Source organism: Plectropomus leopardus, chromosome 11 (genome assembly GCF_008729295.1).
Source record: "Plectropomus leopardus isolate mb chromosome 11, YSFRI_Pleo_2.0, whole genome shotgun sequence".
NCBI classification, from domain to species: Eukaryota; Metazoa; Chordata; class Actinopteri; order Perciformes; family Serranidae; genus Plectropomus; species Plectropomus leopardus.
The window spans coordinates 24792506-24936684 of NC_056473.1; the positions used below are offsets into that span (position 1 = coordinate 24792506).

Here is a 144179-nt window from a genome sequence, read left to right on the forward strand (position 1 = left end):
TATAAAATGAAAAACTCTCTCATTGTGCTACTTAAAAAAAGAAAAAAGTAGGCTATCTATTTAACGGTTTGGGGGGGGGGGGGTTATTTGCACATTTTCCTCAGACCAAGAAAATCAAAAATCACAAAGCAAAACTATTTCTTACCTTGTCGAGTTTAAAGCCTGATGAGCCCCCTCACTTTCGGGAGTGAACACAACGTTACGGAAGTCATTTCTACTTTCGGTTATCTAGCTTTATGACAGGTATTTAACACTCATACAGCTAGATAACCAAAGACAGAAACACACCCCCTCTCACACTGTCGCACTGTAGCCCGACATGATGCTGACGTGATCTGCACAGGGAGGATGAAGATGCATGAGTAGGCCCATAAAATAAAAAAAAATAATTAAAAAAACACACACTCACAATTAACATACTTTTTAAAATTATGAACACCTGAGAATAACAGTAACAATAGGGAATGGAACAGATGTGATGTATTACATTTTAACATTTAGGCCAACACGTGTTGGTCAAAGAAGCAAAGTAAAGCAGCCGTCAGATATTACTGACGTGATATATAAGATGTCTGGATTAAGGCCTGCTCACTGTTAGTAACCTAATTCTACTTTACATTTTTCATATTATATTGTAGTTTTATTGGAAAAGCCTCCTTCAAAAATACTATATGATTATTGAGGCTTTTGTAAGAAAATAAAAACATTATTTTGAATTTATAGCCTTCATAAATATGTGTGTGTGTGTGTGTGTGTGTGTGTGTGTGTGTGTGTGTGTGTGGTGTGGTGGTGTGTTTTGCGATTAACACCCGACTATATTTGTATAAGAAATCGGACTTAATATAAGAGCATTCAGGCAACAAAGTGGCAAATGTTTATTCTTATAAACTCCGGAGAGACTTTAATAATCTATCTTACAGATGTGAAAAACAATAACTCACAAATTGCATTAAAAAAAGAAAATATCCACTTTACACTTGATTAAATACAAATAAAAAATTAAATTAGTCTGCAGAGCTATCGTGTTAAATTTCAGGAGTATTTTGCATTTTAAGGCAACATTAAGACTCGCTACTGCTGGTTTACACAACTAATGCATTTTAACTTTCACAATGAATGACTGGTGGTATTTCACTGGATATTTGTTGTAAAATCATAAAAGCTTCAGAGCTTAAACTCTGTAGCCACACATCTAAGTTAATATGAGAAGAAAAATGTTCAACCTGTTTGTCTCAATGGAAGATGAAAGATGAAAAGTCAATATGACCAAACTACAGGGCGGCCTGAACGCATGACCATGACCCTGACACACTGTTTGGTAAAGAAAGGTCTCCTTTATGCAGCAGATTCAATGATGCTCTGAGATCAACAGCTGACTCTTAAAAAAAAATCTACTCAACGTGAACTGATCTGGGTTTTAAGATGCTTTAATTCGCTCTGGGCTCTTTAGTGCTCCTGGGGGCAACCAATCCCTACTTTTAATGAGAGTTGCGATTGGCCTACTTCTGCTGAAACTAGACTATTTCACATCATAAGGATTATCCGCATAAGCTATTACAGAAACCCATTTGTTACTGATCATAATTATGGGCCGAGGAGCGTGGTGTAATACTCAGGCACTTTAAAGAACAAGGGCTTTTTGTCTGTTTAGGGACCTGAGCTCGTTTTACATGAAACGCAAGGGCGTTTCAGGTGGTTGAATAATATGTTACAGCCCATTAAAAAAATGAAGTGCACATGCATCTTATGGGTCCCTTAATTATCTGCATAAGACACATGGACATGGACATGAGAACATGGTGAAAGGACTAGCGTTATGCGTGCAAATAGTGAGTATTTTCAGACATGTCTCTTACCTGTTTCAGAAGCAAAGCAAGACTCTGGAGAGAAATGTCCTCAACTTTAACTCGCAACGAATTTTCCAGATGATTTTCTCTGCGTTTACATCGGGCCCAGTTGTAGAGAGTCAGCTGCTCTTAGGTGAGTCCAGTTGCATCCTCAGTCCTCCAGCTTCTGCCTCTCCTCCAGTCTGCGCGCTTCCTCTACTCGCTCCGCACTGACGTCATACCAGGACCAGGGCAGCGTGTTGACCAATCACAGAGCCCGCCGGCTCCAAAGACTGCTCAAGTTCAGCACGACGTCTCACTCCTTACACTTTGCTTGCTTCACAATTACCTCCACTACTCCCACTTATACTACCAGGCTACCACTCGATTTCACTATAATAGATCCATGCTACCACCACTAACCAGGTCTAATCGGTTTATATGGACATTCCCAAACAATGCACAAGACAAAACCATTTTTTTTGCAAGCCCTGACAATGTAGTAACTTTTCTGGTTCTATCCATCACATGGAGTTTATCCAGATATCCTGAAAATTGTAAGCTACATGTCAAAATTTCTTTTTTTCTGAGTACTCTGAGGAATTTTCATCCATGTTTTCATTCATTCAAGTTTATGGCTTCAAAGTTGAAATTGAAAGTTTATCCTTGACCTTGAAAACAGCAGGAGGAGAAAAAAAACCAGCATCACCTCAAGGTCCATATTTTAGCTTTCAAATTATCATCACTGATACAATATTTATTTATTGTATAGCCTGTAATCTTTAGCCTATACATGGGTACATGTTTCATTTTAATCATGGGAGGGAAACATATGGACCTCTGACAGAAAACTTTGCTCTTAATTTCCTCCTTGTGTTGATTTTTTCTGCATCAATTTGTGCCTTCTCTGCATCAATGTATGGTGTAAGCTGTCTTAAATTTTTATATTTTAAGTAAAAGTCTTTCGTTACTTTCATGTTTTTATTTGAGTGGACAAATGCACAAGTTTCAAATATTGTCGGGGATGTGTCCCCTGCATCCCCCTGGAATGAAAATCATTAAGTAAGGAATTTTGCCGTTTATATCTTTTCTGTTTACTCCTTTATTGTAAATATGTATCCTTATTATGTTTTTATTATTTTGCGTAAAGCACTTTGAATTAATGTTGTACAAAAAAGTTGCCTTGCCTTACCTTGGAAACTAAGCCGATTGTTGTAGGCTATATCAACACAGCTTTATAGTTTATTTTAATAAACTATGCCACTTGTCTATTAAAAACATTAAACACAAATGGTTTCATCTGAATTTCAAAGGTATTTCCAGCTCCACTGCAAATGCCTCTACAGCTCTTCCATGTTAATTCCCATAATGTTTTCTCAGAAAATCAAACCCAAATCTTCTGACTGACACTAGCAAAAGCATAGTCCTACTATTGCTCCACTGCCATAAAATAAGATATGCAACACCAAGGTTACTGCCACTGTGGCTCAAACCAGTATTGAAATAAATATTATGCAGGCACAGTCTGCTACCTTTGGGTTCATATTTAATTTCATCTCCAGCATACCAGCGGGCTATTGTAAGTTTGGACAAGCAGAACAAGAAAATGATTTCCAGCCCCGTATGCTGCTCAGTGTTTCACAGTCTGGGAGCAGATGTGAGCACTCTTCATCAATAAAGGATCTTTGGGATCTCACCCGTTTGGTAAGTGATGGCTGGGGAGCTCAGGGGCCACAGCCAAGACTGAACCGTTCCCTCCAAATCTGTACGACCAGGAGCGCTTTATAGTGTGTAAACTTCACCGGAATCAAATGAAAATACAGTGGAGTCATTCACATCATGTTTTTAAGACAGCAAATGATGGCAGAATATAACACAATAGCTCATCATCTCTGATTTTTTCATTTTGATTGAGCGAACTGAGCTTATGGTCTGATGGTTTTTGGCACTGCATTCTAGTTTAGGGATAGACTGCAGAATACATTGACTAAAATGTATCCTCAAAACGAATGGTTTGACTACTAAACAGGAATATTTCTGGAGGTAATAAAATTGGATTAGCTCAGTTTAAAATTACCAATTTCCCCCACAGATTATGTTTGGAATTACAGAGGAATGAAAAATACATGTGTGTTAAAATGTCATCCACAGTGCACAGATTAATTAATTTCCCATGGAGGAAAAATCCATAGCAAATGATTTATAATCGAAAAACGTTTTAAATTATCTGGTCTCATAGGACTTGAAATTGTGTTTGAATAATAGTTTTTTCTTTTCCTTTATTTTTTTTTTAGTTTTTAAGACTAGGTGGTTCCTATTCTTTTCTACCATTCCTGCTCGTTTGCTCATTTATTTATTATATGGTGTACTAAAGCATGCATCACATACAACTGTCTACATTGTCACAAAACTTAAATTTATATATAGCTTAATTAATGCTTAACATTGTATCTGAGGTGCAATCAGCAATTCCTTTTAAAACCTTTGGAGGTATATCAGAACAATTTCAATCAGACAATAGAGACAGGGTGTGGCATTTAACTTCATTTCAAACTCCCTGTTTTTTCTTAAATTAAGCCAAATTTCTTTCACAGACAATAATGTTCATTTGTGGGTCCTTGAATCAGATTTAGCTGTGTTATTTATGGTAGATGGTTACTGAAAGCAAAAGAAAAAACATGCATGTCACAATCTATAAACCTGGTTTATAAATTATGGGGGGTTTTTTTTACCTCTTTTCATAATAAGTTAATTTTCAGCTATTCCAAAACAACAACAGAGTAGAACAAAATTTAAAATGCACTTATCTTTTATTGATACAATAGCCAGACTCATCTACGGGCAACACAGTGAAGTGAACAGTCAGCAGCATAAGGCATGCACAAGGCACACAGCCATTCAAGTAGATGCAGTTTGTGGGAACTTTGGAGATGAGGCGGCTCTCATCTATCTTCCTCTGTCTCGCTCACAAAGAGACACAGCAGAGTGGCTGTTCAGGAGGAGGTCATCTTCATAGTATTCCAAAGATGATGTCTGGCTGGAGGACGATAAATTATCGGTGAGCTCACACTCACATGTTAACAGGACATGTGTACATGCTAAAAGCTGCAGTCAGTCACTCACACGCTGCAGGAGGTGCTGTCCCGTGAAAGAGCGGGTGTCTGCAGGCTGGCCGTCCTCGCCCACTGCCTTACAGCGTAGGTAGCCATAGAGATTAGCCACTTGGAGGGAAATACTAGCTACAACAAGGGACTGCAAGGCAGACAAATTAAATGATGCATTTATGAACTACATTTTTTCACGTGGCCCCTGCAGAGCATGCACACCAACAACATGTGTCTCACCAGCCATTTAATCTTCAGGGAGAAGAGGGAGGTGAAGAAGAAGAATGTCCATATGAGAGGACAGATGATGAGACCCAGCCAAAATATCCTTGCCTCAGCCTCTGTCCCAATGCTGTTGCCCCGGGAGGACTGCACGCACACATGAGTATTCACAGGTGTGATAAATGCACATTATACATTGTCATGTTTTTGCATCTGCTTGCAAAATGTTATTAACACGCTAAGAAAATGAAGAGAAGAGAGGTGATACTGATAACTGGTCTTGTGATTGATTTATCACAAGTAAGGTCACAAGTCATTGGTTTTCAAGTCCAAGCCATTTTTGATTTTGTCAATTTGAGTCTAAAGTCATCAAATTTGTGACACGAGTCTGACTTGAGGCCAAGTCATCGAGTAGACACCTCTGCACACATAGCAATGCCCCAAAGTTTAACACCCTCCAAATGCTCCTCCACACTCAAAATGTCACACAATGGCTTACTTTTTTGGCCTCAAACACCCAGAGGCTCTTTCCATCCTCGTCGATCTGATTCCACCAGCGCAGCCCCACCAACAGCCTGCCAGTCACATTCTGAAACACAGGACAAATGTGAGTGATTGAAAGGTAAAAGGGAAGGAATTAAACAGTACTGAGGCACACAAGAAGGCAAGAAAGATGTGAGGCATAGGGAAGTCAGGGGGAATAGGCAGCGGACCTAAATGACCTCTCACCTTGACAGACCAGAAGTCAAAAGAGAGCAGAGTGATGATCAGGACAAAGCATGATGCAAAGTTCTCGCTGATCCAGTCACAGAGCAAATAGGCAACGATGGCAACAACCCGGAAGAACAGGTGGAAAAAAGAGGCAAGGGGGTGTCTGAAATTAAAGGCACAGGATTAGTTATGATGAAGGGCCTAAAAATGTCAGTGAGGCACAACAGATTAAAGCATACAGAGATAACTCTGTTGTACAGCACGACTACACATTTCAGAAAAAAGGTGAGCATGATGTAGGGGAGGACGGGGCTGGTTGTCACATTCATTAGTTCTTGCTCCTCAGAGGGCGATCGTAAAAAAAGATGTTGGTACTGAAATTTTCACAACTGGGGCCAGAGGTCAAGGTCTTTTCAGGAGTAAGACAATTGACATTGAAGTTAGAGGTCTTTTAGTGTTTTCATGTCAAAATGTAAACATAAAAAAACACATCTCTGTTTTCTTTATTTGCTTTTACACATCAGGTTTATAATAGAATAATTATTACCATTAAAAACCGCGCAAGACAAAATATGGTTTGAATAAGTTTTTTCTTTGCTAGGCTACAAGATGTGATTGTTTATTATTATTTTCACCATTAAAATAAAATTGAGACAACCAAACTCATAAACCATGACTACCAGCAGCATAATGGAAACAGTTTGCCACAAGTGTGCATGACGTGTGTGATAGATATCTTTTTAATAGACTAAGTTTAGGAATATATTAAAGATACAGTTTCTTTAGAAAAGCTGAAAAAAAGTGTGACGACAAACCCCGTTCTCCCCTAATAATAAAATCATATTTTCTATAGGCCTAAGCTAAGAGAAAAAAAATCTGCCCCATGTGGACCTATATTAGACATCATAACTTGTCCAATTTACTTATTGAGTTTTGTGTAAGGCGCTTCATGTGATATAGCCTAAATGACACGAACTAACAAATTGGAAACAATCTCACAACTAACCAACATCCCCACTGATTTATATTTACACAAGCAAAAAAATCAGACAAGAAAAAATCGTTTATGTGATAACAAACGTCTCCTGCAGTGCACCTTATGACTGCGCTTCTCCGCGCCCTCTCCTGCTCATCATCAGCAAAGTCCAGCTCAACATCCTCCGTGTCATCCGCCATCGTCTGACATGCAATAACAAAACACAACAGGATTAAATCATAACAGAGCATCCCGGACAATACAAAAGACACAGACATTACATGTAGAAGCAGACAGAAAATACTCATGTCCTCTACGTTCATATATGTGTGTATTTGCGTAGCGAAGTACCATCTCGACAACGCGTAGCTGTATTGTAAGGCTGGAATAAACCAGGTGTTGCAGTGAAATAAGACCGACACTGCCTCGGTCAGTATATTCACATCCACATCAGGAAGCTGAGTTTAAAATTATTTCATGGTAACGATTCCCTTCGATTAACACCATAATGATATTACTTGCCATATTTAGCATGGCAGGCTATATGTTGATAATGCCTAAACGGTCCTGAAGGACACAGTGCAGTGATATACAATCGCTTTCGTAAAAAACATGAGAAAAGAGCGACCGCGGCAGGACTCGAACCTGCAATCTTCTGATCCGAAGTCAGACGCCTTATCCATTAGGCCACGCGGCCCCGTTATGTAGCAAATGTTGCATTATTAGATATATATACCAAAATCTACACCTGTTCAATTTTACATGGATAACTTCAATAAGTGTGGTTCTTCTATTGTCAGAGATTGTGGATGAACCACTTTGGCTTTTTCGACGATACTGTAGCGAGTCCGCCCGTTTGTTTGTATCGGTAAAAACCGAAGCGGTCATCCGGACCGCATGGGGTCGCTCACGCTTCGTCTCGTTTGGTCCTAACACCCCATGGGCTGATATGCTAACTTAACATGCTAAGTTGTTGTGGAGCTGGTTTAAACATTTTTGGGCTGATTAGTTAACGTGAAACCTCATAACACGAATCAGGTGTGTTGTCTTTTTTGGCTCTAAGCGACATTCTAGCTAACAAATTTAGCAAGTGCGGGATTAAACAGCTTGCTTTTTGTTTGGTTGCTCACAAGTTAGCAACAGTCCTCTTGGGGCATGGGCCAGCATACGTTACATTATCAGGTTGGTGGTGTCTTATATTAATTTTAACAAATAAGGTGACTGTTTTTCTCAATTTGCAATGTACGTTACTGTAGTGTGCTACGGTAGGTTAAGCTAGCTAACATCTAGTCCAGCAGTTGTTTAGCGTTAACGTTAAAGTTGAGAATACATTTTTAAATAAAGTTAACTTTACTGAGTGAACATGTGTAGCTGAGTTCTTTCTCCAAGATATTTCCAATCACTGTGCAATTTAACAGCCAATGTTGCACATTTTGTTTTTGAACACAATACAATGTATGCACAGTTACACATCATAACATAATCTCAAACAATATTATCTGTGTATTGAGTCCTTTTAGTACCTAGATATAGCAATATCTAGTCTTTGTGCCTATAATAATATTGCATGATAGAAACTGGGGGTAAGCTGTATCATGTGTCATAAAATAGATGTTGCATCAATATCTTCCAGCTCTAGTGTGAAGTCCAAATGAGGTGATGCTGCATGTGGTGCGCCATCCTCTGCAGAGGACTCTCATCTCTCTACAATGGAGGTGTCTGCGCTCCCTCTACTCCACCAAGCCTGTCTCTCTCCAGGGCGAGGACTCCACAGAGACCCGCCTGAACCCCCTTAACATCCAGATGCTGTCAAAGAACCTCCATGACCAGATCTTTCGAGGGCTGGAACCACAGTACAGAGAGGAGGATGTGAAGCGCAGCATTATGCACCTGCAGAAACATGAACTGTGGGGGAAGGAAACTTCACTGTTGCCGGAAGTGGAACTGAAGCTTCCCCAAATGTATGGCAAAGATATTGATGAGCACTTTCGTATGTTGGCCCAGAAGCAGAGTCTTCCCTACCTTGAGGCTGCCACCAAGCTGCACCTGGCTGAGCTCCCTCCCATGCCACAGGAATGGAGCTGGGAGGTTGGCTGGACACGCTATGGGCCTAATGGGGAGAGTCAAAAGGTTCATTTCCCAGAGGAGTCGGCCCTGGTGTTTGATGTGGAGGTGTGCATGACAGAGGGACGGTGTCCCACACTGGCTGTTGCTGTGTCTCCCACTAACTGGTGAGGAACAAGCAAGAAATGCACTGAATGGCATTAAACTGTTTATTGGAAGGATTGATTAGTTTCACTGAGGTGTTGTGTGATGGGTCGAGTTTTGTTTGATTGGTGGAGGATGGATTTCCATCGCCCTACTAGTTAGGGGTTGACAGATTATCAGCCTGGACGGTTATTGGAGCCGATATTTGGCATTTTGACGATTTTCTGTATTAGCATTTTATTGTAATGATTGCCGACAAATTTAATTAATGAAAAAGTGTACATACTACACTGAACCGACACCAGGGCAGTCCGAAATACATTCAAAAAAAGTATCAGTGTTGGAGGAACTTTTACTTTGTTAAACCTCAGGGAGCTATTTTCATTTATTCATTATTAATTTAAATTTTCACTGAAATTTATAAAAAAAAAAAAAAGGTTGCTGGGAACTTGCTGTTACATGATGTTGAAAGTTTCAGTTTTGATTAAACATTCGCTAACGGCATTTAAACAAAGTTTTTTGTTGGACTTTGTTATATTCCAAATTTTAAATTTTGACAAATATTTTTATTGTTATTGTAAATGCACTTCAGTTCCCAATGTTGGTTATCGGTCTCATTAAGTACTAATAATCAGTATTGGTATTGGCCCTGAAAAACCAATATCAGCCAAGCCCTTCTACTAACATTACCAAAATTGCTTAAACGTACATATTTGATTCTTTATTAGTTAGATTTTAATTTCCCACAATGTGCACATCTCTCTGCAAGGTACTCCTGGTGCAGTAAGCGTCTGATTGAGGAGCGGTACTCCTGGTCAAACCAGTTGACCCTGGCTGACCTCATTCCCCTGGAGACACCTAGAAACTCTGCCCGCCCGCCAAGAGGTGATTGGATGGAGAAGCTCATTGTAGGCCATAATGTCAGTTTTGACCGATCTTACATCAAGGAGCAATACTTACTAAAGGTCAGTATTCAGATGATAATGTGCAGAGTTCCCACGGTCATGAAATACCTGGATAAGTCATGGATTTCCACAGTCACATTTTCCAAGCCTGGAAAAGTCATCTGAATCAGTCATTTTCCCCTTTGGTTTGTGTCTTCCTTCCTGTTTGCCTACTAGCCTAACCCTTTAAAACTGGAGCACTTTGGTGTCATTTTTGTCAGAAGGTAGTGAGCAACAAAGATGTAAAAGACCTGAAAATTATAAAAACAAAAAAAAGACACACACACACACACACACACACACACACACACACACACACACATTTTTCTCTGGATTTTTAAAAATTATTTTCTACATTTTTAATGTCTTGCATTTGCGAAACATTTCTTACCAAGTTACCAATTTGCTCAGCATTCAAAGGTTTAAATAGGTTGTAAAAGGCATCTGAAGGCAGCACAAGAAAAGAGATGCTTCAGTTTTCAGAAGGTTAAATACTGTTTGAAAAGAGATTATATTATTTTGAATCTGATATGTCTGAAAAACACAAGGCTAGTGGACAGAGAAAACAAAAAGAATTTTCATGTGCCCTTGAATGTCATGGAAATGTCTGAGGAAATTTTATCAATGAAAATGTGTGTTTTTTCTCATTTCTCATTTGGCTCTTTGCAAACTTAGCTTTCTAGCACTCTGTCCTTTCCTTCTTTTTGTGTTGCATCTTTAGTGTATGATGTAAAAATGTGCAATTAAGCACAAGTTCTCTGTTTCTTCCATAAAGGGTTCTAAGGTACGCTTCATGGACACCATGAGCCTTCACATGGCCATCTCTGGGCTGACGGGGTTCCAGCGCACACTGTGGATGGCCAATAAGCTGGGCAAAAAGAGAGGTCTTCAGGAGGTCAAGGCACACATGAAAAAAACTGAACAGAAAAGAGATGGGCCAATGGTTTGTGTTCTTCAATGCACAATATTTCAACATGCATCATTTGTGATAATGTTGCAGCTTTTCTTTTGCTGAAAGAGTCAGGATCTATAAGTGTGGTTAGTCGCTTTGAAAGCTGAATGTGACATGATGTCTTTGTGTGTATAGATTGGCTCCTGGGACTGGGTTAATATTAGCAGCATTAATAACCTGGCTGATGTCCATGCACTGTATGTGGGAGGGCCGCCGCTGAAGAAAGAGGTCAGAGAGACATTTGTGAAGGGCAGCATGACGGATGTCAGGAGCAACTTTCAGGTCAGAGCTTCATGACAAATACTGTGTCACATTTTCAGTAACCATAGGCCAGATTTATTTAAATTACACTCTATTAAAGTCCCCTAAATGACTGGCATTCATCATGCAGTACGGACAAATATATGTGGCTTTGCTGACCTCTGCAGGAGTTAATGCAGTATTGCGCCATGGATGTCCAGGCCACACATCAAATCTTTACAGAGCAGCTTCCGCTCTTCATGGAGAGGTCAGTAAATCCCGACCAATAAAATTTTTCTTCTAACTTTTTAATATATTGATTTTCTGGCCAATAAATTATATTGCTTTCCCCAATGTTTTTGCAAATTCTTTTATCTTTTATCTTTTTTAAAAGGTGTCCTCATCCAGTGACGTTTGCAGGGATGTTGGAGATGGGCGTCAGCTACCTTCCTGTCAATCAGAACTGGGGGCGTTACCTGGAAGATTCTCAGGACATTTATGAAGAGCTCCAGAGAGAGATGAAGAAGTCTCTGATGACTCTAGCGGATGATGCATGCCAGCTGTTGCAGGATGACAGGTGAGAAGAGCACATATTGATCACCGTATTGTGACTGTAGCACATTATTTCATTTTAGCCTACTAGATTTATGCATAATTTGTTGTTCCATGTATCTTCCAGTAAGTGTTGAAGTGCTTTGTATAAAAACATCCACATTGTGTGTATGTTTTGTGATTTTCTTTTAAGATTCAAAGAAGACCCCTGGCTTTGGGATCTTGAGTGGGACGTGCAGGAGTTCAAGATAAAGAAAGTAGCAGCCAGCAAGAAGAAACAGGCCAAAAAAGCATCCGAAACACAAGTTGCTACTCCTCTTCCAGAATGGGAAGAAGGTATAAACTCAGATCCTGGGCCACACTTATAAAGCCACAGTCATACCTATCTTTTTTCAAGAAGGCTGTTTTTTTTTTGTTTTACAATATTTTTATTGAAGTTTCAACTGCGCATCAAAAAATTTACATCAGTAAATAAATATACATCTCCTCACACAGTCAAACTCTCACAGAAAATAAAATAAAATGAACAATGACAATAATAATAATAATAATAATAAAAATGAAATAATAATAACAGATTACAAATTAACTGAAATACATAAATTAATTAGACTAGAAATAATTGATAAAATTATGAATTATGAGAAATTTATAATAAATAAATAAAATAAAAAATAGAATAGTAAGTAATACAATAAAAGTAATACAATTAATCAAAAATAATTTAAAAAATAGATTTAAATGTTAATGTTTTTAGTTTAAATAGTATAACAACAATTAAAAAAAGCATAGAAATAACTTATGAGATGATTCAGTTGAGTTGTTGTTAGACCCAGGTCCGCCCTCTGAGAAGGAGATGGCAGGTCCTTGCCCCGGCAGACTGGCTGTGGAGAAGCTGAAGGAAACAGTGAATCGACTTCCAAAGCGAAGGCAACATCTGCCTGGACACCCAGGGTAACGTCACTCAGCACCACAGAGCCATTTAATAATTATCCTTTACTTTCTCCTGACAGTCTTGCCTTTGTCCTTTAGGTGGTATCGTAAGCTGTGTGAGAAGATGTCAGAGGACGACAGCTGGTCACCTGGAGCCAGCCTCATCAGTCTTCAGATGAGAGTGACTCCTAAGCTGATGGGTCTGACGTGGGATGGTTTTCCCCTGCATTACACAGAGAAACACGGGTGGGGCTATCTGGTACCTGGACGCAGGGATAACCTGGTACCTGAGGAGGAAAGTACGGGGCCCGTGTGCCCACACAGGTACTTAATACACCGTGATAACATCACCAAGACATGAGCTATTAATTAATATTTAATCTTAGATATTTACAGAATGGGGTGTGTGTGCATTTATTTAAGTATTGTTTTGTCCCACAGAGCTATTGAGCGCATTTACAAAGAGTATTGTGAACAGAACAGCAAAGAGCGGCCTGAATATGTGGACTGCAGCCCTTCAGATGACCTTGTGTGGACAGACAGCACAGTGTGGGAAAAGGTGCATATGCTGAGAATGTGGTTTACTTTTTTCTTTTAGTGTTTACAAGAAGTCATCTCTTTCATAAACATCCGTAAATCCACTGTTTTGAAATAATATAATAAAGACGTCACCTATAGCTTCACATCAATCTTGTCTTGTCTTAGGACAGTGAAGTTATTAAGGTTACTGTTTTTAAATACACTATTATAGACAAACAGGAACAGCTAGTAGCTGATGCAGCATAACTTTTCATGGTGCGGATTCAGCAAAATTCAATTCTTTAAGTTTATGGTTTATAAAATGGTTTAAATGTTGAATCGTCTGAAATTTGCATTATGTTGACCTTGGGCCAGATGCATAAAATTGTGTATATTCACGATTCGAACATAAATGTGCATATGCATTATGTTTACTAGAATTAAAAGCTGAACATTCACCTAAGTTTTTTTTAGAAATCTCAGTCTTTGTGGAACTTGGAGCAAGTGCGTGATTGCACACCCCAGGTTTGCCATAAATACATGTAGAAATTTCTTTAAACAGTGGCTGAGCCTTCTCCACCATTTATTAGACCTGTCAATGAGAAATGGGGTAAACAAAATTAAGTTTTAACCACTGTGTGGCATCAGCGAGGTTTTGCAGTGGTGTCAAAGCAGCCGTCGTTACGTTCACCTGTGGCTGTTTGTAGTGCCCATACCACTAATTTATCACATATTTATGTAAATCATCACAGTAAAATCTCAATCATCAGAAGGATTATCAATGGAAACTGATTTTACAAAGTGCTTCAGGATCAAATGACGTGATCATTAGTAGGGAGATGATCAAATGTAGTAGCTCAAATGTAAGGAAAAATCATGAAATTCATCGCATTAATTATTTGAAATTACATGCACCTTTAGTTAACGTTTTACAGAACACTGTGTAATCTGTGAAATTAAGAACACAATCTGTCAAATTGGCAACCTTAAAATAGCGTTTCCTGTGTCTCAATTATTATTTACTCTATTCTTATCATAACACCTGCAGCCATCTTAGCTAAAACTGTGCATACACCTGGTTTGAAGTACATGCACGGTTTGCACATCTTTCTTTATAAATACCAGTTGATTTGTGAGAAAGTGCTTGTTTTTTATGCCTTTGCATCATTTATACATCCAAGTGTCAGAGTATATTCAGTGCTGGATCACTGATCAGGCCCAGAGGCTCTGTAATGATAGAATATGTATCATGACACAAGTGTGTTTCTTACTCTCCTCAAGATGGAGGAGTTAGGATCCCTTGAGAGTGTGACCGAGGAAAATGAAGTCCGATTAACCAAAAATGTGGTGAAGAAGAAAAGCGGGGTGAGTGAAATGCTAGTGATAGTTACAGGTGCTTAATGACTTTGTGTCATAAAGTTTTCTATATTTCAACATCTTTTATGGACTTTTTAATATGGAACAGCCCTTTCTGGTCTTGCATGCAGTGTTTGGGGGTTTTATTCTGCATGTTGTTGTTTCATTGTGCTGAAAGTGAACGTTACTTATTGTAATTTCCTGTGATTTTGTTGCATGCATTCAGTCTCAAGATTCACATATTGTCCCAGAGGAGAGTCAGTGCCATTATCACCATGGAAACGGCCCGTACAACGATGTCAATATCCCAGGGTGCTGGTTTTTCAAATTACCTCACAAGGTGAAGCTTCACTGTTTACATAAAGTGTCTTTAGTACGAACCGTTGGCGTATGGTCTTTTTATTCATTCGTCTCACTGAATATGTGTGTTTCAGGATGGCAATCACAACAATGTTGGCAGTCCTTTTTCAAAAGACTTCCTGTCCAAGATGGAGGACGGTACTCTCAGGGCAGGACACGGTGGCACCAACGCGACACGAGCTCTGGAGATCAATAAAATGATGTCCTTCTGGAGGAATGCCCATAAACGCATAAAGTAACTGTCTAGTTTTCACCATAAAGTTATTCATTTTTTTGGTCATAAAACACTCCCCCCCTGTTTTCATAATCTCTTTATCACTAACAATAAATTTCATAATTACTCCACCCAAAAAGCACTCCAGCTTCAGCTCCCCCAATCACGAACCTTTTCATCACAATTTAGAATCACATACAGAGGTTTCAAGATATGGAATTCATTTCCTCCTCACCTTGTTAAACTTTCTCCTTTATCATTTTAAAAATCGGTGAAAAATATCCTCCTACAACGATAGCCCAACATGTGTGTTTTTTTATGTTTACCTTTTTTTTTCTCTTTTATTTACATTTCTGCCCTCATTATGGCTTTATAGCTCTCAGATGGCGCTGATGCTGCGAAAGGGAGAGCTTCCTCATACTGTCAGCAGGTTTGCCGTTATATTAATAGCTTTCCTGTATTTATTCTATAAGGGGAAAGTCATTGCTGTTTATAACAACCTTTCTGTCTCCCAAAGACACAAAGAGTTTGATGAAGAGGGGCAGTATGGTGCCATATTACCTCAGGTTATCACCGCTGGAACGGTAACGCGTAGGGCTGTGGAGCCAACGTGGCTGACTGCCAGTAATGCACGGGTAAGAAGAAACAGAGTCGACAAAGAAAAACATCACACGTCACAGACTCACATTAACTCAGAATTTGAACTGACTCCAATATTGTCTCATAAGAACAAACACGGATAGCATACATTGTAAACTCTTATGGCTACTAGCAGAGAAAAGGTTTGCCCTAAACGTAACCGCTCTCTTCAGTAACGGCATTTATTCTGCAAATGTTTTTACGGTCAAGTTACCAAACTTAGGAAATCTAATGCTTTTAAAAGGAGAGTCATTTATCGTACCATCAAGTATTGGAATAACCCTTTACATACGCCAGTCCAATAATAATTTAGACATCCTTTACATGTTACTTAAGCAGCTGATCAATGATGCAGCGTTGGCTCTTGTTCTCCGGTGAAGGCCTTTGAGGCCAATTCATGGACTGATCGTGAGATGAATTATGTGAATGTTATTGAATGTGTACCACTAAAGATGCTTCACTGAGCTTCTACGACCACTTCATGTAACATAAGCTGACATGGATATGCGATGGAATAAGGTAGAGCAGATCTGATGTTGTATACAGCGTTTATGATAAAGCTAATGTACATCACGTACACGCCTGTGTATATAATATGAATAGGATGTACTGAATTTTGGACCCCAGGAAGATTAGCTGGTGTCATTGGCATTAGCTAATGGGGATCATTTAAAATAATTTAAATAAATAAATAAGCTGACTTGCATTTATTAGCCAATAGAGAAATGTTGCTTTTTTTGTGTCCACAGCGGGATCGTGTAGGCAGTGAGCTGAAGGCCATGGTGCAGGTACCGCCTGGATATCACCTGGTGGGAGCAGATGTAGACTCTCAAGAGTTGTGGATTGCTGCTGTGCTGGGAGAGGCTCACTTTGCTGGCATGCACGGTGAGATGTGTTCATTTGAAATCTTGCATAGCTCTTCTATATTATTACAGCTGTACTGTCTTTTTTTCTATACTTATCCACGCCTGGAAGTTACTAGAAAGAAATTTCAGACTTTTCCATACTTCTTTGGAACCCTGTTTTTTTTTAAGCCATAACAGTTTCAACAAACAGCATGTGATGTTAACTGTGTTCATCTTGTGTCTCTGCTGGGTTCAGGTTGTACAGCGTTTGGCTGGATGACCCTTCAGGGAAAGAAGAGTCAAGGCACTGACCTGCACAGCCGCACTGCCGACTCTGTGGGCATCAGCCGGGAGCATGCCAAGGTGTTCAACTATGGACGTATTTACGGTGCGGGACAACCTTTCGCTGAGAGGCTGCTAATGCAGTTCAACCACCGCCTCAGTCAGGCCGATGCAGCCAGTAAGGCCAAGCAGATGTACGCTTTAACAAAGGGCACACGCAGGTACGCTCAAGTTTAGTAGCTCTGCTTTTAGATAAAGAGTTTATTTTTCATTTGGTTTAGTTATTATTGTGGAGTTGAAATCTCTAGTGCTACATGTTTGCTTGTTTTGTCAGATACCAGTTGTCAGAGGAGGCTGAGTGGCTGGTCAGTGAGCTGGGTATTGAAGTGGAGAGGGAGGACTATGGAAGTGTCACCCTGCAGGAGCTGCGGAGGATCAGCAAACTGGCGTCACAGTGGTGAGCGAGCAAGGAACACATCAGACAAACATCACACAAACACTTGTATTTAATGTATCATATCCCCCCACATCCTCTGAGTTAATCTGTTCCTTCACCTCTCTGTCTCTCTGTGTTTCTTACATCACTCAGCTCTCGACGGAAGAAGTGGGATATGGTTAGCAAACGTCTGTGGACTGGAGGTACAGAGTCGGACATGTTCAACAAGCTGGAAAGTATCGCTCATTCAGCCCAGCCAGCCACTCCTGTTCTTGGCTGCAGGATTAGCAGAGCGCTGGAGCCAGAGGCAGTTAAGGATGAGGTGAGGCGAAGCTGATCAGTGATTAACTGATTAAACTGGTCGGTCCCAGTTTAATCAACATGCTGGAATTCAACTAGCATGAGCAGCCAAAAACTGTTTTTTTTTTTTTTTCTTTTAGTATAATTTTGGAGATTTGTTGTAAGAGATTGGGGTCGACCGAAGTTAGTTTTTCAGGGCCAACACTGATACCGATTATTAGGAATTAATAATATCAATGAACGATATTTGGAACCAGTATGCATTTACAATAAAAATGAAAGTCTTTCTGTCAATATTTAGAATTTGGAAGATGACAAACTCCAACATAAAACTTTGTTTAAAAGCCTTCAGCAAATGTTGAATCAAAACTGAAATGTTCAACATCACATACAGCAAGTTCCCAGCAACTCAAGTGAAAAATTTAAATATGAAATGCATAAATAAAGTAGCTCCCTGAGTGTAAAAAAGTGTAAGTTCTGCCCATGCTGACACTTTCTTTACACTTTTTAGTTCATTTATTTTATTGATGATCGTTAAAATAAAATGCCAATACAGATAATCCGCAAATGCAGAATATCGGCCCTAATAATCAGCCAGGCTGATAATCTTAGCCCTTATATTATTTTTACTGCCCATAGCCAAGTGTCAGTAAGTCCTAAAATCTCATCATTAAGTGGCTAAAAAAGAAATTTTTAGCACAGAAATGGCTTTTTGCTAAATAATGAATTCTACATACAGCACTACAGAGCCCCAACTGGATGAAGTTCATTGTTTTTGCTAATGATGATGGTGCCACGTTTCTTTTGTCAGTTTATCACGAGCAGAGTGAACTGGGTGGTCCAGAGCTCTGCAGTGGACTACCTACATCTGATGCTGGTGGCTATGAAGTGGCTCTTTGAGCAGTACGACATTGACGGCCGTTTCTGCATCAGCATCCACGACGAGGTGCGGTACCTCGTCCGCAGCGAGGACCGTTACAGAGCAGCGCTGGCACTTCAGATCACAAATGTGCTTACGAGGTTTGCTCGCAGTGTTTGTTCTTCTCCGTCATAATATTCACTAGAAAACGGACAATAAACTCAACAGTTTGTCTAATTGTGTGTTTGTCTCTCCTGCAGGAGTGTGTTCGCCCATGCATTAGCCATGCAGGACCTTCCCCAATCAGTAGCTTTCTTCAGTGCAGTGGACATTGACCAGTGTCTGAGGAAGGAGGTCAACATGGACTGCGTGACCCCCTCCAACCCCACAGGGCTGGAAAGAAAATACGGCCTACCGCCTGGTGAGTTCTGCACACCAGCATCAGTCTTTATTGTAGGGCTGACTTATGGTGTTTTCTCACAATATCTACACGATGAGATTTTTGATAATCATCAGTAACATGGAGATAATTGCTTAGTGGGTAGAGGCAAATAATAAAAAAGCTAGAGCAGTTGCTCAAGTTCAGAAAATAACATCACTTTACTGTAATGCAGCTTTTCAAACCAGAAAAAAACGATACCTAGTCTCGTATCTTGATATAGAGATAAAATTGATGCATTACCCAGCCCTAAAAAAAGTGTGCATAAAAAGAAAGAAAGGTAAATTAAGGATCTAATCCCTGCAGAAATAGTTTTGTGGAAATGTTTTTTTTTATGTACACAAATTACTACTTTGAGGGTACCTTGGGTAACATGAATTTATCCATAAAATATTTCTTAAAGTTTATCCATGTGTCTCAATCCAAAATCTAAATCAAAGGTAAGGGGCCATTTTACATTGTTTACTTGCACACAGCCTTGTGTGACCGGTCCAGAAAAGAACATACCGTACAATATAATTATAAATTTAAGGGACACACGAATATCAAACATGCCAACAGTTTTACTCCCAATACTGCCGGGCTTGATAAAATTCCATGCAAGACACAATAAAACAAAACAATAAACAATAAGAAAAATTATTTATTTTAATAACAAAACAGCAATTAACAGAGGACTACGCTGAAAATCTCTTCAGGGTGCATTTATGTGTATTAGATCCACCTATTCCCTTTGTGTAGCCAAGGACTGATAAAGCTGGGCCATCTTAAGAACCACTACATGTGGTTACAACTGCACTGCCTTAAAACAAAAAAAAACAAACTGTTTTTTAAAAAAAGTCGTCCTCTAAACAATCAGCAGCTTATTCATCCTGATGAACTCAAATAGGTCCTCAACAAATGTATAAATAATGTAAAATAAAAATTACAGTTTTGATAGTCAAGAAGAACCATTACGGTTGACATCTATCAGCATTAGAAATACATGTCATACTAAAAACATTTTCTGTTGAATTAAGTGAACAGTAGGACAACCAGAGCTTTAAACAGTGTGTGCAATCTTTCCACAGGTGAGGCCTTGGACGTGTACCAAATCATCAACATCACCAAAGGCTCTCTGAACAAAGGAAGATAGCAGCTTCTGGGCCGAGGTACTGTTACGCAGAACAGCAGTTCAACCACACAAACACACCAACACCGCCAGGAGGCTGTTTAGCAGCCGGTCGAGTTCTAGATGAGAGAGGAATCTGGATTTGTGTATCAAACAAATGGAGCAGAGTGTCAGCTCACTGTTTTCTCTTCTTCTGTTTGGGTTCTTGTGTCTCCTCTGCATCCTGTGACTCCTGAAAGGAAGAAAAAAAAAAGAAACAGACACTTAGATCTCATCCAGCAGAAGCGTGCAGGACGAGAGACTGTTTAAGGGAGTTAAATGTTCAAAGCACATAAAAACTAAACAGATTCTTTCAAAACACGCTGGAAAACATTTGAACCATTTGCTCAATCTGCACGGTAAAAATGTTTTGATGTTTTTGAATGGACGTTCAGAGCTGCTGATTACAGTATGAGATTGCACTCGCCTCTTGACTGTCGTCCTGCTCCTGCATGGCCGCATCCAGAGTTGCAGCATTGATACGGAAATCTCTTGACGTGCTCAGCTTCATGTACTGCATCAGATTTACCTGGACAGACAGACACACAGGTGTTGAGTGAGTGAAACACTGCGTGAGAGGCCCAACTGATGACAGCACTGATGATGTCCAGGGAGCTTTCTGTATTTTGCACAATGGTTTGGTTTACAAGTCTCTATGTATTTTGTCAACTACCACAAGTAATCTAATTTCGCACAAACCTTTGACTTCTTTGAGAGTGTGATCAGGTATTTTTCATACTGCTCAACACTGAAGATCAAGTTAGGGATGGCTTTTGTCTCTCGCAAAAGTTTTGCCTGTCAAGAGAACAAAAAAGATTCTTGATTGCATTTATTCAAAATCTGAATTATTTGAGGCTCAAAAGTTTTTAGTTGTACGGTGTAGCCATACATTTAATTTGATTTAGTATTAATAAACAGAAAATGTGAATGTACAGTGCAAATCAGTCACAATCATTGCATAGTTATAGGAGATAAGAAGTCTTACAGAGGCAGCGGTGTTCACTTCATTCCTTTTCTTTTTCTTCTTGTCATCTGCGCCTCCGCCACTGAATTCTCCACTCTAAAAGAGAAAACGCATTGTTTTCCAAATGGCATAACCATAATGAAAGATTATAATTTGTCTGAAAATCTGGAGTTTTGGCAAGGACGACTGAACTGGACTGAGCGGTACCTGTGCATATGTGATGAAAGAGTAGCACTGTGGTGTCAGGTGGGAGCCCGACAGTTTGACCTGGATAAAAAAAAATAAAAAAAAATCAATTAGCGTGACGTCAGAAGCACTGCAGGATTCAAACAGAGAAACAACACCTCAGACTCACCAGCTTCTCAAAGCGAGCTGGCAGTGCACCGTGCTGGCTGGAACACACCTGGATGTACTGAAACAACACGTGGAGAAAAAAAAATGTCACACTGGACAAACTTCACAAACTCTGCGTTCATACTGAGATTATAGAGTTTAAAGATAACGCACATATTTGGCCAGGGTGGTGAGGATGGTGTATGTGCGACTCAGTTCTCTCAGCAGTGTGATGGTACAGGTGCCGGGCAGCAGGGCGGTCTGGACCAGCTCATTTAATGCTGTCAGAAGAGTCCCGAGCTGCAGAGTCACTGCTTTCTCTATCGGATCCTGCTGGCCTGCAGTCTGGGTCGCCTCACCTTCATATCAGAGTGGTAACATCAGATGTTTTAGTACCATTTCCTGACAGAGATACATTTCTTGCCTTGTCTCCTCTCAACTCTCACTATAAATCCAACTGAGCATCAGTTTGCAAGGCTTCTTACCAGAACCTGATTTGTCAGAGGCCGCCTGGCTTTTCTTTCTGGCAATGAGCCAGTCCACTTCATCAAGCACTCTGTCAACCTGGGACAGGACCAGCAGCTGGGGCAAGAAGAGATTAAAATGATGAAGATGGTGAGCACACTGCGCAAACACATTCTGAGATATTGATGTCACAGCAAACCAGAATCTTCCGGTGAAAGCAGCCAACACTCACCGCTCCCGTTGTTGCAGTCTTCATGTTGATAATGGCAAAGTGAGACTGTTTTTCCACCTCCACATCCTGATCATACAAGAAGAAAAGGCAGAATATAAAGTTATACAAAACGTGGGGTATTCATTTTGCAAAAATTGAGATATACAAGAACATAGGGCTGTACCGAATAGTTTTAAGCTTCATTCATAGGTGACATTCAGTTTTAAATGTGAATGTTGCGCAGCTTTTCTTTCTTTTTCATGTCTATTTATTTGGATTAAACCTGGTATTTTTGCATAGTTACAGATAAAGATTAGGCTCCGCTAATACGTAGTTGCTCATTTTTCAGGAGCTATACATTTATCTGTTAGTTATATATCACGACAGCAAAGACAGTTGTTCCCATATTAGAATTTTTTAGATTAATGTTTAATTTTTAGACTGTTTTTAAGTGTTTAAAGATAGTTTGCATATATGAGTACACTGGTCAAAGCCGTACTGTTACTACTCTTGTTAGTGTCCTACTTTCTACTGTCTTTTTACTGCATCATGTATTTAGTCGCAAACGTAATTTTGCTGTACTTGTACCATAATGATGAAGATATCTATCGTTATTTTACTATTTATAGAATTAGATTCCTGTGGCGGCTGCATGGGATTGTTTTAGACTCAAGTGATCCAGACATTTTCAGTAACTTCAGAGAGTTGCAAAATCCAAAATTAAAAAAATAGTTCTCTCTTCTGTTTGCCGCACACAAAGGGAGGCACGCGCCTGTATTAAAACAAGGTGGCTTAGCAGCAGTCTAACAGCACCATAAATTACATTTGTTCATTAAAGAAAGGTGATTGTTTTTTCAAAATAAGACCTAATGCATTCAAGCAAATAAATGGCTTTATTCAAATTGAGCATTTTGGTTGGGGTTGTTTTTCTTTTTATGCGTTGATGTCATAAAATGTGACAACAGCCATTTAAAACTTCATTCAAAAACCTCATCAGAAGCTTTATTCGGCACAACAGTAACACAAACTGTTGCTAACCGTGCAGTCAAATTTGCCATAATAAAGTAACAATGAATTATTGGTACTATCAACTGATACCACCTGCTGCCCTGCAACTGTTTTTAAAGGTATGATACTTAATATGAACAAAGAGCACAGTATAACTGTGTGTACCTGATCGATATCTCCCAGTTGGCTGTGGATGTCTTGGCAGAGTTCCAGCAGGAGGCTCACAGGACTCTTATAGAGAGCGTGCAGGCTGAAGAGAAGAGAAAGCAGGCCCTTGGAGAACGCAGAATCCTCTAAAAGAGAGAAATAAACTCACCTCAGAACACGTCTTACTGTACCGCACATGGGATAAAAATGAACGAAACTTCCACTCACCAAAACTGGTCTCCTTGCAGATTTTCACAGTCCACGTGATCATCTGAACAAACTGTAGATGTAGGTGTGTGTTAGTGGAACAGGTGATGCAGAGGTTGTTGTATGAAGTGCTCAGAGAGAGCACACCTACCTGCTGGGAGGAGGGTTTCAGCTGACGGGAGAGCACGCTCAAGATGCTGACCAGCAGCTGAGCCTCTTTGCTGTTAAATTCTTCCTCACCTCCACTTAACTGTGTGAACAGCGCCCTCTGATGATGGACAAAGAAAACTGGATTTTAGTGTAGATGAACAGATGTGGTGGAGCTGTGCGCCCTAAATCTAAAACACTGCTGTTCAAAAAAACTCAAAAAGGCCTGTATATAACATATTAAAAGTCTCCCGGTACAAAATTTTGTTTTAATCTGACACAGTCTTTCAATGGATAGGTATGGCTTACACATTGCCATCAGAAAACAAATATTTGCATGCTGACCTTTAAAATAAGCAAAGAATGACTAAATTCTGTATAGGTGCACCTGAAACTGTCGGATGTAAAAGTAGTTCATCTCTGTCATGTTGCCATCGTCAGGCTCGGCGTCGCCCCCTGAGGTTTCTACAAGAAACACAAACTGTGATGACTTCTTGTGCACCTTTCAAGAGTAAAACCTAAAATTCACTGCTTTCACTGTGCCTGTCTGACCCATGGTGGAGAGAAGCTGGGCCATCTTTTCTGGATAGCGCTGCTGGCACGTTGTGAAGATCCTGAGCAGACCTTCCAGACACAACAAGGACAGGCTGGAGCGCTTTTCCTTCTTCCCTGCGTCCTCCACCACGCTGGGGATGTTGGTGTAACGCCACATCAGCACACTGAAGAGGCAGATCTCTCATTGGTTAAACAATGTCACAGAAGACAAACCCATGAACTCAGTCCAACTAGATGCTGCTATTTGACCTTGTCATGTCACAGAGGAAACGGAAAGCTCTGTCTGTGTTCTGTCCATCTGGACCATCTGTGTGTCCACTTTCCTCCAGCTGCTGGATCTTGTTTACAGCCACACTTACTGCGTAACGCACAAATTCTCCATTCGAGCGAAGCACTGAGAGAGCCTCCTCTCTGCTCTGAGCACTGTCTCTAAAAAACAAAAAGAGATGCATTTTTAAACATTCGTCTAACTTTTTACATTTTCGGCAAATAATTCAGTACAGATTTATTCCCGAAAATATTTTTAACAATTTGTTTTTGCCAATACTGCTCTTGATTCAATGCAAATTTTACTTATATAGTGTTTTTACGTTTTTGCTCGGCAAGTTTGCTTTATACCTATAACTGTCATTCTGATAAATGCTGTAATAAGTGTAAAATCCAGTCAGAACATGTAAGAGTAAAAACTAAAATAAGTGCAATTCCAAATTAATACAGAGTTTCTAAACATTTTCCAGGTATTTTGCAGGCCTATATACTATGATTTAATTTTGTAAAATGTGAACTAATAAGTATAACCAGGGTGTCTACAGGTATCAGACACTTATATTTCAATGCTTTTTAAGAACTCTTTAAGATAGTTTTAACCAAATCTGGTAATAATTTGAAATGTCTTCTTTTTTTTTTTCAAGCAAAGCATGTTAGTATGTGGTCCTGTGCAGGGGTAGGTTTTACGTAGGAATGTGGTTATTCCTGTTGCTATATTCGAGTTAGGTTAATCTATATTTTGCCAATAGCTAAGTGCAAGTATAAAGTAAAAGGTAGGTTAAAAGGTGGATAAATGAAATTAGACATTTTTTGTAACAATTAAGACTATTTGATGCCTTTTAAGGCCTAGTATTTTATAACAAGACTTGTTAAAGACATGCAGGTAACAGTAATCCATGTAGCCAGCAGAAGCATTTACCTGAAGAGCGCAGTGAGGAGAGTTGATACGAAGCCCAAAGAGAGTAAACTGCGTAAGGTCTTGTTTGATGGAGCTCGACTCTTTCCTGATTTTTCCCTCAGGATTTCGGACAGCTTGTGGTAGCGGTTGAACAGCTCAATTAGCTCCTCAAAGCCACTTTTACTGCAAAACGCAGAGGCAAGCACATGAATACAAAAAACAAAAAATCACTTCAATAGCAGTTATGCTCACAACGTCCTGACCACACAAAGAGACGTGCGTATTACTTGTAGTTGGCTTGGATGAAGTTGTACTCCATAAGGACCTCATACACTCCCATCACCAGCAAAGCGTAGATATTATTCTTCACCCCAACACTGGATCCTGTGGAGAACTCAGCTGACTTGTCCTGATCAACACACAGACAGTGTATATGGATTAATGATGCTTCCAGGGCCACATTAATAGTTTTTAAGGGTAGCATGGAAGAAACTGAGGAAAAATGATGTACAATTGGAAAACAAAATGATCATTTCATTCTTAGGGATAAATGCTTTCATGTATCCTCCCTGAACATGTCACAAGGATTCCTATATGTTCTTAAACCAGACTTGTTTAATTATCTGTTTGTGGTTCCCATCTTCCTGCAGTGTGCAGGACACTGGTAAAAATAATCAGACCAAAAAACATTATTGATGCCAATCCCGAGAAAGTTACTCTTACTGTTTACCAGAACATGGAGGAGTTAAAGACTGAGCGTAACTTTTGAAAACTACAATGTAGTGATGGATGCTGTTTGTTGGCTTCAGCTCAGAATTCAACACAACCTCACCCATGAAGCTGATTGGAAAACTTAACACTCTGGGCTTCAGTACAACACTCCAACTGGATACTGGACTTCCTCAAATGCAGACCTCAGAGTGTTTGGATTGGCAATCAAACCTCCTCTACATTAGTGCTCAACACCGGAGCCCCCCAGGGCTGTGTGCTCAGCCCCCTTCTGTTCACACTGTACACCCATGACTGCACTCCCAGACATCAGGAGAACTCTATTGTGAAGTATGCGGACAAAACCACCATCATCGGCCGTATTACAAACAACAATGAGAGTTCATACCTGGAGGAAATCATTAATCTTGCAGAGTGGTGCACAGAGAACAACCTGCTGCTCAACATCAGCAAAACCAAGGAGCTGATTGTTGATTTTAGAAAGAAGGAGACACACCCCTGTCTACATCAGTGGAGCTGAGGTGGAGCAGGTGAACAGTTTTAGGTTCCTTGGAATCACTATCACTGAGAACCTATATTGGTAATCACACATCACCACCCAGGTTAAAAAAGCACAGAAAAGGCCTACGAAAACTTAGGAAGGCTAAATTCCAGAGCAAAATCCTGGTTAACTTCTACAGAGAAGCAATAGGAAGCACACTGACTGGAAACATCACGAACTGGCATGGTTCGTGCACGGCCCAGGACAGGAAGTCTCTACAGCGGGTGATTAAAACTACCCAGAACATCACTGATTCCCATCTACAGAGCATCAGTGACCTCAGTGAAGTGAGGTGTCTGAAGAGCCCAGATGATACCGTGAGACAGCAGCCACCCCAGCCACAGTCTGTTCACCCTGCTGCCATCTGGGAAAAGATACAGTGGTATCCACTGCCGTACCACAGGACTGCGGAGCAGCTGCATTTCCCGGGCTAAGAGACTCATCAACTCCTCCTTCGACTCCAAAAGATGTAGCAGGATTTAAGGGCAAATTTTAATTTCTACCTTGTGCCTTGGTTCATTGCACATATTTTACTTTATAGCTTATTCTCCAGTCTTTAATGCTTACCAGTTCAAAGTCCTCCAGTTCACTCTTGATCATACGTCTTGTCATGCTCTCTAGAATTGTCTGTAGTTCAGACTGGTATCCCTCCTCCTCCTCCTCCTCATCATCGCTGTCATCAGCATTGGCTGATCGGCGCATGTTCTGCAGCCACAGCAGGCAGTGCACAGTACAGCTCAGCAGATGGGCCTGAAATGAAGCAAATGCTATTCACAGTAAGACATAGACGCAGCAAAGAAACAGTCACAGAGATGATACAAAGCAGACAGAGTACCAGTGGCTCCTGCAGGTAGACTTTATCTCCGAGCGCTGTGATGCATGGCTCCAGTTTCACCGGGGGCAAGAGGTCTTGTTCAGGCTCGTAGTACCGCCTCAGCTAAGAATTCAAAAATATGACATACGGCTCTCCATGATATAGATAACATCACAAACATGTCTAACACATTATGCACTTAATACACACATACCTGCGAGAAGAGGGTCTGCATGATGGAGCTTGCAAGTTGAGAGTTGCGGCGGAGAACATCATAGAATCCCTGAAAAAGGCAAGAATTTGCTTTCTAAGTATAAAAAATGTCCACACCCTAAATGTTATCTGCTGTCTGCAGTTGACAGATATGTATGCATGATGCTTAAGGTGGAGTAAAAGTTAACAGGCTATAAATCATGTTAAGTAATTGTAACAACATGAACAAAATTAAAAACAACTAATAAACAGGGCATAGAAAAGAGATCACTAACCTCATAGAGCATTAGGCGCACGTCAGCCTGCTGACCGAGGCAGCGTCGCAGGCTGCTGAGGATCTCCAGACAGAACGCTTCATTGGCAGCAGAGTTGTAGCGAGAGTGAACGTCCACTTGGATCTATTCAAGGGTTCAGGCAGACAGTGATAAGACGACAGAGGTCAACAATAAGAATTCAAAATGCGCATATTGTCAGAGCTGCAGGTGTTTTGTTGCACATGCACATACAGGATGACCACATGCAGTCTAACTGTACCTGGCTTGATGAGATTGCCTGGCTGCATTGGCTTGAGGCCAAGCTGCCCAAAACTTTGAAGTTCTTCAGCAGCAACAAGAAGCCAGTCACTGCAGACTTTCTGCCGTCCAGTTGGCTAGTACAGGGTCATGGAAGAACAGTTTGAGAAATTATCTTTATGTGAGGTGTTAGCCTACCCCTCAAATTTATTACTGTTAAGCTTTCGTGTGTGTTAACTGAAGTTTGGTTAATTAACTGAACTGATGATGACGTTATAAAGCAGTACACACCTGGAAAACATGGCCTTGCGGAGAACTAGAATCAAAGCATCTTTCAAGGACATGCTGACTTTGAGCAGGGGCTGGAAATTTAACAGAGATGAAAGATTAAACAATGGCAACCTCTACAATGTGTGTGTGTGTGTGTGTGTGTGTGTGTGTGTGTGTGTGTGTGTGTGTGTGGTAAGAAACCTGGACAGCCTTTAGTAGACCCTGAACAGTGGCCAAGGGCAGGTATGACAGGTGGTCAAATGTCTCTGTGACCTTGCTAGATGACTCCAGGAGGATCATGGGAGCAGAGATCACAATGTCAGAGAAAAGGTCTGATGATGCAGAAACAAAGAAATAAGAAAGGTCAAAATTTAGTCCCCACTTAGACTGATGAGACTTTGGCATACAACGATTAGCTTGGATTAATATCTAAAGGTTGCATTACCTAAGTAATGACTGACAGGTGAGGCTGTCTTTGTGACCAGTCGATTCAAGACCTGCTCCAGTATCTCGCCTCTGATGGGCTCGTGTATCTGAATACACACACATCCTCCAGTGAGAAAATGCAGTGTGATGATGTTGTCAATTATCTGTCATTCTGTAAAATGAAAACTTATTGTTACCTTAAAGCCCTGCAAGAGCACCTGTCCTCCGAGCTTACACGCCTGCTGAGCGGGGGTCCGCGCTGTAGTTGCAGACCCTTCTGTGGTCTTGCCGAACGGTCCAGGTTTGGGTCCAAATGCGTCCATAAGGAAGAAGCCCAGTTGCACCAGCCCCTGGGTCACATGATCCCAACCAAACACACTGCAGCGGAAAATATCGCATATTGTAATAATTTTGGCAAAAAAATTATTATCAAGACATGCCTAGTTCTTGTGTTAACTCTTTGAAACCTGGAACAACATCAGATTTGTTGTGCTGCATTCAGACACCTTTTACGTGCAGAAAATTTTATTTCTTTAGGCTGAAAAAGCAATGAACAACTTGGCAAAGGACATCCCACAAATTGCGAAAAATTAGGAAAACAAAATAACTTTAAAATTATTTGTTTAAAGAAAAGATCGAGAAACAATTTTTTTCAAGATTTTTTTTAAACTAAGAAAAAATAGAATTCTATATCTGTCATTGTTATTATTGTTAACAGTTGTATCTCCGTAGTTATGTATTATTTTGTTTTTGTAATCTTTTTTTTATTTAATGTTTTTCTTTTCTTTTTTTTGCTAAATTTCCAGGTTTCTTGTAACTTGTAGCTTCTTCCCATGCTTTTGAAAAAAAATCAGTGGGGGCCGCCTGGTGGCTTCAGTGGATAGAGAGACCATATACAGAGGTTGTATCCTCGCCGCAGCAGCTGCGGGTTCGATTCCGGTCTCGGCCATTTGCTGCATGTCGTCCCCTCTCTCTCCCCCTTTCATGCTCAAGCTGTCCTGTACATTAAAGGCAATAAAAGCCTGAAAAAAATCTTTAAAAAAGAAGAAATCAAGCCAGTTTGCTAAGGTTTCAAAGGGTTAACGGATTGATTGTTTTGATGCTCTGACCTGTTCTTGACTGTGTCCAGAATCATGTGATCCACGCTGCAGTGCCCAGGCAGGAGGTCCTGCAGGAACTTTGACCCCTGCTGCAGCTGCTCATCCTTAAAGCTCTTGACAATTGCCCCCTTTAAAAGGTCAAACACCTGACCAAATCAGAGAACAAAAAAAATAAGTGAACAGAAAAGATTAAATATAAAAAAAACTATAAACCAACCTAGTATAAATTTCTCACCTGCTCTTCATAACGCTGGATGCGTGCCACTGAGAGCAACAGAGCAACACTGAAAGGGCACAGATCCCCATAGGATGTCTGCAGGAATGGAATTTTAGTGTATTCTCCATGTAACAAATTTAATCAAACCTTCAGAAATAACTTAAATAACAGTTATACACAACCTTAAAGCTTTTAAGGAATTCTCTCCCGAGTTCATGGTCAAGTCGTATAGCAAAGACTATGTGGAGGATAGCAGTGCCCTCCACATGCCGCAACTGGTCCTGTGGAATAGACTGGACCTCTAGATCCAGGCTCCTACGGAAGAAACAGTGGTAAACAAAAATCAGCAAATGGAAAGTTGGCAGTTTTGAGGCAGTACAATATATTTCACTTGCAAAGTACAAGCCACGCACTCTCCATTTTTCTGCTCCTCTTCCTGGCGAACATCTTGCTCCTTAAAGTAACTGATGATTCCATCCAGGACCTGTTTCTTACAACCCTAACAGACAGAGAGCAGGGCAGGCCTTTAGATAATTAAAACAAAGAGGAAGATGTGATTTCCTATAGCTATTGTTAAACACACACACACACACACACACACACCTTTGCAGATAAAAGTAGAAGCTGATAAACCAGTGGTGGGATCTCCTGCAGATCCAGCTTGGCGAACATCCTCAGTACTTTCTCCACCACAAACTGAAGCTCCTCTGTTGACAAGGGCACATCTCTAAAATGAAGCAGACACAAAAAACTGTAAATGTAAATGTTGTACGCCCTGAGATGCAGCATAAGTCACAACCAGATAAAACTTTGTAATATTACGGTAAAACACTATGAAAACAAAAAAGAGAAAATATAAGGTACTTTCATAAACGTATTATTCTGTGGGAGACCGCAGAGTGTTTGAACATGTGATGGTGTGATAGTCAAAGGAGTTACCTGAACATGGTCGTCAGGTGGATGACACACTGAGGGTCCCATCTGCATGAAAACAAACACCCTATTACACCAGCTGCTGTTTGTTTTAAACCCATATGAAATGGTTTATGTTTAAATATTTATTCTCTGTGATGGGACCAGAACTCTTATCCCTCGTCTTATAAGCTTGTGAAAATACTGTCAATATCTCTATAAAAACTAAAACTGCGCATGTACTTTGCATATAGTTTAAAATCTGAGATGTCCTCACCTGCTTGAGCAGAGGCTGTTGATCAGTTGTTTCTTGTATTCCTCGCCACTGAGTTCACCTGCAGTTATGGTAAAATATAAGCAACCAGGAGAGACAGAGATTCAACACACTTTACAACTTGCACCTTTACATCGCTAAGTGACGCACTGATGTTTTTGATTTAACATAAAATGACAAAGCTACAAAATCTGGTGATTTGCACTTACCTTTGCCATAAGACAAGGCTTCACAGGCTGAAAGGGCAGTAAGCACAGTAGGAAATAGCTCCAGGGATTTCCCACTGCCCATTTTCCCCACCTTAATGGCTTCAACAAAAAGAGACGCCAGTTTTGCAAGACAGGGTCCAGACAGTGTATGAGTCTGTGTGCAACATTCAGGAAGAAAAATGGTAATTAGACAGGTGTGTCTGTGCCATACTCGACATGTGAACAAAGGAAAGGGACAGGGACATACAATTTGTTAATATGTCTACAATTCAAACAGTACTAAACTGATGTGACTCAATACAGGATGCTGTAAAAATAAGAGTATTTTGGATTATAAAGTCAAAGAAGTTTACAATAGATGAGAGTTTTAGACCTGAGCAATGCAGGAATCCGTAAATTTGTCACAATTTCTACATTTCAATATTTTTGTATTTCACTGATGATGTATAAACCCGTGTCTCATAGCCTCAAGAGAGCTCAAAACAGCTGTTAGCAGTGACAGCTTATTATTTTCAATTTCTCATTCAAACACTAATACTCTTGAAGCCTCAACAGCCACAATCCTCCCAGTTACAAAACATTATTTAAATTTTTATATGTCATTACTTGATGCTGCACTTTGACAAAACAGCTGTTCTAATCGAAACCACCTGGTATGTGTCTTACAGAAAGAAAAACACTCTTAATCATCATCAAAGTTCTGTTGTTTTGTTTTTTTTACCTCCAGCATCAGAAGTCCGATGATATCAGCAGCCACCTCAGTCTGAAGATCCCCAGACTCACACAGTGGGATGCAGTGTTGATAAACAAGAAGTCTGCGGTTTGACCCTTCGGTGGAATTGGGTGGAGAGCCTAAAAAGGAGCACACACACATTTACTGCACAGAGTACCGTATGTGACGTTAAAGCCAATGCAGGTAATTTACTTTTTTTTAAACAATTCTGACTGGAGATGTAATCGTGAAAGCCTCACAGCTGAAGTATAATCTTCGACACCACTAACAGTGGTTACTAGAAACTTTCTATTGTGTTTGATGTTGAAGAGGTTAAGAAAATAAGGAAAATATATATTTCATTTGCACTTCCTCCTAAAGTTTAAGAGATGAACTTTTAAATGAGATTTATCCAACAAACACATTTTTAAGACTGAAATTTAAGTCTGATGCAAATAATTGTGCATTTTGTGAAAATGAAAATTTGCAGCATGTTTTTTTTAATTGTGATTTAGTGCAGTCCTTCTGGAGTGATTTGCAGGTCTGATTACAGTCCAGAGAAATTGTGTTGTCACCACTGACAGATAAGACAGTCATATTTGGTCTTTGTGTTGGGGACAAGGATGTGGACTTTGTTTTTAATATTTTATTGTGTTATACATAGGTGTTGGTAATTTAAGACTAAACCCAGCCTGAAACTTTGGAAGAATGAGTGAAAACTCTTGAGTAAGTCACTGAAACTCCTTAAAGTCAAGAAAGCTCTTAACGCTGTTTTCATTAGTAAATGTGTTGATTTGAGAAGGCTCTGTTATCAGAAGTCTCCATCCAGGGATCACAAGGCTTCACCTGAGAAGGGGAAAACAGATCAAGCGCTCCTGCCTGGGAAGGAAAGGCCCCTCTCAGGTGGAAACGCTTCAGCCTAATCAGAGGCATTAAATACTGCCTTCCTCACTTTGTTCAGTCTTTTCCAGCCCAGCCATGCTGTGTGTGTCCTGTAGGTTGAATTTTGATTTTCTAATATTCCAATTCCAATATTTATGTTGAGGGTTTTTTTTTAAATTTTATAATTTGTTTCTCTTTGCAGAGCTAAAATCACACAAAACTGAAAACGCACAAGAAACTTACCAAGAAATGAAAAGGAAATAAAAATGCTTTGCAAATAAAATCTGCTTCAACTCTCGTCTCCAGGACACTCCAACACATCATTTAACCATCAGATTTAGAATCCGACATCCGTTTTAATTCTATGTATTTTATTATTATATTATATTATTATTTTTTGTAACTTTTATTTTGATGTTTCTATTCCTTTGTATCTTGAGTTTTATATCTGTTTGCTCAACCTTAGACAAATATTATTGAAAGATCTATCCTTGAAATGTGCCCTGTTTATTTTTAACCAAAGCTCAACATAAAAAAGCAGTTGTCATTGTGTACTGTGTGCAGTAAAGTGCATATAACATGCAATTAACATTGCATATTGCACTTTACTGCATTGTTTTTTTAATACACTTTTATGACTCAGCAGTGCTACCTGAATATTGTTATATTGTTGTCTAACCCTCAATATAATAACAATAAAGCTACTTGAACTTACCTTTGAATATGCCTTTAATCATGGTACCGACCTTCTTACCCTTTAGTGCGCCATTGGTAATCACAGTGATTAGCTTGAAGGCAAATAATAAATAGAAAAATATTTAATAAGCCATTCGGCAGGAAAAAAAATAAATGTGATGGGCTAGGTTGACAAACTTATTACCTGGTCATTTGTAAGGGAGGAGAGGTATTTCTGGAGCTCGACGGTACTATCGCCATCTGACAGTGTGACGATTTTATCCATTTCAGCCTTCATGATCAACCTGAAAACGGTCAAAAGCGACTGATAAAGGCAAGAAATAACAAGAAATCCCCGTTTGTTGCCGATTGTTATTGTAGCTAGATGTGAAACGTTTGATAAAAAAACCGGAAAAATATGTTTACCTCTGACTATCGATCGTTCAAATCGCTTAATGTTATAATGGATATTTGATTTAGTTAAACTAGCTAATCAATGAAAAGGCAAAGTCAAGCCGGCTGCATCTTTGGTAACGCTCGCATACATAACAAATTTCCCGCCGGCGAACACTTCCTCTTTTGCTTTTGGGTTGCCACGTTCGGTTCACAGCATCCTACAATTATAGTTTTTATTATATCAGTCGACATTATATTCCGGTATGCCGTAAAACACGTATATAGACACATATTAAGTATAACGCGAAATTCTTAAGTAATGCAACATCAATATAACTGCCACTTAAGATAAAACATTTTTTGCAAAAACGTAATTTCAACAGATCTGTCAACCCCGCTTACAAGACACGCCCACCAGTGTAGCCTTTTCTGGGTTGCCAGTTTTAGGCTTGTTTATTTAATTTTTGTGGTCTTTAGTGTGTTTGTCCGGGCTGATGGAAGAAAGGCACGTAAGTTATTGTTTATCCTAAGTATCTATACGTAGTCGCATGTTGTATAGTGAATTTCCTGCTTTTATTGTCTCACTATTTTTTTGTACATGGACTATTGTTTGTTTTTATTTAGTACGCTACGGACCCTTCTCTGTGTCCTTAAAGTCTCTATTTTATCGTAATACCTTAAGTAAATAAAAAATCTAATTTATTTGCGTATTTTGCAATTGCAAAGCTCCTTTCGATAGTCTGAGTGCATGTTATGATATATTTATCAATCCACCGCTTTCCCACTATGTTTAATAACTACCGTGAGATAACATACTGTGATATCCACACGATGTCAACAAAACGTTCACTCGCCGGAACGACCCTTTAATTATGGCTGCGGTGACATTATGTAGTACCACGGGCCAGTGGCGCAATGGATAACGCGTCTGACTACGGATCAGAAGATTCTAGGTTCGACTCCTGGCTGGCTCGATGTTTTTTTCTTGCATAGTTGACAATTTCTATATTCATAATCAGCTACTGTAACCTGTCGGTAGAGCAAAGACAAAGACTACCAAACCTGTTACCGATGTTTTACCGCCCTGCTACCAAGAATGTCAAAAACCAATCACCTTTCGCTGCTCCTTCCACGATTTGACCAATCATAACCGGCAGAAGTACCAAGAATTGGTGGAGGTCTTCGACACGTCAAGTTTGTTTGGACTGACTTCTGCTGTATTTTTTTTGGTAAGTTTAGTGCCATTCTGTTTTCTCTGAGTTTTAATATTATAATATTAAGTTTAATTATAGAAAATACATGGTTCAACTAAAGTGGAAAAGCGACAACACACGTGCAGGGTAATTAGAGAATTTCAAATGCACGTTGTCACGAGCAATTCTCCATTAATTTAAAACCGGCTGATATCTGAGATTAGAGTATGCTAAAAGAGTATGCTAATTTAGCCACTGTACATAGGAAGTGAAACTTACACAGATGTAACATGAGCAAAGCTTCTGAGAATGGCTAAAGGAAATGCATAAAATGGGTTACTGTTGAAAAGATTTAAACTGTAAACAGCTTCCATATAACAAATTATTGAGAATATCCGTATTTCATTCAGACAATTTGAAAACAGTTGCAAATTTAGTTTAGTTAAGGATTAGTTAGGTTCGTTTTTGTTTTTTTTTAATGCAAAAAACAAACTAATATTCCGGACTTGTCACCTATAACCTAATTTCTTGCAGTTTTTAGGACATTTCTTGCCAAGTTGCTTACTGCCTTCTCTCCATGTTTTTGAAAGAAAGCAAACCAATTTGCTAAGGTTTTAAAGGTTAAATAAGCTAGGGGAACTGTATTCACAGTTATCATTATTATATATTTAAAATTGTTTTACAGATTTATTATAGTTTTTAAGCTTTTTTTTCAGGTCATTTTTTGTTCGTTTTACTCGTTTTTGTGGCAGATTTTCAGATAATTTTCTCGTCCTTATTGCTCACCTTTGGGTCATTAATTTGCCCAGGTCACAGCACATTAAATATTTTTTTTTTTTTTTTTTGGCATTTTTGCCTTTATTAAACAGGACAGAAGATCAATTCCGTGACAGGAGAAGAGAGAGGGGACGACATTCAGCAAAGGGCCGCGGCAAGGACATGTCTTTATTTATGGGGCGCCTGCTTTATCCAATATAGACGCCTGTCCCAAATACTGTATAAGCCTGTTGAGTTCAGTGACTGAAGCATAAAGTAGCCCGGGCTTTTAATTGAGGGTTTACGGTATATCATCTTTGCCAACTAATATGAATTCAGGGCATTGCCAAGAGCTTACTGCACAGTCAGTTTTCCCCGAATAAACAATGATTTGATGATGATGATTAATAACAACACACTGCACATACGAACATGTTAGGGTATAAGGACAGCAGAGGGGAGGAAAGCTGCCACGCTCTCTACGTGCGCTTTTGTGACGTCAGGAGAGATGTTTCTGCCCATGCTCACAAGGACAGGAGGAGATCAGCCAGACTGCAGCTGATAGATGTGTTGTAGTGATGTAATGTTGCCTGTTTGGTGACTACGGATGGCTGTCTGTGCCAGGCTCTGCGGAGTGGGTCAGTCGCGGAGGTGCCGGAGGCGACAGCGGCATAATCAGCAGGATCAGGGCAGCGATTCCGACATGGACGAGGAAGAAGAGGAGCGGATCGTGGGTCAGAGGCAAGGCGACGTCGGCGGCGGCGGCGGAGGCCCGGAGAGCGGCGTCGCCACTGCAGGGCCGAGTGACGCTTGTGAATATGGCAGCAGTCATGTCAACAGAGGAGGCTCTCTGGATTGCACAAGCACGGGACCTCCACACCCGCAGTCATTATCGGAGCTACCGCCGGAGCTTTTAGTGGAAATATTCTCCTTGCTACCAGGAACAGCATTACCAAACGTTGCCCTGGTCTGCAAGAAATTCAGACAAATCTTAAACACTGAAACCATCTGGAGAAGGCGGTGCATGGAAGGTATGTAAACCGATGAATGTGCATAGATAATAAAAACGTCAAATAACGCGTTGGGTCATGTGTAGATCAGACTGTATGTGAGATTCCCTCTTGTCGACAGGTTATTTGTGTGTGGCTCAGTGCTCAGCTCTGGTTCCTCGGAAATGCGTTTCCTTAAAAGCATTTTTATTGATTAGTACGGGAACTCTGAAGGAAATTACTGTTAACCCAGTCTCTGCGTCTTCAGTCACTGCTGTGAAACACAGAAGGCCTCTCACTGTTATTAGGCCCATGTCAGCCATTCTGTGCAGCTGATAAGACTGCTGATGCAGGGGCGGACCTAACATTTTGGGGGCCTTGGGCTCTATTTCGTTCACCACCGCCACCCCATTTTGTTTGTCTGGAGACTGTGCTATGCATATTTGAGTAAATACAGTACTGTGCAAAAGTTTTAGGCTATCTTTAACTTTATTTTAGCAAGGTTATAATGATCATATGTTTATTATTTATCAGGAGTTTCTTTATTAAAACATAACCAGGTTGTATTGAAGACATGTCAAAAGCACAATATTGATTGTTCAAGCTACCTTTTGTTATGATTGTACGATTGCATGTTTCACACTAAGTATGAACTTCTGTCTTTAAAAAAAGCCATTTTGTTATGATGTTTTGGTATTTTTAATGCATTGTACAACATGTTGTTTGTGTGTGTGTGTGTGTGTGTCAACCAACAACTCTATGGTGGCCTAACTTTCGACTTTTGCACAGAACTGTATGTCCCATAACATCTACAGAATTAGACACAAATACTATGTAAATATATGAAGATACATTGCTAAGACAACTGGGCAAAAAGTTGTTGTTTTTTTATCTATATTGCCAAAATGTATTACTTATTGAAAACAAAAGAGTGAGCAGTATATTTAATTTTATATTATGATATACATTCTGATATAATCATTTTTCTGGTAAATCAAAAGCAAAGTTGGATAAAACACTTAAACAAAGATACATCACTGCCACAAAGCCGTTAACTCATCAATGTGCAAAATTACCTGCAGTAGAGTGTCCCAGGGATGACATTGTTGTGTAGGCCAACGCAGAAGTCAGCATCACCCTAGTTCTCTGTCTAAAAGCATGGTGGAATTTTTAATTGAATTTTGGATTATTGCAGAAAATAGGCTCTGTGGCAAACAGGTTTATAAAACTTACATGTTTTGTTCAGCAAGATAATCTTCATATAAACACCACTTCTGGGCTTTTTAAATGCAATTGGCAGTTAGGCCATAACTAAGGTACACTTTGGTTGCATGACTTCAACAACATCACCACAAGTAGGCTGTTAACCACAGACTTTATTTCATGCATCTAATAAAAAAATCCAATTGAAAAAACCCATTGACTCTGAGAGGAGGGAACTGGGAGTGCTGAAATGTTAACTCATTTTCAGGTTTTAGGACTCATTCCTGCAGCACTTTATAGCCAGATACACTCTGAGATATTAAAGATAGATACTACAGTATAAATAGTATTTGAAAATCTCTGACAGTAGACAAATTCATATTGTGATATGGCCCAGCCTTATTAGAAATCATTTATACAGAGACATGATAAATATTTGTGTAATTTAGCTTCTCAAGTGTAAGAATTTACTGTTTTTTTTAGTTTCATGACATTACATTAAAATTTGAATATTGTTTTTGAGTGCCAAACTAAGTAGGTAGTATCGAGACACTATATGAGGCTTGTGTAATGGGCATTTGTCATTTGATTTTATGTCATTTTATTGAGTAAATGATTAATCTAGTAATTGGAAGAATATTCAGAAGATACGTGTCAATAAAAAAAATAAACCTCACTTGCAGCTTGATGTTACAGTTTCAAAACATTAACAACTGGCTGGCAGGGATTTGTAGGAAGTGAGGAAACCGCAGACTGCGTGTGAGATAATAGTAGTGACCTTAGGAATATTGTGCTCTGAAAAGTTGCACAATAACCAGCATACCAGACATTTATAGTTAGCTAGGAAGCCACTTATACGTGTGTTGCAGAAAAACAATCAAGTATGTTTAAAAGTCAGAGAAATTAACTAAAAAAAGCAGTGACAGTAAAAACCATGAGCAAAAAAAAAAAAAATGTAGCAGAATAAAAGAGCACTTTTCACTGCAGTGCCCTGCTTAAAATCTTTGTAATGTTTTTATTTCACTATAGATTTGTCATAATGTGGAAACACCTCAATGCACATTATGAATTAGGTACATTTTGTGATAATTGATTGCAATGTTTAAAACTCCGACTGACCAATTCTAACACCACTAATACTAATACAGATATTTTGTATGAATAGCCTTAATGAATCAATAGAAATATTAATCCCTCTCCTTTTTCTCTCATGTGTTCTCTCTGCAGAGTTTGGTATGAAGGATGATCTGAGGAAGATGGAAGTTGGAGGAGTATCTAGCCGGGACCTCTATGTTAAACGTGAGTTTGGCTGCTGATTAAACAGCTCTCTTGTCACCCATGAATCGACCCACTGAAGTATTTGGTTAATTCCTTCTCCAGTGGGTCATTTAGCATTTGCACCCTTGTATTTTCTCAGTGTATGTCCAGATAGATCTCCTTAATGACTGTGATTTGCAGCAGATGGAAAACAAGAGCCGGCAATTGCTTTTCTGATATGAATATTGTTTCTCTGCAACACTTGAACCCAAACTGTTGATGTTTTCTCCTTTTTAATTTCATTTTTCCCATCTGTTACTCATTTATTTAACAGCAAGAAATATAGAGCTTATTTTGAAATACCAGTTGCCGCAAAACATGCCAGGCAAAGTGGTAACACCTGTTGGCTCTTTGAATAGATTATTTGGCACATTGCTGCGATCACTAGAAGGCTACGTTGGGCTGAGCCTGCCTTGGTCCTTGGCTGCTGTACACATGCCTGTGTTGTGCCTGTCCAGGTGTCAACCCCCGGGTGAAGTCTGGGCGCTTTATGAAGCTCCTCCCGGACTACGAGCACATGGACTATAGAGACGTGTACACACACTGTATGTACATGGGCCTGAACATGGATTGCTGCAGCATGAGGGGTTGTGTGAGTGGGACTGATGATGATTTTAATTTGTAAGCAAACAGCTGCAGCAGTGTTACACATCCTGTGTGAAATGTGTTAATATTTTTCAACAGCGCTGTTTGCTTTCATATTAAGCGTGAATATGAGAGGCCGGGTTATTTGGTGTGCTGTGTGTGTTGTGTAGACCGGCTGACAGGAGCGAGGTCAGTTTACACTTTCTCCTCTTGGGTTTACATCTCACAGACTCCATCCTGGCAGACATTAAACAGAGAGTTGCATCTGCAGGCTTTAACATCTCTTGCGTTTGTAACCATGCACACTGCTGCTCTCAGTAAAGCATGGGTGTTGCATTACAGAAACCGACAAGTATGGTGTGATGTTGTGCTCTTGTGTTGCAGTGCTTCACCCATACAGACATATATTGGGCTTATGGCAGCCTGACATAGGGCCTTATGGTGGATTGCTCAACGTTGTGGTAAGTAGTGTTCCTCAAACAAGACATTTGCATGAAGATAAGGAACAATCATTGTGTCATGTTTGTTGATCTTGTTTGCATGAAGTTATTAATGATGCTTCTGCAGGAAACCCGCCATCATTTTAGGACAATTTCAATGGTTAATAAATTATTAAAGGCATTCTTTCATTCAGGTGGATGGGCTGTTCATCATAGGCTGGATGTATTTGCCACCTCATGACCCCCGTGTGGAGGATCCAATGAGAAGACGGCCGCTCTTTCGTATTCACATGTGGGAGAGCAAGAAGGCCACTGTGGAGTGTATGTACGGACACAAGGGTCCCCACAAAGGAGACATACAGGTGAGAGCACGAAAGCGTCTCTGTGCACCAAAAAAAATGAGCAGCTCTACATAATTTAGATCATTGTTGACACACATTACTGATTCCACTTTTATTTGAGGTTAGAAATTAGTTAAAGTATGTCATCCTTTCAATATGTGTCATATTCATTATTTTTAGACTGTGAAGAAGGATGAATTTTCAACAAAGTGTAACCAGACTGATCATCACCGAATGCCTGGAGGCAGACAGGAGGTGGGTCAAATCAGGGAACTGTTAGCACCTGTTCACTTATCTTGTGTTATTTTTAAAACCCATGTGCTTTGATAATGACAAAATACAAAGACTGATTTTGTTATATTTGTGTGTGTGTGTGTGTGTGTGTGTTTAGGAGTTCAGGACATGGTTGGAGGAAGAATGGGGCCGAACACTGGAAGAAATCTTTCATGAGCACATGCAGGAGCTTATTCTGATGAAGTTCATTTATACCAGTCAATATGAGTACGACTTTCTTTCTTATCTATCACTTTTTGCTATAGAGAATGTGAAGTTAACTTCATGGTGTGTAAAATTTTTTGAAAGGGGCCCCTATGTCTTAAGTATCGCGCTGTGTTACTGTGCTTGCAAAACTGATTACGATAAACTCAAGGATTCTAGGTGGATTCACTGTCACATTCAGCAGACACTACAGTGAAATTGAGTTGCTCACAATGCACTCACATACCCAGAAAAATACAATGTAAACGATCTTGTTTTTTGACTGAATCCATGCACTTTGGTTATAGAGGTAACAGCGCAATTCTTGGGCATGGCAGCCTCATCCCACAGGGCAGAAAGCATCTTCACACTTTCTGTATTGGTGAAATCAAGTCTTAATGAATTTAACGTCCTCAGAGGCCCTTGTTGTTTCAACAATAATTACAAGTTGAATTTGTTATCATAAAGTTTAATATCTGCATATTAAACTTTAAGATAACAAGTTCAACTTGTAATTATTGTCAGTTATTGTTTGTAAATAACAGTGAAATGAAACCACAGATTCACTGTCATTTCTGGCATTTACGTGTTCTCTGCACTCTACCTGCGATTTTGGAGCTTCCTCTTTGGTGCGTGCTGCTTACAGTCTGGCACCTGGTCATTACCTTTTTATAAAATCCCAGCCTCAACCTTGCACTGTGCTAGGAACATCTCCTGCAAAATATAAAGAAAATACAGGTGCTGAGCAGGGTCTCTTATTACCTAATAAGTCATAAGCGATTATTGAGAGGGATTACATCTGTATGAGTCTTTACACAATGTTTTTTTGTTTTTTTAGGAAAAGCCTTCATCGTATACCTTTAAAAGGGACAGTTCACACGAAAAATACATATATTTCCTCCTACATGTAGTGCTATTTTTTATCGAGATTGTTTTGGTGTGAGTTGCTAAATGTTTAATAATCATCCGTAGAATTGCCCGATAAATAAAATGTGATCTTGGGGTGAACTGTCCCTTTAAGAGAGTTTTCATTTTTACATGTGTGTGTAACATGTTCATGTAGCTCTGATGGCTTTAGCAGAAGCTTAGATAATGTTGTGGCTTAACACTGTGATCAGTTATCTTCATATATATCTAGTTCATAATGTGAGATTAGATCTACATCGAAAGCACTAAATAGTGGCAAAAATCAGATCAATTCCAACTAATGTTGTCTGCCATCTTTTGACAGTAACTGCTTGACGTATCGGCGGATCTACCTGCCTCCTGTGAGGCCCTCTGACCTGCTGGCCCCGGGCCTCTTCAAAGGCACATACGGCAGTCATGGCTTGGAGATCGTCATGCTCAGTTTCAATGGTACTTATGCGAGAGCCACCAAGCTCACTGTAAGTTGGTGAATAATTTTTGTCAGATGACATGCTTGCCTTTAAAATAAATTTTTCTAACTAACAGAAATGTCTCACATGCATGTTGATACACGAAAGACTGCTTTCTACAGAAAGACTGCTTTCCTGTGAATCATTTAATGACCCTTAAATGTCCCCAAGGTCATCGTCCTTCTCTACAACAACAAACTATTCAGCCAAAGTTCTTTTAACGGGCAATCCTGCACACAAGGTTAAACATTAAACCTCAAAATTAATCAGCTAATGGAGCAGCCTGTAATTTTACTCTGTCCTGCAGGGAGACCCAAATGTTCCTGCCGGGCAGCTTACTCTGAATGTTGACCTGAACCGGCCCGTGGTCCTCCCAGACTTGGAGCACCAGCGCAACATAGAGGAGCTTTCCCGGCTGGTACTGGGAGTACACGAGGAAGTTCAGAGAGAAGATCCACAACAGGCCAGGGACACTTCGGCCACAGTGAGAGGTGCAGCAGAGGGGGCCTGCGGTGGTACCAGCGCAGCAGCAGCAGCAGCAGCAGCAGCAGCAGCAGCAGAAGCAGAAGAGGAGGAGGCAGACCATGCTGCCAGTTCAGACGGCTGCGAGCCTGGCCCCAGCAGCAGCAGCAGCTGTCCACCTGAAGCCCAGCCCTTCGTCCTGCCCCTCGGGGTTATGGCTCGCAACGAGGTCTACCCTCGCACATGTAGGAAATGGTAAGAACTCATCTGTAGTGAAAAGTCATTCAGTATTAATTCCAGTGTACAACTGAAATGACTTTGCTCCAGTGTCTGATGCAATTAAGACACAGTGTGCTGATAGGCTGACATCATACAGGCCTCTAATGAATGTTGTGGTGAACGTTGGCTTAACAACTGTTGTGAGAAAACCTGAAACTTCATGTTTTATAGATAAGGATATGTAATTTACAATATCAAATATACTATGGTGATTTTTGCTTTTGACAATTAATTGCAACCTGCAAGAGGAAAGAGAACTGCATATATGGTTTTTATTTAGTTAAGACTTTATTAATTCCACACCGGGGAAATTCACACGTTACAGCAGCTCAACAGTGAGGCGCAAGTGAAAAAATAAGGATATAAATGTGACGAAAATACAAATAAGATCAAATAAAAATAGAATAATATAAAAACTATTTACACCATACACCTCTCACTTACACAGACACTATATATCCATGATTGATAGTTGCACAGGATAATTTTAAAACACACGGTTTGCTGTATTTTGGCAAAGTAAGTGGCTAAATGCTGCACAACAGGAAATTGCACAATAATATGACAGCATACATTTAAAGGATGTGAATAAGGATATTTACATATATGTGTATACAGGCCAATGTAAGTATGTATATGACATGGTTGCATGCTGTGATGACATTATCATCAAACACACTGATTTCACTCAAACATTTCTCATGTCCAATCAGTTTTTCAGGATTAATCCATAAGAAAGTCACTGTAGATCTTTATTGAAAAAAAAAAAAGAAATCATCTATTATTATCAGTTGTTAATTGGTAAAAATACTGCAGTCGTAAGCATGACGCGTGAATAGTTTCTGTATTCACTGTTTGTTAGAACAAATTGTAAAACTCACTGAAATGTATATTCATCAGAAACACTGATTGATTGATAAATTGGTGTTCCTGCATTTCAGCTTCTATGGGACAGGCCTGATCGCTGGGCACGGCTTCACAAGTCCAGAGCGCACCCCGGGGCTCTTTGTGCTGTTTGACGAGGACCGTTTTGGTTTCATCTGGCTGGAGTTGAAGTCTTTCAGTCTGTACAGTCGCCTGACGGACCACCTAGCTCACGCTCACGCCCCAAATATGGAGAGATTTGAGGCCATGCTGTGCAACATGCAGTCCTGGACATCCTGATGCACCAAGTTTGACCCCCACACAATACAATGCATAATAACAACCATTTTACACGAATCACCTCTGTCCTCCGCTGACTGAACGCTACAATTACAATAGCTGTAACTCTCCACGTTCTTTATCTGTTAAACAAGCATTGGGTTTTACTGACTTATTAAGCTACTTAGATCACCCTGACCAAGTACACTCGTGTTGCTGTTCCCATGCAAGCACTTTGAAAGGCCTCCCAAGTCACCGTTTATCACCTCACCTCAGTATGACCTTAATCCTCCAGTGCAGCATGATAACAGGTCACATTAACCTTTTTTATTTATTTATTTATTCCCTGCAGGAGAAAAGGAATGGTATTTCATAACACTTATTATGAATCAAACTGTACGTGCCTCTGATTCTAAAACCATGTCTGTACTTGATAGTGCTTGAAGATGATAAAGGTGTCCAATGTATTCTACTATATAGCATTATATGGATTTCAGTGCCCAACATATTGAACTGCATGCTGCGTTTTATTTAGATCTAATCACATCTCATAACCATTATCTGAACATGATGTTTTATTTTTCTTATGCAGCATGCCTTGCTTTTTTAGTTTTTTTTGCTTTAAAAAAAAAAGACAGCTTCTCAGGTGTTTTTCTCTTTGCCACAAGTCAGTGAAAAAATGGACAAAGTATTTATGTGTACAACAAAAGTGTATTAAGTTAGATTTGTTTAGTAATTTGTCCAATAGGAGTACTGAGTTTTACAACTGGGCAGTTTTCTAACCATTGATAAGAGAGTGTTTGCTGTCTTATCAAACACCGGAGCTACATCATCCAGTTTTTGCCCTTTGAACATACGAGATAGTGATGTGCTCTCATTGGCCTACATCAAACACGCTCGTCACCATACCTAACATAATATTATGTAAGTTGGAAAATGTATCGTACCGCAATAGAATAATAATACCTATACATAAGCTGATCAAAATATCAGAATAATACAGGTTTATGCGCTTATATAATGATGGTCTGAAACAGAAACTTCTCTTACCTTTGAAATGTATTCCATTTGTTGTTTGTTTAAACGGCCGACATAACGTTTGCCTGGCTTTTTATCTGCAAAGTTTTCCAATTCATCTCGAACTTGAGACTAAGCTAGCTGAACATTATACAAACTAACAGCTCAAAGTGCATCTCAAAGTACCAAGTACGTGTCTGTATGCCTCATTACGGCCTGAAGGTGTTGCCCAGTAGCTTTCTTCCTCCAAGTGCACTTTTCTGGGCAGTATAGTGAATCATTCAAAACCACTGGCCAGCACTTTTATATCTGACTGCAGCTTTACTAACATTTGCAAAAAAAGTGTCTGCTAAAACGCCATCAACTTAATTTTAACACTTTTTATTCATTTCCTCTCAAATTAAGTATAATTGTTTTTTACATTCTCCTATCTGTAAGCCCTCTGCACCCAGCTGTTTGAATGATTTGCCTTGGAAAAGTGTTGCTTTGTACCATTTTCAATGCGATACTCCTGATTTTGTTGAAAACAAATTAAGTTCGACCTATTGAACTGCTCACATCAGACTTCAGGGAGCTTTTCAGCTTAAGCGCTCTTCTCAGTAATAAAATATTCAAAACTGAAAACAACATTTTTTCTTATCTTTTTTGTTTTTTTGATGGTTTGCATGTGTTTCCCACTGCTGCTCTCAACTATCACCTAAAAGGCTTATCTCTTTTCAGCTGGATTTTTATTATCATGTAATAAAATGTTGCAGCCCTAAACACCAGCACTGTATTACGTAAGCCCCCCTTACTGTTGTTAACCTTCAAGTAAACCATGTGCACCTTTAACACAATAGTGTTGGACTAGTACAGAAACCCTGGTTACAAGTTTGGCTTTTGACCTGGGTCCATGTTAAGTCAATCACACCATCAGCCTCTGTGTGTGTGTGTGTGCGCGCGCGCGCATGTGCGTGCGTGCGTTCATTTGTGCGAGTCAGGGATACAGACAACACATAACGTAATAGTAAAACATTTCACATAACAGGTCCAGATGATTTTATTTAAAATTAGAATCCAGTTCATTTAGGAGTTATGAAATAAGAGGGCAAACACAGTGGGGGTAACACATGATTACAGGTACACGTCTGCTACATAATACTCCCTGTAGCAATCTACCTTGGAGTCACATTTATGTTTATTTCACAAACTGGCTACTAAAAGTATTCTCCCAACTTGAAATCTGACCCGCTACCACCATCTCACCCACATTTTTAATTGTGTAATCTGAACATCTCATTAATATATATTTTGAAAGGATTTCCTTTCCAAATTTCATAAAATGCACAGTGCTTTGAGCAGACGGTTTCAAGCTTGACAACAAAAACATCATAAATCGTTCCCTTTGTATTTTCTTCTGGGGTATTTGTTAATGCAGTTGTAAAGACTGATCAGCTGCAACAAAAAGTACCACAAAAGTATTATTAGTAGTATTATTACTATTGTGACTGCAATATGTGGACTGCTTTTTGACTGACTTGTTTGTGGTTGAAGATAGAATCAATATATTTTTTGTGTATATGTTATGGAGAAGGAGAGGTGACTATTCTATAACTCGCTGTGCCCCATCTTCTCTTTGTGTTGTTGGATCTTCTCCGGGAGAGTCTGAGTCAAGAGGACAAACCGGTCCTTCTTCAGGTGCTGAGCAACTACCTGCTCCTTTAAATCAATTGACAGATAGTGTTCTTCTGCTTCATACTTTGGCCAGTGGACAAGGCCAGCCCCATTAGGAGACCTACACACAAACAAAAAAAGTTAGATACAAATCTGTCTCCATGTTTATTATATATATCCTGTAATGAAGGTGAATTCCTACCCTGTGTGAGCAAAGTTGCCCCAGTAGTTCATCATGATTCTGCTCAGCTCTTCCTCTTCTTCAGAGCATGAATCTAAAATAAACATTTTGTGTAAAAACACCACACAAATCCAGATTTTTGGTGCTCTATAAATAGTAATTTAATTATTGCACATACCATTAGGTATTGTGACATGGGCAGTTGTGAAGCAGTATCCTAATACTGTGAAGAGTTCATCTCCGTGGTCACTCCCAACAAAGCTAGGCCTCTTCTTTTGCAGAAGTTTGGGTGCATACTGGTACTTATACAGGTACACAGGGGCACCTGCATCTGGATATAGATGAATGAGTGTAATTTAATTTATTAGTTTTTTAAGGTGATTAGCAGTCATTATTAACAAGTGGTTCTTAAATAAATTTTGTATAATATTGTGTAAATAAAATACCTCTGTGGGCATTAACAGCCTGAACAGCTGGAATATTGAAGAGCATATCTCCAAGGATCTCAGTGAACCCATCTCTGTTTTTCACACGATCTTCACCGGTACCAATGTATTCATCAACTAACATTTCTCTTAAGACTGCATCTTTGGGCTTGAGAAAATGAGAAACAAATCTGTCAGAGCAGTTTGAGCATGATGAAGCAGAGTAATATTATAATGTCCAGCACCGTCTGCCTTACATCAGGGAAGAACATGAACAGTATGTTCAGAATTTGCTCTCGATCCAATCCCTCTGTCCAGTTTGAAGGAAGAAAGAACTAATGGAAGAAAGTTAATATTTCAAACATGTACAAAAGCAAAACAACATGTTTTCATGGTCTCGTGGAAGTCAGTGTGCTCTTCAGTCAAAGAAATTTCAGTATAAAAAAAGCATTTACACTTACACCAGGCAGTAACCAGCCCCCTTCATCATTAGTAACACCAGTCATGAATGGTACAGTGAGAAGTTCATGTGAACGGTAGAGCTCATCCACAGGTTTTGTCATGAAGTGTCCATCAATATTTGTAGTAATTCTCAATGTTGGATCCTTAAGAGAATAAAATGTGTAAAAAAAAAAAAAAAAAAAGGTTTAGACAAAAACGACATAAATACATAAAAAATAAAATTTAATTTACATTTTACCGAAGAATTTTCAACAAAGCTTTGCATATGATATCTCACCTGTCCAAGAGCTACAATGGTGTCAATATCAAGGTTTCTCATGCAATCAGCAATCTTCTCTGTACTTTCAAGGCTACAGCCAGATGAATTTGCTATCACCTGAGGCCAGATATGTGGGATTTATTTCAACAATTTAGATGCATTGTGATATTGTGCACTGAAAAATCCCACTGATATTAACCTGAGTCACTGGTAGAGGATCATAGGAAAGGACCAAATCCATTGCAGCAGTGCCACTCTCAGCAATAGCACGGTGGAACAGGCCTTTAGACAGTGGCGAGAGAAGCTGTTCAAGTAACAGAAAAAAAATGAATTACCACCACATGGATGTATGCCTCTGCAAACCAATTATCCAGGTTTACATCCCTGTCAGTGAACACTTAAAATTACCTCACACACATCTTTAACCTGGCAGCACTTTTTATGCTCTCAGAGTTGAGAAGCCTATGAGAATCTTATGAGCATAGTAAAAGGAGACTAATCTGAGCAGAAAAGAAATTCCCCTGGGAACAAGAATAACAAAGGTGGAAGGTCAAAGTGACCTTGACCTTTAACCTTCAACCACCAAATTCTAATCAGTTCATTCTTGACTTAAAGTGGATGTTTGTGCCAAATTTTAAGAAATTTCCTGAGGCTAATCTTAAAAAATAACGTTCATGAGAATAAGACAGATGCAAGGACAAAGTCACCTTGACCTCTGAACACCAAAATCTAAATAGTTCATCATAGAGTTTTAGGTGGATGTTTGTGCCAAATTTGAAGAGATTCCTCAAACGTTCTTAAGATATGAAAAGGGAGATGGACGGACAGACAAACAACCTGAAAGCATAGTTATGAATATTACACAAGATTTCTGAAAATAAATATTCCTATTCTTGTCTCTACACGGTGAAGTTTTATATGGAAATTAATCCTTACATGAAAGGACACGCTCACTCCGCCAGCAGACTCCCCAAATATGGTAACTAAATCTGGGTTTCCTCCAAAGTTATGAATGTGCTTCTGGATCCACCTCAGAGCTTCTACCTGGTCCAACAGGCCAAAGTTTCCTGACATGTGCTCATCTCCAGTGCTGGAATGAACATGCGATTATAGTCTACCACACTTTTCACATTTTTTCCAGATTAAAAGTAGCAGACTATAATCATTGTATGTTTTTGTTTTAACTCGAAGTGATTTGAGGTTTTACCTGAGAAAGCCAAGAAGTCCCAAGCGGTACTGGATCAGAACCACAACCACATCCTGGTAAGCAGCCAGGGCAGATCCATCATACATGGAAGCTGACCCCATAGAAAACCCTCCACCATGGATCCAGACCATGACCTGATAAGGTAATAAAAGACCTTGATCTTTTCCACAAAGCATAAAGCACATTTTTATTGTATTCTGTCTGCACTGATACAAGTATTGATCATCAGTCCATTTACAGTCTTTTTCTAAATCTGAGCATCATTATTACTCATAATATCATGATGGATTGTTAAAAAAGCAGTCAAGACAATTTTCCATGAACACTATGCAAAGCTGAATCTGTGAGCAGCATCAGTTCAAACCTGCAGCAACTTACTGGGAGCTTTGCATCGTGCGCTCTGTTTGCTGGAGTGTAAATGTTGAGGTAAAGGCAGTCCTCTGAAATGTCTGGAATATCTACCATCAAGCCACCGAGTTTTTCAAGCAGATCTATGCTAAATTGTTTGTGCTGAACACACCTGAAAAAGAGACAAGTTTTTACTACAAGTACTGGACTTAATTACTCTAAGTGTGTTATGCAAAAACTGAAGCACTGGAAGGTCTTACATAGGTGGCTGCTGGGTGGCGTCTCTCACTCCTTCCCATCCCTCCACAGGCTGAGGTGCAGCCAGTCTCAGAGCAGGGCCTACAGGTGGCTTGGCAAATGGGACACCCAGGTAGGCATGGACCCCAGTCTCCTTCCCCTTTACAGTCACATATTGACCTCTCAGGCTCCCGAGCTTTGTGTGGACTTCAGGTGCTGTCAGGACATGTCACATATTGGGACTAAATCAGAATCATCATGTCACGCAATCTATCAGTTCAATGTACAATACATGGAATATGTCAAGGTATGTCACGTAACTGTAGTAACCTCTCTATATATTACTCTATGGTATCACAGTTTATTAAATACAATACTGATGCAGACCTGTTGGTGGATCAAGATAATCTGCAGTGGAAAACACGCCCCTTTTACCCGTTTACTCAAACTGACACTGTGCTGGTCAGGTTGCAGAGCTACGCCCTAGTTCACCTTTGACCCCTGAATGAAATGGGCTGCTGCTACACAACTTATGAATACAACATCCATTTTAACCCCAAATAGGTTATTTAAAATAATGTTACTAAATCGTGTGCTGAATGTTTACTCTTTTGTTAAGTTGTGTTAAGCTAATCTCTGCTGTTAACCTGATGAGTAACATGTTATCACTGTAGAAAAATGGCTGTTAAAAAGAAGGAAGAAAAACTGATTTCTCCTTTCAGAAGAGGATGTATCACATTGCTCCATTCTGGCAGTTTTACACCACAGAATTTGGTAGCAAAGTTCTGTTCACACCCACAGTCACACTCATGTTATTCTGAACCAGCATGAGATCAGCAAAAGATATGATTGACCTGAATATTTGTAAATGGCAATCTGCCTGGCTCTTTAGGGGGAGGAGTTTCACCTTTAAACACAGTCAGCATCGCAATCATGTAGGTAAAAGATGACTTGGGTTGCAAGTCAATCAGTCATTCAACAAGAAGTCAACAACACATGCAGATCAATGAAAAATACATTTAAATAAGACACACTATAACTTGAGTGTGTTACTCACACTAACAGTGCAGTCAGATTTACGTTTACAAGCAATAACTGCTGACGCCATTAACACTGTGCAAAGAAACTGGTTTTCTCATACTTACCATTCTGGTCTGCAGCTACACAGAGAAATAACACAGACGTTAGAAGGAATGAAGTCTGTTTTGCACGGATCTTCATGGTCTCTGTGTAGATTGCGTAACTGCGGACTTCCAAAGGGAACCAGCGCAGAGACAAGACGACGCTTCCCCCGAAGCTCTGCCGTTGTAACTTTGACCAAACCACTCTTGCACTAGGTATTGCGTACAAGATAAGGCGTGACTCAATGAGTTTTATGTCACAGCAAGGTGAGCAACAGAAAGCAGACTTCCCGCCTCCAAACTGCCTCCTGTCACAATAGTGCACAGCTCAAAGCATGTTCTCATTAAAGAGACTCTCTCAACTGTGTTCTGAAGGCCTTAAACATAATACTGGACCTGTTTGTGCATTTTCTCGGCTAAATTGACCTTCTACTGTGTCACTGGCTTGTAAAATGGTTAAACTGTCAGTTTAACCCAGATAGAAGTACAATAATATTGTTTGCACAACAGAACAACATCTCCCATGAGCCACACAGACACAGAAGCTTTGTCACAGGCTCTTGGGAACTGTAGTTTTTTAGAGTATCATTGCACAAAATTATTGTTGCACCTGACTGAAGAAACCAAAAGAACCTCAATACAGTTTGGAGTACAGTTACATGATTGGCACCCATCAGCCCACACCATAATATTCCCTGTATTTCATTACCATTGCTGGTAAAATTACTTTTGAAGTGTAGTAGGTTACAAATTATTAATTACCCTGTTAAAGATGATCAAATGTAATGTATTTGAATTACTTCATCAAAGTAATGAAACAACTGCTTATAAGTTATTACTTAAGATTACTTTTCTAATTTTTTTAAACTGGGCAAAAAAAGCTGAAAATGTCAGGAAATGGGTCGTGCCAAGAAAGGATTTTCCTTCAAAGTGAAAAGATGTAAGTTACCAGAATGAATGTTATATTCTATATAAACATTTTGACTGAAAATTAGGAATGGATAATTATGCGCCATTTTTTTGTGCTGCCGATATCCCAGATGCCAATAAATAGTCATGAAGTCTCTTCTGTAGTGGGGGCAATCATCATATAATGCATACTGTTATCATGATGGCCAGCCAGCAGATGGAGACATAAAATACAGTGCTTTTCAGTGTGTGTGATATTCACTCATTGGGCAAAGTAAGAAAAATACTGCAGGTTAGGGTAGGTTAGGGTTGTTCACGTTCATTTTGTCAGTAAAAAAAAAGAAGAAATAAAAGTGATATTGGCAAAAATCAGCATGTTGGCCGACTGTTATATTTCATTTTAACGCCAATATCCGCCCATATTATCATGCATCCCCACTGAAAATAATGTATTTTGATGTAATACCTTTGTAATCATCAACATTTTAATTAAAGCCTAACTCAGAGCAGTACGCTAGCCGGTGTTGTGGCGAATCTATGTTTTGTTTTCTTTATTGAAATCCCCATTTTTAACTAAAATAAATGAAAACAGATACATGTTTACATTTGTTAATAAAGCGTATTCATACAATATATGACTAAACAATGTTGAGAAAACTTTCGTCAATAGATGTATCAAAACAAATATTTCCGAGTGAACTTAGCAAGCATGTGGGCCAGTGGCGCAATGGATAACGCGTCTGACTACGGATCAGAAGATTCTAGGTTCGACTCCTGGCTGGCTCGTCATTTTTCTTCTTGCATGACAAAGATTAACCGTGTCTAACTTATATTTATGACCATCTTTCTCAGATATAAAGCCAGCTACTGTCACATGTCAGTCGGCCAATCGCGTTGCGTATTACTATCAAAACTTCTACCAACATTTGACCAGTCAGATGCTGTCTCTCTACTTGTGATAGAGTGAAATGTCCTTCCCAGTGTGGTCGAGGCTGCTTTGTTTTGTCACACCGACGGTGCTGTCGATCTCCTAGCGGACATGCACAAAGCAAGTGATCCTAAAAAATGTTAAAAAACTAAGATATTAAACGGACAATTCTGGGACATCCGTATAGAATTACTTTTAAGTAACCCATAACAATAAACTTACTACTTTCAGTACACATTTTTTTCTTTAGTTGTGATACATTATAAATATAACCTTAGTTAGCAACCCCTTCAGAAATTAAGATCACCATGATGATTTACATCGAAGGCATTTTAGGTTATTGAATTAATGTGATTTTTTTCAGTTTCAAATAGCTTTATTAAAGGTCTGTGTACAAAACATATTGAAGTGATATAAATCAATTACAACGAAACAATCAAACAAAAAACAGAAATAGAAATGCCAGGGGACAGTAGGCCTATACATACAAAGCCAAAGAACCATATTCATTCACACAAATACATTAAAATGGTGCACAAATTCATTGTCTTGATAGCCTACTTGTTTTCTTGAGGAGAAGATGTATTGTTTGGTTTCATTTTCAAGTGCAATAAGTGAGAGTCTAGAGTTATTGTGTTTAGATTTGTAGATAAGATATTTTGCCAAAAACAATTATTAGGATAATAATATAATCTTTGATTTCACTGCCAGTGCATTTATTGAAACCAAGCAAAACACTCTCTTAGTGCCAAAATAGGCAAGAAAGTGTTTTTGGGGGATAGGCACAGGATGAACAATTTATATTGATATCCTTTTTTCTTGTTTTTGAATTTACATTTTACACAATATTAATAATACAAAATATAAAACAAAAAGTAATAAACACACCACACATGACACAAATACAAAGACAGTTTGCCAAAGATTAGAGAGTAAAATAAAGATATTATTATAATACACTTGTGAGAGGGTTATGCCATGGTTTCTGCCTTCTGTCTAAAAGGTTCAGATTCAAATTGATTTTTCATGGCTTAGCTTAATAAAGCCTCACGAGATTATATTTAACAGGGTAATATCTGTGTATAATTTTAAGAACACTTCCCTTCTTTTATTAGTCAACAAATACTTGGAGGTTAAATTCCTTTTTTTCAGTTAAAGTCCTCTGTAAAGCTGTTCCAATGGGTAACCACATACAAAACATCTCTCTGAAATAAATTAGGTTTCCTCTGTTACTATTTGGCAGAAAAAAAGCATATCTGACTCACAGGGGTGCTGGGAAACAGTAATCAGTTTTTATGGCTAAGCGCGTGTCCATAATCGAGGAATATCACTCTTTTTAGTAAATTCTCTCAATGTAGTTTTATAGATATAGACATAACAAGTTAAGCACACTTTTTTTTTTAAATGAATCACTGTTACATCTTTTGATACATGTGCATGTTTCTTGTACTGTGGTGTCTAGCGGCTGCAGACTGCTTTCAAGCTTTGGTTCCCCGGAATAACTCAAGAGCTCTGCATGTGAGGAACAAGGCGAGGGCTCATCTCTCGCGAGGAACGACGCCGTTATCGGAATCTCTACAAACAACACGAGAATTCATCATTCACACGGTAATATAACCCAATCTTACACGGTACATGTGTTGTGTGCCAGCAGTGGGGAAAAGAAGGTGTCTCAAAATCATATTTTATTGTTAAATCTACCAACAGTTCACGATTCTTGCAATATATTTAGGCGGCCTTTAGGCCTAACTAGCATGCTAACCACCGCGCTAGCTTAGACACTGACTCATTTGCAGCGCTTCGTCTTTAACGTTAGCACGCAAATCCGATTTTGTAGCAGTGCTAACCTAGCTAACATTAGCTTATATGTGTTTTTGCCAAGGCTAGCCTGCTAGCTAGCGTCCATGCAACATTGAACGTTTTGCCGAAATGCTGCAGCAAAAACATCAGCTATGATATACTTAATGAAATTAAAGGAACACATAGTCGGAAACACGTCAACTTTACGGTTTGTTTTGTTTTGTTTTACCCCCAATTCACATCGTGAACAGACCCCCGCCCAGGTAGCTAATGTTAGCCGCTACGTCAGTTAGCCAGCGTTCATGTAGCCATATTAACGTAGTTGGTCAGGCTAGCAAGACTTTACCAGTGTAGATGATATTTAAATAGATGGGTTACAACGTAATATCTAGAGTGTCAGGGCCTTGCCAAAATAGCAAAAAAAAAAAAAAAATACTCTTGCTACTACCAGAGCTAATTCAAGCTAATATCGCTTAATAAAAATGCTAATGCTATTCATTTTTAAATGAGGTGTCACTGATAATGACAGCATTTTCTATAACATTTCAAAACTGCACTTGAGTATTTCTGCTTTTCCCATGCATGTAAATAGGAATAAACCCAGGGAGTGACAGGCACATAATGCATCCAGATACCCCTCTCTCTCTCTCTCTCACACACACACACACCCACCCAGTTACTGTTACTTGTGTCTGTCACTATTCCCGGACTCTCTGCAGGAGAGTTAATGCATTCCTGATTGAGTCGGAGTTTAAGTGATTGATACTGTCACTCCGCTTGTTTGTGTGCCTGTCTCTGTCTCTCTCTCTGCAGAAGACATGTCCCTGTGCATGCTGTACAAATACACGATGGATGCATTCCTGTTTGATTCAGAATTTAAGTGATTGATGAAGTTCACGATGCATCCTTACATTTTCCCATACACTGTAAAGTAAAGGGCTTTGCCATTGTGAGTGCATTATTCCATATGGTGTCTGCCCTGCCATGCATCAGTTATAGTAGTCTCTTTATTTAAGATACAGACCTTAGTAAAGCTGGGTGTTTATCTTATTTTTACAGTGGCCTACAAGTGTTGCATGCTCCATCTTTAGAAGCTCTGAAATTCAAGTTTCACTCTTGTTTGTTTGTTTATTTGTTTCACATAATAGAAAGCAACAATGAGGATAAAACATATTAAAAGTACATGTAAGGGTGTGGTAGAAACCTATACTGGCGTAACTCTCATGCTTTTATGTCATAAGATGCAAATGTACTTGGATGAAAGCTGAAAAAATCTCAAAAAGTAGCCTTAAATACATAGAAATGACTACACTTTTGAACTTTAATTGGTAGAGTGATGCATAGAAATGAATAATTGCACATTTTTGTGTTTGTATCTATCTGTACAAATCAGTACAGTTATGCTGACTCATGAATAGTAATTGCATGATCATAACTAAAGAGCAATTTTAATTACATAACACGTCTTTAACCAATATGGTCTAATCATGGATAGGTATCATTTCAAAGTGTAGACAAACAGGATATCAGTAGGGGACAGAAAAGCAGTTTTGTGTAGATCAAATGGTCATCAAAACTAAACAACTACAGACTAGATTAAACATTACAAAGGGCAAATAATAAAGTGTTAACTGGAAAATTGAAAAGGCATGCATATAGCAAAAACAAAACATCTAAAGCAAGGGCAAAAAAAGCACATGATGCAACCAAAAATCAAGCAGCAAGACTAAAGCATAATACACAACAAAGAGGCTAAACAGTATTTAGTATTACACATAGCATGTCGTAATTGTTTGACAAACTAGTCAAATTTAAGAGCATCGTCGCCAGTAATGCAGTGGCAGCAACAGACTCAGCCTTACAGTAGGATGTTATTAGAAAGTTATTTATCTGTCTTGCTAAGTTGAACAAGTTTTCCTTTCTTATTTCAGTTGTGAACAATGTCGGAACAAGAGTTGGGTGAAATTGTGCAGATAACAGTGGAGGAGTTCAACCAGGAAGATCGAACAGGTAAGATTCTTGTGAAACAATATGAAAACTTGTTGTTTTACATGTTGTCAGTGTAAAGTGAATTGCTGGATATTTACATTATCTGACCTATGTACCAGATATAGTTTGGTTCCATATTAGGCAAGTGCAGCATTATCAAACATAGATATTTAGTAAATAGCAATTACATGAATTCTAATGTAATTGAAGTTTTAATGCAAGATTACTTCAGGGCAAGTGTGTGCTGTAGGACTGTATTATTTATTACTCTGCATATTAAACACTGTGTGGGGTCAGGACATGGTATCATCAGATTCTCAGTACTGTTGCGTCGGATTGGAGCAGGTGCACAGCTTCAATCTGTCCAATCTGTCCATCCTATAGTGAAATCCAACAAAAGGCTGCCATGTGCTGTTTTGAAGTTGTCTTTATATTTGATTCATGCCAGAGATGCTGGACAATCATGAAGATGATGAAGAAAGGCCACAAAAGAAAAAGAGGAAATTAAGTAACAGCCAGGAGAATAACAACAACAACAACCAAGACATATCTTTTATTAAGGTACCAGCTCTCTATAATGGACACTGTCCAAAGCTCCTATATTTATCTATATTTGAAAATATGAGAATAGGATTTGTTTATTAAATTACAAATACCACATCTTACTCTTGGGTTTCCAGAACCTTTTGGTCTCATTCACTGCATCAATCAGCAATCGACTTGAGGGAATTGAATCAAAGTTACAGGCTCTGGATGCTACATGCAAAGCCCTTGGACGCAAACTGGACAGCATGGTACCTTGTGCAAAGAGTCCCATCCAGGTTCCTATGGTTGCAGGGTCTCCTCAGGGGGCCACTCAAACATGGAACAAAGTGCGCTGGTAAGATACAAGTGTTTTTCTACTAGCATATTGTCTCCATGTAGGCTTGGAGCACAGTCACTGGAGATCAGTTAAAATTCTGAAGCCATAGTAAGTGTAATCTAAATTGTGCTTTTTGTTATTTTACAAAGCTGTATTGTGATTACAGGAGCTACCAGAACCACGTTACGTATACTTACTTAAAACTGTGCAAAGCATGCACACCTGTGCCGGTTGACAAATGCGTTTTGATCTTCTCCTTCAGTGTTGTTCCACAAACAAATGTGATTGTGAGCAGTGAACACCCGAAGGGCACTTCTAGCCAAGAAGACACCCCTCTGGAGAATCTGCTTAGCAAGTGAGTTAATCACATCGACACACTAAATGTCTAGTGTGAACTGAGGTCAGAAATTTACAAATGTTCCCCAACACTTGAGGCAGACGAGGCAGTTAAGGACTGTTAAGACTCAATTCTAAATTCCTCATACAAGATGCTAGATGCAAGATGCTCTCAGTATTTTAGCTCAACTGGTTACAAATTTTGCTTTTTCTTTCCAGCACAGTGACCAGGAAGCGTCAGAACACAATCCTGGTAAAGGTGCCGGGCCCCGAGGAGAGTCAGGAAGAACAAGAGAGTGGCTCAGAGGCCAGTGACACTGTCTCTAACAGCGGCCAATCCAGCAATGCACAAAATGGCCCAAATGTCACATTAATTACGCTCAATTCAGAAGGTATGACATCCCACTGCTGATTTAGACACAGAAACACACATTTATTCATTATTGCTATTGTTACCTTGGAGTCAGTGTATAGACGTGAACACACTGGCTATACTGACAATGTTTAGGACCATGTTATATTTTTAAGAACCATGTCCCTGATTTTTAAGATTTTGTTTTTCGCATACATTCATTCGTCAGCATTTTCTGCATTTATTTGAAAGCCTGTCACTGTGACAAATCCAGATAAGTACTAACATAGGTTGACCAGAAGCAAGAAATATTATACTTTTATTGGTTTAAAATCTTTTTTTTTTTTTTTTTTTTTAACTTTTGGCTAAGTGTCTCCAGTAAGACAAATTAAATACAATCATCAAATGTCCGAGTGGTAAACAGCTGCATTTCTATAGCACTTTTATTCAAAATGCTATACAGTACCCTTAACACACACACACACACACACACACACACACACACACACACACACACACACACACACACACACACACACTAAGTGTGTGCCAGTAAACTACCATGCCAGGTTTGACCATCAGGGTTTGGGGTTCATTGTCTTGCCCGTGACTGTTGGACAGATGGACAGAAGGAGCTGGTGTTTTTTTTGGACGTGGCTAATGTGACCCTTCAGATGGTGTCCATATTGAATGGAAAGCAAACTGTGCTGATGTGTCATGTTCATGTCCCTGTGGTTTTGTCTCAGACTGTCCCAATTAAGGCTCTGAGTGGTCATTCATGTTTTCGGTAGCTTTGCTCAGCGGTTCTTGTTGAGCCAGAGAGAGAACAGTTCATTTTTAAATGTGCAAATCTAAATGAGGGCCACATTGTTGTTGCTGTGTTGGTATTTTCTGGGATTGCTGGTTTGGTTATTTTCAATGAACTTGGACGTTCTTAGTTATCTTCAAAGGCAAACTATTATTCATTTATATGCAGCTGTGGGTTACCATGATATAACTGTTAGTCAGCATGAACTTGATGGTACCATGTGGTGTTCAGAACAGTGTGTCTCGTGCCGTGTTTGTGTGTTTGTTTGTGTGGTAGATTTAACAGCAAACATACGCTTTGAGCAAACAGCCAAACCACATACTCTGCTTTTTAATATCTTCGATAATAACACAGTTTTGCCCATAGGTCACCTACTTCTCATTTGTTGCCACAGGGGTGTGCTATTGTACTATGTGAAGTATCTCTGTGGCTCTGTACCAGTGTAGTATTTGTCAGCCTGTGACTCAACACATGTACATGTCATAATGTGGATATATTTTGCTTTTCTTCAGTAAAGGGAAGCAGGGTATAATTCACATACTGCTTTAAATCTCAGTGATATTTACAGGCTGCAGGTTTACTGAAAGAGAGCAGTGTAACCATGTTTAAATAACTGTTCCTACTCCTGTTACCTCTAGATGATTACCCAGCGGGTACCTGGTTGGGAGATGAGAACAACCCAGAGATGCGTGTTCGTTGCCCAGTGTCCCCAGCTGACATGCTCCACATCACCACAAACTGCCGCACAGCAGAGAAGATGGCACTGACACTATTGGACTACTTGTTTCATCGGGAAGTCCAAGCCATGTCAAACCTCTCTGGCCAGGGCATACATGGCAAGAAACAGCTGGACCCCCTCATGATCTATGGCATTCGCTGTGAGTCATCTTGTGATATTATTACAACCATCTAGTATTGACAGTAGTTTCAGTTTCATGCCACCTGCTTCACTTTGTGGCACTATATTTCTTTAGGTCTTGAGCAATACACCTGGGCCCCAAAAAGCTAAAGATTTATTGTGATGTTTAAATATGAAAAAATATTGAATTATGTTGCTATCCTAACTCATTATATATGTCCCCCCCCCCCCAAAAAAAAAAAACACACACAAAAGGCCCTCAGATACCTAAAATAATATGAAACTCACTGGAATATTACTTATTTACTGTGCATTTCTACTGTGGAAAAAAAAACATTGTAGTCCTATGACAATTGTCAGAGACATGTCAGTAGTTACATCGGAAAGTCAGATTTTATTTACAAATTATAACAATTAAAATATGATGTATTATTATTCATGAAACTATCCAGCATTATATCAGAATTGAAAGCTCCACCTTAAACAGATATCGAATACATTTAACTACATTGTGCTGACAATGCCTTAACAGTTAACATTTTTGCTTCTTCCACCAATACCTATCCCAACATTCCCAGTTAGAGAAGACAGAGATTGCTTGGGGCCCCAAATCGCTAAAGTGCCCCCGACAAATACACACACGATTGCTGCTACTTGTGATCAGAAACATCAGTGAAATAAACTTAGAAGATGCGATAATTTTCAATCGGGGTAATAGTTGCTTGCTTTGACATAACCACGGTGGTTATTAAGTAGAGCATGATTTTAAATAGCAGAAGTATTTTGCCCATGCTCTACTCTGTTTAATCAACTCTTTTTGAATGTATCCCGTGCTCAAAGTGCACCAACTTTGACTCTGCATGTCACTGGGTCCCCAGCGATACACCCGCCAAGTGTGAAGTAGATTGTACGAACGGTTCTTGAGATATATGTCACACACAAACACACACACACACACACACACACACACACACACACACACTTACAGACAGAGATTCCTGGCTTTATAGTTAGATAAATCTCACTCAGCCGGGCCTTTAATCCATGCCCCCTTACAGCAATATATGAACTCTCTGAGACCTTCCCACATTTCATCTTCGTTCCATTACAAAGTGGCACTGAATTGAACACAGAAATAGACTGCAGTCTGTATTCCCAAGGCAAGTTACAACAACATGCATTCATCATTGCACACACGCATTAATGTGCAACACATTTTAAAACATACCAGACTGTAAATGACAAGCACATGTCTGCTAGAAAGTTCACCCTCAATTCAGAGAACTCTTTGATTCCTGATGAAGCAGAGTAATGGCTATGAGGGTAGACAGACAGATATTTATGAGGGTCCTGTGCCTATATATTATATTTATATGGGTCATATTGCAGTTTAAAAAGGGGCTTTGTTAGCTTGAGCCTTTACTTCAGAGTTCACCTTGTGCCCCCTGCAGGAGCTTTTAGTTAATACCCCCCATGGCATACATAAGTGCTTGTCTACTTAGTTACCTGTATTTCCTCTTAGCAGTGTGAGTGTGTGTAGTTACATGCAGATTTGGCCTGACATAGAGGTATGCAAAAGCTGGAGCAGGGCCAGGTGACTTTTGGGTGACTCATGCTGCCTGCATAAAAAAAAAAGGAAAAGGAATGAAGAAACAAGTGCCCTGCCTGCCTGTACAGGACCCATCAGGTGTGAAAGGGCTGCCATACACCACTATCCCACTATCCGCAGATGCCCCTCAGCTCTCCTCTGTCTCATTTTCTGCCCTCAGGCTGTGGCTTCGTTGTTAATTTATGTAGAAATGAGCTGTCAAGCAGCTCACCTCCTTTTAAACAGTTCAAAACATTGAGGTAGACAGCCACTAAATTCAGCTGCATCCAGTCTCACCTGCTCATGTCTCCATGGAGGGAGGGATGAGGGACAGTCACAGACCTGTGTTACCACTGCTTGTCAACATGTAAGCGGAGCAGAAGTAAACAAAATCAGGACATTTATTACTTCAGTTTTAATATATGTATTTTAAGTGCAGGTGAAGTGGCCCTGTTACAAACACTTTGTCCTGCAGCTTATTACTTACACCCAGCCGATTTGCAGCAGATATCCTGGCTGCTATGACTTGAATTGCTGATGATGTTACCCTCAAGTTTATGTAAGTGACTACTTGCTAGTTTTCTCCACTAATGCTCAGAGTAGGCTATTTATTTTCCTACCCTACTGAAACAGAAGGGAGGAGGCAAATAAATGGAGGGAATTCCTGTGGCAAAAGGACATTTTGAAACTGAAAATAAAATAGCCCAGAGACTGATCAGTTTTGAGACACGATTCACTATCAGCAATCAAGCCGTCAAATATTTGATTGATCATTTATACAGTAATGTGATGACCTTTGACCTCTCTGTGTTCCCACAGGCCACTTGTTCCACAAATTTGGCATCACTGAGTCAGACTGGTATCGCATTAAGCAGAGCATCGATTCAAAGTGTCGCACCGCCTGGAGACGTAAGCAGCGTGGTCAGAGTCTGGCTGTCAAGAGCTTCTCCAAACGCACACCTCGTAGCACAGCCCCAGGTAAAGTACACATTATTATGAGGGGGCTGGAGAGCATACATTTATATAACTTTTGTGCATCAGTACCATGGCACATGCTTTGTAGGATGTTGTCTTGTTTGTGTGTGTGTGTGTGTGTGTGTGTGTGTGTAGTTTATATGTACAGACACTGCTGAACTCAATAACTCAAGAAAATTACATAATAACAACTTAGTATTTACATCCCACGTACCCCTAAACAGTGAGGACTGGAGTTAAATATTTGTTCACTTTGCTGCATTAATATGCATACTATGTGATGGAAAAATAGTGTGACACAACAAAAGAAACAGCAACAATGTCAGAGAGAAAGAGAAAAAGATAATGTTAAATCCATAAAGAAAATAATGTTATAGTTCTCAAATCTAAGATGACCTTCCAGTTTCAAATATCTTCTTTTCAGAACATTTGCATTTGGTCTCCAGAAAACTACACTAAACTGATATGACACAGAATCATTTATATGATTGGACTAAAATCCAGCAAGTCAAACATGAGATCACGTTCAGACATCACATTCAAATCAACCTTTTCAGCTTGTGAATCTTTGGGTTTAAGAAATCCTAATAATGCAGAACCTTCTGACAACTTTCTTGTGAAATGCTTTGGGAGTGAGCACATTAACATTTATCTTTGTTGCGTGAGAAAACTAATATCTACCTGGCTCCACTCTCATGTGTCTTTATCGGCTGATAGCGTTGCTATGATTCTGTGGTTGTTTCCTAATCAAACAAGGTGCACAGTTGTGAGAACCAACTGACCCCCCCAAAAAAGAGACATCTGCATTTTTTTTCTTACAGGCCAGCAACACCACCACTGGTTTTCACTTTGGACTGTTATCAGTGAAACGGCATGTTACATTAGTTGGTTCCTGGTTATGGAACTAATTAACTTTTTTTTAAAAATCTGTTTTTTTTAGCTTTGAACTGATGCTCAACCAATTTAAGTGGAATCGGGAAAATTGTTTTCTCTCTGCAAACTTGGAGGAGGTTCTCAGCGAAGGCAGCCTCTTCATCATCTTGAGAGTGAAAGCTTTCTCAGTGTTTCTTGCATGTCTGAAATATAAATGTGGTGGTAGCAGGCGGAAAGGGCCGGCATTGCCTACCAGCACAAGAAAGGTCTACTACATCTGACAAATAACAAAAACGTGTGACCTTTTACACAGTATCTTGATTTTTTTTTGAGTATTTCTATTAATTTCATACGTATTGCATCATTATGCACTTTTCTCATAGAGCTTATCTTTATTATCTCTCTGTCTCTGTCTGCTTGGGTGTGTTTGTGTGTGTTCATCTCACTTGCTCTCTCTTTAGACACAAGGATAAATATGTGGCATAAAGGAGGATACATAATTTAAAAACACAATCACAAACAGCAGCGGTGCTAGGATATTTCTAATAAATATATGAGATACATTTCATTATATGGGGGATGAAAACAGGGTATCAAAACTTTAGGAGAACAGCAGGGAGGGGCAGAAAAAATAGAACATGTGATGCATTTCTTATCATATATCATATTTACATCACTGATATATTTCTTTCATGTGATTCATAATAGACCAGCAGGGGGTTTACTTGCCAGATTTGCTTGTGGAGAAAATAGACCAGATGCTGAAACTATCTCTGGTGACTGCAAGCCGGCTTTGTGTGTGTTGTGTTGATAACTGTTTACACAACACTGTGTGTTTTCCCCTCTTCCTAAATTTGAACCAACTATGGTAGGGGGGCGCTTCAGGAAACATCATTTTAACTAGCGGTAGCTGCAGTAACAGAATGAGCAGGTATGAGAGGAGTAGAGTGAGGGGAGATGGTACACTAGTAGATGGATCACTAATGGGGTCATTCTCTTGGACGGATAAAATAATAAGGGTTGCCAATTACACCTTGGTGACTATAAATGTACCTGTGCTGTCCGCCCAGGTAAAGTCTATGCCTGGAAAGCACTGCTGTCTAAAGGTTTTGACCAAAGTTTACCATGCAAAGCTACCAATTAATAGTCACTTCTATAAAATGTTACTGGTTAGTCCACCTAGAGGCTTTCCCTTAGCATTACACTGTCTGTAATTACCATTACACTGGTGCAAAAAGACTTGATGCAAGTATTCAGTTGGTCAATAAATGACAAGTGACCTACCAAATCCCCTAACGAGACAAGTGTCCACTAAAGACGGACACCCTCCTTCTCTGAGCAGAGAATATTGCTTATTTTTGCATGACTTTTACATTTCATTTGATATACTTTCTGATTTTTTTAATCATCCAAATTTAACTGGGTGATTAATAAACCATTTTTATGCTGCGTGACAAACTTGGACCACATTTATTTTTTTTTCTTTACCCTGAATTGAAAGTTTTCTCTTTTAGTGCCTGTTTAAGTACTTTCATGCAGAAAAATGTCAACAAACACAGTCGCACACAGTGAACTCATACAGGTTTTATTTCATCCGCTATATGAAAGCTATTTTAAGACCCAAACCCAAACTCAGATACAGTGTGTATTGCTGCAGATGGTTGTAATCTGCACACAATGCCTGCTGTCCTTCTCTCCCTGTGAGCCATCACCTCTCACCTCTGACCAGGGAAAAGTAAGACTGCAGGGGAAACCCAAATATCCTGTGAGCACACACCAGGGGTGGATTGCCAGGCCCTTCCTTTTCAGGCCACACACACCCCAGAGTGTACAACAAAAATACTAGTTCGGAGGGTGCATGCACAAACATGTGAAGACACACACACCAAACAATCATTCCTTCCTTAATCAGATTACATGTTAATGGACCGGAAAGAGGCAGTTCTTCTGCTTTTAAAACCATTATTTACCAGTGAATCAGCAAGAAGAGTTCAGACCAAAACTGTAGTTTTCACAAGCCACCTGGCTCTTGCATCCTCATCTGGCAAACCAAATTACTGAGGATTATTTACATAATAGAGTACGTAGCAGTAATAACGAAAGATGGGATGCAGACTTACCTTTCAAAGCAACATAACACAAAACAGAGCTTTTGAGGTGTATGTGATATGAGCTGTATGTTTTATATCATTCAAAGCCACATTCCTTTTTTTCATGCTCAAATAAAAAAGGCTGCCTTTCTCAGCACTGTTAAAGTCTGCTACAAGAAATCACCTCACATGATTTCACTCCTTACTTCACCCAAGTGGTCTTTATCTTGCTGCACTTCTTGATGTCTTACATGAGACGGTGTGCCTTTGTTTATTTTATGGCCCTTTGTGACTCCACTGTCACTGAGAGCTCTACTGACTTTGATTGATGACATGGCGTCTTAATATTTTTGGGCTGGTTGAGAGCTGTTGTGAGTGGTGCGACTGGTCCATGCAGGGATGTCATACTACTGCAGTGACCGGGGCTGTTTAGACTGAGGCTCGGAGTTTGTGTTTGGCTGCTAGTCCATGAGTGTGTTTGGAAGGCTAGCTGGAGAGTCCTTGTTGTGTATTTAGGCGTTTGATAAAGTATAAACATAGCATCATCCAGCAGATGGCCTGGGAACTAGCCAGGTTTTTTTTTAAAGGTTACAAAGGCCTTGTGCATGATGTGTGGATGTGTGTTGGTTTATGTGTCTTAGAGACCTCATCCTTACTGCTTATGTGTGACTCATATGCACTGTATTCCTGACCACTGTACAAATGAGCACACCAATGACCAGACTGCTTGTCCTCCTTAGCAGAGGGAAGCATGGCAGAAGAAACGGCTCACATTGAGACTGCCACCCAGCAGACCTTGCACTACACACTGGCCAATCAACAAGTCCAGTTCCACCGGATTAGCGAGGATGGACAAGTTCAGGTGGTGAGTGTTGCACATTTTATCACTCAGTCTTTCCTGAATCTACACAGAAACATTACTAATGGGAAAAGTACACAATTAATATGCTCAAACAGCAAAGATGGTTAGCAGTATCATGTGCCTACTTGAATCTGGGGGGGGTCTCACTGCACTCCTCATGTGAACAGACAGACAGGCAAGTGCTCCCTTTGTTAACGCTAGGCCCTATATGTATGATAACCATAAAATGTCTTCTTTGCATAACTGTCTTCCTGCTCGTACAACTGCATTTTTTGACAGTCTATCTTAAAGATACACTATGCAGAATTTTCCTTAAAAAAGTGTATAGACCAAGAGACATTGATACATTGATTTGCACTGCGTGTCAGAAAAAGTCAAGACAGTTTAACTTTGGCGGCAAGCAGGTGTGTGCATTTGATGAGCATGACTGTGACAGGTTCATAAGATTGCACTTGGCTTGTCGGATTGTCTGCTCCTCCCTACCTGTTCACTTGCTTCTCATTGAAAATGAATCACAAGGAGCATCAGTTGCTCACTGTCTGAAAAGATCTTAAGATAAGAGTCTTTCTCATCCCCTTCTCACAATATTATCAAATATTTTTCACACACTTAGCCTCCATTTTCTTCCCTGCTGCTGTCATGTGAGGGTCCCAAAGCTTGGTTCATAGTGCGGGGGGGGGCAGATCATCCCACCCACCACAATGACACACACGGCATTCTGTAGAAAAATAGTGCAGCTTATGTCAATGAAGGCGTTGGATGACCCTTTACAGCTGCGATGGTCAAAGGTCACAGTCAGGCCCACTACAGCGTTATGGGTGGGCTGACGAGGAGGAAGTGAGTGCAATTCTCATATCTTATCTTCCATGTGCCCTTAAATCCAACAAAATGCTTCTGTCTAACAGGCGAGGAACAGGCCACTTGATTAAACACTACAGCCTGTTGAAGGTCTTAAAGATATCAGATTTGTGAAGTTACACTGTCTGTAGTTGATCCGATGGATCAAATGTATTAGTTCAAGGTTTATCATTGAGGTTACAATTATTAATGGAGTGAGAGCAGCTTGGCCCAGTCTTGTTTACATGTTGTATAGTCAGACAGCTGGTGACAGATACACACAAGCTGTGAGTTTGTCATGAGGGGTTTTGCATGAGGAAATTGAATAAAATGTTTTTCTTCTAAGTGCTACAAGTGTATAAGTGTGTGAGTTTGCAAAGTCTATGTTACCATCTAAAAAAATGTCAGTAATTATAAAACACATTTTGATTATACTACATTAACATTTTGGATCATTTCTATTCTGCTGTGAGGCTCCACCTCTACTCATTGGCACACCCACTGTATGTAATAACAGTGCTACAAAGCCACCTTATAATTTACAGTGTGGAGTATTTCTGCTGTTAATAGGTTGCTACATGATGCATGGGTCTGGAGGCACTGATGATAGGTGACTCGCCTGAGAAAGAAAAGAACAGGCATAAAAGATGGAGGGCGGACAGGCAGGAAGTGAAGTTGAGGAAGAGTGGGAGAGAATAATTCTCAGGAGCTCAGTGTGCACTTTTTACCCTCCCAACACGCTGCAGAGTATTAAAGGGTGCAGCTGAGCCTGAAATTTATGAGTGCTGCTAATACAGCAGAGGAAATCAAGTATACTTACAAACTGTGATTCAGCGCTGCGTCAATTGCCTTATAATTGCTAAACACAATGTGTTGCCATATTACACGTACCACACAAGGTCTGCTTGTCAATTATTTTTAATCACATTCTGTAGCTAGATTAAACCCTAAAGGACACCATTTTTCAAATTTGTCATAAAGTAATAGTCATATGCCCACATGAATATTGATACAGGGTTAGGGTTAGGCTTGCTGTAATCATTCCTCAGCTTCATACTGGCTATTAAGAAATCCCTTTCTATCCCTTACTTCCTGTTATTTCAATGTAAGATATTTTTTTGTTAGTATTCTTCCACTGCAGCTCAACAGGGAAACACTGTCAGTGGAAACACAAATAAGACCAAAAAGCCTCACTTCTGGAATACATCCAGTTAATTTGTTTAACTCAGACTACTAAAGCCGCATAAAAGCCTTTGAATACAAAAGCACAAAACAAGGACTGTGGATTTTGATCCCTATCCATTGCATTAGATACACTTTAGCTTTTCTTGATTTCTTGATCACATTTATGTAATTGATCCAACTCAGCTGTCTTTCATCCCTCATCTGTGTCTCTCAGATTCCACAGGGTCAGCTGCACATCGCCCAGGTGCCACAAGGAGAGGAGGTGCAGATCACACAGGACAGTGAGGCAAGTGTGTGTGTGTGTGTTTGTGTGAGAATGAGAGAGAAAAAAGAGAAACAATCAGCCACTCCTTTACTTGAGTCATTTTTCCCGGTATATTAAATTTCTTAGCAGAAGTCGTCGGTCAGGAGAATTTGTCTCCAGACAGTAAATAACTGTTACAGTGAACTCATGCTTGAGAAAGAAGTGGATTACTGGCAGGAAAGAAAAAGTTGTCTACTTTAGTGTGGGAATGTCAGTATATTGTGTCTAAAGCCTAATTTGGTCCACTTAAGGCTAGCTGACGCCTTGCATTATTTGACTGTCTATTTAAAATGAACCATGATATCTGTGTGAGCATGTAGACTCAGCAAATGCACTCTTGATCCCCATCGGACATAAGGAAATTTCTAATTAACTTTATAGGCACAAGTATGTGTTGTAATTGTTTTATTTAGCTAGTTAATAGTGAAAATGCTAGATTTGCATTTAATTGAATCATTCATGAAGCTTTTTTGTTGTACAGTAATCAATCATAAACATAGGGGTGCTGGTGGATATATAATTTTGCATGAATAAACTACAGTTGTGCAGAAAGTTTTACAGTATTTGGGTCAATAAGATGAACTGATGTCCTTTGCATTACTCCATAAAGCCACAGGTTCATTTTGATGAGGCTCCCTTTCACGCTGGAGGCAGCCAAGTGTGTTAGAAGAATTATTCCAATTTTTAACCACATGCACTTTCAGATGATTGATCAAACCTTATGCACAACTCACATTTATGAGACTATAAGCGTGTCTACTTCTGAAAGAAATCAAAGGAATAGCCATTGAATCAAGCAAACTGCTATTTCCATCTGCCATGTAAGGTCATTAAACACTGGTATCTTTTGAGCCCTGTATGTTTCTAAAAAAATTAAAATGTAGCACATGGCAAGTCTTTAAGTTAAGGAGGACAAAATACTCACATTGCACTTTTTTTATTTGGCTGACATCACTATGACCATATGCTTGTTTCCCCACATGTTGCTGTTTGCCCGTGCAAATAGCCATCCCAGTCAAGAATTATGCACCCGAGTAATACCTGACAACATTTAAGTCATTAGTGAGTTTTAGCAGAAGCAGATGTTCTGTAATGTTTATATATCCGCCTGCTTTTGCATGGAGTTATAACTTTTGTTTCCACACAATGCCCAGATGTCTCATGTCCCCCCACCAGACATGCACTCTGCATGCACACACAGCGGTCGCCTGCCAGTTGAAATCAAAATTTAACTCCAAACCACACAGATTGCTGAAGAGGAATTTCCACATCAGCATCATTGTTGGTGATTTTTTGCGAGGATGTGGAAGAGAGATTTATTGCAAGGCGCCAGTCTATGTACACACATACACATCTAATCACATACTGTAGATGATACTTGCCACGCATGCATGACAGCTTGACATTTATGCAAAAGCAATTGACACCTTGAACAAGTGTTTTTCTCATTTCCTGTTCAGTTGTGCTAAAGGACACTCAGAGGAAGAAATGCAGGATTGAGTGAGAGAGACAGAGTGAATTGGAGGCAGAAAAGCTCTAAAGCCTTTCCTGCTCTTTGTGGCTGAGCCCAGATTTTTTTTCTCCCCTCTCCTTCCTATTCCATGATATTGTTTGTTTTTTGGAGTTCAAAGCTTAGCAACAAAATCCCACTTCTCCCAACTGCCACTCATGGAATATGTTTTCATTAGGAATGGGGCCCTCTCATCAAAGACATTGGTTTTAGCGTGCTTGAAAAGGAAATGAGCTGTTTGAGAGATTACACCGCTCTCTGGCCATATGGCAGCTCAGACAGCATTTGATATATACATGAAATACAATTAGCAGGAGAAAACAACTGAAAGTTGGGGTTGAGTAAATATGGCTTATATGATGTCCTCTCTTATGTGGTCTTGTAAACTTCACTGTGGGTGTTCAGAGACTTAACGATGGTCATTGCATCCCTCTGAGCCTGCAATGGGTTTGTGCCTTTGCGAATGGGTTTCTGTTTTTGTTTACAAGAGCCTTGATGTAGCCAGAAATGACACAATCAATGACTGATATACAAGGACAAAGCCTCCACCTCTCACTCTTATGTCATTGTGTATGAAAAAAAATTCCTCTGCCAAATCCTGACTGCTCACCATCCTGTAAAAACAGCTCTGATTCTTCTCAGATATTGACACCATCATGCTGTCAGTTACCACATTGATCAAGAGAGTTCAAGTTTGGCTCTATTTAATGGCTTAAATCACTGTGTGACTGAATGCATATTTTAAAGATATTAACAATATTTTCTAAAAGATAAACTGTGCAGGATTTTCCAAAAAAACAATGTATAGGCTCATACAGAAGTAATCCCTCTCAGTCATCTTCTGACCCACAGAAGTGTATGTCAGTATATTTTTCTGCAGAAACTCTGCCTCCTGCTTGTATTTTCTTATTTTCAGTTTTCAGGACGTTTATGGTAGTGTCCCCACAGTGCTCAGGTGAGGTCGAGGCTTTATAAAAAAGGTAGCAGTCAGGTGCATTAGACATCTAGGAGACAAACACCAAAAAAACAAAACAAACAAAAAAATATATAGTGAGACAAAATGCCACACTAGAGAGGATCTGGGGTTGGTTTTAACTTTTACTTTTACTGGCGAGCGTCATAACAAACAGTAACCAACAATCCTGCATAGTACACCTTTAATGCGAATAGGAGTGCAAAGAAATGAGCAAGATGAATAGTTTTTTTGGCATTATGTTTGCTGGTTGAAACAGCAAAATAATAGTGTGTATAGAATATGGCATCAGGCTTTTGACATGACATTTTTCTTCTCTATCTCAGGGAAATCTTCAGATCCACCAGGTACATGTTGGTCAGGATGGACAGGTAAGAACAAACTAACACTAATCAACGCATGCTGTAGATGATGAACCATATGTTTGCATCACTGCTTCTTTTATGTAAAGTATTAATCCTTCAAAAACAAAAGCTGGATTACAGTAATGGTGGATATGTGTGGTTTTGTGGTCAGCATTATACAATAGTCTTCATCCCATCTTTCACAAGTGATTCATGTGTCTGATAGCCCTAAACCCACAGGGCCGCTTGAGCAGGCACTTTGTTCCTCTGATTATGCATTACCATGTTCCTTCCAAAATTCTCCGTCAATGACATTATGCCTGTTCTCAGAAATTTAACATATTGGACACACAATGACAGTCACTCCAGTTTCAGTATCAGGATTTGAATTATCTCTCTAAACACTAGTGATGCTGTATCTCTGTCTCTCTTCATGCATTGCAACCTTAAGTGGTGGTTATGACAAACATATGTCCTACTTCTTTTGCTGCAGTGATTGCACAGCGGCTCCTTATCATTTCAGCCGTGTTTTCAATGTTTGTTTTTCCATGTGACCGCACCCAGCAGATGCTGAATGTTTGTCACTGAAGGTAGTGAACCATGGTGACTTCTGTGTACAGCGATGTCACAGTGATACCTTTTATTGAGCTGCCGCTGTAAGTGTGGCGACCCTGATGTGGGTGTGTTAGGAATATTTTGCTGAATATTTTTACAAGTTTGTTAAATGCAGCATTCATGACGGCCATATTCATCCAGCTAACAAATATTACACCTATCCTCTTTTATTTAGTCTACATTGAAAGTGGAAGATAGAAGGTAAAATAGAATGCAATAGAAGCCAAAAGTTAATAGAGAAAAGGGTTTTCTAATACTTGTATTACATCAATGTTCAGTTTAGAAAGGCAGAAATTCTAACTTACATTTGGTAGTATTGGGTATATAAAGGGGCGTCCTGTGGAGTTTTTTGAAACAAAAGTTATGTGTACATTCAGTGGTACTCTTCAAAATGCATTGTGTGTATCCTTGACCTCTAACTAATGTTTTGAATGCATTTTCTCCTCATAAAACATTTACAAAGCAGATTATTGTGTTTAAAATCTAGCATTGTTTACATCTATGTTTACAACCTAGAAGCCATCCCTTTTCTGGTACTTTGCAGCATTGCAGTGTTACTACCACCTGTAGATCTGGGGGATATCGTGAAACGATTGGTAGGAATGTGCATCACTCGTGTATGTGAGGGTGTGCACGTTTTTCCTCCAGCACCTACACACAAGATTAACAAAACAGGGACCCAAATATATAAAAACAGACTCATTGTGCTACTAGAGATCTGAAACGCTAAAGATAACCTTTAACTGAAAATCTGTTCATTCTGACATTGGACCCTCCCTAATTTTGCTCATTTGGTCAGTTAAAGCTTTTCCCATGTACACTGGGGAGCTATCACCTAAAAAGATACAACACCCAGTTGTCATCCAGTCTTCATCTTTATTCGAAATACAGAAGCTTGAAACAGTTCAGCACATTTTCAACATGATCTTGTCAGCACTTCTTATACTGTAATAATTCAAGGGAAATTGACTTGCATTTGTATAGCTCCTCTCTTTCAACCACTTGAAGCACTTTTACACTTCATGTCACATTCACCCATTCACACACTCACACACTGGTGACCAAGGCTACCATACCAGGTGCCACCCGGCTACACAGGTGACCGATCACATGCATTCACACACTGATAGTTCAGCCATCCTGAGCCAATGGGGGATCAGTATCTTATTAAGCAGAGTGGAGGTTTCTGGCACAACTTCACCAACTTCCAAAGTTCATTGAGAATAAAGAAGGCCTTGAAGAGGTCAAAGAGCTCCAGCAACACTTGTAGTTTAAAGAACAACTTCATAAGACCGGTGTGATTCGGCTTGTGGCCTTCATCAGGATCATGATGAACCCAGATGAACCCTTGACCCCAATGAAGGCCACAAGCCGAACCGGTCCAGTATCTTACCCAAGGATACCTCGACATGTGAACTGGAGAAGCCAATCGAACCAATCTTCTGATTAGTGGGCGACCCGCTCTACATCCTGAGCCGCAGCGGCCTAACATGTATAATAAAACCATAATAGTTAAATCCACAGATATCTTTTTTTTGGCATTTGGAAACATTGTACAGTTGGATGTAATAATGGTATACTAACTAGAAACATACACCCACACAGCACTAGCAGCACACACACACACACACAAACACAAACACACACACACACGCACTGTGTCATCTTGGTGTACATGTCTTTGTTCCCCCCCACCCACCCATCTCTGTCTTGGATGTTTTGAACTGAGGGCCCTTCCTGTTTCTCTATTCCTCAAGCCGTGCATCTAGACAAACATGATGAAATCTTGAATGTGAAATTATGTTAGTCTGCAGGCGTCCTTATGTGGCCTGCAGACTAACATAATTTCACATTCATGATTTCATCATGTTTGTCTAGAAGCACGGCTTTAGGAAAGGAAGTTGATTCTCATGCTGCCCATCTGGTGGTTAAACTGTTTTGTGTTACTTTGTTAGGACAGGTGTCTTTTGTCTAAAGTTTCAATAAAGGCTACATATATTCACTGTTGGGGTCATTACAAGAAAATTACACATCATTTTTTTTAAGTCAATGAATTCCACATGACCCCCTCAGAAAAGAAGCTACACTAGTCATTACATTACTTTTTCACTATGCCCAAATACAGTCGTGGTACTTGCATAAATTGTGTTACTAAATGTTTTAGGGTTAAGGCTGATTTCAAACAGACAAAAGCACTGTGTAAACCCCACCACTGTGCTCTGTGTCTTCGGCCCCCCTCTAACAAGAACATAGTTGTTCTAAGGCTTGGCGATATGGCTAAAAAAAGAAACAAAATAAAAATTTCATGTTGGTCTATTGTTAATTATCTATCAAAAAAGTCAAATCATTAAAGTTAAAAAGGCTGATTTTTTTTTCTCTATGTGAAAGTTAAAGAAATCATATGGTTAATTGTGGTTTAAACTATTATTTGTTGTCAGAACATGACAAACAGCAGATCATTTCACAAATCTGTGGTAGTTTCAAAACAATTATAATCAAATTAATGTTAATAAAAGAAATAATAAACAGATGAAGAAATGTTAACTCTGGTCAGCAGCTCGACTAATTCTGTACAGATGGTTTAAAACATTTTGTATGTGTTTCAGTGACAATGGAAACAGACTAAATAGACAAAACAAAAACTTCGACTTCTGTACAAGTTTTTCACCCCCAGTTTATAATTTCTGCTGTCTTAAACAAAACAATAACAAGAGACAGACTTTGATGACATCATGAAGTAGAAATAAAGTCTGTTTGACTTGACTGAGACAGAAATCATGTTTACAGATGTGTTAATGTATGAAAATTTTATCCATGTTACCTTTAGTCGTGTTAAGTCATATCATTATATCTGGTTAGTCAGTCACGTTAACCTGCTAATATACCATTAGCATTAGATGAGTAAAATACACAACTACTGTAGGAGACATTATCTGCGGTCAACCACTCCTACTAAAAATAACTTTATGTGCATTTAATGTTGTTGTAATCTTAAAACGTTGCCATACGCATTAGTGGTCGGCGAAAGGTGGCCGGTCACTCGGTCCCTCGGTCTTGCCGTCTTCTTCCTCTACCACAGCTGCTGCTCTATCTACTTGTTCTGGTTAATGATGAATGGTAACTGGCATTGATGCTGCATTACTGCCCCCTCTCTATTGGTGTATGGGTTGTTTAATTATATGGAGGATTACTGTACATATTATATCCCTATCGAGGAAAATTCTATTGAGATAATTATCGTTATTATTTAATTGTTATTATTAGTCGTTCAGCTGTTTTCCCTGTGATGTCCAAACAGAGCATGAAGTGACTGTCACTCTGATACCTTTCCAGAGTTGTAAAATTCTTCCTTGTAGTATTATAAACCATGGCATCTGATTAGATTCAAAACTCATGGAACTATTACTCAAAAGAGCCATATTTCATCATCTCACCGGTACCTTAAACGACAGGCCTCAACCAATGCAGCAACTTGAGTTTGAAAACCCAGGAAGACCACATCACTGCATTCTTCCAAGGTTTGTAGTGAAAATAGGCAAAAATAGATCTACAGTCTTAAATTCAGACTTTTAGAGATATATTTGCCACTTTGTTGGCTCAGTTTGATGACTCTACTCATAATTCAGAAATTTCTGGCATTAACTGAAGTCTGAAAAAGACGAAGGAGATTTTTCCGTCAATATTATGCCAATGAAGAGACTTAAGAGGCTTAGGAGTGTAATGCAAGTAACAACCTATTTGTTCACTCAGTAAAGTAATGCCTTACTTTGCAAAAATGCAGTATTTAATGTAATTACACTAACATTAATTTCTAAGGAATTGCTGGAGCTTCAGCCATGAGCTTCAAACTAAGACAATAATCACCCCCTCTCCGTAATATGTCAAAATTTGGGGTGAAAGAGTAACATGCCACCCACCGTGTGAAACCGTGTGCTTTCCACTGCTCATTTCTAACTTTTACAGTCTGATAAAGATTTCAATCATCCAGTTCGCTCATTGGGTCAAATCCTCATTAGCTGTCTGTGAGCGCGCACGTTTGTTGTGTGTGAATGCATCTGCTTTATATGAGTTTTTTTTGTTGTTGTTTGTATTGTTTTATTGGCTGTTGAGCTCTGTGTGTGTTTTCAATCCATTAAGGTAGTCACCACACATCCCAACACTCCTTTTCTCTCACACACTCAGGAACACACATGCCTGCTCGTGTCCTCGAATGACCCGCTTGCTGAGCTTGACAGCAGCATTCCTTTGTGTGTCTCTCTCTCTAGGATCTTGGAAGTTTTGGCCAAAATTTGGTTTAGATTTTGCACCACAACACACATGTCTTGCAGTTGTTGTTGGTTCACAGGGTACATGAACAGCTTTGTCACGTCTAGCAGGGGACAGGGTTGGGTGCTTGAATGAAACTGCAGTGTGGGATATGCATAGGCATTAGTTTTTTGCAGACACCAAAGGATGCAAGAACAAAAAGCTGCACAAAGGCTGCTATTCCCTTGGCAGTGTCTGGGAGCCTAGTCCAATAAAAAGCTATTTTATTTTCCTTTTCTTTTTAGCCCATACTTTGATTGGGTCTGTAAAGTGATATGCGTGCATGGCCAAAACAAACACACAGTGACTTATTCTTTAAACTTCATGTTGCAGGTCGAGCTTTTCACACACATGCAGTGATACACTACAGTGGCAGCGTCCCCTCCACTTGTATATTCTCATATTCTCATGGAGCGGAAGGCGGGCGTCCTTTAGGTTAGCTCTGAAATCTGATGAACCCCAGAAAGCACATTAAGACACTCGAGGGAAACGGGGCCCAAGCCAGCAAGATATTAGTGATAGCACTTATTCAAGGAGATAAATCACTTTGACCAGATATGGTTGCATACAAATGACATAACATGTCTTTATCATGATTGGTGTAGTGTATCTTGGACCAGAATTTGTTAAGAGCCTCAGACAAAGACAAAACAGATCAGACTTAATCCTGATCAGTGCTTTCTTAAATGTCTAATGTGTGTGTTTACAGGGAGAACTACATCAAAAAGGCAAAAGCATGATATCACTGTTTTTGTAATCTGGCAGAATATTGCTGAGGCTGTGTTAGTCTAACCTAGCATGTGCAATTTATCACACAAGAGCTCTCTCCTCTTTTTTTTTTCCTCTGGGTGATTATCCTCTCCTCCCTATCTCATTCTCTCTTCTTCCCATCTTCCCTCTGCAATGGAGCTGTGGTCACACCTGCTTTATAAAGGCCACCTGCCGCATCCAATTACGCCAGGTCACATTATCTTGTCAGATGTTCACACTCTCAGGTCCAATCTTGGCTGCATTAAGATCCATTACATAAATGAAGAAATGTTGTCAAACTCCCTGGTTGTGATTTTTGAACAGCTCCACACAGATGTTTTTGCACTCTGTGGCTCCATCAGGGTCTCTTAATTTATTTGCATGTTTTTCATGCTTGTCTGCACTTTGTTTATTTTGTGTCTCCCCGCAGTATTTGTCCTATTGAGAGTCATTATCAAGATCCACATTCTGAGGTGGCCTGGCTCAAACTTCTTCTATCAGATCTCTGTTGTGTGTGATGTCATGTGAGTTGTGTCTGGCCACAATCTGACTGCAAGAAGCATCACTCATTTACTGATCAAAATCTCAAATTAAGATGTCAAATTGCATCGCGAAGATGAGTCTAGATGTGGGTGCTGAGGCTTCAATATGGAAGTGGTTAGAGGGTTCCCGCAGATCCTTAAAAAGTCTTAAAAGGCATTGAATCCACTAATCTACAAATAAGGCCATAATTGGCATGAAAATGTCTTGAATAAATCTTTCAAAAGTCTTACAAAATGCTTACAAATTAGAGGTGGGTTCTTGATAAATCTTTTCTCTGACTTCATATTGCGAAGGCACAAAATAGTTGGTAACATAAATAATAATAATTACCAAATTCCTCTTGCAATAACATCACTAAAGAGTCATGTTTTATTTTGTGTATCAATAAATACTTGAAAAATACAATAAAATTTCCTGTCACCTAAGGGATTGATGTCAGTACATGTTTTTTTTTCTTTAGTATTGGCTACTGTATCGCAGTTGCCTTGAGCTGTGGGAACCCTGGTTTACTTATTCCCTACACTGATTTCTTTACCCCTCAATTCAATGCAATTTTATTTATGAAGCCCTTTATCAAATGTTTCCCTCAGAGGGCTTCACAGTTCAATTCTCCACTAGGGGTTAGTACGCATAATTGATCGTTTAATTACTTTCATGCCAAATCAGTATTTTTGTATTTTTATATAAACAGATTTTGCATGTGCATGCAGAATCTCTAGGTGACAAGATTTTGGTATCAAAAGTGTTTTCATTTAGTATCTCTGGTCCCAAGTAGTATTGACCAGTTGTGTTTGAACGGCAGGGAAAACAGTCCACTTGGAGGGGCGGAAAGCACTGAAAATTGACTATGATCTGACGATAAGTTAGCCTGATGTAACTTCTTTTTTTTTTTTTTTGCATTTGTATGTAGATAGCTGTTTATAGAGATTAGCCAAAGTGACCGACAGGAAAGGGATGTTTTGGCCTGGATATCTGCTGGCTCCACTGGACCAGCCTGAAATACTGACCATCACCCCCAGAGGTTTATCATTGTCAGACTGATAGCCAGTGGGTTAGTTTTTCTATTTTGTTTTATTTTTTATACAAATAACACATATTGAGTTTTCCCCTCAAAGCTGTCATAATATTGTCAGCAGACATATGAGGACTGTCCCTAAAATATGTGGACAAACTGTTTTTTTCTCAGCAAGACTTTATATCATGAAAGATCAAAATTGGTATATGCCATTTTGTTTGAGTTGTTTTAGTTCTGTTTAAAAGCCTGCCACTCACTGTGCTAAATGCTCTATAATGATCTGAATGGCTTGTTGTAGCATAGTTGGGATGCATTTTTCTTTTTTCTGAAGTGTGGCCTTTTTTCATGAATCACATTTCTAAGAATAATATCCATTGTGTTTATTGGCAATACACTGAGCATTAAGATTGCATTATGATGGAAATAGATTGGGTGTTGATAAGTGTCGTCATGCATTTTAAGTATGATTAGTGCTGCGCAGATAAGACTGCATTGCTAAAATAAATTTGTGTGTCCACTAAGTTAACCAATACTAACCGTGCTTTGCTTACTGTTACTTAATGCTTCAGAATGAAATTTGAACAAGAATTAAAAAAAAATAGATCAGTGAAAGGATTTGGGGCCTTTTGTAAGGCTAAGGGGTCAAACCCCTGTTCCAACTTAACTGCTGAAGAAACTGAGGTGACTTTGTAGTTGAGGACACAGGCTGTGTTAAATTTTGAAAGGGCTGCAGACTGACCCCTCTGTCAGCCTTCTGTCCACCCATCTTGCTCTATTCTGTCACTGGAGATTTACTGCTGGCAATGAGCAACGCAACGTGCCTCACACATCTCACACTACACTTTGTTTGTCTAACTGCTTATGCACACATCAGATCTGTGTAATTCAACTGCAGATGTTTCTGTATCCGTTTCTATGGCAGTCTATGCCAACATAGCCCTAAACACAACACAACTGTGCCAGCTCAAAGCCTGAACAAAACTAGATCCAAAGCTCTACAGCAGCCTATAAAAACCCTCTCATGCAGACGGAAGAGAAGGCAGACCCATGAAACTATAAAATAACTAGTCTTTTACTGCACTCTCTGTCTGTCATAGCCTCTTATCTAGTGCCCTTCACTCTGCGCACTGTGATCTTACCCTGCACTGATGCAGACCAAATGGAGGATTGGAAGATGAAAGGAGCGACTGATGAGGAGGAGGGGAGAGAGAAAAAAGATGGGGAGAGTAGAGCCAAAAAGGGAGACCGTCTGGAAGAGATGTTTTGTCCCGTTCATGATTGAAAACTGAGGCCAGTTTAGCTGTGAATCGATAAAAACACATGCATGATACCAGGTGCTACATAAAAAAAATGAAAGGGCTGGTGTCCTCTGCTAGCTGAAATGGCAAAGGCAAAGACAATAGGCACCCAATAGCCTCAAATACCATTTTTCTCTTTGTAAATATGTAAAGCAGAAAAGAAAATAATGCAGCAATAAAACATACAGAGGAGCAGTTTCCAGTTGAGTGAGCTCACAGATTTTAGATGACTCTAGCTGCCAGAGCTGTAAACCACTGCCGTGTCAGTCTGAGAAATCCAGCACATCTCAAGGGACGGCTATAAAGCTTTACCAAATTTACTCATCCTGTCATCCGTCTGCGTCATGTACCGATGATGGACCTGAATGCCGCCCATCGGGGGCTTCAGACGTGATTGTCAAGAGTCAGAAGGCAGCCCCCCTCTTCACCACACATCCTCCCCCTAGTTGAACCTCTGCCATCCCTTCCTGTCAGCACATGTTGCGGTGCATCTGTTGGACCCTCCCAAGCGGCATTGTTCATGGTCAGTGTGGGAACTGGGTCACAGAACAGAAAGTCCAGCTCGGCACTAGTCCTCCTGTCTGTACTGCCAGGACATGTAAACACAGAACCGTCCAGAACCAGGAAAAACACAGGCAGCATTTTGTGTTTATGTTATGGTGCACTGAGGACGCTGAGGAAAAATGAGAGAATGAAGTGAGGTAGTGAAGAAGGGATGAAGAGGAAATGGATGAATTAGTGCGTGTTGTACTCAAGTGCAAGTCTTGGTGTTGTTCCAGTTCTGCGGTTAGTGCCAGAAACATCAGTTTCATGATGCCTGTTGTCAGTTAGCTTCAGTAAAGGTCCAGTGTTCTAGGACAGTACTAGGACATTTCTACACTCAAAGCAGATGCTTGAACAATCTGTAAGATTAACCTCAGAGAATCAGGGTGTGATTTGTGCTGGAATCAAAATGCTGGCTCGTGGCCCGAGTTCCTCAGTTGTCCTTTTTGCTCTTTTCTCAAGAATGTTGTTTCTAATGTGTAAGGGGTTGTTGAAATTCCTGTGATTCACTGTCCGGGGGGAGGGTAAAATTGAGATGAAAAGATACAAACAAGATGTTTTATGACCAATGTTTAGTGTAAGTGGGATGTACGTAAGCAGTGAAGGATTTAGAGGTCTGGTAGTGGATCGTGTTTCAAAGGAGTAGTCGTCTGCTTTGTGTCCTTGCGGTATCATGGCCTGGAGATAAAAGGCCACACATCGGGGGAATCCTTAGTTCTGAATGCGTGCGTTGGTGTGTGTTACTCAGCATTTCGGAGCAGTGCAGAGGAGGTGCCCCCAGTGGTGTTTTCTTTTGTCTTTGTGGGCAGAGCTCCGGGTCGTCGGGGTGTGTGAGTAAGAGGGACCAGATGTTTTAGATGCATTTCATCGTGACTCACCATCAGCACAGGCCTGGTGCAGCCCTGCCTCGCCAGTCCCAGGCCTGCAGTGCTCATCGTCCATCAGTTTCAGCTTCAACAGGATGCTGACGGGTACATTGTTAGTGCATTTACGTAGACTCAAGGTTGATTATAACCTGGTTAAGGTTATACTCCTGTCATGTAAACCAGTGGTTCTCAGCCTTCTCCATGTCAAGGACCCTTAAATTGATACACATTAGGTCAAAGACTCCCATTTGATAAAGCGTACACTGTGCAGCTGTATTATCTAGTACACGGTATCTGCAGATACTTAATATTAATGACACTGATTAGGATCATGGGCAAAAAAAACCCAAAGTGATTTGGACAGTGCTATTGTCAGCTAGGGGTGCATTCATAAATATAATCTGATACTCTAAACTAAAATGAAAGAGATATTGTTGAAGAATCGTTCTGTCTTTAGTTAATCTCATATTCACTCAGTTCGGCGCTCTGTTGCTCCATCTCTGACGCAGTGCCTAGATTACACTCTGCCACTCCAAAAGGTGCAGTGCTCTGGATAACCAAACAGTTCATTCCAACAGCGCTCCGAAATTTAGGAGCAGCCCAGTATGTGCGAGGGTGTGCTCTGTCACACAGAGTGAGCATTTCAGAAAGTACCCTACATTGGAGAGATAACTGTGACCAGTATATTAACTCTTCTCACTTTAACTCACATTGGGTTCATTTCTGTCGTAAATAAAGTAGTTAAAATAAACTTCTCCATTTTTCTGAGGACCCCCTGGAACTCCCTTGAGGACCACTGGAGGTGCCTGTACCCCTGGTTGCGAACCACTGATCTAAACCACTTAAGGATATTTGACACATATTTAGAATAAGCAAAATTATGATCAACAGAGCTAGATAACTGCTCAGTCTTTACAAAGACTCCTGGCATGTTAACTGCACAGTCTAATTTCTGTGTGATTCTGTTATTTTTTTATTTTTTTGTCTGCACATGCACCATAAAAATGAAGTGAAATGGTTGCAAAGCCGCGTATTTGGCAAAAAGCAGCATGACTAGCAGTGGGGGAACAATAAAACTTGTTTTTCGTACAAATGATAGAAAAAACAGCTTATAACTAACACTGCAGCTAAAGGTGTAAAAATCAGGCTACACATTCTTCTGGACATTAACGTGACTATTAAATAATTATGCCAGCACAAGCCAGATGGTGGCGATGGCTGTTACTCAGTAGAGAGTTCTCTGAATGGTCTGTTTTGTTTCCTCTTTAACCAGTGCTGGCGAGTGTACAGGCAGCAGTTAAAGTGATTGTATCTGATGTGATGTCTCGGTGAGTTAAAGACTCCTGTGTGCTGCATGCTGATGTAAGATGACGGATGTCTGTCATGGCAGATCTGAAGCTTGAAGTAGAATTCTTGGATTCTTGGCTGCTGTGTGTCAGAGGTGCCGATTTCAACACCAACTGAGCTGTCTGTAAGAGAGATTTTTGGTGGTTTGGATGTACTGATTTAAAAGTCAGTCTTTGGTCATTTGGACATGTTTGATCTGAAGAACTGCGTTGGCCTTCATCATTTTGCATTTATGGATTATGTCTCAATACTAGATGAAATTACTTGTTAAGACCAGTGTGTTCTGGTATTTTGTTAGTTGCATTTTACAACCTGTGTATATCATTTCCACTGACTCCATTAAATGAAAAGGATAATTGGAAACACAAAGTCATCATCTTAAATCATGAAATTTACCGTCATTGTAAAAATGCCTTTGTCAATTAGCTAGGCCAAGTTTGGATTCGAGTTAGAGAACAGAGTAAACCTTCAATGGAATGTTGGTCCTTTTGTTTTTTAAGGGGCCTTGCTCTTAATTACGGCTGTTATTTTTGTCATCAGTCGCCTTTTGATTTGCTGGTGCTGGATCAGAATTCAAGTCGAGCTGGTTTTGCCATAAAAACCTCTCTGTCTGAATCTGACTCCCAGTGTGCTAGTGGGAGTTGTGGAGCAAAGGATGCAAGGGAGGGTTTGATTGGATGCAGGTGTTGAGCTCTGTTGTAGAAACAGTGTCAGGCTGTGGGTGGGGATGGGAAGCTGTGGACCAGGTTACAAGTTCAGAGGTCTTTTGAGGCGTATAGATTTATAACACGGATGCATTTGAAAGAATATTGTGTGGACATGAGATGGATTTATCAGTAATGTGTGGTAAAATCACTTGTCAAAAATCTGAATATACAGCTGCAAATAAGTGAGAGAAGTCACAAAGAATAGAGGAAAAGAGCATGATACTCTTTGGCTTCTGTTTCAACTTTTGATTTGTATCACAAGCCCACACTATGAGCTGAGGCCCAGCTGAAATCAGAACAGTCGTTGGACTCTGAGGTAAAATAAAAGGCATATGTAACTAAGAGTTAATGCCTGCAGTGAGACATATTTAGGCCAGTGTGTTCATTTTCCCAGTCTACACTAAACAAGCACTCGGCGCACCGCTGTGTCTATGGGCATCTTTACAGCCATGTTGCAGCCAAGTCTTAGTCGCCCTCCCTCCACTCCCTCTGCCCCACCTACCCACCCGGAGCTAGTGTTTCTGCTTGGACATCTGTCCACGGTTGGCAGTTGCAGATGTTGTTGACGGCTGGGAAGCTGAGAGGAAGTTCCAGCCACTGCAGAGTCCAAATGTTTCTTTTCTCATTTCCCTGTTTTGGTTTGGGCTTTTTTTTTTTTTTTTGTCAGATCTGAGAGAAGAGGCGGTATTCCTTAGGGAATGATAGGAACCAGATTTGTGTTGCTCTTTTTTTCAGAGACCGCAGAAAAACCTGTCTAGTGTGTATGGATTTTTGTTTCCTCTAAAAGGAGGATCTTGTGTTATGGGGGATTCCGGTGTACTTTGATTACAGCGAGGGTGAAATAAAAATCTTTAAAAACATACTCAGACACAAACACACACATGCACACTAAGTGGATGACTCATAGTATCATCCGATTCACAGCTGAGTTTAACTGAGACCTCCTGTGAGCCTGGGAATTGATGCCAGCCTGCACAAACTATGTGCAATGTGGAAGCAGATTTTCTGGTTGATGCATTACTGTGAGACTTTTACCAAGGATAGAGATGGAAATTCAGAGCCATTGTTGAACTTCTGAACAACCCATATTTTCTTAAAGCAGTCTCTATTCAAGTTGAACTAGTTTCATAGGAAAATTGTAATTTAAAATCCTCAGACAAGCACAGATGAGGGCTGGGTAACGAAGCCTTGTTTATCTAGTTGGCTATTGTCTTTCAGTTTTGGAATCATGATTGCTTTTTGCATTAAGCTGCTGTTGTTCATTTTTGAGTCTTTCCTCACTCTCATTGCTGTGTTTCCTTAGTGTCCTGGATCCATTACTGAAAGCATTACAGCATCAGCAAAAGATTTATTTTTTTCTTTCCTATTTTTTTCTCAAGGCCATGGCAGCTAGCAAAGCCTGCAGAGAATTTAAGATGCTCTTGATTGTTCAGGTCTCTTTTCTCCAGTATGGTGCTGCAGTATCATACCCCTTTAATCCTGCTTGTCCGCTCTGCTCTTTGGACTTTCAGCACAGGGGTGGCCAGCCAGCCGATGCTGATTATTTAAGGGTCCCAATCCCTAAAACTCTAAGGTCAACATTAACTAATACACTTAAGATCTGCTGATGGCCCCTGTTTCTGACAAATTGAGCCCACGACGTCAAATTGAATATATTGGGCTGCATTTTAAGTGAGTCATCCAAGCTCTTAGCAGAAAACTGAGGTAGTTAGGCAATCAATCAAGACTGTAAAGTTTTCCCAGAGTCTGGGGACTTGTCTATTCCAAGAAAGCCCCTTCAAACATTTCTCACCTTGTTGTCCGATGCATTAGTTTCTACTCACAATCTTGAGTTGTTTTTCAAGCAGAATAACTTTATACCTCATGAAACCTTTCCTTGATATAATTTATTGATTATTTTTGTTTTGCATCATTGCTAACAACTTAATGATGATTACGTCTATTAGCTGAATGAGGAGTAATTATCATTATCAGTATTCGCAGGATCACATTACGGTGCTCAGTAGTGTTTTATATGAACCTCTAACCTTATTGTAATTACAGACAACAAATCAATTATGTATGCTTTTAGGAGAAAAATATTACAAGACTGAAATGTAACATCTAAGCACACTTTCCTTGCATCTTCTCTGAAGTAGATGCACATATCTTGAGCGTCGATTTAGCCTTTGATTGTTTACGACTGAGTTATACTTTAAAGCCAAGCGTGACAGTATTACACCCAGACAGTTGAGAGGAGTTGCTCTGACAGAACGAGTCGTGGGACAGGATGTGGACCCGAGAAGTTCCTGTGTAATCGCTGTAGAGATCTCACACACTGTTCCAACTCTGTAAATGCTTTTGTGAGCCTCTGTGTGCTGCTCCTCACAGCTGAGAATGCAAACTGCTCTCAAATGGAGGTTGAGAATCTAATTGAATGAGACAAGCATTTACCATCTCAAGTATCAAACACAGAATCTCTTTAACTCCAGTAATTATACACTTACAGTACAGGACACATGATCATGCTTGGGTTTAGACACACATCCACACACACACACACATACGCATATGCTTACAAACATACAACTGGAGACAGATGAGCACTTGGCAAAAGCTGCAATTGATTCCCAATAAGACAACAGATTGATGAAGTGTGGGGATAAAGATGGATATTTATACATATCTGCCATGAGGAAACACTTGAACAGCTGGCTATACATTTAGGTTCCCACTGTTCTCAATGAGATGACTGATTGAGCAATATATTAATGGATTTAGGCTCTATGGGACTTAAAGAATGCGTGTACAACTTATAGGAAGTTTGACATTTTGGCAAATATGTTCATTCACTGGTGCCAGTAGACAGCCAGCTCAGACAGAGCTAAGCTAGCTGTTCCAGCCTGCTCCCGGTCTCTGTGCAAAGCTAAGCTAAAGCCGGCCATACGCCGTATGATTTGAGACTTTTTAACAATTTTGTTGTTTAATTCCAGCTCCCACTGTATAACTATATCATCTGCAATGCAAAGTCAAAGCTTACATATATGTGCTCACACTGTGCTGTCTGATCATCAAGCCACAGCCTGTGTGCTCACACTTCACATGTAAAATAGACAATGAAACGCTCCTTTGGCCCCTGTGGGCTTTTCTGCTATTGACAATAATCAATAAAAGTTCATTTGAAAGCCCTGGGGCTGCAGGCTGGTAGAAGTTTGTTTGCTAGTGGAGGTACGGTTCACAATAATGTAGAGACAGATGTTCCGAAAAGAGGTTATAAGTCCATTTCTGTAAAAACTGGTTAGTACAAGTTATGATTCGATCTCTCAGTCTGTTTCTCTTACACACAGGTTTGCAAGTTATCCACACCAACAAACCAGCTGGGTATAATTAATTGAGTTGGGGGGAAAAAAAACACTGACCTCAGGGAGTCAACTTGTGGTTTTGCTTTAACTGTACAAGAGCCTGATGATGGCAGACCATCAGGCCCATCAGGCCCCCAGGATCGCGGCTCAGGCTTACTTCCAACTCTTCCCAGTGGCCCATCACTATATTGCAGTAAAAAAAATGCCCTGTGGCCCTAAAAGCATTTTCCCTGTAGACCACTATTATAAAAGAAACGTCTGTAAAATTGCTGATGGGACACCTCGAACGGCTAACAAGATCAATGATGATACTTTTATTATGGATTTTTCATGCCTGGAGGTTAAATATTTGTAAAACTTTCCTTGAGCCAAGAAAAACTATTTTAGAAATCTGTGATGTCATCACAATGTGAAGTCTGTTAGCTGAGTGGGAACTTATGGGCGGGGCCAGTAGGAGAAACACTACTGCGCATGTTCAGTTATCTGCATATCGCAGATGTAAACTCGGAAGCTAAAAACATTTTGGGTGTATCCACCAGGCATTGGAATGAATAGGCACCATCTTGTCATCTGGTATCTAGTAATCATTATACATCTATACCTCATGTACGTTGTACCGCAAACGACGCTCTGCAGCTCTGTTCATCTTGAAAATGAGAAATCATGTCAGAAACGAGTTCAAATCATACAGTGTATGCTCAGCTTTAGTGGCTGCTGGTTTCAGCTTCATATTTAGTGCACAGACATGAGAGTGGTATCGATTTTCTCTTCTGACTCTTTGGAGGAAAGTGGAAAGAATATTTCCAAATATACTGAACTATTCCTTTAACCGTCTGATTACTGTTTACACCAACCATCCAGGATAATGCTCTAATTGATCAGGAATGTTTTATGGGTCCTCAAACACAGTGATTCATTTGACCCAGTTCTAACAGTCCTCTGTTATATTCAGAGTCTAGCTCACCCTGCCTCAATCTATGTCTGTTCTTAAAGTGTCCTGGTTGTCTGATCGGGTGAGTCAAGCAGACTTCTAACACTAATAGCTTCCATCGGGCCGGCCGGGCCTGGCGCATTATGGTGATGAGGCGGCAGATTTTGTGGTGAAACTGGCAGAGTCTCTGAGATGACAAGGCAAGCCGGCGGGTTGGGGGGGGGGGGTTAACTGAACCTTTGGGGCCCGTCACTAACTCAGAACTTCAAAGCAAAGGTTGACCCGGGGGTTGGGATGCAGTGTGGGACTCTGGGATTGGAAGGGTTAGGGGGCAACAAACATCATCTGTAATTGAGGTTTGTGAGGTTTGGGTTTTTCTGCAGGCTTGCATATTCTCCCTTAAACTTTTAATGTCTGTTGAGCATGTCCCAGTACCAAGCGCAGCTGGAAGAGGACTTAGCTGGAGTCAGAGACCTCACATAACATCTCAGAGAAAGCACACAAGGACAACATACATATGAAATCTGCCAGACAGGAGACACAGAAAGAGGCCTGTGTTCAGTCCAAGGCCATTAAACTTGGAAAAATATAAATGTGACCATGTTGTCAGTTCATGTAGGACTGCCCTTTATTGCTGAGAAACTTCTGATGGAAACGCTCTGGGCCACACTTGAGGTTGGTAGTGTGGTCTCTGACCTCTGTTTGATTAAAATGAACATGCACAAGCACAAAGCTGAGTGAATGTTTCCCTCCATTCGTCTTTTTCTGTGTCCGTGTTGACAGGATGATTGTATGTTAATTTGAATGTCTGTTGTCACATGGGGGTTATGTGATCCAAATTAACAGCAGTTCTCTGTTAATCCCAAAGCGTGTGTGTGCCTGTGTGTGCATGAGGTCACACTCATACATGCTGTGTATGTGGTTACAGTCTATCTATAGGAATAGCCTCAACAAACTATAGGAATACCCCACAACACTCCAGCTGCACTGTGCTGCTCTGTAATCAGTGCGTCAAAACCACAGAGCTCTAATGTCGCCTGGCTGACTTTCAACTCCGTGGGAGATTAGGATCCCCCTGCGATGTCTAACTCCCCATTCTTTGCCAATTTCTTTTATTTCTTTGTCTAAGTATGACATAAATTAAATGAAGCCAAATAAAAACTACTCCTAACTAGCATATCATGTTATGGAGCCAGGGAAAATGAAACTTGTAAAAATATAATTGAATTGAATGGACCATAAACTTTATCTCAAATTCAATGTATAAACAGAGGGAGGGATGAGAAGCAGTGAGAACAGCAAGGCTAAAATGTTTATTTACGTCACTCAGATACAGCCGCAGGACTCTTTCCTTGCCGCAAAGTTAGTTGGTGTGTTTGTGTGACACCGTGCTTGTACACAGTGATGGCTGCAATCAATAAAAGAACATAAACACGTCAGATAGGACATAAATGAGACTGTCTGCTGTTTGCTTTTATTTGTTTCTTGTTTCCAGTGCTGTGTGCTGTAGATCATTGCAGAGCCAGCCTGATTGTTAGTTTATAAACTCAGCTGGATGATGCTGATGAGGGGCTTTCAATTGGATCTGTTACACTTTTATGAGGAAATGAGTGCAGATTGATTGACAGATGATAATTTGAGAATGGACTTAGAGCTACAGTTATGGTTGACTTTTTTGTCCTTTACCTCCTTGTTTGTTCTAGGTGCTGCGCGGGGCTCAGCTCATCGCGGTGGCATCAGCTGATGGCGGAGCCACAGCAGTAGAAGGCTCCCCTCTCCCCCCTGACATCCAAGTGCAGTACGTCCAATTAGCCCCCGTCGCAGATCACACAGCTGCCGTACAGGTAAAACAACACCCACACAAAACACAAACTCTTCCAAGCTCTCGTACACGTGTACACGGACACAGATTGTTTGTAAATGGGTAGCATTCCAAGTGCTGGAGTATGCATCTATCGTCTGAGGTAAAACAGACCCCGAGTACTAATCTAAATCAGTCACACTACACGTGTTTGTTTTTCAAGCAATCCATAATAAATAACTGTTTTCCACTTATTTTCCCCAATCTGAAGTACATACTTTAGATCAGGGATCAGTCCTTCAGTGATTCCATTAATCTGTGTTGTATACTCAGTGCTCTGCCAGGAGGTACAAGTCCCAAGATTTTGCTTATTTTAACACTCTGATTTGTAAAAGTAACAGAAATATACTAAAAAGCACAGTCAGTGCCTTTGATCACAATCAGGAAAATCTCTGTTGTTACTATTCATGCTATATTAAGACACTCTTCATATGTGAAATGAAAAGGTGATAGGATAGGAAGTTGAAGGTGTATCTCTTTGTGATGTAAATTTAGATCTGAAAGTTTACTTTTAAAAGTAACTTCAGTTTTATTGAGATATGTGAGTTTTCTGGATCATATCCTGATACTACTGGGTTATGTTATAACCCATCAGTGCGAAATATTTTAGCTTTGTTTCTCAATAGTCACTTTTTTGTTAGACTAGTGTAAACTTATAAAATGGAATTAAAAAATACTGGACTTACTTTTTCAAGAAACAAATATTTTTATTGCATTATAGATAGGTCACATGGTGTTGTTTATGGCTGTACCTAACTCAGATTATGCCAGTATACTCAGTTATGGGTGATCAACATGAAAATATTTGAGGATCCTTTTTTTTCTTTCTTTTTTTTCTACGTACAAAGTTTTAAAGTTTAAACAGGCTCAATGGGACGTTCAATGTGATATCGACATTCAGGTAATATAGTAAACAAGCTAATTGCGCTAACGACAGGTTGTAAATGTGCAACAGCATTTTTAACTACACTGGATATCAAACAAAAGCAAGAGACTGAATCGTATTAAGTTGCTGTGAGCTGAAAATTTACCATTTCAAAGCAGAAAGTCTCTCATCTCTCTGCCTCTTTGCTGCTGCCTGCTTGTCTGCTGCTCCCTGTACCAAGGAGTAATATAAAAGTCAAGAGCACTCACTCCACAGCAAAATCTGGGGACTAAAACATCCCCACAGAAAAAAAAACAACTGCTGGACAACTGACTTTCAGGGGGCAGCCCTTGTTTTATGTAGTGTTTTGTTTTGTTTTGGGAGAAGCTGCTGCAGAGGCGATGAATGAACCGTTTAGAGTAAGCATAATGAACAGTTAAGTTTCACTTTTACCACATCTGACATTCTGCTGCTCTGTCTGTGCCCAGAGTATGCTCTGCACTGTGAGAGTGTGGAGCAATGCATAGCTGAACCTTATATATATTTCTACAGGGCTCCTAATGAACAGTCCAGCTCCAAAATGTAAAATCAATTTGTGGCAGCAGGTTGTTTTGTTTGTGGCAGGCCGCCATAAATAAATAAATAAATAAATAAATGTGTGGGAAACTGTCCTGCAGAGTTCAGCTTCTAACACCAGCCTGCTGGTAGTGCCACAGGAAACTGAATTCATGGTGAAGTTTGGTGATTAAAGTTCATATCGCTGTGCTAGTTGGAGCTCATACTTTGCTTAAAGTCACGCACACAGTCTTGTCTTTTTTAAGTGAACCATAACCTTTTCATCACAGTTGCTAATTGTTTGTACTGATGACTCAACCAGTAGAATATCATGCCCATCCCAGTGTTGGAAACGTTTCGATGGCCAGTCACCTCACATTGCCTGTCGCCCAGTTTTCAACACTAAACAGCCATCCAATTGGAACAGTGGATCATTGTGCTTGTGTCAAAACCCCCAAAAACACTTTTTTGTTGTGCTTAAGAAAAGTGCTGCAGTGTATGTTATGAAAATGTGTGAACAATTTAATCTAAAAAAAGGTCAGAGTTCCATAAATCATGACATAGAACTGGTGATGAATTGAAAAATACTTTCTTTCCAAAGCTGAAAATACAGGCCTTTAAAGGAGTGTCTTTGTACTTAATCATTTATATCCATCCACCTAAAACTTGCTCATTTTTTAGAAATCAGTACATGTCTTTTCCCTTGTATAATTTTTCTTTTCTTCTTTTTAGAAAATTATGAGCTTACTTGTAGCCAAAGTTTCTGGTTGTTGGGGCGGACACCTGCCATATTTTGTGCTATAATGATTTGATCAGTTTTATAATGAGGCAGAATATATCCTGTAATATTTCTTTCATAATTACTGTAATGTTGAAATGGAAATATGAGTGTAATTTCTGCAATTTAGCTAAACCACTTGCAGGTACAATGGCTCTGCTTTTCCCCTGTTGTCATAATTTTGCTCAAATAAAATGCATGCAGCTTTTCCGTCATTATGAAGGCTATTTGGACAAACAGTAATTTAACATAATAAAGTGAAGTGGATGGAGTGTGACAAGGAGAAGAGTAGTAATTTGTAGATATGCCTAAAATCCCTTGATGATCGAGCGTTTTGAGCAACAGCCACATGTGGGATCAGGATGGTGCACAGGCACACGGCATAGTGGCCTTTGAAGTGGTCAGTTAAACTCTGCAAAGCATATAAAAGAACCACACTTTTCCATTGTTCTCTCTGCTTTTTGTTTTCCCCAAATATGTTGAATATCACATTTTCTCCTTACTGCGTCTTTCCCTGATGGGAGCCTTTGTTGTGTTGTTATAGTGTAAACAGAGACAACTTCAAATGATTTTTGGCTTTGTAAAATACCAGTCCTGTCCTGATATGACTCTCCCTGCAGACAGCCACGCATCAAGTTTTGGGATTTCCTTGTTAAAGGTGAGATAAAATATGAATGACAGTATGATAAAGAAAAGTTATAGTTTATTACAACATCACCTTAAATGTCTAGTTATGGAAACAGCTACAAAGTGTAAAATATGATGAAAAATCAAATTAATCAAGTATGGCGGAAGATAATGATTACATGGAACAATTGAGTGTAAAGTGTGGTAGATTCAGCAGGTACTCTGTAGGCAGGGATGGTCACCTAGCTTGGAAAGGCGGTGGCGTTTTTTGTCAGATTATGAAGTCATATTAGTGCATTTTTGCATGTCAGCTTTCAAACTTTGCTCTCTCAAGACCCTGTTTTGTTGTCCTTTTGTTGTCTGTAGTTGTCTAGGTATTTGGTTCCTTGCCCCGGCGATTAAAGCATCCTATATTGATTAATTGTTTTGGGTGTGGATCATACACAATCTGATGGACTCCAGCAAACATACAAAACGATTGCTACCCCATACACTGTATTCCAAAGTCTGTGCTCCATGACTCTTGGCGCAGCTGGCAATCAAACTGTTTGTTTACTCAACTGATTCGTTTGAATGGATTTTTAGGTCTAAAAAGGGCTAATTTTTTCCTAATGTTTGATTGTACACAGATCTTGACAGAAATCAACAAAGTAGGCAGAGGTCTGATCAGTCATCAGCGTTCTGTTCGGTGGAGTTTGGGTTCAGTCAGGGCGTGGGGGACATGCTCAAGGATAGAATGAAACCGCTTGTTAACAATGTGTTGTTTATTGATCAAACAATATTTAAAACATGTCAGAATCAGATTTTCATTACACTTCAGTCCTAAAAAACGAATTTTTTGTGCACAAACGAAAAAAGATTCTAAATGTCAAGAAAATGAGTTGGCGATAAGATAAATCCAGTATGTTTAAGTAGACTTTTCTTTTAATTTTAATTTTTTTAAGCATGCCGTGAAGGACTTAACTGGGTAAAACCTTACCTAGATCTATCCAACCACTAATGGATCACATGGCATATGTATCGCAACAAATTAAAACACAAGAAACTAAACAAAGATGTTGAATCGCATTAATCAATTACAGATAAAAACTGAAACTGCATGCTAGAAATATTACAAAGAACTATTGAGTGAAGCAGTCAACGTGTGAGCACAGATACTTGGCTTGGCCTGTCTGGTACGAGGTAGGTTATTATCACAGTTGGGTTTTGATGTCCCGGAGTGTAAACATTGCTGGCTTTTAGTTCAAAGTTCAGAGGAAGGTTAGCACTTTTCTTTTTTCTCTTTTTCTGTAAAGTGTTGAATCAAGAGAATTGCTCTCATCTGTTTCCAGACATATGGTTGCATTTATACAAGTTCTTGAAAAATTACTTAGGCTTTTGTATTTATTTATCTCTGCATTTTTCCCCTCTCTTTATTCAATAGTTTCCATTACCTAAACTAGATGAAGTAGGGGGCAATGCACAGTGATATTTTTGCTTTCCAAGAGGCGTGTCTGCGAGCTGGTGACAGTCTGTTGACGCAACCTGGATTATCTCCAGCTCAGGTAGAGAGTCGAGACAACAGCACCAACAGCCTGTTTAACCACATTTCTTGTCAAAAATGCTAAAACAATTTGTGATGCATACACTTCAAAAAGCAGTGCATCCATTATACGTGAGTATTTCCAAATGGGGAACAAGGCCCGTACTGTGACAGTTCAACGTGTTCAGTGTTTCAAATTCTGAGAAAAACATGGATCCATATGAGTTTTGCTTGGCCTCTTCGCCGCCAGTGGTTACAGTGTGTCAGCCTCATGTGTTGTTGCATTGTGAGTGCTGCTGTGGTGCAGCTGTGCTCCATTCAATACTGTTGTCTAGTGACAGCACGCTGGGCTGGAGGGAGGATTAAATGCTGCAGGTGTGTTTGAGAGAACCTTTGGCGTGCATTTGAGGAAGGAGTGAGTCACTCTTCATGGTCATCATCCAGGACTGAGTCATGAACCTCTCATCTTTTGAGGGGTTTTTACCCACACAATACCTCGCTCTGTCTGACACGACTATAGAGACAGTCAGAGAGCATTAAAATACAAATAGCTCATCACTTGTCAAGTCTCTCTCCACCTGTCACTCGGTCCTTCTTCTTTCTTCTCTCTGATATATCTCTCCTCTAATCTCTCTTGTCACTCCTCTGCTCCTTCTATCTTTGGTCCATTCGGTGTTTTGCTCCAATGACACAGGGGCGTAGGGGCTATTATACGGTTTGGTCTCCATCTGTTACTTCACAGGAAACACACTCTGCCTTTTCATAATTGCACTGATTGGCTCAAGCAAGATGCAACATCAGATCTCGCAGTCTTCTCAATTATCACCTTTTCGCTCTTCTCTCTTATGTGTTCCAGGCTGCTGAGCTCGCCCCGGCCCTGCAGACGGACATGGAGGTGAAAGAGGCCATCCAGGGCGCCATCCAGGGAGAGAACGGCGAAGTGGTCCAGATTGTAACGTCTGTGGCCACTTGAGAGCCCCATCTGGTCCAACACAGCCCAGAACTCTGCTCCACAGCATGGTCTGACGAGTCTCAATGGGAACATCAGAAATCGACAAATGCATACAGTCTGACAAGCGATTAAGTCAGAGAGCATTTTTAATAAATACTGAAGGTCACTGATGAAACACAGGGAGGAAGCATTTTTATGTTTTTTTTTTGTTTTTCCCTGCAAACTCAATCCGTTGCCAACCATATGTCGCAATATGGAAATGTTCACAGAGAAGTTGAAAAGACCATGATGCTCCAAAATCAACTGTGGTTTTTCTGTTGTTTTCATCACCAGAAGGACCTGGCCCACCACAGAGTACACAGTGGGATTATTGTCTATCCAGGGAGGATGCTGCTTATGCAGACCATCACCCTGCCACTTCATCAGCACACACGCTTGTTTACATCAACTTTGGAAAATAGTAGTTATTTGGAGTTAAGCTGCTTGGCTAACCCCAAAACCCCCATGAGGGTTTGTAAAACCCCTAAATCCCACCTCAAACAACCAGTACTGTGCTCCTTTTCTCGTCATTTCTTGTCACGGTGGACTGCAGTGGAAAGTAGATTTAGCTGAGTACAGCTACTCTTGGTTGTGATTAATTTGGTTTCCTGTCACTCTCCATGATTCAGTCCATACTGTGTCTCCCGGCTTTGAGCCCTGCCTTCCTTTACTTCGCTCCTCTTGTTTTCATTCTGCTGTAGCCGCACATCTTTGTTTGTTTGTTTGATTTATCTAATTGTAACATGCCGAAATTTAAGGGGGGAGCTTTAATTTCGGAGGTAGAAGACCATGAAATAGAAGAGATGGTGCCAGTGGTAGACAGTACAAGTTGCTTGTAGAAAACCGAGGAAACCTTGAAGTTGTTTATCCCCCCGTTTTGTCTCTGTGAAAGATACATTCATGTGAATAAAACATGTTTGTGGTTGCCATAAAAGTGTGTTTTTATTTTGGTTTCTCACTGTATTTTCTCTTTATTTCCATCATCCGTGGCCATCAAAATGCCTTCAAAGTTTTCCAAGACATTACTTTGCTTTCATCCATCCCAAACAGATAATTGAAGAAAGCGTGAAATGATAGTTTGGTTTTGAGGTCTTGTTTCATGTTGAGCTTATTTATTTACTATTTTTGAAGTAAATATGTATCATGTTAACTTCAATAACCATGGGATTAGGCTACGGTGTTGCCAGGAATACTGATCTTTTAAGCTAAGCTTTTACATGGTCTCAAGGTTTTTGTTAAAAGATAAAATTAATATGTTGGCCTCATTATAGCAGAACTGTAATTACATTTCTTCTGCATCCACTCTCTGTGCTCACTGCATGGTTTTGTTTTTCTGTCACAAGACACAGAAAATGTGTTGTGTTGTGTTCGAGTGATGCTCCGCTAATGATGAATATCTCTGCAGTCAGCAATAAAAGAGATAAGCAAGATACTCTGAGACTGTGTGTTAGTTTGGGGAAGTTTTCCCATGCTCGGTGTGATGTAATAGTGTATTTTGGAGTTGGGGGAAAGAACCAGGCGACAAAATGAACTTGATAAAACAACATCCATGGTCTTGGCTGCTTCCTCTTGTTTCCTTTCAGTCTGTTGTTGCTGTCTCTGACCCGCTTTATACTGCCTCCGCATCTCCCCTCACCGACTCGCTTACGTATTCCTCTTCTCCCACTCAAATTGTGTTTTCCTCTTTCTCCTTTGGGAGTTGTGTTAACCCTTTAACACCTGGCTTGATTTCTTTCAAAAACATGGGTAGAAGGCAATGAGCAATTTAAGAAGAAATGACCTAGAAATAAGCAAGGAATTATTTTTTTAAAAAAGTACAAGAAAATTACTTACTTAAAAAAAACCAAGACAAAACAAACATACAAACAAAAAACATGGGAATGTTAAAAAAACAAAATCAAAGAAGAAAAAGCAAGGGAATAGCCTGGGAAAAAAAGTGCTTAAAAAGTATAATTCTGTAAAGTTTTAAATATATAATTGTGACAATTTAAAGTATTGTTCTCTTGACATTTTAGCCTAGCTTATAAAAACAATATTTTTTTAAAATCTAACATTTCTTGCAAATTGGGGGGCATTTGTGGCCAAGTTGCTCATTGCCTCTTTTGCCCATGTTTCTGAAAGAAATCAGACCAGTTTTTTCAGGATTCACAAGTTTGAACACTTGTGAAAGCCGCGTGAATGCAGCTCAAAAAAGTGACAATGTTCCAGGTTTTGAAGGGTTAAAGTACATTTAAGTCCAAATTTAATGAGGTAGACTGGTGGTCCATCCCTTTAAAATAATCTTGATGTAGCTGAGTTAAAATGTTGGCTTGGACAACTGTCTCTCCCCCAGTGACCCCTCCATTAAATCTTGGACTTGGAAGGGAACTGCACGTAACGGCCTTTTACTCTTCACTTTTACAACCCTGGGCTCCATCCAGGAGCTGGAGTGGTTACCATCGCGACTGGCCCTCTCTCTGGCTGCCTCCAAGATAACCTGCTGAAAACAGAAATGAATGATAGATGGAGAGATGAGATTGTTTGGAAGCAGACGGCATGTTTGAGAAGAAGGAGTGGAGTGATGAACAGAGAGCAGGCGGTGTATCTTTCCTTTCCTTCTCTCAGCAGCTCTGTGCTCTCCTGCAGTCACGCCAGCTCTGCTGAAATCTGCTTCAACATGCAGGCACTAACCTCTGCGGCATTCACTTCGCCTGCAAAATTTCTTGAGATCAACAGATTATTGACCTGGCCAATTATTGGGGCTGATAATTGGCATTTTGACGATTAGCCGTATTGGCATTTTATTTTAATTATAATAAAATGGCAAAGAAAGTGTCAGCATGGGAGAAACCTCAGGGAGCTATTTTTATTCATTCTTTTTTTATTTTCTCACTAGACTTTATAAAAAAAAGTTGCTGAGAACTTGCTTTATATGATGTTGACAGTTTCAATTTTGATTAAACATTTGCTAAAGGCATTTCAACAAAGTTTTGTGTTGGAGTTTGTTAAATTCCAAATTATAAATATTGACAAAAAGATTTTCATTTTTATTGCACATGCACATTGGTTCCAAATATTGGAACCAATGTGCATGTGCAATTTTGTCTAATTGACTACTAATAATTGGTATCGGTATCAGCTCTGAAAAACCAAAAGGCCTATGGTTGACCCCTAAAAATGTCCCCCTTGCTCAAACTTTTTACAAGTCTGGTGGTGGTTATCTCAGGATGTGTAAAGATGAGTGATCATATTTGTTGGAGCAAAAATGTTGAAACAGAATGTGTGTCCAGTATCATAAATCAGCAATTGTTAATCTTGGGGAAACAAAGCTCCCCAAAGTCAGAATTTATCTGTCTCATGCCAGCGGACAGATTACTCCAGAGCAGTGGTCATACTCCACAGGGTATGCACATTTCTTTTTCTCACTTGCTCAATATTCCAAAAGTTCACAAGCAAGGCATGCAAACTTGCCTTGCCTTAGAAACATCTCTATTGTCTGTTTCCTGTTGCATGAGAGCAGAGAGTATTTAGCTTTATATAGACATTAAATTATGGGGATTCTGGATGTATGTGTGGCTCTGTTCCCAAATTACATTGCAGTAAGTGAGGGGAAACTTAGCAACATGGCTGTTGCTACATGCATCATAAAATGGAAAGAGCTGCTGGATGTCAGTTTATGGGAAGCTGAACGTCCAAAAATTGTAGCTGTGGTCAGTAATTTAACTGGCCTTTTGGTTGCTCAATAAAAGATGAAAAGCCGCTGAAACGATATTTTTCTAATCATCCATTATTATCTTTGTTTTGCTTTGCATATGACTGATCACTTTTTACAGCAGTAAGCTATACATATGTAGAAATAGACATAATAGATGCTAAAGGAGAGTGATCCAGGAGGGCCTTAAAGAATGGGAGGAAGAAGTAATCCACTGATCTGAAAACTTAACTCTTCCAGCATTTCAAAATGTATATGGCATTTTCCATCCTACAGTAAATCAGGTTTTATTATTCCAAGTATACTTTACAATTTAATGTTTATTTTACTGGAAGATGCATTTCTTCCAAATCTATAAATCAGAATTTAAATTTATTTTTTACTGAGTTCCCCTCACAACTGAGAGTAATTTTGTGAATTTGACAAAATGCTTCAACTTATAGACCCCACGTAAAAAAAGGGTTCTGAAAACTATGTATGTAGTTATTATTACCAATACAAAGATGTAAATATGGTACATTGTGTACTTCTATATCTGTATCTGCCGCAATGACAACCACAGTTTTGAAACTACAGCGTGGTATTTTATTAAAGGGACAGCTCACCCCAAATTTAAAAATACATAGGGCTATTTTTCATCTTGCCTGTAGTGGTATTTATTGATCTAGATCGTCAAGTGTTGGAGATAGAGATGTAGAGATGTCTGCCTTCTCTCTAATACAATGGAATGAGATGGCACTTGGCTTGTGGTGTTCAAAATGCCAAAAAATACTTGAAAAACTCAACAGCAATGTCTCTTTCCAGAAATGATCGTCAAAGTTACCCAAGATAATCCACAGACATTTCATGCAGGAGCTATTCTCTCTCTACTGAACTAAACCTGCCAAGCAAAATCACAGCACAGAGGGACGCATGCATTGACTGCCAGCTCGCAGCAGCACTGAGCTAGCTAATGTTACAGCTTAACACATTTTGTGCTGTCACAAGCTGAAGCTTCTTATCTGTGAGTGGATGCATGCCTCCTTCTGTGATGTGATGTGGGTGTAGTTTTGTAGAAACAAAATAGTTCCTGCATGAAACTGCTAACAACAAGGCCTATAGATTATCTTGAGTAACTGGAGAGAGATTTGCTCTCCAGTTCGCTCACTTTACAAATATTTTTTTCAGAACTTTGAGGCACCACAAGAGTGCCATCCACTTCAATTATATCAGAGCGAAGGTTCACATCTCTATGGTTGATTTCTCCAACAATCAGCAGATCACACCAAAACAATCTACACTGATAAATAGCCCTCCAGGTAAGAGTAAAAATATGTATTTTTGACTTTGGGGTAAACTGTCCCTTTAACATTTTTGTTACTTAATCATGCACCAACTAGCACGAGGCTTTTAAAGAGCTGTGCACGCGCTGTTGGTGATGTCACCTGAAAACAGGTCTGAAGAACATCCATTTCCATCTTTTTAGTTTAGGTCAAGCTTCAAAGGTACGATTGATAATTCAATTACAATGCAGCAGGGAATTCCTTGGCTCTTGAAAAGCAGTAAAAAGTGTGAGGAGAGGGTTTGCAGAGCTCAGCTGAGGCTGCGTGGATGGGAGGTACTCCTTCAGTTTAAGGACCAGATGTGAGAGAGAGGAGGGGTACAAACACATCCAGACAGCGGGTACAAAATGCTTCCTGGTCAACGACTTTGTTAGAAACAAACTGTATAAGTTGACAGCTCGGATCGTCGATTGAATGCCTCTGATTTCACCGTCTAAGGTAAGTTCAATTTTATTGGCCGCGTGTGTACTGAAATGCGCATTACGTCGATGAACTGAAGGTGAACTTAAGACGTGAGGTGAACTTAAGACGTGATGACGTGAGGCGGGTAACTGCTTTTGACGGGCTCACGAGGTGCTTCCTGATCCCTGCAGCTCTCTTTGTGACTTTCTCCTGAATTAGATCGCCGGTAATAACGTTTAAACCAACGCAACTCAGTCCAAATGTTGTGGTGGGCTTTTCACGGTGCTCCGGCTCACAGTGTGCGTCAACTGACAGCTTACCAAACGTGTTAATGCGAGGAATGAAGCAGGTGCATAATGCCAAGGACACCAAACCTTACACTGACATACAAAGAAGCGTTTAAAGATTGCAAAAAAAGTGATTTGGCACACGGGATTACACTTTATATCCTGCATATAATGAGTTAAAGGTGGAAAAGTGAGACCTTCCTTAACAACGGTCTCCTGTTTTGGTGCAAAACTCCTGCAGCAATTGAAGTTGGTTCTGCTTTGGGAATCACTGCACAGCTTCTAAGGTATGGAGAGCTTCCCTTTTATTTTTCATAACGTCAAAAACTAGACATGATGTAATTTATTTGAAAGAGATGTTATCAGTGTTTGTGTGTCTTGTGGTTTTAAGGGGAACACCATGTAGAGAATATGTTTTTCCCATGGTCCATTAAAGTTCAGCCAGTGGCCTACTTGTAAACAGGAGCTATTCTCTCTCAAAGACAGAAACCAGAGATTGAAGTCTCAAACTTGTGATGTCATCAAGTAAAAGTATGAAGCTGCTCCGTAGACGATGAATAGGAGACTGATTTTGTGGTTTGTTTTCTGTCTTATACACAAATGGTCTTTATTCTATTGTAGTGTTTTCAGTTATGAAACAGAAAATGAACCCATGTACTCAGAACATTCCCCTGGGTGCTCTTAAGGCTCATTTGTTTTCTGTTTATGCATGAAAATAGATAAACCTAAGTCTCTTTCAAGCGTTAACGTCACTGTCCTCATATGTCCATGTGATCTTTATTCTGGCACAGATACAGTGAGTGCGCTTCATTTCAGCGTTCCCGTGCACCACCCAAGACAAAATGGCGAGGGCTGGGTGAGCAGTCACGATGGCGGCAGTAACCATGTAACTGTCAGCTGACAAAACAAACATCAGTGTCAGTCGTCAGGACAAAAGCCATGGTAGCTTTCCTAGCTGACAAACAAATGCCTGCATGGTCAGGACTGGACATGTGGTGGTGACGCATACGCTGCTCTCGCTGCTCAAATTTAGCATCAGATCTGGTGCGTCTGCTGGCTACAGTGCCCGTCAAATGGTGTGCAGACTCCGCCTACTCAGTGCACCGCATGCGTACACCGGCGTGGAAATGGTGCGGATCCAGTAGATGGTACTAAAAGGTGGAGTTAAAACTTTTGGACAACAACAAACAAGGTGACAGTAGAGGAAGTCGTATTACCGTACCGTTAAACCGAGGCAGCGTTGTAGAGATCTGTGCATCCATTATATACATCCCTACATGTAGATGGGGAATATTTAAAATAATTTCACTATATATATTACTAGATTTGTTCGATTCTGCCATTATTTTGATTTATTCTTCGTGTCCTCTCCACAGTCGTATCTTGCTTGAACTGTGCGACACTGCAGCCATGATTTCCGAGGGTACTGCTGCCTTTCCTCCATGTTCGTTAGATTTCAGAAAACGTGCACAAATATGGACAAATGAAATGAAGTAGTCAGACAGATCCATTTGTTCTGGTATCTAACTTTGAGCATAAATGAACGCTTAGATCAGTGTCATCTTCTAGTTCATCGTCTTTTGAGCAGCTTCACTTTATACCCTATCACATATTTGAGTTTTAACACTAGCTTTTGGATATGGGAAAGAGCTGTTCCTGTTAACTAATACTTTTTTGAACTTTCTTTGACCATAGGAAAAGCATGTATGAATTTTGAAAATGGGCATAGTTTCCCTTTAATATCCGTTGGGTGGTTGGGTTGCAAGAAATCATGCCTTGGAAAACTTGGAGGCTGTGCTTTTTTCAGCCACAGTGCCATAAACATCAAATCTTACTATTAAGTGTCTGAACCAGAGGCATTTATACAACGAGCACTGTGGTCTGTCTGAGCAAGTGACTGTAACACATTTTATTAGCATCGAATCCCATTATGAGCAAATGTCATCACAAGTTATTGAGTCTACTGTTTCTTGCAAGCTGCAAGAAACTTTAATAAAGATCAACACCGCCTCAGTCCATATAACAAGATTTCTGGGAAGACTGTCAGTAGTTTTGCAGGTTGATAATGAATAGTAAGCTACATTTGCAGGGAACACACTGACCTGGCTGTCGATACCTGGAACACAGTACTTGACACTTTGCATCTTTTGCTTCTCATCCTGGAGTGCTTTTTGGCAAATTGCAACTCACTGAAAAATCCAGATAGATAGTGTCTGTGTAAATATGCATCATGGTGAAGATAACTTGACTTTGAAAGACATGCATTGTTCTGAAAGTATAGGTCAGAGGCGGAAATGACTGCATCTTGCTGTGTATTTTTGTTCACACTTTGTGAGTCTTGACATGCCAGAATGCTCCTTTGTTTTCTGAGACATTAGGGACTGAGAGAGGTCGTCCAGTTTGGACCGAGGCCGACTCTGATTCCATGGGAGAACGACTGCTTGTTTGTTAACGCCAGAGAGCTCTCACGTGATGAAAGGAAATGTGCTTTTTCATTCAGCAGAAGTGTAAGTGCTCCGAGAGAGGCTGTGTTTGATTTACCTCCTCTTATCTGTGTTATGGTTATAAATATGATTATGCCAGATGTGGCATGCGGTACATGGTTTTGTCTCGAGCCATAAATGGTTGATAACGCAGAGCATGTTTTCTTCCAGTCCAACCGAACCAGGAAGTCAGCCTAGGAAAACAGGGACTTAGACATTTCTGGATCTCTTGAACACCAGTGTCTGACACTGCATCCCACCATCTCTGCTTATATTCACACATTAACCTCTCACGATTCAAGAATGCTGCTCAGTGTGTGTGTGCAGCCGATTGGCTCACACTGATTTACAGTTTGTTTCTGTGTATGCGAGGGAGACAGACATTTTTTATCTTGTTTTTTTTTTTTTGAGTTTTTATGAGGCTTCATAAAATAAGCTTTTTGCCTTCTATAGGTATGTTAGCATGCAGCAGAAAGTCTCCATGTCTGATTCTGGGGTTGTGCCGTGTACTGTGAGCACTGAGTCTCAGGCCAAGTCATTTGCTGGCTCACCTAATCCCAGTCTGCACGAGACAGCCTGCCACCAAAGTCACAAGAGGACAAGAGACAGAAAAGCCTTGTTCACTCTTTAAACATGTCTCTGGCTCGACAGGCTGGATAAATGACAGCAGCAGAGGAGATAATGAGTTTTCACATTCATAGAAAGCCAAGACATGGAGAGATCAACAGGATTTGACTGAATCAGCAAGTATGACTCAAGCAAAGTGATAGCAGGAGATAAAGACCTCTCTCTGACACCGCAGCTTGCTGGGGAGTGAACAAGAGGATCTTTGGATGGAGAGATGGATTAAGACAAATTTTAATGGGGTGGAAGAATTACACAAAGAGATAGGGAAGAGGAGGAGGACAGCCAGAGATCTACAGCATCATTTCCAGTTTCAGCTCGGCCAAAGAGTCATCTAAGGCCACTAACCATCACAAAACCTGCGTGTAAACTACTGATGGCAGGTGTTTACTTAGCAGTTGACAGATGTTTAGCACACGTGTATTTTAGTAACGGCACATCGACCATTACAGTTCTCCTTTCAGTTAATGAAGGTACTTACTGTCAGCTAATTAAAATTACAAGTACAAGCTGAAAAGTAATTAATACATCCATTGAGGGAATTGTAATTTCCCTTGGTTTATTACAGACATGATCTGTTGATTTTGGATTTTTTTTGCATCTTAACACCATGGGTGTGTACCAAACAGGGCTATCAGGCCCAGGCCAGGGGCCCAAGGGCTCAGGGGCCACTAAGCCAGAGCCTCTGCATGATATTGCGGTTATTAACTTAGTAAATCTTGTTAAAGTGCTTTGTCATCATGGAGCCCCAAAAGACATAAAAGAAAGATAAACTGAGGGAGTGACCTTGATATTAACTTTTTCTTTTTTTTTTCCACAAGAAAGAAACCATGATGATTCATATTAAGAGGCTGTTTTTATCCCCTCAGTTTCTCTAAAGGACTTAAGATACGCTTAGTACTCTTATGCAATTTAATGAAATTTTTCTGTTACAGGACATGAATTCTCCATGCCAGACTCAAACTACATAAAACAAACAAAACAATATTACACTATGCATACAATAATTAAAAAGAAAAGTCAAATATAGTCAGAAATCAGCTCTAAAATTGTATTTAAATAATCTCATGTTGACTAGAATTTGGACTGTGTAATTCTGTGGGGAGAAACAGCAGCATGTGGGGGGTAGTAGTGCCATTTATACTCCCTTTTTTGGCCTTTTAATCTGCCTATGTTTAACACATAGCCCTTTTGATATTTTTCATATATTACATTCGGGCTGTGCGATATGATGAAATATGTTGTCTGATGGTTAAAAAAAAAAAGAAGTATTGTATATTACGCTATGTCGTTTATTTCTTTTAAATGATCTAATAATACTTTTCACTTTGATTTATTTAATTATAACAATACTTTATGTTAACTTTAATATAACAGTACTTTATTTAACTGTATACTTTAACATTATAACAGAATTTTATTAAACTTTATTATAAAAGCAGTTTATGTAGACCAGCAACTTTCTATATTTCTATATATTTCTATATTTCTCTCTACAATGAATTCCTCAGAAAAAACAGTCTAATCTGCTGGAATTATTTTCCAGCTCATGTTACAAAATTTACTGCCACGGAGGAGACAAATTGAGAAAAAGAGATTGGCAGCAGCAGAAATAGCCCAGGTGCAAGTGACATTAGCCACACAATATCTTCTTAGAAAACACTGAGCCCAAAAGACAAAAGTGTGAGCATATTTCTTTGTATATTTCTAATTCCAGAAGTAAGAAATCAAATGCAGCCCCACGTAACCTCCTCTATCAACCTTTTTTTCACAGCAGACATTATGACTTGTGTTAAAGGGAGAAGCACAGGTAAACATTAAACCATGTTGGTGAGCCAGAATGCACAACAGCAGGACCCTCGCATCGTTCACGTAAATGGACTGCAATCGTTTTTAAGGTCACCAGTTTCGCCTTTACTTTTCCTGCTATGACATGCCAAAATTTCTGCTGTAAAAAAAGGTCTAGAGTATGCCATTGAGTTCACTTTATTTGAGAAGACAGGGATGGTAATGTTTAAAAGTAACTGTGACCATGACAACCACAGAAAATATGCTGTTGTGGGAGCTAATTTTACTGTTATCTAGTTTCCAGAATAACATGCCTCTGCAAGCAGTGAACACACATCGATTATAAAAAATCCAACTTTGTTTGATTAAGTTTGATTAATTCGTTCTGGATGAATACGTTATGTTAATTATAGCTATTATGATATAAGTTATTAGCTAAATTAATTAACTAACTAACTAACTATAGTAATTGTGTCAATTATATAATTATTTGCTCTTAGGAGCCTGTGGTGTTTGGTACAGGTTGTTATTATTGGATGCAAGTTGCAGCTGTAGTGGAGTTCAAAATACAGAAAAAAATACCTGGTGGTACTGCAGTGATGACCTGCTGTCTAAAAAATGCAAATGGAATATACCTTCCATTTTCTTATACTTTATCATTACAACTGATGCTTTTAAACATACACTAAAAACATATATTTTTAGTCTGGCTTTTATGTAGCCACACACTATCACTATGTTATGGTTTATACTTATTCTATATTTCTTTTAATGATCCATTTTTTTAGATCCATTTTTGTTTGAAGGTTGTTTGAAAGATGCTGCATAAATAAAATTTGACTGATGTTATTAATACTATGTTTTCTTTAGTTTTGAGACACCTGGAACTAATAATTGTGTTTTTGTAACTTTTTGTACCTGCATACTGAGCAAGTACTTTTCCAATTAGTCCGGCATGTTGTTTCTACAGTAGCCCAGAACGGACAAACCAAACACTGACTCTAGACCGGGCCATTCATGTTTTCGTGTCTGCTCACTTAGTTGTTTACATTCTTGACAAAAAGGAGAAGTTTCAGTTGGTTGCAGTCTGCGACCTCATCACTAGATGCCACTAAATCTTGCACACAAGAGCTCTTAGCTCTCTTTGTCTCTGGATGGATGGAGATAACAGATTGATTTAGGTACTAAAAGCACCCCCTAATCTGTTTTGCATAATTTGAAATCCTGTTTTTTTTTTTATGTTTCAGCAAAACCTTTGAGAAATAGCACCAGCTGCTGTGGCGTTTTGTCTTGACATTTACAGTGATAATTTCACAGTAGACTTCAGCCACAACTTCCTTGGATTTTCTTTTGATGAAGGTTTTCGGCCTAGATGTGGTGACTGTCATTACACATGCTAATTATGATGTTCTTCTTCTGCTATTTTTTTTTCTTCTTCTTCACACCCAAGTGACTTCTCCCGGGAAAGAACATCAGTACTTGACATAGCACCTCTAAACTTCAAATATAACAGCTTTCATGATAACTAAAGGTTACAGGTTAATGTCATTTAGTGTAATGTGGCACAAATTAGACAAGAATGGGTTTTTTGGACTTCCAGGCCAAGTCTAACACATACCGCCTTTGTCTCAGCACCTTCATGCCTCTTCTGCAGCCCATCAAATCATGTCATTCTCTTTGTTTTCCTTAATGGCCTCCAGGAAGAGTGTGGCTAAACCGAGAGAAGAGAAAACTAGAAGCAGATCCTCATTAAATTTCTCACACCAAAAAAAAATCACATGCACTGTTTTAGCTGAAAAACACAGGAAACACAAAGAGGAGGATGTGATGTGAACCCCTGGGCTCTGGCGGTCCTCTGGCTGAGCCGTTGGCGTTCAGGTCTAATCAGGGTCCAGGGCTGTAAGACGGACAGTGGCCCAGATTTTTGCCATTGTTATGATGCGAGTGAGGACAGGGGAGTGGAGGAGAGTGTAGAAAAAGCAGGGGCCTTCATTGCCTTCCAGCTCTGAAAATTATCTTTGCAATCAGCGCTGAACAACAACCTTTTCATTTTCAGGATCCGCCCTGCCTGCACCACTCAGCTCGACCGCACTCAGCCCAGGAACATGAGGTGAATGTTGTTGTACCCAGCTGTGCCTTGGCTCAGCAATAGTTTAGTGCAATTAGAGAGTGAGAGACAAGATCAGGAAACACCCAAAGGCCGTGTTGTCACTGCTGAGTAACATGATGAAGTGAGTGTGGCTGGCAGTGGCCCTCAGAAGGCCTTAGGAGAGATCTGATGTAAACTCGAAGGATTAACAAAACTCCGGAGCCTGCACCGAGTGAACTCACAGAAACTAACACAACATTTAACTCTGCCAGTTTGTTGTGAGGGGAAAAGGCAGTGCAGCGTCAGTGAGAGGGTTTATAAGTTCCAGTGCATAATGGTGACAAACTGTTATCTGCATCTGTGAAGAGATTACGTTTGATTAGATTGGTCATTTGTGATCTATAAAGAGAATATTGTGTAGATTACCAGATTAGTGTGGTAATGTGTTAAGGCTTTGCAGTAAGTGGCTTAAGTGATACCATAGGTGTTTTGTTGTTGTTGTTAGTGTGTGTGTGTGTGAGAGAGAGGGAGAGAGAAAGACTCGAGAGCATTTATTTTCTTACACAAATTGTTCGCCATCTGGTTCAGCTCTTCTTGATCACATGAGCAGTGAGTAGAGGAGTTTGATTACAATACAAACACTAACACACACTCTTGAGGATCACATTTAAGATTTTCAGTTTTTGTGTTTTATTTTTTAACTAAGTTTGAGAGCAAACCAAATATATTTTATTGTTTAGATTTTTTTTCGTAAAATATTGGTTGAAGCAATTACTCCTTTCTTGACTTGTTAAACCTTTAAAATCCCCTTTATCAAATTTTCACCACTGGTTTTGTTTTCACTTGTTTGTGGGACCTGCAAAACTGGTTTAAAAATCTACAGAATCAAAGGCCCATTGGGTAAAATTTTGGCTGATTTAGTGGCATCTAGCAGTGAGGATTGCACATTGCAACCAGCTAAAACTTCTCCCAATTACAATTCCTTCATTGTTCAGCAGGTTTTATCCGGGAGCCAAATTATCCACAGAGGTCTCTTCCTCTCCAAAACAAGTAGACAAAGTGGTTCAAATTGGTTAAAACATGGAATAAAGCAGTGTTTCTTATATGCTGTTTGGCCTGTTGCACACCGGCACCTGCTAATGTGTGATTTTTTTTGATCTAGACATTCAGGTGGTTTTTACAGTGTGCCGAATTATTTGCAGAGGTCTCTTTCTCTCTATAAACAAACCAGTGATTAAAACAAGTAAAAACACTGAATAAAGCAGTTTCATGTTACAGCAAACTATGGTGGCCAACGTGAAAAATTCAAGTGGCCATATCTAGAGCCAGTGTTCGGTTTGTCCGTTGTAGTATTATGTAGAAACATGGCAGACTCTGTAGTCGAGGACTTGCTCCCTTTTTAGATATAAACGGCTCATTCTAAGGTAACAAAAACACAATGATTCTTATTTTCAGTTGATTATACACGAAAGAAAACACTATTTATATTATATATTTCATTTCTCCCAAGATATCCCTCTAAATCCCACATGCTGGACCTTTAAATCACATCTTACAACTCTCAAAAGGAAGGATTTATTCTGATTTATCATGTCAGTGCTTTTCAGCAATATTTATTTATGCCCTCACTGGAGAAGCTTGAGTCATATTCAATTTATCAAGGATTCTCTCAAATTGAACCTCATATATCAAAGCCATATTTCCAATTGTGGTACCACACAGAGCATGGTCTATGTCTCATCCCTCATCCTGTCTTCTTGCTCTCCACTCCCCAACAGCGCTCTATACACATGCACCAAAACATCCGTGATTAACAACCGCTAATTAAAATTATGATGAATTTGTCCCAAAGTGGAATCAGAATGTTGTAAATTGTTCGTTCAGGTTATAATTGCTGACCACATTCATGAAAAACAGATCACAAAGCTGTTATTGATGTTGTGTGGGGAACAATTGCCGTCTATGAGATGATAGCAAATGTGTGCGGGACATGAATGATGAGTGAAGATTACCGAGCTGGCCCTCTCTTTGTCTTTTGGCTCAGACACATTCCTAGTTTACGATGCAGCGAGTGCTACCTGAAGATACATTGACAGAAACATGACATCGGATTCCTGAGAATGTGTGCACTGCACTGCATGTTATTTGGAGGTATTGACTGTCCATATTACTCTGTCTGCGTCATTTTACATAATTTGTTGGAAAGTATTTGTGGGAAAAAGAGAAAAAGACAATGTCTCCTGTGCCTGAAGTTAACAAAGTTAGAAATGGCAGATCGCCACTTGAAATTCTTCAGCAATGGCTCTTTGTTTTCAGACAGAAGTAAACAAAAGTAGGCGTTTTATTTCTAGCCACAGGCTGGGCTGAGAAGACAATTATTACTAGCAGATTTTATATCGCCATCAAACTTTTTTATGTCTCCAGTGGACTGTGTTTAAAACAAGAGACCTGTAAAAATGTGTTAAAAGCGCACATGATGGCTACAAACATGATATTTTGCTGAAATACTGAGTAAACAAGGCAATACATATACATGTACAAGGCAAAAACTCGGGATCCTCCCAGCCCATGAGCCACGAACACAAGTTGTAAATAAGTAGCAGCACTGCTCATGTACTCTAGTTGTTAGCTCTCGTATTATAATGCAGCATTACATGCTAAATATTTACTGTATTACTTAAATATTTATATAGCATTCTTCACTATTGCATGAGAAACGGTTTTTAGGATGGGACTAATTGATGTGTTTGGCTAACGTAAACCAAACTAAAGAGCAAGAGCGAGCCTCCTTCTTGTGGAAGAGGTTAATGAACGATCAGCTGTTTGATACAGTGTATAATGGTGCAGAAATAAGTCCTAAAACACGGAAATTAGTTAGCATTTTGCCACTTCAGGTTCCCTGGTCCTGAACTCAAGTTTGTTTTTTGAATGTTTTCTTTTATTTTTAAATGTAAGTTAAAGTCTGTGTTCAACACCAGCTTAAGCGACTTTCACGTTTAATTCTAAGTCATAAAATACATCAGTAAATACCCCCACCTGAATCTGCTTTTTACGCGTCTTAACAAAGGCGGTTGCTAACCAGTGGCAAAATGAGACTTCAGAATGTCGTCATGCCGAAATGTGCCCAACATGGCTTTACAGCCACGTTGTGGTTGCGACGATAGTTACGCAATTGCAGTATAGTTTGTTTATAGCCTAACATTAGCTTTTTACTTCTGGTGATTGCAGTTATGCCTCAGAAACCACAAAGGTGGCTTTTTTTGGTTAGGATTATCTTGCTGACCAAAATGTGTAAGTATCTTAAACTTTTGTTGGGCACAGAGCTTATTATCTCCAGTAAACCAAAAGCCAATGGAAAAACACCATAGACTTTCTGACAAGGGAACCAGGGGATGCTAACTTGCACTTCGGCATACAGAAAAACACATCATCCCTGCAGCACTCTAATGCTTTGTTCATCTTGGATAACCTTTTAAAACTGTACATAAATCAATAACTGATGACGTGGGCGGATGGGCCTTTCTGCCGTGTTATTCCTCAATCTTGTGCAGATGCGCACAGATGACATCATGTTATGTCAAGGTATTTCCACTGAAGCTACATTCAAATCAAAAGGTAAACAGATTGCTCAAAGCTGTTATGTTTTCACAGCTGTACGTGGTGTCAAGGTGATCGAGAGGGAGTATGGCATACTGTATGCAGATGGGAACAAAGCCTAAAGTTAAGATCTGACCCAGGTTAGAGTCATACGGTGCAGATGCAAAGGAAAAGTGTATGTATACCTAAGAAACTTTATTATAGGAAAAATCCAAAATATATATTTGAAGAAACAACAGACCAGTTTTGCCCTCAAGGTGTTTCTCAAGGCAATCAAACACATGTGAGGCAATATAGGAACTGTGGTTGTAGATGACTTGATGGTCCCTTGCGGTGAAAACCAAAGATATGCACAGAACATGTAAAATGTAAAACCACACACAGACTTTTCTTGACCATTAGATAAAAAAAATCACATTAAAGATATTAAACATATTGTATAACTGACAGATATTCTCAGGAATGTTCCCCATTGCCTTCTGCTCCAGGTGCCCTCGCTGCTCTGGTGTAGATTTAAAGTTAGCGACAATCTCGTGGAGGTACCTTCCAACCAAAGATTGCAAAGTTTACCTAATAAGGCTTAAAATAAACTTTAAATGCACATTTTGTAGTTAATAAAGTTCAGCAGAAAGAATTAAAATAAAGATATAAAGAATTTGAATGTTTTTTTTTTTTTTTTTTTTAAATCTCTTTATTGAGTTTTCAAAATATACAACTGTACAAAATAATATACAAAATCAGCATATGTAAAAAGAAAGAAAACCACCCTCCTCTTTCTCAACCCATAATTTTCCATCTCATCTCCCAATCCCCCCACCCAATGATCCCACCCTGGTACGCTACTACTGTCAAAAATAAAATAAAAAAGTGGTAGCAATGCTTACAAACAAAATTACACAAGCAAGCAATGCACAAACAAATAAGTAAATTAAATACAAAAAAACTAAGAAGTTATATAAAAATATGTTGAAAAAAAACCTCGGGCAGTTTTTATCTATGGAAAAGATGAAATACTGATATGAACAGAGACATTTAAAATCTGAAGTCCTCAGTTGGCATTGTTGCCTTAGATTAGTGTACTCTGCTCTCCCAACTGTAACCTACTTTTGTTCAGTGATACCCCGGTGGTGATTTTGTCCCCTTGAGATTATTGTAAGTCCAGGCCCTATTTTTTTGTTTATCCAATGTCTAGTCTTGTCATGTTTTTAATAATTATGACACACTAAGTAAATGTTGTATTTATAAAGCAACACCCGTCTTATCTCAATGTCGTCTGCACTACTGATGGACCATTTTAGGCCAATGTGCAACATTAAGTCTCAGAAGACAGGGATACAATAACTTCACAGTATGTGCTGTATTTCTGATTAACCCATTGTCTCCCTGTTACTATGTTACCCTTTTATCTTTTACTCATCACTTATGCATATTAAAGTTAACAAGTGATAGGAAGAGATCAAATATCACAATATTTTTGACCAAATGTTGATATTGTGACAATATTGCAGGGTTGAAGTTCACACAATGAGATTTTCATGAATAATGAGGATATAAAAATTACCACACTTTACCTTAATGCAGCTTTTAAAACCATTTACTGACAATACTTAGAAGATCACTAAATACAAAATCTAAGACAATATCTGGTCTCATATTGCAATATATTACCCAGCCTTAGTGGGGAATTTTGAATGAAAAAATGTAAAAAAGTAGATAAGACGTGCTGAAGGAAAGTGGATATGGAATGTTTCTTTACTGATCATTTTTCAAATCTACATGATTATATAGCACTAGCAAAGTATTTTAGGAGGAAAATTGCTTTAAACGGTGTGTAGGCTCGGGTTCTTGGCCAGAGGGATGATTTTTCATGCTGATAATCAAAATTGATTATCTGAAGTATGACCACATATGTGTGTTCTGATGCACATCCATATCTGTTTCTAACATTGCGGGCTCATGGAGCGCTGATTTTCAATTAGATTTTATGGTTTATTATTCCAAGTAGAGACATGTTTTGGAAGTACATGCAAAATACTGACATTTTGAGTTATTTCTTTACATCATAATTATTATTATTACATCAACTGACATTGATATCAGGTTGGTCATAGTTGAAATATCTTTGGGCTTTAAGACATCTACTGTTGGTCTGTGTTCCAGTTACATTTGATCTGATTTCAATCTGCATGTCGAATGCAAATCCATCTGAATCCCTTATTAATCACATATCAGTAATAATAGTTAGAATAGTTCAAATATTTTGAGAAATACACTTTTATGTCAAGAGATAGATTAAAAGAGCGATATTGCCCCTGCATCTGTCCCGTATATATGAGGCCACAACTAGTGGCTGGATAGCTTATAAAGGGCGGAAACAGGGGGACACAATTGGCCTGGCTCTGTCCAACGATAACAAAATCCACCTACCTAAGCTCAGTTATAAGCACAGTCTTGTGGCTATTAAATGTATTAAAAAAATCAGGTGTAAAATCATGAAATTATAGGGTTTGACAGAGGTTTGGGACCTGTGGACTATTTCTCACCTGGCAACCTCACAGTGATGTCAAAACTCTGAGAAGTCTCTGCCCTTCGCCAAGAACCAGTTTGGCGCATTAATTTTCCTAAAACCACCACCTGTCATTTTTCGTAGAGATGGATATAGTTACCTTTGAACCATAGACTGTAAAAGTAATGGACATAGCTACTATGATGTCAACCATTGGTTTTTGGACTTCCATTTCAAAGATTTGAGTTCAGCATTTCAGTCAATGTCATTGACGTTTTTTTTATTTTGGCGTTGTGGAGGAGTGAGGGGCGGATCTGACTTAGAAGCTGAGGACGCTATTGGCAGACAGACAGCATGTCACTCAAAGCAGCTCACACTTAATAATGCATGTAAGCCTTAGTAACAGGTTATTTGAAGAAAACTTCAGCCGTGTACCTTTCTCACAAAGGGAGGATATAAGCTATGGAGACCAAAAACAGTTTTTGTACCATGCTCTGAACATGTTAATTTCTGCTGTAAAGTTTGGCATTTTAAAATTTAACTTTGGGGATTTTCTTGCTTCTGCAGACAGCTTCAGTTGGTCATTCAAAGAATTGCATTGGCTTTGTTTTTCAGCCCTGAAGGCTGCTGCTAGCTTTGGACAGAGACAGACTAACTGTTTCCCACTTTTTCTAGTCTTTATGCCGGGCTAAACTAACCACATTAGAGTGTCCTATTTGTAAGAGTATTGATCCTCTTATTTAACTCTTGACAAGTAAGCGAAGCAGCACAGTGCCCATATTGTAACTTTTGTTTAACTTTTACCAATTCTAAGCGATAAAAGTTTTCTGTAACTAGCATTTAGTTTGAAGGCCAAAACAAAATAAAACATTCCAGTTTTTGCAGACAGATTACACATTTGCTACAGTAGTTTATGTGAACTGTTGGTGCAATGCTCTTCTGATAATAAAAAAGCACAAAGATGAATATTTATTAGACACGGCACTTACAAACTGGAACCAAATCAAAAATGGAACCAGCTATCACAACCTAACCCTGTGTACCTCGGTATAATGATCTGTAATTTGAGCATTTGACTCGGCAGAACAAAACTCCTACTAAAGAGTCATTCTGAAGAGTAAACCAGACATGAGAGTGGGTTTGTTGGCCTTATTTACATATTGTGATTTAACTGGGAGCTGCTCAGGTATTTGGTTTAGTAGGAAAAAAAATAAACATTATGAAAGCTCTGTATTTTCTGTATATGTTAGCAGAGTGGCATTGTTGTAGTATTGAGAGTTTCTGTGTGAACAGTAGTTTTGGCTAACATTCATAATGGAGGCACTCACATCTATGTGTTATGATAAGATATGTGATCCACGTTATTACTGACCAGGGCCTCCACTCTGAGACATGCACCCAGACCCATGAAGTCACTGCTTGTGTTGAGTGAATGTATTTTGATTAGACATTAGATCTCGGTCATTACTGATCCATCTCTGTATTAGTTTGATATATCATTTCATCTCTCTGTGCTGTGATTGCTTCCACATGTCAGGCCTCAGCCTCCACAGGCTCACACCGGGCTGAAGTATCTGTGTGTGTGTGTGTGTGTGTGTGTGTGTGTGTGTGTGTGGGGGGGGGGTGTTCAGGAGCCCCTATAATGGGCTTAGACAGTCATAGAGTCCCCCTGGATGCATCATTGGAGGGGACACAGAAGCCTCCTGATGAAGAGGTGGGTGGGTGGGATAATATGAGGGCTGTTAGAGGAGGACAGAGGGGTATGCAGAGCACATTTAAGGAAAGAAAGGGGATTTGGGCAGACACATCCTTGGGCTTACTTGTTGCTGATGAAAGAAATTTGGATCACAGGGATGCAAAGAGCAGATGCTTCTACCTTGATCACCACATGTATATGTAAACATCTGCTGCATACACACTAGAGGTATTGTAAGTATGCGTGTTTCTAGTTAACAGTGTATATATTTATGCGTAGCTTCTGGGAAAAGTGGATTACTCAGCGATTAGGGCGTGTTTGATGGCATGATGTTGTTCCAATGAATTCAGCCTTCACCTGATAGTTCTTACAGACAGGATATGTTTCATATATCCATAATAAGCACAGGGGAGCCCCGGTTGTCAGTTTTACCCCAGGTGGAGTGTACATCTGCCCAAATGATCTGTGTCGAGAAAAGCACGGGAGAAATGGGGAAAACAGCTGCGGAGGTTTGTGAACACACAAAAACAGTCCAGGCGCCATTTTCCACTGAAAACGGCTTGCTGTATGATCAAATGACAGACAAATTGTTTGGCAATTTGCTCTGCTTGTCTCTGGTTAGCTGTCCTGGTGGTGGTGGGGAGCCAGAGGCGTCAGTGGTCAAGGAGACCCCAAACTTTGGAGGAGAAGGAGAACAACAGGCCTACAAGAGAGATCAGTTTGAATCGCCATATTTTGATTTGTGGTGTCCTTTCTTTAAATAGGGGAGTACTGTTTTTCCCAAAAAATTGCTGGGTGTTTTGAGTCAGCTCCTTTAGCCAGTTGGACATTTTCTTCCTTTTGTTTATCATTTATTCATGATTCTACACGGGTTGATGCTAAGTGTCAGAGGGGTGCAAAGAACCATAGCATACCCAAGCCATAATCCACAATCAGCGCTTTTCATTGTTATAATCATTCTTTCTCTTATAATTCAGAACATTTGTTGGCACGGCTATTTGTTTTGCCTGTTACTATTTTGTTGGGTTACATAGTTAACCCTGGGAATATCACATATATTTTTGATTGCAGTCCTGACAAAATTGCTCAGAAAACTTTCCGCTCGGTGAGCAGCTCACTTCTCAGATAACAATGCTCAGCAATTACCCAGCCAGCCGAGGCAAGCGTGTGAACACTGTCGCCCAAACTGACTGAAGGAGGCTAAGATATTTGGTTTCTTGGGTGTGAAAAAAAAACAACTTTGAAGGCTATATCTCCCTGCTTCCACAGTTTATGGTAATCGGAGAATAATGTTCACAATGATTTGATAAGAACCAAGTGTTACGCAGGTTTTGGCAGTGGTTCTTTGGCTTTACAGTCACTATTTTGCACTGGCACGGTGCCCGAGAGCAGATGAGCATCATCTTGTGATTGCACTGAACCCAATCTATTCTGTCTGCTTCAGAGATACATCCCTATGTTTGTTCAGGGAAAGTCACATTGTGCAGTACATGGACCCTGAAAAAGGGGGCCTGTGGGCCTTTGAAAATTACAACTTTCCAATACTACACACTGCGCTCAGCCAATCCACCTTGATTCAAACCATGTGCATGAAACAAGATAATGCCTTTTCAGAGCACAGACTATAAAGAATAGTGTTTGTAATGTGGCATGTGCAGTTGTCTTGTCATTATGAATTTAGATTCAATCAGTGTGGCCAGAGGCTTTAACTGGAAAGCTCTCATTTTGCGGAGGGGGACCCATTTGCCACTATGAATATTTAGACGGCAAGACCACAATGGTTGTAAATAAACAGCGTCTGTTTGTTTCAGTGCACAAACATGTTGAAGACAATTACATAAAGATCATACATGACTGTGTGTGTGTGTATGAAACTGGTTACAATTAAAGAAGTAATTAAAGAATTATTTCAGGGTTGGAAAGATGGCATTTTCATCAAACTAGGCTGTCAATGCATTGTAGAGATGCAAATACTTGGAATTGGTGCTATATGAGTAGATAAAATACAGGAAAAGGGTTGTAGCATTTGCTTTTGTTCGAGAGGTAGAAAACCTACAACTACCAGGATGCATTGCGCCGCACTGGACCAATAAATGCTCTTGCTGGTCGATGACGTAATGTGAGCTTGATCATTTTACACAGGAAACAGTAAGGCAGCCAGCTGGTATGACAGAATCTCAAATTTCAGTTAAACACTGCGTTAAAATATGTTCCCAAAAACATTTAAGGTTGGAAATAGGCAGTGCAGTAACAGAATTAGGGCTGTACCCGACGAAAATAATGCCAGTATGACATACAGGAAACAGTATGACAACCACTTCCTGTTCACAAATCCTCATATTATAGCCAAACAGTGCACTAAAATATGTTTCACGGAGAAAGAGTCAAAACAGTAACAGAATCTTGGTCTACATTTGATCAGAACTGCCTAGTTTTACCGTTTGATCTATTTGGTCTGAGTTTCAGAGAGAGAGAGAGCGGTGGCTGTCTCTCCATCAGCTTTTATACTCTCTACTCTATACCCGTGAAGGCAGACATACAAAAATGTGGAAATACAATTTGTAGTTGAAACAACAGCTCAAGAGCCAATGGAAATTTGAGCTGAGAGATAAGCAGGGAGATCTGATGAGCTGGAGGGAACTTTATCACAGTTCATTTACACATACAACCCACATTGTTATGATACAAAGCTGGTTAAATAATCGGTAAAGTATCCCTGTAATCACTCACCTGTGACACTTTCCTTCATATTCTGCTTTCAGTAAACGAGTCTGAAAGCTCAGTAATTGGTGAAAATCTGTAAAAACCACCTTTATGTTTGCTTTTCTTTCTTGTGTTCTCGTTTTCACCTGCTAGTGATCTAGTTTATATGACTCACGTGTCTCTGAGGCTAATCAGTTCTGGCCTTTGTCACAGAGAGGCATGTCTTACACTTGTTTACCAGAATTTACGCACCCCCTGTCCTCTTTCAGTCCTAGATGCACGCTGTGGCTTTTCCTGTGTACATATTGCATAGCTTGTATAAGTGTCTCAACTACTGTTGTGTAATTGCCCACAATGTCTTCCATATGTGGTTGTTGTGTTCTACCATCGTAGCTTTATCCCCAGGATTGTCAAAGAGCTTAAGAAGCTGAGATGTCCTAGATTCCCCTCGTGAACATGAGCATCCTGTTGACCGTGTCCTCATTTGTCTGTGCAGAAATTTCAAAATTCATCCACACTGAAGTTCCCCCTCCTTGAACACTAATCACCATATATCAGAAAAGTGCAAGCAGATGATATTCTTTAGGATGAAGTGATATGTTTACATCTCTCAGTTGGTGGTATGGTGCTGTACAGACAGACTGGCACTAGCCTTGGCTTTTTTTTTTTTTTTTACCATAAACCTAATTTGCATATATAAATGCACACCTTAAATTATTACACTATAAATGGTTAATGCGGACTCGTGACACTGGTGGAATTCAGTTGATACAACAAAAACATACCAGATGTATGCACAAAATGTACAGACAGAGGAACATTGTTTCATTGTGTTTGGCAGTATAGAAAGACAAAAACATTCTGGGAAGAGGTGAAAGTTGAGAAGTGAGAAGATTATTTTAAGAATCCCACTAGACCCAACACTTTTTTGGGGGGTCTTGTCTCAAGTGAAACATAACTATAGTAAAAATGAATGAGCATTTGTAGTACTTGGCTTGCTTTATGCAAAATAATGTATTGCACTTTTATGGAAAAACATAAACAGAACAAGCACGAATCAGTGACGAAGATTGATGATATAAAGCCTTCCACTTCTTGTATTTAGACAACTATATGTTATGTTATGTGTTATATGCTTGCAAAAGGCTATATCTTATGGCATGGGTATAATATTGGAGGGGGGACAAGATACAGCTCTTACTCTTGTTGCATGTTGAGCTGCTTTTAAATCAATGAAGTCCCCCCTAAAAACAGACTACACTAATTACAATTCCACCAGACACATCACTGTGCCAAGCTACTAAGATTCAGATGTACCATTGAAAATCCATGTGAAAGTTTAATTGTTGTTTTCAAGTTTTGATTTCATTTTCTCAAAACCAGAGATAAATCACATATTGTCACTATCCAGCTGGGCTGAGTTCTGTTGGAAGTAAACTGGGGTGCCTCGCTGTTCTCTAATATGATTCATTGTCAGCGTTTCCACTAATATATCACTCTTTGCTGGAGGCTAGAAAGATACTTTCATGTTCCTCAAACCAAAGCTGATTCAAAAGGCCTTGCAAGCTCTCACAAGCAGCCTATCCTTTCCTCACCAGTCTCCAAATCTCTATTTAGTAAAGCTGACTTTTACCAAATATTTTGTTGTTTTTGGTGAGCTGTAAAACAACGGCATCTGTTATCATCTTGCTTTTTATTGCTCTACTGGATATGCTATTGTGCTGAAGTAAATCCGTGAATAAATGAAAACAGTGATTGGAGCCCTTCTTAAGGACACAGTTCCCTCCCTCAATTGATAAAGCGGGCACAAAATCAGAGCAAACAGTGGAAGCTATTGGTTCCTGCTGCCGTGTTTTTATTGGCACCCCCTCACTATGCAGAGCTCCTGAGTGTGATTGACACAACTTGGTTGGTATCAAACATGCATCATTTCAAAACATTCCAATTTTTTGCTTTTATATTTCTGTTGGACATGGAAATCATATTTACTTCATCAGCTGTTGCATTGCATCTTGCATGTCCACACAGTTGGACATTTTTTGTCTTAACAGTGATCCCAGAGTCCAGCATGCTGTTTTTTACTGCTGCAGTGAATGGGCAGGGCCGCTTTGCTGTCATTTTCCTGATTGATTTGTATTGTGTTGCATTGTTTATCTTGCCAGAGATATTCAGGGTTTTCTTTCAACTAATAAAGTGTGTCCAAGAGGCACATAGACTGATGCAATACCACTTCACGGTAAGCTTTCTCATGGAGTAGGAAACAACATTGGGATTAAGAGAGATGCGTTGTTGGGATCTCCTAAGCAATTATTTAGTAGTAAGTAATGCACCCTCCAGTTGTTTGTATTAGTCTTTAATCCAGATGTTTGTGTGTAGCCTTGTATAAAGCCCTCTCTAATTTCATCAGCCCATTAAATGGCTATTATCAGTTATTTTTTACGACCATTTAAGATGCTTCAGATGGGGTAAACTGTGCAGTTTATAAGGCCATAAGGTGCATATCCAAGGATGTGAAGTTTTCTTAGGTTTCACTTTCAGTTTTGTTTAGTATAGTTGCAAAACTATGTAGTTAGGTTGAATAAAAAAAGATCCTGGTTTTGATTAAAATAAGTACTTTGTATTATGTAGTGTGACGTAATGTAACATACTTACATACTTCAGTTAAAATCAATCAGCATTGACATTTGGTCTACGCAGGACATGAACAGCCATCTCCTGGGTCAAAGTCCTGTGTTTATTTGACCCATGTAACTTTTGCAGCCTCCTTCCTGCACAGATTTTGTCCATCTTTGTATGTTACCTGACTTCCCCCTTTGCTCCTGTCATAATTACTATGGCCACAACAGGTTGCTGCCTGACAATTAATGTAAATGTAGAAGGTAGAGTAGTGCCATTCAACCTCAAATCTATGCTCTGAATGACTACTGATATGGGCCAGTTAATGAACTGACAAAATTTGAAGCAGGTGTGCTCCTCTGCCCAGCTGCACCACTGTCTTTTTTTCCTATCAAACTCATTGAGTGCTTCAATAAACCAATGGTGTATAATTCCTTTCTCCTGGATGAGTAACAATTACTTTTTTTCTACTCTTGTCCCTAATAGGAGACTGTGACCACGCAGAGGCTGCAGACAGAGATACAACTCTAACAGAAACTCAAACAGTAAGTGCAGAGTTATTTAAGCATGTATTAATGGCCAGTTAGTATTTTATATTGCGTGTATACCTTTGTATGTGTCCTTAGTTTTTTATACGATAAATGAGCACTTACCCTGCATGCACACTTCACCAGTATACGGACAGAAACAAGTCTCAATACAAGTGAAAAATGTGTCATGATGCAGAAATCAAAAGATTTGGAAATGTACAGTATAAGTATAAGTATTCTATTAAAAACAATTCATAGAGATGTCAAGTATTACACATTTGTTTCCGTAAGTTTGAGTCATGCTGAGACGCTGAGTCATCACATCCAGACAGGTTTGGCTGTGGCTGTGGATTTTGAAAAAAAAAGAAAAAAATGCTTATTTTGATTGTTTGGTTTATTAACTGAGAAGAATGTCTGCAAAGGTGAGTCTACAACACTGTGTTAGAAGAAGAAATTGAGGAAACAGAAAAATCCATGATCTTCATTTCCAACTTGGCCAAGTACCAGGGGAGGGAGATCTTTATCTTTCCTGTGGTGCAGTGTGATAGTAAGACTTTTCGAGAAACTGAGAAACAGTCTACAACTCCAGTTACCACATAATGTTGAAGGATCACTCAAAATATATGTTTTGAGTATCAAATCCCCCCCTGTGTGTATGAAAAGAGGATGGCAGCTGTATTCATCTTGGATTCACTGCAGTTAAAGTTAATTCCAATGGTGACCCAGAGACACGCCAAAAATTATATTAAAATGTCCATCGAAACTTCTTAAATTGCATTGATCCCAATGATCCACCTCTCCACTGTTCATCCTGATGTTCAGACAATCTTAATTTGACCATAAATCGCTAAATGCTACTTTACAGTAAAGCTTCAGATTTATGAGGAGGCAAAAGCGTGTCAGGGAAGTAGTAGCGTGTTTGGAACATAGTGAATATATGACTCAAGGGTGGAGGAGTGGATTATGCTGCATGAAGTATGACACTTAATTTTTTTCCCCTGACACTACTCAGAAACCTCGTGCAGTTGTCTGCCACTGATAGTAAACAATGTTATGCTAACCATGTCGATACATATTCTGTGATGCCTGCTTTGGTTTTGACCTACAGTTTAGGGATTGTATCTCAGTGAACATCCTTAGCTTGTGTTACATTTCCCCATGTGAATATGTAAATTATGACGTGTGTCAACCTGTGTAATGTTGCTCCTTGACTTTAATGATCAACATCTCCCCCATCTCGATTTGGGCTTGGTTTGCACCGATTTCTTAATTTTGATATGAATTAACAAATGATTAGTTTTCATATTTGGCAGTAAGTAATCAACTAGTTAACTCTCATAATATTCTTAAAAGGGGGTCCAGATTGTTCAAAATTTTTGCAAGGAGCCTTTAAGAGTGTATCTTATTTTCTCAAGTTTGAGGAAATGCATTGTGTCTCTAATCCATCTAGTAAAGGGCAATCAGTGAGGTGAATGACCACAGCAGCTTTGCCCTCGCGGGGGCACGTTGCAGGTCTAAGCCCAAATAAGGCAGATAACAGGCTGGATGCATCGTAGAATAAGCACCAAAAACGTTGATCCAAACAGTGTTCAGTCAGGGGCAGGACCAGAATATGTGTGTATATAATCTGCTGGTTGGCCTTTACAGCGGGGGCATCAACATGATTTGCTCAGAGTGAAAAGAGAATATAAGAATTACTGGGGAGAAGCTGATGTGAGACTTCTTGGAAAGATGAATTTTGAGCCTGACGGGGAACATAACGTATGCATCTCACAGCACCGAGAAATCTCTCTGTCTCTCTCTCTTTCTCTCTCGCTCTCAGCTTTACGTAGCATGACCGATACATGGGAATACTATGAAAGCTCAACAGCTGTGAATCTCTTGCTCTTGAATGCTCATAATTCTGGTTACGGACAGAAAGCTTTTTCCATCTTTCATCTGCAGTTTGGCTCCCTGCATCTCACTTGCAAATTCATGTTGCTCACATTGTGCCACAGGGATTTTTGTGATGCTCTTGTTGGATTTTACCAGCAGGCAGCTTCACACACCGTCAGCACAGCCCCACATCTCTCCTGAGTGCTCTATACAGTGGAAACTGGTAAGCTGAGGAGCCGCTGGAGGAGAGCAGCCCCATGTACTCAATAGTGGTTGTCTGTGATATCAAGTGCAACCACTAGGGGGCAGCGGTATAGAGATGGTGATGTGAAATTGTTTAGATAAACAGAATGATGATGCTCACCTTACAGGTAATATTATATGTTTTTGGCTGGAGTGCAAGTTTTAAAAACAAATATGACACGTTGAGGCTGCGTTGTACTAATTGGCAAGAATTTGGAAGCAATCATCAATATGCTGTCATGGGTAACTGATCCCTCGTTGAACTTCACCTTTAAATCCGATTTTCTGATTAGCCCTCAAAGCGCTGTTTGTATGCTAGTCGATCTGAATCTCTAAATTGCTACCAGGTAGATGTGCCCCTCTTCTCCTGCTGAGAACAGATAGCCCGCAGATTGTGGGTAAATACATAATTGATAAAAATTAACGTGGAGGAAATCCACAGAATATGAACACCAGGTTTCAGATCAGTTTCACAATCTACGGCCTTCAAGTCTCAAAGGTTGCTCTCACACAGTTTACGGAGCACAGTGTTACCTACAGTGCCCTGCTAAATATAGAGCATCTTCAATGCACACAATCAAAGTAACAAGCAAACAGTAAAACATACAGATAAAACTAAAAAAGACGACACATAAATAGTAAATTAAAAAAAAACTAATTCAACTGTTTAAAGCTACAAAGTTGCCATGGAAGTGTGCTAATTAATGTCACTTAACACACGTACAATTTTCTTAGAGTAGGAGATCAGAGCGTTCTTTAAATGACATCAGAGACAGAATGTTAAAAGGTAAATTATTTCAATAAAGTTAACTGAAGATTTCCCCTGAAGTTAATTTTGATGCATCTCCTTGAAGTCTTTTAGTCACTGCAGAAAAAAGAAAAAACAGTCAAAGGTCTCTTCAGTCGAATGTTTATCAGGCTAAATAAATGGCAGAGATTTTTATCATACAGCCAACAGCATGAAAAGACGTTTTGAGACAATACCCTAAAAATACTTTGCCTATTCCATTTTTTGGTTAATTTAACCTTACATTCAGGTCAAGTGAACATTGCAAATATATGCATTTCTTTGACATACCATCTAACAACACAAGTTTGTCCTCCTCCTGAAAATCAGAGAATAAGGAGGCAAGATTACACCTTTTCCTTGATGTTTTAATACTTAAACATACACCAAATGCCATAAATATATATATATTTTTAAATTTGATATAGCTGAACTAGAACTGCGATATCATGGTGAATTTACAGTATTCCACTTTTTTACATTATCCTCAGAAATGTTTGATTTGTTTCTTTTAACACTCATAAGTACAAAGCATATATACTAGTGAAAAATGTTATGCCATTTGGCTCAGAGCTCAAATATTAAAAGTTCGCATCTGCAACAAAGGCATGACTAAAGCAATGCAAGCATTACGTCCTTTATCCTATCTGTTATATTGGTGCATTGCTTTAGTGTGTTGAGGTTTTGTGGAAGCTGTGCACAGTGATAATGGTGTTAATGATAGCACTGGCAGACAGGAGGCAGAGCTGTGAATGCTGCAGTGTGGTCTTTAAAAGGGGCATTGTATTTTACAGGCGAGTTTCACCTCTCTTTCTCAATGGATCATTACCCCAATGTGTGCAGTGATTTATGAGCTGCGTTACCAGTGCTGGGAGCAGTTCCTGTCTGGGGGCTGACATCCACCCACTGATTGCCACTATTTGTCTACGTGCATGTGTGTTTGTGTGTGTTATGTGTGCGTGGGCTTGACAAAATGGGAGTGGGACTGGTGCAAAGGTTTGTTAAAGCCAATATGAGCATGTCTCTTTCGGTCTGTCTGAGGATGGCTGTGCATGTCTGAGACCTGTGTCCTCGCAGGTCTTGAGTTCCCTGCTGGTAACTGGATACAGTGATGTTTCACTCGGCTGGGTGCTGATGGATTGTGTCTTAAACGGAGCAATGTGAAGTCTGAAACCAAACAGCTTTGAGTGCATCACTGAAATGTCACCACACACTTAACCAAGCAACTAATGGCTCTAATTTTTGAGCTAAAATCTTAAAAAGAAAAGTAAACAAACACTGAACAAAGCCCTGCTAAAAGCAGCACCTTGGTGTTTTCTCAGATTTGTCTCACTAATGTGCTCAGCTTTGTGCTTTTTGTGTGGAGATTAGCTCCGTCCTGCTTATCTTGGGCGAGGTTGAACATGTTGTTTGGACAGGTCTGTGTTGTTGTACTGTAGCCATGATGACTCTCCGCCAGCTCACATCATCCACTGACAGACTACTGTGCAAAGTATTTGTGACTGATTCGTATCTCTCCATGTGCATGTGTGTGCATATGTTTCTAGACATACCATCAAATATATATAGTGTTTGTGGCAATGTATGTCATCTCTCGATTCATCTCTATGAACAGATTTTGATATTGGCAGTGTTGTGGTTATTGTTTGTAGTTTATTTGTGGTCCGAGTAGTATTGACCGATCACGTTTGAGTGGTAGGTAAACATTATGTAGAGAAAATGTAGAGACTGAACCCAGTGGCTGAAATGAAATCTGGGAATCCATCAGCTATGTCAGACACCAACTTAGCTTTATACTTGCTTTTTAAAAAAATGTCTGGATTTATATGCAGATATCTATAGAGATTTGCTGGAATGACTGGCACACAGCAGAGAAAGTCTTTCCGGATACATGGATGAACAGATATGCAAAAGGCCCCACATAAATAAATAAATAGGAGCAAGATACAGACTTTGTAGAGGTTTTTCCTTTTTGTGTTGTTGTTATTGTTTAGTGTCTCTTTGTAGTGAATTTGTGTCTCTATGTAGTTGTTTTATGCCTCTTTGAGGTAGTTGTGTCTTTTTTGGTCATTTTGTGTCTCTTTTTAGTTGTTTTGTCTGTTTTTGTTGTTATTGTGAGTCTCTTTGCAGTTCCTTTGCACCTTTTTCTGGTTATGTTGCGTCTTTTTCTATCTCCTTGTGGGTGATTGTTGTCTTTTTGAGTGAGTTCTATCCTTTGTTTCTTTCTTTGGTTGTTTTTTTTGGGTTTTTTGCCACTTTTTGTAGTTATTTTGTGTGCCTCTAGTTATTTTGTGTCTCTTTGTAATTATTTTGTGTCTCATTGTACTTGTTTTGTGTCTCTTTTAGGCAATTCGTTTTTTGAGGGGTCATTTTTGGTCTCGTTTTGATTGTGTCTCCTGTGTTTTTATAGTAATTTTGCACATCTTTGCAGTTCCCTTGCATCCCTTTGTTACATTGTGTCTCTTTGTGGTTGTTTTGTCTGTTTTTGTAGTTATTTTGCATCTCTTTGCAGTTCCTTAATATCTTTTTCTGGTTATGTTGTGTGTCTTTGTGTTTGTTCTGTCAATTTTTGTAGCTATTTTGTGTTTCTTTGCAGTTTCTTTGCATCTCTTTGTGGTTATTCTGAGTCACATTTTACACTTGCGTTCCAGGCCCCGACACTTTGGGACCCTGAGTCTTTACTTGGTTGTTCAGTAATACATCCACGTCCAGATATCCGCTTGCTACAACAGATCTCCCGAAATATTGGCCATCCCCCAAAGGGGCTTATTATAGTCAGACCAATAGCCAATGAGTTTTGACATTGTCACAGGATAAGTTTGCCTGTTTAAGATGTTTTAAATGTATATATATTACATTGATTACATGAAAAAAAGACATTCCAGAGATAAATTTTGTGTAAGAAAGAGTGGGTGAAGGCACTGCAGGCCATTTTGGGTCCTTGCAAGCAGCGATGCATGTGCTCTCATCAGACTTGCAGGTGTTTGGAGAGCTTCTATCAAAGTATTTTGGATAGTAACATTTCCATGCCTGCTGTCTCTTGTCTCTCTCTCTTCATTTGTGTGTGTGTGTGTGTGTGTGTGTGTGTGTGTGTAAATGGGGACCACCCAAAGCCTTTGAGGTCATAACAATAACAGGTCCACTTCCTTCCAGTGATATGGCAGTGATTCCAGTTGAAGGGCTGTAGATGGAATAGACACTATCAGTCCAGCAGCTACAGTGTTTAGTGGATTTGTCACAGCTGTGCAGACGGTAACCGTGCCTTTATCTGCATTTGTAGAATGCCAAATATACAGTCACATCTCTATATTTAGCATGAGCAGTCTGGTGTTCTTGAAAAGCACCCACATAGCTCAGCATGTTAATCCATCTTCCAACAGATGTTACAGCTTGATGTTGCAATTAGTCTTTTTTCCAAAGCCCATCTTGCAGAATGTGGTGTTTTGAAAAATCTTCTGTTAAAGACTGTTGCTCGACTTTTTTTGCCTCATAACTTCTGCGTAAACAAATTCCTCTGGTTAGACAGCATTTTTCATTTTTGTGATTCTTTATTCTTTCTGCTCCTGGTGAGCGAAAATACGCTGTGGTAATTAATATGATAATATGTGTGGTGGCATAATTTTTTCCAGGCATTACTGTGTGCCATGTTAAATTGAGGTCTGAGTGAGGTTTTAGCTGGAAACACTGAGGAGAAGCCTAGTACAGTGTGTCTCTGTCAGTGCTTGGCCAGTTAAAAGGGGGAAATAATATTTGTTTTTTGGAGAGGCGAGCGCTTCACCCGCAGCAAGAACTATTCTTATTTGCTCAGATAAATGTGTGAAAATTTAGCTCTTTTCACCTTAGTGCAATGTTTGCTGCTGTGGAGCAGGATTTATTGTTTCTGTTTACCTTCAGCTACAAGTTGAGAGAGGGTAGTTAAACATACATCACATAGGTGCAAGACTTTCTAAAAAATAGCATACATGAGGAAAAAAGTAACGCCTGCACACTAACTCCATGCCACAGGAGTTTAATAAAGACAAAGTTTCGATCCTACTTGGATCTTTGTCAGGTCAAAATGTTGGAAAAAGAAACCACACTGATATTTATACATAATGCACACCTATAGGCTGACAAGCTCTGTGGTGGCAGGTGTGGTTAAATATCTGAATCACTCAGGGTGTTAAAACGATTGACATTCAACAATTGAATGTAAATGAAGTAGGATAGGAAATGCATAGAAAAAAATACATAGAAAAAGTACATAGGGGAAGAAAGACAGTGACGTCAAGGCCTTATTACACAACATCAACATCAACATTTTACTCTGTGCTTTTCAATGGCTCATTTATTTGTGTTTTTTTTTTTAAATTATATATATTTCTTGTCTGTCTGTCTGTCATGTCTCAATTTATAAAAACAATATATCAAAATACTTGATATTAAAACTCATCATTAGTCTGCATCATCTGCGTTCAAAATTTTATTGATTTATGTGTAAAGAGAACAGAAGTAATTTCCAGTACGTACAAAAATGGACAAAAGGTCAAATTCGAACAAAGGAAAAAAGGTTGATTTCCAATAAAGGAATAAAAGTTTTCAGTTATACTTGTATAAACACACAGAATAGGAACCCTCACAATACAACCAGTATTATTTATTTAAGGGAAAATGTTTGATCTCATACTCTTGACTCATTCCTCTGGGTGTAAGAGTTTGGATAGTGAAAATAAATATTGTATGTGCAGGGTTTGCTTTTTTTCTCATATTTCAGCTCTAAGACAATTCAGCCTTCTCTCAGATTATCCATGAAGCTGCTTTACCCAGCATTCCATGGTATGGGAACCACAGAAACTATACTGTAGCTTCAGCTTGATGATTTATTGCACCGCACAGCCTCAGGAGTAAAGTGCGCTAATGTGTTTGATCAAAAGGGAATTCCTCCTCTGAGCTTCTTATGCTTTGAAACATTGTTTTCGGATTACTCGTCAAATTGGTTTCTCAACACCCCAACCCTTATAGGCTGTTTATGTGCGAGGAGCTGATTTACGGCGTAAATGACAGTGGAGCTCTCATCTGTGGTTAAACTGGGTGCAATATACTACTCAGATGCCCATGGCTGCCAGTCCCCCAGTCTGTCTAGACGGGGTAAACACCAGGCTTTATAGACCTGCCATCTGACAATCACTGATGATTGGGTTTGTGGGATATGAGAGGCCGGGTCAGTTAAAATGATTGACAGCTTGTGGCATTCTTTGTGTGTGTTTGGTGGTGGTGGTGGGGGTGCTGTGCACGATCTGGAGGAGTCATCCCTTTATGGCTGACGTAAAGTGCCGTCAGTAAGGAGAATGAAAGACCTCCACCTGCTCAAGCCGTTATGAAATGATCAACACAAATACTGCTCATAAATGTCAGGTGGATGGGGATACAGTGATATAGCAGGCATTTATCTCTGCTGTACTTCTGGGGTTATGAGAAGAACCCATTGCACAGCCAACAATAACATCCATAACACAGCTGATGAATCACACTGGTCTGAAGGCAGATAACAAAGGCCCTGGGACCTTCCCAGGAAAGAGAATGTTGGTTTTGATTTGCTCCAAGATCCCCAGATCCCACGTCTCCCTCGCTGTGCTTGGTGGGGTTGTTGTGCGAGTTTGCTGCAAACTGGGGGTGGTGATGGTAATTATTCTTGTTGTTATTTATGTGTTTTGCTTTCGGAGTCGCTGTGAGCTCTGGCGGGGGCCGGTCCCCCTGGGGTGTCTGTTATCCAGTGCCAGTGCTGTGTTGGGGTTCACAGCACTGGCAGATGATAACAGGTATCCATGCTGTCATTCAGACATTCACACTCAAATGTTCACACATATGTTTAATCCACCCATACTGGTTTCCCTTAATGGTGTCTACTTTGCATTGTAGCTACACCCACATTTTAATTTTGCTCAGTTGCTAATAATTAACGTTGGAATGATGTTTGATCTTGATGTCTGGCCACATGGGATATTTAGTGTAAAACGAGCTTTGACTTTATTCTTTCACATATTTTGTCTCCTGTGAAACTTATTTAATGACTCTTGTGCCTTTTTTTCTGCTTTTGCATACAGAGAAACTGTAAATGTATATATGAGTCACAAAAATGATTCTGTGTAGACATCAGCTTTCTAAGAACAGTGTTATTTGCCCTGTCTGCATGATTAATGGCACTACTTGCACATCCGTCCTGAGAGAGAGGGTTTTAATGGCCGATGATTGGAATCTGTCTGCCTCCAATTAAAGCAAGATGCTGAAACACAAGATGATTCTTTGCAATATGTTGTTGGAATGCAAGTGAATGCAAGTCTTTTTTGTATCATCTGTGTGGGCCACTCCTTAGAGTGCTCCCTGCAGTATTTTTAAACTACAATGGGAGCAGCTTGAATGTGCAACAACTTAAAGGAACAGTGGGCGGGCTACCATTACAGATTTGTGCAAAAATCAAGTGACGTTTTGAAATGTCGATAAAACACAATTGTGAGATGACTTCATTGTTGTGTGACTTCTCCTCTGGCGATAAGATTCCAAGAAGCATAGCGATGGATGTTCAAAACATTAGCAGGTTTGTTTCTATTGCAGCCACCGCACTAGCCGTCATTATTTCCAATCAAAGGCGATGTAGGCGTATTATAAGAGTGATAGTGGTAAGGCAAGCCGGAGTGGCCACATATGAGGGATTTCTGGGAGATGATAGTTTGTGATTTCACAGAGGAATTGTGGATTTAAAACTTCCAGATGATCGACTTAACTTTTGAAGAGTTATGCGATGCAGTTACATGTCCTGTAGCGCCTGCTGCATCATTCCCAAAGGAGCCACAGTTCTAAGGACAAATGCATAGCCATAGCATCATGTGACTTCTAAAAGTGGGAAAAGTGTTTCCATTGCAGTTTTGCGAAATATGGCTTTTTCGCATCACAGCATAACATTTTTTTTGCAGTAAGTGGGAGTTTTTCAAAATTGGCGTGTTTCCATTAGGCATATTTTACATTTCCAATTTCAATTTGCGCAATTTAATGGTTAATGGAAACCCTCCTGTTGTGTAAGATTTAGGGAGAATTGGTGGGATGTAGTGGTGAGGGTTGCAGATAACGACCAGCTGAAACTTCTCTTGGTTAGAATTCCTTTCATTTTTAAGAATGAATACACTAATCAAACACATCCTGGTGGAAAGGAATATGCCAAGAGAATGCTTTGGTTAATCGGCACCGCCGTGCTGAGACTGTGCCATAGTGAGTCACTGTGTGAGCAATAGCTCTCAGATCAGTATCGGAGTTAAACCACATTGCCAAAGGCATCCAAACTGTTTTGCTCCTACATATGGCCTCATGATGAACTACACATCTTATGTCTCTCTAGTCTTGTTTTCAAGGGACTAAATCTTTGCCAGTCTGTGTGGAAAGACCTATCAGAGTTCAGATCGCTTTCAAATAGATCTCCCTTCCTATCTCCTTTCCCTGGTGGAGCTTTGTCTCACTCGCAGACTAATAGGAAGAGGAAGTGTGTGTATGTGTGCGTGGTAGAGAATGGGGGGACTTCTGCCGTACCCTCGAATAGCAGTCTTAAGTTAGCACATTGCGGCGTTGGCGATATTAGTGTGATTTTGTCTGCAGCCGAGGGTTAGCAGGTTCACTGCACATTGCTGCTCTGCCTACAGAAAGGCCTGTAGGGCTTTGCGTTGGCAGCCTTTACAGCTTTTCAATGTTGTTTGGCATGAACAGTCAAACCACAGGTTTGTCTCAGGTTGATGAAGATTAACCTGACAGTTGTATTCACAAGAACAGTGAGAGCAGAAGCAGGGATTGGAGGATTTACATACCTTGACATTCACATCTGTGTTAAACCAACTGCACCTTTGCATCTCTGCCAGTTTATTCTATTTATTCAGCATCAAATGGAATTTAGTTTTAAATCCAGTTGTTTGTTTTCTTTATTATATTGTCCTGCATCAGACAGAAAAGTCCTCCTGGCTATTGATATTCTGCACAATGCTGAGCAATATGTCTTCTGTCCACAAGGGGGTAGACATTCAGCACACATTTGGTGCTTTTTTCACTGTCAAAGCTTTGGAAGAGTTTCAGCAAGTGACCGGGGACACAGTGAATCCTGTCTGAATGTGTTTTAGCTGACTGTGTCTTCATGCTGTGTTTTGGTTTCACTCCTGCATAAACATAAAACTTCTCGAAACCCAGATGCACATTCATAGCCCTCACTACCCCAAACTACTCTTCAGCACAACACATTGTGACAGGGAGGAGTTGAAACTCAAGCGGACCCAGTCATTACCTGTAAGGACCTGGTTATTACCCCATCAGCGTCGAGTTATCATGGTCATTTCCTAAATAGCTCCACCTCTAACCCTTTAAGCTGTTGTTGGTCACTTTTACTCAAACAAAAACAACTTTTGTTATATTTGCTGAAACTGTCACTACAACACTTAATGAGTGAGGAAAAAACGTACTCTGCCTACTCTATTGAATTGTAGCATTTCTAATGGCATTATCAAGGAGTCTTGAACGCAGCTGTCAATCACGTTAATCACTGTTCATGAACTGCAGTCAAACTGTCAAACAAGGCAGCGCTGATCGAATATGAATCAGGATTCTGTTACTGCATTGCCTATTTGTGGCTTTAAATGTGTTCATGAAGCAAAGATTAGAACAGCAGTCCGATTATAATTTTTGTTATTGCCACATGGACGTTTCAGGCCGGGCGCTCTTCTTCAGTGTGTAGATTGTCAGTCTACATTAATATCTATTTTGAGGATTCAGCACCCAGTCTGAAAAAGTTTAATCATAAGTGAGTGCATTGTGTCGTATTTTATTTTTCAAATGTTGTCAGAAACATAGTTTAGAGCACTGTTCAGCTGTAGCATGAGAAAGTTTGTGCCGGCGGGTGGTGCCTGGTACATCTGTATCCAGCATGTTGGCCAGGTCACAAACATTCCAATTTTACAGCTAAACATGACATGAAATATGTTTCTGAAAACATTTGAGATGAGAAATAGATAATATTAACACAATCTTTATTCATATTTGATAAGCGTTGCCTAGTTTGAAAGTTTCACTTGAGGTCACGAACAGTGATAACATGAGGGACAGTTGTATTAAAAACCCCTCGGCTGTGATTGGCTGATTTTTGTGCACCGCAGGAGATTCTGGTGAATGCCATTAGAAGTAGCAGGAAGAGGAGGAGGGAGAATTTTTTTCCTCATATATGTCTTTCAGAATATAGTGACAGTTTCAACAAATATGACACAAAGTTATTTGCATAAAAGTTACCAGCTGCAGCTTTACGTAATTGACTTTTCAATATTTTTGGATATTAAATAAACATGAGTGTGACAAACATCTTTAAGGAGAGATTGGAAAATAAATGGCAGAGTGAGAAGGAGATCAATTAATAACAGCTTGCAGCTTCCCAAAGCCAAATGCACTTATGGTGCATGACAGCAGAAAGGGAAGTAAGGATTAAGATGGAATTTCACATTGTTACACATCTTGAGAGGACCAGCAGTTTTGACTCTTGAACCCCCCTTTTTTTTTTTATTATTTCTTTACTTCATTAATTTTGCTCATGCGAGCATAATGTCTTTATCAGTCATGACCTTCATCAACATCAGAGGGGAGGTAAAAATTTCCACATTTTGTTCCTCTAACAACCTTGAATAGTGTTCATTTTCTGTCAGTTACGCCATTATGTAAACAAGCTGTAATTGGGAAATAATGGTAAATACCGATAATAGAAGTAAACATCTTTAGTAGATGAGTGAGTCTTAACAGCGGGAAATTTTCTGTGTAATTTCACAGCAAAATTAATGTCTGAATGTTGCCAGCATCCAATCAGTTTGTGTTTAGTGTCCTTAAACAAACACAAATGAAATGATTTAAATGACCCTTCATATACGCTGTTGCAAGTTTATTTCATATCATTGGGCTGATAGTGGATGTTAAAAACCTTTGGTTTCTTTCAACCACTTTATCTTACTGTTTTCACATTTCTATGATTTTCTTATAAGCTGTTTAAAATTTGGTTCACTTGCCGCAATATGTCTCATATCTGTCACATAAAGAGTTTAGTATGATCTGCTGTGGGTCAGGTCAAAACCGAATAGCCTCTGTGTGTGCCTCGTTTGGGTGCAGGGCGACACCTGGACTTTCTTATGTTCTCTGGATGTGTCTGTAGATTTATGAGGCCCTGCACTTCTCCCTCACTCCAACATATTCAGACGCACTGCGCAGCTTGTCTCTCTTTCTCTCTTCCAATGGTTTTCCATCCACCAAGATCCCACCACAACACCACAGTCGTATCTCTGCATTGTGTCTGATCCCAAAACATTTTCCCTAAAGATTTTTGTCCTATTGTCTCTGGAACCACAGTTCTTCTATTGTCCCCCTACTGTCAGTCCAGTGTCGCACTGTCCAACTTTGACTCTCAAGAGAAATTTCTTGGCTTGCATTGGCAGGATTGAAGCTTGTGTTGGCAGGGTTGTACTGGCAGTACACTGGACTGTGAGTTCAAACAGGGGACATATCTCAAAAAACGTTAAGGTGGGCTGTTTAATCTCTTCTAAACAAATCTCCAATAAAACGTCTCCCATTCTCCAGTAAGGTACGGCACCAATACGGTTGGAAATTGATATTTCCCATGTATTTATTGCCCTATCTGTCATCCAGTGTTGCTCTAAAAGGGGCCTCTGTTGTTTCTGAGGTGACCTCTTATGACCTTTCACTCATGACATCATTTCATGAAGCTTCAAATGATTCACTCGAGGCATGTCCTCACTTAAAAAACACACTGTGGAATTTCTGTTACCGGGCCACTACTTTAGCTGATTTCATACCCATGAAGAAAATGCCATTACAGCTGACGAAAGATACATTGCAGTGCATCATACTTGTTTGAGTTTGTATTTTCACTGTAAAGACACGCTGGTATGTTTGTAATAAGCCTAATCCGTCTTCATTTGTGTTTGAACTTGCTGAACTCCATTTGCAGATTCAAGCTCCACTGATTCACACATCAGAAGGCCTGGACGGGTGCCATTCCTAATTCACTCAGCTTTTCCATTCATGGTCCCCATTTTAAGCTGCTTTTATAACATGATCTCAGTTTGGTATAAAAACAATCCTTTTTCACGTTAACATCTGGGCTCTGACGGACCTCTTACTACCTGTCAGAAATGCGGAGTAGTGGAGTGTATATTTTCAGAGATGGGGGTGTGGCACATTCATCTGCCCATGACTATCTGTTGTTTGCCTGTCCTGTCTGGATCAACACAGATGACTTGGCATGTGTATTTGCGTACACGAGCATGTGTTTTCTCTTCCTCACCGATAGGTTAGGCAGCCAGTGTATCTCTGACCCTGACTGCGTTTGTTAAAGCACTTGCATTTGCAGCTGCTGTGAAGGTCACCAGTGAATGCTGGGTGTTGCTTGACCTTGACCAGGGGTGTGTTAAAGCACTCAGAGCTCTTGTTATTTGAGAGCCAAAGGGAAGTGAAGATGTGAAGGAGTGGGGCAGAGTTTAAAGGAAGAAAAAAATGCAGGGAAAGAATATATAAATCAGAGAAAGTGAAAGTGACCTGCTGACTGAGGTCAAAATCCAAGAGAGTGACCTTTTTGTGTTTATTGGCTATCTAAGGACAAAACGTCGGACATATTTGAGAGCGGACTGCAGATGGTAGATCGCCTAATATGTTTGTTTTGGAGTGTTAAAGGAACAATACCATCTCTATTCTCCTACTGATGGAATTTGGAGTCAGGTTGGTGGCTCAGGAAGATCCAATCATTCCATTGTTATCTGGGATGGTGATGTAGTTGTCCTTGAAGACAGAAGGGGGACTGAGTGCACCTGGACACAGTGCTCATTCCACAGCTATAGTCCAGTGGCACGCAGCATTTTTAACAAATATTCCTGGAGCAGCATGACGGCGGCTTACGTAAGAAGTAGCGGCAGAGCTAGCCACAAGGGATGTATACCTGCCAGTGCAAAAATATCCATGCCATAATGGTGAAGGTGGGTGGGTGAGTGAGTGCAGCATTTTTGTCATCTGTCAGATTTTGGAATAACAATCACTGAGGTAAAAATCTTGAGCAGATTCATGCCAGATGATTTTTTTTTTACATGAGGCAGAGCCAGGGAAGTGGAAAGAACAGAGAAATAGACCAATATGGATGGAAGGACTCAACAGGGACATCAATATGTGAGAAAGACTACTGTGGACTGAAGGTCTGTGTAACTGTTGAGCATTAAGAGCGGATTTCCATTTACGCGTCATTCATATGAAGGCCTGGGCAGCCACTCAGGTCTCTGCTGCAGGCCAGTCGAGTGTGTGTTCGGGGTGAATGTCTCGGCACATGGGTGTTAAGTAATGAAGCGGACTCATGGAAAGTGTCAGCACCACTTGCCTCCTTTCTCCAATTGGCTTAAATAGTGACGCACATAAATGTCCATGTATGCAATTAAATCGTGGAATGCCTTTTCAATTACAGTTATTGGTTTTGTTCCTTCCTTTAGTCTTCTGCATGATTTTTGCTGGGACTGTCTGTCACTTTGACTTTATGACTGGTGAACTCGGGGTGCTTTTGGGGGTAACAGAGTGCAGAGGGAGACCAGCTACATTGGAGCTGGATGCCTCATGATGTCACACATGTGGGTTTGGCTGGACAATGGACTGAAATCTCACCATCTGACATCATCCGTTCAGGAAAATGAAGTGACAACAACAACAAAGTTTCTTTTGGTTTGATGGGACCCTCCAGATTAATAAACCATCTGTAACTTTGCCCCTATCGAGCCCACAGTCTATCAAGTCATGCCAGCTCTTGCTCTTGGTCGGTCTTAAAACAATGACAGCCCTTTTATATTTGACATGGATGCAAGTCTGGATGTGCAGAAAGTGCTGCCACATGGAAGGGGTTAAAGAGGTCAACCAAAGTCATGGTTGTCATCGAAAACGTCAGTTGCTTTTCTCTGTGAACCCTGTCGTGTCATAAATTAATAACATGCTCATTAAAATGCGGCGTCGAGACAGTTGTGTGGCACATGTACTTATTATGCACATGCATTTATTCAGCGCACACACAAATAAAGGCAGTGTCTGTCACCACATGAATGCAATAAACACCATTTGTCTGCCTCCAATCCTATTGTATGATACAAATCCAAACTGAGTCTGCAGTCATTCTCAGCTCTGTGCTGTAAGTGTTCACAGGCCCGAGCTAAAGCCAGAGGTTTCATTTTTTCTTTTAGAAATGTATGTGCATTAGTGGTGTCACATACATTTCCAACTCCAAGTAAAAGTGCAGCAAGGAACCAAAACTGAACAGCAGTCAAGTAACCTGCTGACAAGCCTCAGTATATGTTTGGAGGCCGTTCCACACATTGACCTGGCTCAGGCCAGTGTAATCTGGATTACTGTCAGCATGGTCTTTGTTGTCAAGGCTGGTGAAAGCGTGGAGAAATCATACTGAGCAGAGAGGTGTCCGCGGGGCCCACTCATTGAGGAAGTAGCGCAGTGCAATCAGTGATATTTAATCGAGCACACGTGCATGTGCATATTTGTAGGTGTTTACCTCGCACATGTCTCCCCATTGACAGTGTGTGGAACTTGACCAACAGTCTCAGGTTTCAAGGCCAAGATTTAAAATAAAGTGTGTGTGTGTTTGTGTGTGTGTGTGTGTCTGTGGTGAACTTTTGGCTCTGTGTGTGCATGCACTTGCACAGTTCCTGCTCTGTTTACACAATTAATGTAAGCATAAGCTCATGAAAGTGTGTTCTGTCTCTGGTATCAATAGTTGGTAACACTGACTTCATCAACAGCAACAGCCTGTGGCAAAGTAATAGGTGAAAAGTGAGGACTTGTGGTATCAAAGTCAGGGTGTGTTTTCATTTGATTTGGACACATTTCAATTCATCACGTCTGTCACAAACGAAAAACTTGTATTTACTGAAGAACTACTATATCCATTCCAGCTTTCAGCTTGTAATTACAGAAAGTCTTTTGACAGAGTCGGGTTTATATGCTGGCTTTGTTACAGAGGTCATTCGAGTGACTATGTACAGTGTGTATTTTTTTGTGTAGGACTTCAACCTCTGTCAGTAGTGATTTAGAATAATGTTTTTTGTATGTGAATACTTGCATATTGAAGGCAGTTCCCAAAAAGGAAATGTATATTTTTAAATGTGGATGTGTCATGATGCATGTGTTTTTAAAAAAGAATACACTTTTGAACCCTTTTAGGTCATGTCCCTGGACATTTTTGTGCACCTTTTTTTTAAATGCAGAACAAAATAACAAATCTTCATATTCTGACATCAAAATCCAATAATGTTTTCTTCTTGTAAACAAAATAGGACATGTGCTTACATGAGCTAGTATCAGCCAGTTTCCTCCAATAATATCATGACATCTACCCAAAAATCAATCTGCAACTTTTTGCCGCACAGAGCTAGTTAGCTAGCTAGCAACGGTATGTTATGCAAGTGTGTCTTCATGTGTCCAAAATAGCATGCTCACAGTCTATGGGCTAGAATTTGTTCACTTGAGAAATGCGGTATCTATGACCGCTCCAGATTATGTGCAAGGCATTTCATAATGGACTGCTTACATGATACTGTCAGGGCCTCACCAACTTTTCAACGATAAAGCCTTGTTTTCATTTACAAACCATGTGGCTGAGGTCTAATTTGTTCATTTATTCACCAAATACATTAATTCAGTCATTTTTCCCTCCTCCTGACATAATGCTGAGTTAGATGTGTGTGGAGCCAGCAGTCCGCTGTAGCTTTCTATCACGCTCATAGATGTGTCATATTAACTATCGTGATAAACTCTGAATCGGCGTACTTTTTAGCGATCCAATCAAATGTGAAGGATTTGATTAAAATCCCTCCTGAGACTGTACATGGATCAAATATCCAGTTTCTCTGGGAAATACATCAGAGTACAGAAGCTGAAGATGCTCTAACTTTTATTTCACCGGGACTTCAAAGGTACAGTTCAGCCAACGTCAAAAAAATACACATTTTTTTCCTCTTATCTGTAGTGGTATTTTCTATCTAGATTTATTTGGTGTGAGTTGCTGAGTGTTGGAGATATCTGCAGCAGAGATGTCTGCCCTTTCTTGAATATAATGGAACTAAATGGCACCCAGCTTGTGGTGCTCAAAGTGCCAAAAAATACATTGAAAAACTCATACCGTGTACATTATGTGTCTGTGTGCTCCTGTTTGAGTAAGAGAGAGTGATGAGGGACTTTTGGTGACATATCTAAACACACCTGACAATACAACCTCAGCAGTCACCACCAGTCACCTGCATCTCTCAGACAAACTGAGTGTCAGCCTTTGAAGATTATGACATGCAATGCAATAACACAAATCTTTTTTCCGTGTTGTTATTACAGTTTTCGATGGAGTATTGGGGCTCTGCACATGGAAGCTATTACCCTGAAGGCTTAGGAGTGCTTTTCCATAGAGAGAAACTGGGCCGGAGACCATGTATGCATTATGCCCAGGGGCTTATTTTCCCTTGAAGTCCCTTGTCTTCTTTGTGGCAGAGAGGAAGGCCTGGTTTCCTTTTGAGGCTAACCATAAAGAGTGTGAAACCTGGCCCACAAGAAGTTGTGCATAGTCTATAAAGAAAATGCCGCTTTACAGTCTGTGAAATGAGGTTGCAGTGCAGGATTATTTTATGCATTTAACCCGTACAGAACCCAATTATGTTCCAAACACAAAATAAATATTAAAATGATGGATTTCTATTATAAATGCACTCCTAAACGATTAACAAAAAAACGTTTCAAATGGGATGCCTTATTATGTGTTTTAATTTTAGTCCATAACAATGGAAGAAGAGTCTTCACACAAAAAATGCCTAATAATAAAAACGTCAATTAATGGTCTTAGTAGACCTTTTTTCAGCAACAAATGTGAGTTTTTTTTTTTTTTTTTTTTAAATGAATTAAGCTATATCAATGAAAGAAGTGATGCTGTGAAGTACATTACATATATATAACTTTTTGTCATCGTGAATCCAAATATCCTATCCCAGTATTCTCTGAAAACAGTATGTGGAAAACCTCCAGAGGTGAATATTCTGTGAACATAATCGAGAAGATCCATTCTAAGCTGATCGTATCATTAGAAAATCAAATCAGCCCCACAGCGGCCGCAGGTTTGATTCCAACCTCAGCCCTTTGCTGCATGTCCCTCCCTCTCTCTCCCCCTTTCAGGCTTAAACTGTCCTATCTAATAATAATTCAAAAAAAATAAAGAAAATCAAATCAGAACAGTCTTTCCCTATTTGAACTGTATTTCCCTCATTCATTTTCCAGTGAAACTCAGATCCATCTTCCATTCCAGTGGACGGATATTTTTATAAGTTGTAAATCTTTCCTATGTTTTTTTTTTTTTTTTTTTGGACATGTACAGGTAATATAACATCTGATGTTTACTTTAAAAGGTCTTTAATCACAAATGATGTATTTTTACTACATGATTAATAGACTCAAACCTGCCTTGCTCATCCTCCTTTTCTCATGGTCAGCCATGCTTGTCACAAAAGGGGGCGTGGCTCCACTGCAGTCCACTTTAGATGATGTAGAACACTGTGATTGGCTTTTGGGCATCTCATCAAATAAGGCTGTGAATTTAGGTTGAGTCAAATGACAATAATCATAGATCTAGACATCCTAGAAAAGTAATTAGAATGGACTCGGGGATCTGAACGGGTTAATGTATCATTCAGAGCTCAGTCAGTGGGACTCAGGTAGACTGCCAGTCCTTCTCCATTATAAAGTCACACTACAGAGGAGTGAAGTCCACTTCTGTCCTTCACTTTCTGTGGTTTATCACATCTTTCCATCCTGAGCTGGACTTCACACTGCACTTGATATCCAGCTTTGCCATGACAGAATATCAGCCATCTCCTCCGTCCCAATTAAGAACCACCTGTGTTCTCTCTTGCCCATCCAGAGACGATCCGCCCAGCTCTGCCCGGCTGCTGGAATCAGTGGTCCAGACTCAGTAAGCCTGTGAAGGAGAGGAGAGTCATAGGAAGCCCATCTGGACTCCATCAGGACTAGGTAAACAGAGCCAGCTCCTACATGGAGCAGTGGGGCCAGGCCTTGGCTCCCACCCACCATCACAAAAGATTCAGGCAATGGCTCAAGATAAAAATGATACACACATTGTCATTAACTCAAACCGTGTGCAAAAATGCAAATCTGCACACAGCTCGCTGCGCCCACTCTAAGCCTTGTGCCATTTTGGTTTAGTCCTCCAGTAAAGCAGAGGAGAACAGAGGAGTTATAAATCTTCTCAAGGCCAGGTCAAGTGTTTTTCTTTAGTTCTTTTTTCTGATCCATTGAAACAGTTTTAATAATGTCTGCTGTTTTACTGGCCTATATCTTTGTGAACTTCCCTATGCACCTACAACACATTAGAAGTGGCTATCCTCACTCTGCCTTAAGTCACAAATGATTAGTGTCAAGGATTCATCAAAGAGAGAGAATCAGATCTATAGTAGGGGACAGTGTGAGAAAGAAAGGTGTTTATTTTTGATAAATGTACTTATTTTGTGCAGTTGAGTCTGGACTATGGAATCTGAAATGGACCTAAAAATATTTATTAAAGACTGTGTGAGATCACATATGATTTTGTCCCCTGCAGTACTGTGTGACATGACCTTTAAACACCCTGTGTGTGTGCGTGTTTGAAGATTGCCTGCACAGTTGATTTAATGCTGCTACCTTGGAATTTCTCTATTGGGTGTCTCCTCTTGGATCTCTGCGGAGCGTACATTAAAGCTGTGAGGTTATATAAAAAGGACGCTGAAGGAGAATGAAGTAAAACAGCAAGTTTCCACGTGTTCGGATTATACCCCTCTTTCTCTTCAAGACTGCAGGCACAAAAACAACAGCCTTGTTCCTTCAGCACATCATCTCCCAGCGGCCAGTCAGCACTGTGTATTTCTTCCTGCTAGCATATATTAGAGTCATCCAGCTTTACTTCATGTTCCAGCATCAACTTTAACTGTTGTGGACCTAACCCGGCCTTGTTGTCGCACACCGCAAGGCCGGATTGTTCCACTGGCACACTGTGAACTCTACACTTCATTACTTTAGTGTTTTATTGACTTGAGATGTTTTCTGTCTTTCAAATAGAGAGATTAACTGTCCCGGCCTTGCGCTCGCTGCACATTTGATCTTTTGTTCGATGTGGCGATCAGCCTTGGAAAGACGACCAATGGCCATAAAGAAACCAACTGTTCTGCGTCCTGCTTCTGGAGAGATTTATTGTAATAATCAGGTTGTAAGCGGTCATGGCCAGGGCAGCTACATATGGAAATACGCAATGGTAATAATGATAATAGGCTGCCTTTATAAACACTGACATTTGGCCTCGTCTGTCATAAAAAAACAACAGGAACCCCCTTGGTCCGTGTTGCAGACATCATCAGCGCTCCACAGTTGGAGATGGAAGATGGTTTGGATTGTAGAGTAGTTCTCATCTGGAGAACGCTGTTTTTTGATGAGCTCCTCCATTGGGAGCCTGCTTCCAGACGTTGGAAACAGTTTGGGGTTAGTGGCTGAAGCATAGCTGGCCTTTACTTGTTCCCCTGCTACATAAGATTTCTGAGTGTGAAGTCAGGCGGCTTTCATTTTCACAGTAATATGTGACTGGAAAACATAACCACTGCAATGGACTGCATGACTTGATTTGAATACAACTGTTCTGGAGTGAAATGTTTGGTCAATTCTCTGCAACCTTACTTAAAGAAATATTTCACTGCTGGAAATATTGTATTTTTTATAAAGCTGGGCTGCCTGATGCAGTAGACAGACAAAAATACTTTTAAAATTGGTGCTACATGACCAGAAAAAACAGAGGGTGAGGGTTGTGGTGTTTGCTTTTAATCCTACAGCTACCAGAATGCACTGCGCCACACTGGACTCATAAATGCTCCTGCTGGTGGGTGATGTGATGTGAGCTTGTCTGTTTTGAATAAGGAAACAATAAGGTAACAAATGATTGAGAATTACAGTAAATGGTGAGCTAAAATATGTATCTGAAAACCACAGTTCTTTTACACATACTACCTACATTATTATGATACAATGCTGGTTGAAATCAGCAAAGTTTCCCTTTAACACGTCTGAAGCCATGTTTGAGTGTGATGGTCCCAGCCCTATGACCAGACAGTAATGCAGATTTTCTGCAATATAAAAAATCTTAGATCACATCTAATGTTTTAAAAATACTCACCTTCTGTTTCATCTGCACTTGGCAGTTATAGCATGATTAAACTTCAACCTCAAAAATCTTCATTTGTTTATCAGTTACCATGTGTTACGTTGAATTTGTGAAGAAAAAGTTTTCCCTGCATGCCTCCATGGTGATAAAAAATCCAAATAACAAGTAAATTCTTCAAATGAAAGGGTGCCTGTTTAACAACAG

The 144179-nt window shown here is 39.7% G+C and overlaps 6 protein-coding genes and 3 non-coding genes across 14 annotated transcripts; 5 read left to right on the forward strand and 4 right to left on the reverse strand.

Moving 5' to 3' along the window:
* Positions 1-4662: 4662 nt before the first annotated feature.
* LOC121950601 (Golgi apparatus membrane protein TVP23 homolog A-like) lies at positions 4663-7226 on the reverse strand. 2 transcript variants are annotated; one of them, XM_042496646.1, is made up of 7 exons: positions 7191-7226; positions 6960-7042; positions 5882-6026; positions 5652-5741; positions 5171-5299; positions 4950-5078; positions 4663-4863 (listed from the first exon to the last, which is right to left on the reverse strand). In XM_042496646.1, the coding sequence occupies exons 1-7, from the start codon at positions 7191-7193 to the stop codon at positions 4837-4839; spliced, it is 606 nt and encodes a 201-aa protein (XP_042352580.1). In that variant the 5' UTR covers positions 7194-7226; the 3' UTR covers positions 4663-4836. The 2 variants fall into 2 exon arrangements, with proteins under 2 accessions (XP_042352580.1, XP_042352579.1); XM_042496645.1 differs by lacking the exon at positions 7191-7226 and having other exon boundaries at positions 6960-7090.
* Positions 7227-7463: 237 nt separating this feature from the next.
* Positions 7464-7536, reverse strand: trnar-ucg. The gene has a single exon. It is a non-coding gene; the product is annotated as a tRNA-Arg (tRNA).
* Positions 7537-7796: 260 nt separating this feature from the next.
* polg (polymerase (DNA directed), gamma) lies at positions 7797-20068 on the forward strand. 3 transcript variants are annotated; one of them, XM_042495722.1, is made up of 23 exons: positions 7797-8021; positions 8473-9070; positions 9817-10012; positions 10767-10934; positions 11079-11225; positions 11372-11451; positions 11578-11760; positions 11929-12071; positions 12566-12689; positions 12768-12992; positions 13110-13227; positions 14469-14552; positions 14770-14883; positions 14978-15138; positions 15494-15547; positions 15635-15752; positions 16506-16641; positions 16858-17104; positions 17218-17340; positions 17473-17641; positions 18431-18639; positions 18739-18899; positions 19988-20068. In XM_042495722.1, exons 2-23 carry the CDS (start codon positions 8499-8501, stop codon positions 20050-20052), a joined length of 3597 nt encoding a protein of 1198 aa, XP_042351656.1. In that variant the 5' UTR covers positions 7797-8021; positions 8473-8498; the 3' UTR covers positions 20053-20068. The 3 variants fall into 3 exon arrangements, with proteins under 3 accessions (XP_042351656.1, XP_042351655.1, XP_042351657.1); XM_042495721.1 differs by having other exon boundaries at positions 15494-15752; XM_042495723.1 differs by lacking the exon at positions 19988-20068 and having other exon boundaries at positions 15494-15752; positions 18431-18628; positions 18739-18891.
* Positions 20069-20156: 88 nt separating this feature from the next.
* Positions 20157-34275, reverse strand: fanci (FA complementation group I). The gene is made up of 38 exons (XM_042495720.1): positions 34182-34275; positions 33961-34060; positions 33796-33868; positions 32208-32338; positions 31487-31640; positions 31281-31338; positions 31031-31072; positions 30695-30818; positions 30505-30590; positions 30274-30406; positions 30110-30187; positions 29884-30020; positions 28972-29152; positions 28794-28881; positions 28550-28680; positions 28370-28440; positions 28101-28215; positions 27842-27964; positions 27568-27636; positions 27375-27476; positions 27107-27289; positions 25557-25678; positions 25291-25452; positions 24354-24533; positions 24102-24268; positions 23938-24014; positions 23554-23670; positions 23424-23475; positions 23214-23341; positions 22062-22127; positions 21850-21946; positions 21539-21723; positions 21387-21443; positions 21239-21298; positions 21053-21127; positions 20767-20862; positions 20495-20596; positions 20157-20260 (listed from the first exon to the last, which is right to left on the reverse strand). The coding sequence occupies exons 2-38, from the start codon at positions 34051-34053 to the stop codon at positions 20204-20206; spliced, it is 3972 nt and encodes a 1323-aa protein (XP_042351654.1). The 5' UTR covers positions 34054-34060; positions 34182-34275; the 3' UTR covers positions 20157-20203.
* A 777-nt stretch (positions 34276-35052) lies between these two features.
* trnar-acg lies at positions 35053-35125 on the forward strand. Its single transcript has one exon. It is a non-coding gene; the product is annotated as a tRNA-Arg (tRNA).
* Positions 35126-36614: 1489 nt separating this feature from the next.
* On the forward strand, positions 36615-46353 carry fbxo31 (F-box protein 31). 2 transcript variants are annotated; one of them, XM_042495697.1, is made up of 10 exons: positions 36615-37131; positions 39520-39591; positions 40068-40154; positions 40579-40655; positions 40829-40996; positions 41156-41230; positions 41367-41476; positions 42684-42837; positions 43136-43545; positions 44511-46353. In XM_042495697.1, the coding sequence occupies exons 1-10, from the start codon at positions 36708-36710 to the stop codon at positions 44731-44733; spliced, it is 1800 nt and encodes a 599-aa protein (XP_042351631.1). In that variant the 5' UTR covers positions 36615-36707; the 3' UTR covers positions 44734-46353. The 2 variants fall into 2 exon arrangements, with proteins under 2 accessions (XP_042351631.1, XP_042351632.1); XM_042495698.1 differs by lacking the exon at positions 40068-40154 and having other exon boundaries at positions 36617-37131.
* Positions 45446-51865, reverse strand: LOC121949877 (cocaine esterase-like). The gene is made up of 13 exons (XM_042495699.1): positions 51647-51865; positions 50525-50717; positions 50295-50436; positions 49917-50050; positions 49646-49799; positions 48909-49013; positions 48728-48826; positions 48450-48593; positions 48246-48323; positions 48010-48157; positions 47742-47894; positions 47585-47657; positions 45446-47503 (listed from the first exon to the last, which is right to left on the reverse strand). The coding sequence occupies exons 1-13, from the start codon at positions 51720-51722 to the stop codon at positions 47317-47319; spliced, it is 1686 nt and encodes a 561-aa protein (XP_042351633.1). The 5' UTR covers positions 51723-51865; the 3' UTR covers positions 45446-47316.
* Positions 51866-53244: 1379 nt separating this feature from the next.
* trnar-acg lies at positions 53245-53317 on the forward strand. Its single transcript has one exon. It is a non-coding gene; the product is annotated as a tRNA-Arg (tRNA).
* A 1535-nt stretch (positions 53318-54852) lies between these two features.
* Positions 54853-97184, forward strand: LOC121950538 (BTG3 associated nuclear protein). 2 transcript variants are annotated; one of them, XM_042496569.1, is made up of 13 exons: positions 54853-55067; positions 57191-57269; positions 57697-57809; positions 57929-58128; positions 58373-58465; positions 58666-58838; positions 60245-60484; positions 62873-63031; positions 66735-66856; positions 69090-69161; positions 71989-72033; positions 89971-90111; positions 95332-97184. In XM_042496569.1, exons 2-13 carry the CDS (start codon positions 57200-57202, stop codon positions 95446-95448), a joined length of 1545 nt encoding a protein of 514 aa, XP_042352503.1. In that variant the 5' UTR covers positions 54853-55067; positions 57191-57199; the 3' UTR covers positions 95449-97184. The 2 variants fall into 2 exon arrangements, with proteins under 2 accessions (XP_042352503.1, XP_042352502.1); XM_042496568.1 differs by having other exon boundaries at positions 54854-55067; positions 66732-66856.
* Positions 97185-144179: the final 46995 nt, after the last annotated feature.

Excerpts from the sequence above, each read along its gene's own strand:
- LOC121950601 (XM_042496645.1), bottom strand. The coding sequence starts at position 7,090 with ATGCTCTGTTATGATTTAATCCTGTTGTGTTTTGTTATTGCATGTCAG. Across the intron at positions 5,742-5,881 it reads TTGACTTCTGGTCTGTCAAG|AATGTGACTGGCAGGCTGTT; the intron begins GTGAGAGGTCAT and ends CCTGTGTTTCAG. Across the intron at positions 5,079-5,170 it reads CCCTGAAGATTAAATGGCTG|TCCCTTGTTGTAGCTAGTAT; the intron begins GTGAGACACATG and ends TCTGCCTTGCAG.
- polg (XM_042495721.1), top strand. The coding sequence starts at position 8,499 with ATGCTGCATGTGGTGCGCCATCCTCTGCAGAGGACTCTCATCTCTCTA. Across the intron at positions 14,553-14,769 it reads TGGTGAAGAAGAAAAGCGGG|TCTCAAGATTCACATATTGT; the intron begins GTGAGTGAAATG and ends GCATGCATTCAG. Across the intron at positions 17,105-17,217 it reads TTAACAAAGGGCACACGCAG|ATACCAGTTGTCAGAGGAGG; the intron begins GTACGCTCAAGT and ends TTGTTTTGTCAG.
- fanci (XM_042495720.1), bottom strand. The coding sequence starts at position 34,053 with ATGAAGGCTGAAATGGATAAAATCGTCACACTGTCAGATGGCGATAGT. Across the intron at positions 33,869-33,960 it reads CCTCCCTTACAAATGACCAG|CTAATCACTGTGATTACCAA; the intron begins GTAATAAGTTTG and ends TTTGCCTTCAAG. Across the intron at positions 32,339-33,795 it reads GATTAAAGGCATATTCAAAG|GCTCTCCACCCAATTCCACC; the intron begins GTAAGTTCAAGT and ends GCTCCTTTTTAG.
- fbxo31 (XM_042495697.1), top strand. The coding sequence starts at position 36,708 with ATGGCTGTCTGTGCCAGGCTCTGCGGAGTGGGTCAGTCGCGGAGGTGC. Across the intron at positions 37,132-39,519 it reads GAGAAGGCGGTGCATGGAAG|AGTTTGGTATGAAGGATGAT; the intron begins GTATGTAAACCG and ends TTCTCTCTGCAG. Across the intron at positions 42,838-43,135 it reads CGAGAGCCACCAAGCTCACT|GGAGACCCAAATGTTCCTGC; the intron begins GTAAGTTGGTGA and ends TCTGTCCTGCAG.
- LOC121949877 (XM_042495699.1), bottom strand. The coding sequence starts at position 51,722 with ATGAAGATCCGTGCAAAACAGACTTCATTCCTTCTAACGTCTGTGTTA. Across the intron at positions 50,051-50,294 it reads CGCACGATGCAAAGCTCCCA|GTCATGGTCTGGATCCATGG; the intron begins GTAAGTTGCTGC and ends TTACCTTATCAG. Across the intron at positions 49,800-49,916 it reads GGACTTCTTGGCTTTCTCAG|CACTGGAGATGAGCACATGT; the intron begins GTAAAACCTCAA and ends TGTTCATTCCAG.
- LOC121950538 (XM_042496568.1), top strand. The coding sequence starts at position 57,200 with ATGTCGGAACAAGAGTTGGGTGAAATTGTGCAGATAACAGTGGAGGAG. Across the intron at positions 58,466-58,665 it reads CTGGAGAATCTGCTTAGCAA|CACAGTGACCAGGAAGCGTC; the intron begins GTGAGTTAATCA and ends TTTTCTTTCCAG. Across the intron at positions 58,839-60,244 it reads AATTACGCTCAATTCAGAAG|ATGATTACCCAGCGGGTACC; the intron begins GTATGACATCCC and ends TGTTACCTCTAG.